This window comes from Dipodomys spectabilis, unplaced genomic scaffold, assembly GCF_019054845.1.
Source record: "Dipodomys spectabilis isolate Male_0828 unplaced genomic scaffold, ASM1905484v1 ptg000026l, whole genome shotgun sequence".
NCBI classification, from domain to species: domain Eukaryota; kingdom Metazoa; phylum Chordata; class Mammalia; order Rodentia; family Heteromyidae; genus Dipodomys; species Dipodomys spectabilis.
Window position 1 is genome coordinate 5,421,995 of NW_024870703.1, and position 144,179 is coordinate 5,566,173.

Consider the following 144,179-nt stretch of genomic DNA (forward strand, 5'->3'; position numbering starts at 1 on the left):
AAATCTGTGAGACTCTTATCTCCAATAAACCACTCAGAAAACAGAAAACCAGAAGTGATGCCAGCACTAGCCTTGAGCTGAAGAGCTCAGAGTCAGTGCCCAGGCCCAGAGCTCAAGCCCCACGACTGACCAAAAAAAAAAAAAGAGCCCATGGTAAAAACATATGAAGGAGATCAAAGTTATGATGGAGAAAATGAAGGCTGTAGGAGACACAGAGGTAGACACTTAGCCTTGAAGTGTCACAGAAGGCTTCCTGGGTAGGACAAGGAGAAATAAGTAGGAAGTTGAGAGGCGCTCCAATCTCTTGAGTGCAGAACAGGCTCTGACAGGCCAGGCTGCAGGCTGCACTGTCTCTTCAGAATGATAAGGACAGAGCAGTTGGTTGGTTCTGACTCAGCCCCATTGTTCCAATAGCAGTGCTGGCTGTGTTTCAGATTTAGTGGTCTTGAACACAGTTTTGTCACTCAAAAGAGCCACCCAGAGCCAAAGATGCCTGCCTAGGCCAGGTGATTGCAATTTCCTGTTGTTTTTCACTTCTGCTGTAGGAATCAGGAGTTTGTGGGAGGAACACAGGGGTGGAGGTTCTGTCACAATGCAAAAGCAACAAACTCTTCCCTCTTGAAGATAGAGTGACAACTGCCTTAAAGATTCTATATTTCAGGCAAAGAAGAATTTGTTGGCAAAACCATGTAGGAGGCATCAGAGTGCTAAATTAGTGCTTTTTGCAAGCAATGTATTTTTGTCATTAAATTCTTGACTAAAGCTCACTTGCTACAAATGTGCTGCCTTAGCTGAGCTTGCTCACCAAAGTATAGGGTAAGCTCTTAAAAATACACAGGCATGGGCCAACCGCTAGTGCCTTATACTTTTATTCTTAGATACTCAGGAGGCTGAGAGCTGAGAATTACAGTTTGAAGCCAGCCCATGCAGGAAAGTCCATGGGACTCTGTCTCCAATTAAGCACCTGAAAAAGCTCAAAGTGGAGGGAGTGGTTTGTTAGAGCACTAGCCTTGAGGAAAAAAAAGCTCAGGGACAGTGCCAGGCTCTGAGTTCAAGGTGCGTGTGTGTGTGTGTGCGCAACACACACACACACACACACACACACACACACAATCACACCTGTAAAGGATTTGCTCCTTTGTTGCAAATGATCCATACAGAAACCAAGTTGTCATAAAACTAATGAATTTTATAAAACAAGGACCTGTACGTGGCTCTATGGCCTACTAAATTATTAGATGGAGTTTCTTCACCTGCAGCAGTGAAAATTAACACCCTGTTTAGGGAACCTTAACAAACCCCACATTACCTAAAGGCCTAGGGTCATGTCAGGGAAACAAATCAGAGCACTGCATTTGGAGAAAGTCCCCTCATCTAGATTACACAGGAAATGAATACATACTACCACCCTGGAGTAAATGTGGCAATGAAACATAACCCTTGAGTAAATAACTAGTACAGACTAAGTACATTTGGGTTAAACTGTAAACAATTACATAGACTGAGCTAATATTATAATCTGTGAAGTATAATAAATATGTACTTTAGTTTATGCCAGTAAGATCATCTTGAAGGAGGTCTGAGTGACTTCTGAACCTAAATTTAATGAGTAAAATAATTAATTAAAAATAAGAATAGTCTGGGAAAACACTGAACCACTGCTGTGCAGCAATTAACCTTTTATGCCAATTCATTTCTAGAAGTTTCTAAAACCAGGGGGTCTGCAAACTTTTCTTAAAGGACCAAGCAGTAAATATTTTAGAGTTTGCAATTCTGCCATGTTACACAAAAGCATCCATTAACAATGTGTTAAACTATGCGCTGTGTGGCTCTGTTTCAGTGCATCTTTACTCATAGAAATAGGCACCATATTGTGAGCTGTAGGGAACAATTACTTGATCTTGAACAATGACATAAATATGAAATTTACAAATTCTTTGGAAGATTATGAGCTCATTAATGCTCCACAACAGACTGACTTTGGTGGGGCTGTGCATCCAGGGTGTATTAATCCACTGACCTGGTTCTTTAGCATTTTTAAACTATGGAAAGAAACCAGGATGAGGACAGCCTTATGTCATCAGAGACCAGATACCTCAGCAGGCAGTATCTTGACGGCTGGAACTGAGGAGTTGTTATTCTGAGGTGTAAACCACTCAGATAAGTCAAATGGAACCAATACAAAAGGCTAGGTCAAATATAGTTCTTATTTCAGCAATCTAAAAAACAAAAAACAAAAAAAAAAACACTCAGATAAAAGGAATCCCTGCACTTAGCCAATCCCACACTCTTCACACTTTCACCCCAGTTGTTTTGGAAGGTAACGTAAAGATTCTGTACCTGATATCAACTTCAGAAGATTGGACACTCAAAAGTTCTGCTTTCGGGGCTGGGGAGTTGGCTCCGTGGTAGAGCGCTTGCCTTGCATGCTTGAGGCCCTGGGTTCAATTCCTCAGCACCACATAAGCAGAAAGAAAAAACCAGAAGTGGCGCTGTGACTCAAGTGGTAGAGCCTTGAGCTGAAGAGCTGAGGGACAGTGCCCAGGCCCAGAGTTCAGGCCCCACGACCGGACCCCACCTCCCCCAAAAAAGTTCCACTTTCTTTTCTAATTCACATTTGTTAAATATTTCATTTGGGGTTGGCTAGGTCAATTTTTATTTATTTGGCTATTTGTGATTGCTGCTAAAAGGACATTGCTATGGGAATCCCTGCTTTCCCCAACCCACCACCCCCTGCCATAGCTGGCACCCTGGTTATAGTACTATGTTGTATTGAAACATGAAACTAAGTAGAAACTCAGCAATTTAAACTGAAAGACAGGAGGGAAAATGTGGTTCTACCTACTTTTAAATTTTTCTAACTTAAGTTGTATTCTTAGCTCATTATCAGCCCTTTTGCTTTCCCTAAACATCCAAAGCTATACCTCTTCTAAATTTTACCTTAGCTGTATCCTGTAACACAGAACTTCATGGTCTTGTTTCAGCTTTGCCTGCTTACACATGTTGATCTACCATTTGAGCTGTGCCTCCATTTAAAGCTTTTTGCTAGTTAACTGAAGAATCTCTCAGATTTCTCTGCCTGGGTTGGTCTTGAACCTACACCCTCAGATCTTAGTCTCCTGAGTAGCTAGAATTATAGGCATAAACCACTGGCACCTAGCCTGTCTACAGCAAATTTTGATAAAACTTTATCATTTGATCCTAAGTGTGGCTTAGAAGGCTCTTAATTTGCAAATATTTAACAAGTATCTTTCTAACCTAAACGTTTGTGGCTAGCAATGGGTAGTTAGCATATCTTATGGCTTAGTATATGGTATATACTCCCTTCATGTGCTTATTCATTTATCAAAGCCTAGGCAACACAGCAAGACTGTGTCTCAATTGGTTGTACACAGAGAGGGAATATGGTCAAAATACTTTGACATGTATGAAAATGGAACACCGAATCTTAGTTTTGGAAGAGAAAGGAGGGATAAAGGAGAGTGATGGAGGGAATCTGCATATGCATGTATGTACATACCAAGATACACTGCCTTGTATAAACAATTGATACTAGTTTAAAAAAAAGTGTTAGCCCCTTAAGGAACGGTGATATTCCTCTGCAAGAACTTGCCCTGGTGCTGCTACGTCCTTTATGTTTTGGCTTCTGAGGGTCATTACTTCTTAGCTATTTAATCATATTTATATTTTAACTACATACACATATTCCTACATGATATGCACATATATAAATAATGCCGAATTTTAAATGTATAGTAAGTTTCTCAAGCTATCTCCTTCACAATATTATTGGGAACTTGAGTCCAACTATCTGATTTTTTTATTAATTTTTTATTGTGAAAATACGGTACAGAGGGGTTACAATTACATGAGCAAGGTAATGAGTACATTTCTTATCAAGCATTGTTACCTCCTTTGTTTTTCCCTTACCATTCCTGCCCTCCCATCTCCAAGACTATCTCTTCGCCCCCCCCCCCCCCAGTTGTAAAACAAATTGCTTAAATAGGGATACAGGTGGACCCATTGCAGCAATGAAATGTACAAGATGCTATGTGGAAAACCGAACTATCTGATTTTTAAAACTGCTGTTAACTACAAATCTTTTTGGCATGAGGTTAATTTAAAAACTAAGAAGGAACATCGTTGCCATCTGGTGGAGAGACCTACTATTACACATGAAATGAGGCCCCCTGAGTTTCACAGCTTTCTTATTCTTCCCCTGGTTAGTCACCAGTCCTGCCAGAACTTTAACAGTTCTTTAAATATGTCTATTTCCATTCTTGTAGTACTACCTTAATCTAGTCTCCTCTTCCTCCTCCTCTTTCTCATTCTTTTTAGCACATTATTCTGGGACAAGGTATTGCTATACGGCCTAGGTTCACTTGGTCCTCACTATGTGATCTAGGCTGGCCTCACACTCTTGATCCTCCTGCCTCATTCTTCTCCATTCCTGAATGCTGGGATTACAGGTGTATACTATAGACATCTAGTTGGGTCAGCTTAATCCCCCTCCCCCCTAAAATCATTGCTTTTAAACTGACTCAAGCTATAACTTATGAGCAAAAAATTTGGAATCAATTAATTAACAGCAGTTTGACAGGAACAAAGCAGAACTCTAATAAATGTTGGCTTCATTTAAGAAAGTACTAAGTCCCATTTGCTAACTTTATTCGGAAGGCAGCAAATGCACACAAGTTCCCAAGGATTTTTTTTCATAATAACAGACTGACAAATGACATTCATATGTGTAACTCTTCTGTGAGCTTAATTTTTTATAACAATTTTTTTAACTTAGAATTTATTTTTTTTTTTTGGTCTTTTGTAGGACCCTTTGCACTGTCCTTGAGCTTTTTCTTTTTCTTTCTTTTTTTTTGGGGGGGGAAGGGGGTCTGGTCATGGGGCCTGAACTCTGGGCCTGGTTACTGTCCCTCAGCTCTTCAGCTCAAGGCTAGCGCTCTACCACTTGAGTCACAGCCCCACTTGCGGCTTTTTTTTTTCTTCTGTTTATGTGGTGCTGAGGAATCAAACCCAGGGCCTCAAGCATGCAAGGCAAGCCTCTACCACTGAGCCACCTTCCCAGCCCACTTGAGCTTTTTCATTCAAGGCTAATGCTCTGTCATTTTGAGCCACAGTGCCACTTCCAGTTTCCTGGTGGTTAACTGGAGATAAGTCTGGACTTTAAGGCCTGGGCTGGCTTAGAGTATCAATCCTCAGATCTCAGCCTCCTGAGAATAAACTTAGAATCTTAATAATAACTCAGAAGGCCCATGATATCCTTTATTAAAGGAAACTTAGCTAATTTGGAGAAATAATTGATTCCAGGATTGGGGTGAATGAAAAAAAGCAAACAAAGGCCAAGATAAACTGGAAAGTAAGGAATTACTCTAATGGTAAGAATATGTCAAGCCTGGTGTGGTTGTGAATGCTTATAATCCTAAAACTCGGGAAGTTGAATCAGGAGGATTGTGTTGAGGCAAGCCTAGGTTATAGAGCAAGATCATTTTAAGAAACGAAAACCACCAGGCTCGAGTGGCTCATGCCTGTAACCCTAGCTATTCAGGAGATCTGAGAATCATAGTTCAAAACCATCCCGAGCAGGAAACTCTGAGGCTCTTATCTCTAGTTAACCACCAAAAAGTTGGAAGTGGAAAATGTAGTTCTAGTGGTAGAGCACAGCCTCAAATGAAAAAGCTAAGGGATAGCACTCAGGCCCTGAGTTCAAGGCCTAGTACTGATACTCCCCTCTTCCCCAAATCCTAAACTATCCAGGCAACAGTGCTTCACACCTATCATCCTACCTACACAGGAGGCTGAGATTGTGGAAACTTCAGATCTAGGCTAACCTGGAACCCATATCCACAGAAGAAGCTGGGCATGTTGGTCCATGCCTGTTATCCCTGGAAGTATAAATAGGAGGTGATGGTCCAGACCCACTCAAGCAAAAAGTGATATGCTGTTTTCAAAGTGAGCAGAGCAAAAAGTATGGGAGGTGTGGGATTTTAATCAGTAGAGTGCCCGCCTGGCAAGTGTGAAGCACTGGGTTTAAACCCAGGACTGGCCCTGGGGTGAGGGTGGGGTGTAGAGCCAGCTCCAAAGGCTTCCCACCAGCCATATCTAGGACAATTTGAGATCAAAACAAGTAATAGTAACATTATATATTATAGGAACCTGTGGCTATGCTAATAATGAGAAAGATTTTCCTTACTGGAGAATGTCATTTAATAAGTGTAGGAGGAATGATAGAATTGGAAAATCACCATCTGGCAACCACCAGAGCAAAAAAATACTTCTCTTAGAATGTAAAAGTTTCCTGAGGAACAGAATACTTAGAAAGTATCCCACTATGAGATACTTGTTAATACAAGAAAAAAACATAAACTTTCTAATAGAGAAGTATAATTAGATGTTGCCTAAAACAAGTGATTAAAATTAGTTATCGTTATGATGAGACAAATGATACCATAATAAGATGCACTTAAGAAGAGTTTCCTGTCTATTGGGTTCCTGCCCAAAATGCATAAGCTCGGCTCAATTATGAAGAAACATTAGAAAAATACAAAGTAACATTTTATAAAATGTTGCATGTCTTTTACATATTAGGAAGATTTGCTAAGAATTATTCCATGTTGAATTGGAACTCCTTTTTCAGATTTTCATGCTTTCCTTTTAAAAAATACTTTATCTGGCCACTGGACCCAGTCCTGGAAAGAGGACACTCAGGTGTGCATATAAAAGGTGAGTTGTGGGAGTCCAGATCCCAAACTGACTCATGAGAAATGTACTTTTTTCCCCCCAATTTATGAATTTCTTCTGTTATGAGTTAAAAATCTCAAACTGATTAAAGCACAGGACACTTTTTGCCTTAAGATACTATTTTTGGATTATCTGTGTAAATCTTTCTGGAAACGCATAAATAACACCATGTTTGAAAAACCTTGTAGATAAAATGAAATTAAAACTTTAAACTTTTCACAATAAAGATAATAAAAATGCATCAGTATAAAAATATCATCAGTGTAGTAGCCCACATACTATACTGTGATATACATTCTGCAGTTGGAAATAGGGAATTTTTTTTTCCCACTCCTGTACCTGGCTGCAGTTTTTGGTTGTTTTTTGTTTTATTTTGAAGGGGTGATACTGGAGTTTGAACTCAGGGCCTCATGCTTGCTAAGTAGGCCCTCTACCTCTAAGCCATGACTCCAGCCTCCCCAACCCCTTTTTAGCATTATTTTGGGATCTTGATTTTTGCCTCGGCCCAGGCAAGGACCACAATCTGCCTACTTTTACATTTCCTGTCATAGTTGGAATCACATGTGTATGCCTTGAACCCACTTGTTAGTTGAAAAGGGGTCTCATGCGTTAGGCTGGCCTGGAATTGTAACCACCCAATGTCAGCCTCTCAAGTAGTTAGGATTACTGTCACTCACCTAGGCTGCAAGTTTCAAGCCAATAAAGCTAGTATGAGAAAAATCTCTTTGGAAACTTATAGTCCTCTAACAGTATATATTATCTTAAAAAAACAAGATGGTTTCTTTGTTTTATTTATTTATTGGGGTTTGGAGAGTGTGGGCAAGAAATGGTTAAAAAGAAAAAAAAGAGCTTCCTGCTTTAAAGAATTTTCCCAGAGGGAGGATTCATTTTTATTATGATGAACATGGATCGACACTTTTCTCTGGTTTTCATAACAAATTGAATTAAAGGTAATAGGCATAATATATATGTTACTGAAATCTAGTGTATTCATTGGCCAAATCAGTGCTCTTTTTTGTCATGGGGCCTGAACGCTGGGCCTGGGCACTGTCCCTCAGCTCTTCAGCTCAAGGCTAGCACTCTACCACTTGAGCCACAGCGCCACTTCCAGCTTTTTTTTTTTTTTGTTCTTCTGCTTATGTGGTGCTGAGGAATCGAACTTAGGGCCTCATGCATGCAAGGCAGGCACTCTACCACTGAGCCACCTTCCCAGCTCCTCTTTTATGTTCTTATTAATATGTGAAAGGAACTGGCACTTTGGCTTCAAGAATAAATGAAAAGGAATCAAATTCAACTTGTCTTTGATTGGTATCTGGACTAATTACTAAAGAATTATTCAGCAATACTGGCTTTCAATATTTAAGTATCCAGTGAAAGTATGATTAATTAAGACTGTTGATTCTAAGAACTATGACACCAGAGAGTTAGGGAAGAATTCTGTAGAGTTAGGGAAGAATTTTGTCTAAACGCCAAGTTCAGAGCAAAACATCAACAATCTCTACCTCATCTTGCAATATCCATAAATAAAATAGGTGTAGGAGGATACAAATTATATAAACTTTAAATAAAAAGTGCACTCAGAACTCATAAGTATTTTTCATTCACTTATTCTAGTTCAATAAAATGCTCATAAGGAAAATAATCACTTAATAACTGTCTTAAGACAGAGAGTTACATTGCTGCTTTTAGAACCTTTTCAGAACAAAACAATAACTACTGATAAACTTCCCTGGTTTAAACTTAGCCATTTGTCTTGAAATATGTTACTTTTTAAGTTGAACATCTAAATGATGCCTTGAAAAGCCAAAGCAGAAAGTAAAATCACAGACAGCCAGAAACTTCATCAACACGTCTAGACAGACGTTTGCTTGTAGTTTTTGGTATCCAAAACCTTTTTGCCACACATGGCACAGATACCTGAAACAAAAGAAACGGTGTAAACAGTCAGGTCATAATATTAATGATGTGGTTTATTCATGTTAATACTGAAGCTTAAGACATTATTTAACAGCATTGTAAAAGAGAAAAAGAAACATTCTTTTCATTATGAACATTTTGTTTTGTCTTAGAAAAAAATTGTTACCCAAATTAGAAAAAAGAAATAGTTTTGATATGAATAGAAAACTGAAATTAAAAGAAACTTACCCTTTTTGTAGGCACAGCCCTGGCAATAATGAGAACCTGGTTGGTGTACAGAACTTTTACAAATTCTGCAAGTGGAGAATTTGTTCTTTCCATATGGATCAAATCTAGATATTTTTTAAAGAAAGAAAAATGTATACTAAGAATCACTCACAGGATTAATCCACAATTGCCATTCATTCTATCAAATTCTACAACTCCAGGAAGCCCTCTTCTGGCTTGTTACTATCTAATATTCATGTACTCCTTTACCACTTCCATATAAGCTGTATGCTTATGAAAAGCATTCCTAAACCTCTTCCTGTCACCTTTATTTATCATTCTGTGTGATGTAAATATTATGAAAACTGATGAAAGGTGAGTGCAAAGAAGTGACTGATTCCATAAAAACCAGGTGACTGGATGTGAGTCATTAAAGCTACTGTTGAATTAAGTATGTGTAAGACAACTGTTCTAAGGGGGGAAATCACAAGTGGAAGACCTCACACTTGTCAAGTGTTAGTTTTTGCCTCTAAAGATGATGAAACTATATATTCTGATTATGATTGAGGAAAATGATATCAAACGACTAGTCAATAGAATAAGATTCAAAAGACCTTGTCTCATTTTCATGATGGATAAATGTGTCTACAGCCAAGAGCTGATTTCAATTTGGAATAAACTAAGGCATGCTTTTTAAGAAATTTTTCCGAGATGGCATATTCACAGCAAAAATGGGTGAAGTCACAGAGGGAGAAGTGGGAGGGGATGTGGTGGGGACAGGGTCCATGGAAGCTAATACATGGTGCACTAAGTCACACTATGGACACTGGGGGTGGGTTGGTATGTGGGAGGGGCTTAGGGTGGACATGGCCCAGGCATAGCAATAGTGGGGAGGAACATGGTGGCCCCTGCTAAGGGCTTTTGGAGGTGGCAGGAAGGAGGTAGGTGATGGTGCTATTCTCACAAGATAGAAGGAATTGGTTGAGGGATGGAGGTGGGGAATGGAGGCAGTAGAATCATGGTCACAATCTAATGGGAGGAAGGGGCACACTAGAGGTCTCAGAAAGGATTTAGTGGTCCAAAGACAGCCCTAAATCCTTCTTGCCTCTTTTCTTGTCCAGTTTCCAGCACAGGGAAGGAAGAAACATATTTAAGCTCTTCTGAGGTTGGAGGGTGACCCCATCTTATACATGAGGACCATGGAGTGATGCTGTCTTCTGCACCCACCCAAATTTACCTCTCTCTAAGCTCCTGGTTCACTGCTTCCCCCTATCCCCCAACCCTCCAGGAGTAATACTGATGTCTGAAATTCACAGCTGCTGGGTGCAAGTAAAGGGAGCACACCTTGCACAGGCCAAAGGCATGTATCTTTTTTTTTTTTAGTCAGTGGTGGGTCTTCAACTCAGGGCCTGGGCATAGTCCCTGAGCTCTTTTGCTCAAGGCTAGCGCTCTACCTCTTTGAGCCACAGCGCTACTTCTAGTTTTCTGGTGTTTAATTGGAGATAAATGTCTCATAAACTTTCCTGCCGGGGCTGGCTTTGAACTGTAATCTTCAGATCTGAGTCTCCTGAGTAGTTAGGATTACAGGCATGAACCATCTGTGCCAGGCAGCATGCCTATCTTTTAATGACTGTCTATCTTACCTGACATTTTCAATTAACTGGTCCAATCCCTGTGAAGATAAAGGAGCTTCTGCTATATAAAAATGTCATCCAATAACATAGAAAGTATTTTAGAAGAATGACTCCCTTCTAAATCAATGGTAATACTGATTTAAACCTCTTCCTGTAGCTACAAAATGAATTTTTATATTCTTTTCTTAAGGTACAGCACAACAACTCAGTTTCTATTTTCTCTTTCTTTGCTGCTTTCACTGGGATTGAACTCAGGGCCTTAACTCACTTAGTTTTCTTACTTGGCTGATGCTCTACCATATGAGCTTCTAACCATGCTTTTTTTGTGCTGATTCTGGGGTTTGAACTCAGGGCATGGGCACTATCTATCCCTGGGCATTTCGCTCAGGGCTAGTGCTCTTTCACTTGAGCCACAGGCTCCAGTTTTGGCTTTTTGGGTAATTACTTGGAGATAGAAACTGTGACTCTCAGATTTCAGCCTCCTAAATGGCTAGGATTACAGGCATCAAGTACCAGCATCTAACCAGCCCTGCTTTTTGCTATTTTGGAGTGTAATCTCATTATGGACTGTTTTGAATGGGCTAGCCTCTAAATCTCAGCTTTCTGAATAGCTAGACTAGCTTAAGCCACTGGTACCCAGATCAGTTTCTATTTTATTTTATTTGTTTGAGACAGAATCTAACTATGTAGCATTTGTTGTTCTAAAACTCACCACCATCTTCCCTCAGCCTCCCAATTCTGTGCTGGGATTATAAGCTTTGTTATAATGCTTGGTTAACAACTCTCACTTTCAAAGGTTAACTGTTTTAGACTCAAGAGAATATCAGTTCATTCCCTAAAAGAGAAGATGGATACTTCTTTTCAGTAATCCCAACTGTTTGGACATGTATGGGGAATACTTTTTCTGAAAACTATATTTTATCATTATAGGATGACATTTTAATTACTGAGGGTTACATTTTTCAACATTTTATAATTTTGCTGACATATTTCTATTACACTAATATACACAGAATAAACATGTCTGATGTGTGCAATGGAAAAATAACTAAATTCAGTTCTGTTCCCACAGAATTAATCATTTAGCACAAACAGTTCCAGATTTCTTTAAAACACAAAACCTGTCCCAAGTCAGCGAGTGTATATGTGCATGTGTAAGTGGTGGCAGGTGAATTATCAAGTGGAAGTATCATATGGAAATAGTTATTTCTACGTGAAAAACACGCAAACCTTTTTTGGAAAGGGCTGAATTCACTAAGGGTGGGAAATGGCTTTGTATAATCATGCTTTCCAACATATTCCCACAGATTTTCATCTCTCTGTGATGGCATTGTAAATGAAGACTTCTGGTTTTGGCTTTTTTTTGGTCAGTCGTGGGGTTAGAACTCTGGGCCTGGGCGCTGTCCCTGTGCTCTCAGCTCAAGGTGAGCACTGTACCACTTGAGCCACAGCACCACTTCCAGTTTTCTAGTGGTTTATTGGAGATAGGAGACTCAAGGAGTTTCCTGCCTGAGCTGGCTTTGAATCTTGATCCTCAGATCTCAGCCTCCTGAGTAGCTAGAATTACAGGTGTGAGCCACCAGCACCTGGCAATTTTTTTTTAAATCACTTTGGACTTAAAAGTTACAGAAATGTTTTGGTAATAATGATTCTTTTTCAATACTAATATCCTAGTCCATCTTCTCATCTCCAAATACAGTTTTTCCCTTACCTATTTCTACCTCAATCTTGATAAATATTAAGGAAATCCAATGTGTATGTAATCTCTGAAAGTTTACAATTAATTGGCAGAGGTTTTTCCTTTTTAATGATTCTTCTTATAAATAATGGTATCACAGATCCAATACAAATATAGTAGCACATATGCTAAAATGAGATATTTAGAGTACTAAAAAGCCACTTTTTTAATGATATCAGAGTAAGTTTTGGAGCAAAAAGGAAGTAAAAGTATATAGAACAGTACAATCTTTACAAGTGACAACTTAAGTAGGCCTTAGAAGAGATTAATAACCTAGTCAACAGTAAACAATATAATGTATTAGAAGATCAAGTCTATTGTGCTGTTTTATATTATTTAATAGGTATCTACTTTGTGCCATTGAACTGTACATAGTAAACGTTTTATTATTGCTATTATTTCTAATACTTGGGATAACGTCATAAAAGAAGTATTCATGCCAGGAGCCAGTGGCTCACGCCTGTAATCCCAGCTACTCAGGAGCCTAAGATCTGAGGATCATGGTTCAAAGCCAGCCTGGACAGAAAAGACCATGAGGCTCTTATCTCCAATAAACCACCAGAAAACCAGAAATGGCACTGTGGCTTAAGTGGTAGAGCACTAACCTTGAGCTGAAGAGCTGAGGGGCAGCGCCCAGGCCCAAAGTTCAAGGCCCCCCCCCAAAAAAGAAGCATTTAGAATATCTACTGAGTACCCATTGTTCTATTAGTCTTACAAGTATCAAACATGAATATTACAAGTTCCATGCCCTCATCAAGCTCATATTCTAGTGGGAAGAGACATTAAGTAAGGAAACTAGCAAGCTATTCAGATAGCTAATAAATATTATAGAGAAAAATCCAAACAGTACAGTGGCAGAGATGATGGGGGAGAGAAAAGATTAAATGCTGTCTAGAATTGACTCTTTGTTACATGTTAGGTTATGAGAAAGAAGCTAAAAAGTGAGTGGAAAACATCTATTTCTTTAAATGTGAGTACACTTGGCATATCTAGAGCATGTTGTGGAGCAGTGAGGAGTGTGGTACCACAATGAGTTAGAGAGGAGGAAAATAACATGTCATAGAAGACCTTGTAAGAACAGAGCAGGGGGCTTAAAAAAGAAAATCACTCCAGGATGTTAAGCAAAGGAATTCTGGTTACTACAAGACAATGATAGGAAATGAGAAAAAAACAAGGAGATAACTGCAGTACTCTTTTAGTAAAAAAGAAACAATAGGGGTTTGGAAGAGGGTAACAGCAATGGAAAAAATAACACAAGATGGATTCAAATTACATTTTAAAGGTTGATCCATAGAACTTGCTGGTGGGTATTGAAGGAGGGGAAGGGGACATATCAGATGCTATTAGGCTTGACTAACTGGATTGAACACTAGTTCATTTACTATGACAAGAAGACGGAAGGAGAAAGAAAATGTCTGTTAGATATAAGCTAGGTAATTCAGGAAAGCAATTCGACACATTTGGAGCTTAGAGCAGTCAGTACTAGAGATATAATTAATACTATGAATTTAGGAGTCATTTGTAGCTTGAATTTAAAGCCAATGAACTAAAGTTGCTTTAGTATATTTTATACAGTTATAAAATCTGACAACTGAGAAGGAATAGCCAGAGCTGACAGGGGAGTGGTGTGTCCTAGAAATCAAAAGAATAGAGTTATTGAAAATAGTTATTAAGAAGTAAAGGAGGGTGCTGGGAAGGTGGCTCAGTGGTAGAGCCCTTGCTTTGCATGCATGAGGCCCTGGGTTCGATTCCTCAGCACCACATAAGCAAAAAGAAAAAAGCCGGAAGTGGTGCTGTGGCTCAAGTGGTAGAGTGCTAGCCTTGAGCTGAAGAGCTAAGGGACGTGCCCAGGCCCAGAGTTCAGGCCCCATCAAAAAAAAAAAAAAAAAGAGGTAAAGGACAACAAAACTAGGGTGGGGTCTTGGTGGCTTATGCCTATAATCCTAGCTACTCAGGAAACTGAGATCTGAAGATTTAAGCTTGAAACCAGCCTGGGCAGGAAACTCTGGGAGACTCATCTCCAATTAAACACAAGAAAACCACAAGTTCAGCTATGGCATAAAGTGGTAAAGTACTAGCCTTAAGCTTAGAAAGTTTAGGGATAGTGCCTAGGTCCTGAGTTCAAACTTTTGAATGGGGGTAGAGGGGTGAGGGCAAGACTAAAAGTGGCCATCAGTTTTAAAGGTCTCCTATGTTTTTTATTTTCCTGGTCCTGGGGCTTGAACTTAGGACCTGGGCACTGTTCCTGAGTCTCTTTCTGCTCAGGACTAGTGCTCTACCACTTGAGCCATAGCATCACTTCGGGCTTTTTGTGAGTAGTTTATTGGAGGTAAGTGTCTCTTGGACTTTCCTCCCTGGGCTAGATTCAAATCACAATCCTCAGATCTCAGCCTCAGCTAGGATTATAGGTCTGGGCCACCAGTGCCTGGCTCCTATAAACTTGACAAGAGCAGTTTCAAGGATTTGGTGCTGGGAATGAAAGTATGACCAGAGTAGCTGAAGGAGAGAATATAACTTAAGGACACTTAAAAAGTGTCTAGATAAGGCTCTTGACAACTTTAGCTGTGAAAACAAGCAAGGAAATAGATGGCAGCTGGAAAGATTCATTACATTTTTAAGATTGGGTAAAGCAAAGCACTGTATCAAAATGTAAGATGAGAGACATTTTTATGTCCATTCACAGATGAAAATAGTTTAGAAAGATAATGAAACTGGCATAGCTTGCTTAGTATCACAGGCTTGACAGTGACAGAATATATGTTTAAATATAGGTCTGACTCTAAAGCTTATGATTTTCCTACATTTCCCTGTTGTCTGTGATTTGTAAGATAAAAATAAAAGATAAAATAAGTCATGTTTTCTAGTAAAATTATATTTAAAAATTGCACTAGTATCTTCACATATTGATAGTGTCAAAGAGCAGAGTAAAAACCAGCAGCTTGTAGCACACGGTTTTCCTTTGTCCCAGGAACTATGGAACTGTTTTGTCACAATAAGATGATGCATAATAACTCACCCTGTAGTCCAGAGTGGAATTATGACTGCTCTATGAATGTGTTTACCTACCTTGCTTTCTTTGAAGTCAAAGCTTTATTTTCATTCAGTTTTCTTCCGCCACTTTCTGTATCAAAATATATACATTTTAGTGAGCAATTTCTACTTATTTAACATATAAGCCCTACTATCTAGCAATTAGTTGCCAGGTTTACTCTTTGACTCCTCCCAAACAGTAATCTGTATCTAAAAGTTTTTAATTCTCCTTTAACAGTCTTATTGTTAAGACACTTAAAAAAGAAAGTAATTATTAGAGAAACAATAATTCTTTTAATAAAATGTAACCACCGTGTCTCAGATTCAAAGCAGTATTTTAGCTGTGGGCTTAAATTTTTCCTATCTACTATAAAATCTAAAAGTTACTACTTTGGTGTCATAGTCCTTGAATACAGTAACAGTATTTCTTATTTATGTTTTGGGTTGGTTTCTACCCGCCCCCCCCCCCCCCAACTTTCCCCTCCATCATGGGGTTTGAAATCAGGGCCTTGTACTTGTTAGGCAGGCGGCAGGCAATCTACCACTAGAGCCATACTCCCAGCCCAAATAACAATATTTTTTTAAAATCCCCCCTCCCCCCCCCTGTTTTTTTCTCCCTTGAGGCAGGGTCTCAGGCTGGTCTTGTACTTGCCTTCATTTCAGGCATGTGCCACCGTGCCTTGCTTTTCCTTCCCTTTGAAAAACCATACATCACTGTATATATTTAGTGATAATGCAGGAGGAAATAGTTTAAATTTGTCAAGAATACAAAACTCAGATGAAAAGAGAGAAAACCAAATACAGACTTTACTAAGCTCAATAAAATCAAATACTGAGATATAGTCTTCCCTTGAAAATCATTGAACAATTCTGCTATTTCCTGACTATTACACTGACTATTACATCTACTTTAGAACATTAAGTAGAATACATTAAATCATTGGGAATCCAGGACTCTTTAAAAGAGCATACAGGATGAAGTACATTTCACACATAATGAAATTTCATTATACAAATAATACTAAAGCTAAAATACACTCATAAGAAGCATTTCATTCAATTTCTATTTTCTAAAAAAAGAAAGTACCTGTGGTATTCCTTGCACCATCCTTCCATGTATCAGGAGTGATAACAGTACCAAGTTTCTTTTCACCTGTTATAATAAGATAAGGGATGTAGAATTCACTGGTGTCTAGTAAACATATAACATGGCTGTGGTTCACAATGGCATCTCCAGTCATATTATGGTAGGAGACTGCTAATGCTGCAGCAGATGCCAACAAACTGAGACTCAAGATATTAACAATGGATATTAGCAAAGAATAACTGATCCTAAAACTTGTAGGATAAAAAGATGGTTTATAATAGGTTCTCATTGTTTATGAATTAAATCTGATGTCTATTCATTCCATAAGTACTAATCATCTAGTATATATAAACCACTATACTAAGTGCTGAGAAAATAAGATCACCAGTATGTTAATGCTCTAGTTCATGAGCTCATACCTAAATATACTCGTTTTGCTAAATGCAGCCCTTAAGAGATATGAACAAAGTAGACTTGTCCACAAACCTTATGTGTACTTTTCTAGTACAAGTTTCATTAGCTTTCATTAGATTCCCAAAAAACTTAACTCCAGCCAAAATATAAGCTAGAAAAATGAAAAGCACAATAGTTGTGGGAAATTCCCTGCAGAAAGAAATAACCTTGGATAGGGGAACCCAGAAAGTTCTTTGGAGAAGATAATAGAGAAGATTTAAATATATGGCAATGGTTCTGAAAAGAAAGAGGACGAAGAAAGAAGATGAAGTCAAATTAGATAAAGGACACATCCTGAGGAAAGGCACAACAAGTTTAGGGTGCACACAGGCATACAAAACAGTTTGGCTCAGGTATGAAGAGGGTTAAGCTCAGGGAAGATGAGGTTGGAAAGATAAGATGGGCTTATTGTGCAAAGTCCAGAGTGACAGCCTCCAAAATAGCCAGGATTCTTTCTTCCTAAGTAGTAAAAACATCAGGCTGTAGATGTAGATTAGACACTCACTGGAGTTAGATGTGTTACTTAAAGCCAAACTCTTCTTAGAGTCAACTGGAATTGGGAATAAAGACCAGAAGAAAGGTCTGAGGGGGGCGGGGAAGAACATAAACCAAATGAGTCATATTCATTATACAGTAACTAGGATAACAGAAATGGATCCTTTATCACAGAAGAGCAAGATATATTTAGCCTGAGGAAAAGAGACTAGGGGATGAAAACTATTTATAAACATATGAATAGCTTGTGAGTTAAAAAAATCAATTATTTTCTAGTAATCTCAAGAGCTTCTGAGAGAAATACTTTTCTAAAACCAGGGATTCCTTAAAATAAACTTCTTTAAAGCTAGTGACTTTCCGGTCCCTCTGACCCAATGCTGTTGTATTCATGAAAAGGGATAGGATGGGATGATGACTTAAGAGTTACCAGATAAAATGCAGGACACCCAGCTCAATTTAAATTTCAGTTAACCAATGCATTTTTAGTAAAACAATAAGTACAGCATGAGAAAAGCCATTTACCGTAGCAAGAACTGTAAACAATGCCACGACTCAAATATGGCATGGGATAGACTTATAGTATTAAAAAAATAAATATTCGTTGATTGGAATAAAATTCAACTGAGAGTCCTGGATGTTTCCTGGCTGCATACGGAAACTCTAGATGCTGCCGAGTGCTGGTGGTTCACACCTGCAATCCTAACTATCCAAGAGAGCTGAGATCTGAGGATCCTGGTTCGAGGCTAGACCAGGCAGGAAAGCTCAGGAGACTTTTACCTCCAATTTCCCACTCAAAAGCTGGAAGCGGAGCTGCGGCTCAAGTGGTAGAGTGCTAGCCTACTGCACAAAAGCTCAGGAATCGCGCCCGGGCCCGGAGTTCAAGCTCCAGCACCAGCACCTAAATATACCTATCAAAATTCCACCCTCATTCTTCAAGGAAATAGAAGAGGCAATCCAAAAATTCATATGGAACAATAAAAGACCCCGAATAGCAAAAACGCTCCTCAACGGAAAGAACACTGCTGGAGGAGTATCAGTACCAAATTTCAAACTCTACTATAAAGCCATAGTAATCAAAACAGCTTGGTATTGGCATAAGAACAGACCTCAGGACCAATGGAATAGAATTGAAAACCCAGAAATGAACCTACAGACCTATAGCCATCTAATCTTCGATAAGGGAGCTAAAAAAGCAGAATGGAAGACAGACAGCCTCTTCAGTAAATGGTGCTGGCAAAACTGGTTAACTACATGTAGAAAACTAAAGCTAGATCCTTATATATCACCCTGCACCAGAATCAACTCCAAATGGATCAAAGACCTTGAACTCAAAGCAGACACTCTGAAAACATTACAGGATGGAATAGGAGAAACCCTGGGTCTCCTTGGCTCAGGCAGAAATTTTCTGAATAGAGACCCGGAAACACAACAAATCAAAGAAAGGTTGGACAAATGGGATTGTATAAGGTTGCAGAGCTTCTGCAGGGCAAATGACATAGCTAGCAAGATCAATAGAAAGCCCACGGATTGGGAGAAGATCTTTACTAGCCATACAACGGACAAGGGTCTCATATCTAAAATATACTTGGAACTCAAAAAATTAAACCACCCAACAACAAATCCTCAAAGAAACAACTGCCCAATAAGTAAGTGGGCAAAAGACTTAAAGAGAAGCTTCTCTGAAGAAGAAAGAAGGATGGCCAATAGACACATGAAGAAATGTTCAACATCCCTAGCCATAAAAGAAATGCAAATCAAAACAACATTGAGATATCACCTCACTCCAGTTAGAACAGCAAACATCAAGAACTCTAACAACAACAGATGCTGGAGGGGATGTGGACAGAAAGGAACCTTACTTCATTGTTGGTGGGAATGTAAACTTGTTCAACCACTTTGGAAAGCAGTATGGAGGTTCCTCAAAAGACTCCACATAGAGCTCCCCAATGACCCAGCAATCCCACTTTTGGGCATTTACCCAAATGATCACAAACAAGGCCACACTAAAGCTACCAGCACAACTATGTTTATTGCAGCATTATTTACCATAGCTAAGATATGGAACCAACCCAGATGCCCCTCAGTAGATGAATGGATCAAGAAGATGTGGTATATATACACAATGGAATTCTATGCCTCCATCAGAAAGAATGACATTGCCCCATTTGTTAGGAAATGGAAAGCTTGGAAAAAATTATATTAAGTGAAGTAAGTCAGGCCCAAAGAAACATAGGTCCCATGGTTTCCCTTATTTGCAATATCTAGTATAGGTATGAGTCAAGCGGAAAAAGTCAGAGACTGTGATGTTAGGAAAACGAACCCTCAAATATGTATTTTAATGTTTTTGTTTCTTTCATGCATGTGTTTCTAACGCATTTATAAGATTATTTCTTTGTTGCTTTGTATGTCCCTCCCCCACAGTGTAACCCCCGCTTTCACTATATTTGATGTCAGTATAACATGTGGAGGAGACGGGGACAAACAAGTCGTTTAAGGATTCAGGTGGACCTGTTGCAACAATGAGAAGTACAAAATGTCATGTCAAAACCAGCTTTACAATGTCGGTGGGGGCGGGGGGAGGGGGGATATGATTGGGTGGGGGGGAGGGGGGGAGGCTGGGAAGGGAGGTGAAGGGTAAATAAAGGAGGAGGCTGCAATGCTTGGTAAGAAATGTATGCATTTTCCTGCCCATGTAATTGTAACTCCTCTGTACAGTATGCTCTCAAATAAAATAAAATAAAATAAAAAAAATAAAAAAAAATAAAAATAAAAGCTGGAATTGGCGAGACCCTGGGTAGAGCGAGACAGTGGAAATACGGAGGTGTAGAACTGAAACTGTTCTGACTAGAAAACACAGGAGTACAGGGCCGGGGAAGGGCAAGGACAGTCACAGGGCTGCGGTGGGCCAGGGTGGGACTCGGAAACCTGTGAGAGCAAGAACGACGACGAGGGCGCAGGTTGCCAGAGGAGTTCTAGCGACCTCCCCCCAGCCCAGTCCTCCCACAGAAACGCCCCCTTCACTCACATTTTTCGCACACCATGCTTCCGCCCACAGTCTCCCCCTCAGAAACAGAAGCAGCAGCAGCTTGAAAACATCAACACTACAGCCAGAGAACAGTTCCTCTTCCGGCTACGTCAATCCACTTCCGGCCTCAGCCAGCCGCTCCCGCCAATCCTATACCTAGAAAGTCGCGGGAGGACTAGAGCTGGTGGGCGGGTCTCTGCCCCGGAGGTTTGCGCCTGCGCAAGTCTACGGCAGCCGGTCCCACCTGATGCCGTGGGTTTTCTTCTCTCCCGCCTTCCGTAGGTGATCGCTGCTCCACTCTCCGCGCATGATCACCACCGCGGGAGCACCCCACGCCGGTGGCTGTGGCAGACGCCGCGGTCCTTCGCGCCCCGCTCTAGTGTCCCCCTTCCGGCTGAGCGCGAGCTGCCAGGCAGAACGAGCCCTTTTCCGATCCGAGTATTTGTCTGAGTCTCTCAGTCCCCGCGTCCCCGCACCTGTGCCCTTTGATGACGTCCCTCATCCGGCTCCTCGCGGACCGCACTCGGCTGGCTGGGACAGGATCCGGGTCCCGCGCGGCCGGGGGGCGGGGCTGAGCCGCAGTCGCTGGCCGGCGCCCACAGGTGGACAGCTTGGAGGACCCTAAAGGCCTTGCCTGTCACAGCGCCTACCCTGGCCAGGTTAGAACGCGACGCCCCGTCGGCGGCCTCGCGATGGCTTGCGCGCTCCGGGAAGCTCGGGGACCGCCGTGGGCGGGGGTCTGCGGAAGGGCGTGCCCCTCACCTGCTTCATTCTGGAAGAATCAGGGTCTGGGTACCGCTCGCTGAGGGAGGTTCGTGTACGCCAATGGCAGCTGGGATTCTGAGAGTGGCCCAAGTAGGGGGTTTCTCCTGAAAGGATGGATTCCCGATCACCCCGCCTGGCCCACAATGGTGGGGGGTAAAACCTACGAAGCTTCCTTCGTCGCCTCTTTCTCTCGATTCTTTTCCCAACCCTTTGGGTGTTATCTTCGTATTAAAGAGACAAGGCTTGGAAGTGATTTACAGTGTGTTTCCTTGTGCTAACCTGTTCATCCTGTTTCCTAGTCAGTAAAATATTTGCCTTTGACAAATAATTATTTAGTGAGTTTAATGAGGGCTATTAGGACCATGCCCAGATTTGCCCTTAGTAGCACGTGCGTGAGCTACTATGCGAAATCTGCCATGTTTCCGTTTTAGGGGACCTTCACCACAGTGTGACATTGACTAAGCTCCTCAGTTAATACTCAATACTAGGTAATCTAAATATGTGTGTTTAGAGATAGTAAACCCCCTCCCCCTCCACTCATTCTGCTTTTGATTACAGTTTAGCACCTGCTAGATTGTAAGACTGCCAGAAAACCACGCAGACATCCAGGTACAGAGAACAAAGAAAGGTTTATTGTGGGAAAGGAACCGACCAAGACCCCTTCTCACAAGGGAGAAGTGAGAAGAAGCACTGGCTATTGTCTGAAATGACCCATATAACCTAGAAGGTTTAGGAGGGCCTAGAAGGGGCTAGAAGGCGGAGACTCTGGTGTGGACCTGTGGACATGAGAGCCAGGGCTTCATCAGGATTTATGACTGTTGTCCAAATAGTAGATAAGGGGTCCTGCAACTGCCCAGACCTGAAGGTCACTCTTGAGGGGCTCTTGTTGCCTTATATGGTGGTAGCTGCCCCAGAGAAGTGCCATCCCAAGGTAAAGGGGGTTGGAAGTTGATTGTTTATTACCTTTACTACATGGGTCTAGTGTTGCTTAGGAAGGGAGCATGCTAAGCTGTGGAGAAGAGAAGTATACTAAGCTATGGGAAGGGAGCTAACTTCGCTAACAGCACCTGTTACTGTGGTCGTCGTTTTGATATGTCTGGAACATTATGAACACAATTTAGCATAATGCTCATCTAACTATTGCCCAAGCCAACATTTGAGTAGTTAAGTGTGTACTTGGTGATATGTGTCGTTTGCTAGAGGAGGTGAAGAACTGTGATATGGGACCAGAGTTAAAAATCAGAACTAACTTAGCCAAGATATATCCATGGGTTATATTAACAACTGGGAAGATCACTCAGTCCATGCAACTGATTTTATCTTCATGATTTTTGGAAAAGAAGTGAAATGAATTTCTTAATCCTAAAACATGATCCTTTGCAGAAACCGTTACAAATACTTAAGAATCCAGTAAAATTGCCCTTTTTAGTCTCTGAGATATATTTGCACCATTTTAGATCTAAAATAACACAGAATGTTGTTTCCATGTGCATTTACACAGATGCATCTGCCTCTAACAGATAACATTGCTTTGAAAATGATCTGTTGACTGTAGAAACTGACTTCATGGCTTAGTTTTAGAAGCATTTAAGACAATGGGAAAATTATTGTTACATGTTTTTCTTAATTTTTTTTTCATTAGATAACTATCCAAGAAAGCATCATGAAAGATAGTGATATCAAGAAGCTATTTTATATGCATCTTTTGTGCATATTTTCCATTATCCTAAGCACCTTCATTCCATCATTCTTCTTGGAGAACTTTTCAGTATTAGAAACTCACTTGCTGTGGTTGTGCATATGCTCTGTTTCTGTAACTGCCATCAATCTCCTATTATACTTCATTGTGAAACCAAATGTATCCTCTAAAAGAAGTTCACTGTCATATAAGGTAAGATTTACTACTTGATAACCAATTTTTGGATTTTTTTTCTTTTTTTGTTTGTCATGGGGCTTGAATTCTGAGACTGCTATCCCTCAGCTCTTCAACTCAAGGCTAGCGCTCTACCACTTGAGCCACAGTGCCACTTCCATTTTTTGTAATGTAAGGATATTAGTCTTCATTGAGTTATATATAGTGGGTAAAGGAGCCTGGTGTGTGTGTGTGTGTGTGTGTGTGTGTGTGTGTGTGTGTGTGTGTGTGTGTGTGTGTGTGTGTGTGTTTGTTGCTGGGGCTTGAACTCAGGGCCTATATGATGTTTTCTCCCATGGCTGCATGCTACCACTTGAGCCACACTTCCACTTCCAACTTTTGGGTGGTTAATTGGAGGTAAGAGTGAATATCATTGATTTTCATAACCTGTTTGGCTTTGTACCTTGATCCTCAGATCTCAGCCTCCCCAGTAGTTAGGATTATGCAAATAAGCAAATATGGCACCTGCTACTTGTTGCCCACAGTGTTTGATAGATCCTTAACATGCATTGATTGTGGAATTATGACTTCTTCAATGGTCATAATACATACATTCTGAGTCTGTATAATATTGTTTTATTTATAGATGATAAATACATGTTACTATCAATCTTACTTTGTAAGATACTGCAGTTTTCACTTATTTTTATACTTTTTAAAGACAGTGGGTTTTTCTTTTCCTTTTTTTTTCCAAAATAAGAAATTCCAAAATAAGTCATTGTAGTAACTTATTTCCAACATGCCTTTCATGACTAAATGGTTGAGCTTTTCAGATATTAGAATTAATTTTCTGGAATATTCACTGCACTATAACAATTCACTATTACTTTAATAAAAGCCTCACCTAACCTTGATTATTATATATCAGTTCGCTGTTACACAATTTAAAACACCTTTACTCCCTTATTTAAAAAGCTTATTGTGTGTTTCTTTCATTAATTTTCTTATGTTTCAAACCAAGCATTTCCCCCTACCTGGTGGACTTGTAGAAGTCATACTGTAATATGAATATGATGTGGGAAATTTTGTAATTTTCCCAGGCATTCTAAAATGAAAACAATTTTTATATTGTAATTAGTATTTTCTACAGATATTTCGCTATCTTTTGTGTGTGTGTGTGTGTGTGTGTGTGTGGGCATGCATGTGTGGCCTAGCTCTAGTTATCAATCACTAGTTATCAGTTTCATGAGTTTTGGTTAGGTAGCACGTAACTCAATACCTAGCATAGAAATGGAAACGCTTTTTGACTCACATTGGCTGAATGGTAAAATATGGATGTATGTGTGATACTTGCCTTGTAAGCATTTTTACAGTCTATGTTAAGGGCTGTGTGTGTACCTGAGCACAGACCTGCGATCTGACTTGAGAATGCCCAGCAAAGAACATGGAAGTGTTTCACATGTTATGGGAACAGGTTGTATTTGTAGATAAAATCTAAGGATTTATGGTCATATCAGCATGTTCTCAAGTTTTCATATTACTGATTTCTCTTTTAGGTAGCCAGATTTTTGAAATGCTGTATCTACTTTTTAATATCTTGTCTCTTCCTTCATGTGATTTTTGTTCTGTATGGAGCGCCACTCTTAGAGTAAGTTTGAAATTTTTACTTTAGATTCATATTTTTTTTAAATTTAATTTTTTTTGTGAACATACTGTACAGAGGGGTTACAATTACATGGGCAGGATAATGCGTACATTTCTTATCAAGCATTGCAGCCTCCTCCTTTGTTTACCCTTCACATCCCTTTCCTACCTCCCCCCTACCCTCCCTCCACCCAATCCTCCCCCCCACCAACGTTGTAAAGCTTTAGATTCATATTTTAAAACATTCATTTACTAAATAAAATGTGTGCAAACCCTGTTGACAAGTAGAGAAAAACCATAGTGTGTTCAATTAATGCATCAAGGTAGGATAACATCAGTATCCCCTTTTTAGCACAGTGATTGTTTTTTGAAAACAGTAGGATAACTTCAAATTCACTAACTGCATATTTATTAGTGTAGTTTTATATGTTTATGCTTTTAGAAACCTCTAAGGAAACTCACTATCATCTGTATGAGTTCCTTTTAACTTGTATACTAAGGCCTACTAAATGTGATTCTAAAGTACTTGAAAGAATTTGTTTTCCTAAGGAAAGTCAATAGCAATATTCAAATAGTTAAGAAACTCATGTTTGTAAATAAAATTTAATACAGTACTTTTTCAAAATTGGCCAATTTCAAATTAGTGGGAACAAAAATCCACAAATAATTCTTCTATAATATTTACTGTAATTTGGAAAGCTTCTGTTTAGCATTAAAGAATGATCATGATGAAATGAACGTGTAGTGTGCACACACACACACACAAACATGTGCACAGCTATGTGTACAGTTAGATGTATTTGTGTGTAATTGCATCTACACAACATTAAACAGGTTATTCTTTTTCTATTTTTATTTTGTTTTATTGGTGTTAATACTGGGGCTTGAATTAAGAGCCTTCCATTGTTCCTTATCTTTTTTGCTCAGTTCTAGTTATCACTGAGTCAGAGCTCCATTACTGACTTCTTGCCCCACATGGCTTTGAACTGTGATTCTCAGATCTTAACATCCTGAATAGTAAGGATTACAGGCATGAGCCATGGGCAACCTGCTCCAGGTTATTCTTTTGTAGACAGGGGAAGGCAAGAACTTTGCCATGGAAAATGATAGATTTTGTCTAATCCATCTTAGAATGAATGAGTGGAACAATAATTCCCAAAATATGGTCTTTGAGCTAGCAACACGAACATTTTATCAAAATGCAAATTCTTGGGCATCAATCAGAAACTCTAGAAAAGAGCTCCCCAACTTTTTAGTTTAAGCTGTCCAGGTAATTCCCAAATAAAGTCGAACCATTGATTGCAGAGAAAGTTCTAGGGACTATTAGACAAGATGGTTAATTATTTAGATTCGAGATTTCTTGAAACAGGCAACTCAGTTTGCATCTTAGAGATTTTTGTGTTTTTGAGATCTATTATTAAAACTAGATATTTGCTAGCTAGCTTTTTTGGGGGGTAAGGGAGGAGGTTGTTCCTTGAGCCTCTCTGTACTCCAGACTAGCACTCTACCACTTGCTTTTTCTATTTATGTGGTACTGAGGGATCAAACCCATGGCTTCATGCATGGTAGGCAAGCACTTTACCACTAAGCTACATTCCCATCCCTGCTAGCTAGTTTTTTAAAGTTGTATTTCGGTAATAAGAATTTATAGTCATCATTTTGGTGGGATTCATATAACCTTTTAAAGTATACGAATATTTTTATGTTATATGTATTTGGGTAACAAAGATTATGTATGTGTGTATATTTATGTACATTTAACATTTGTTTTTTTCCCTCCCTAGGCTGGTGTTGGAAACATTTTCATTTGCAGTTATTTTGTCTACTTTTACTGTTGTACCTTGTTTATGTTTACTAGGACCAAACCTCAAAGCATGGCTAAGAGTCTTCAGTAAAAATGGGTAAGTTTCAGTATTATATTAGTAATGTTCGTAATTAAAAAGCAGTGATTTTTAGCATTGTATAGTTTTCAGAGATGCCAGTACAGTTGGAGAATAGAGACTGGAACAAATGGTTTGTTTTCTGCAGGCAGAACTGCAGCTCTTCTCTTTATGTTAAAACACATTGAAAATAGTAGTATAGCATATTACTTAATTAAATGAATAATTAAATTAAATATTACTAACTTCTTTGAAACATACTGGGTACTTTGACACTATGATAAAATACTACAAATAAAATTATTTTACATACATTTTCCAATAGGTAGAAATGGGAAACATAATCTTAAAATATTTCATGTAACAGTAACGTTTTCTTTAGCCTTTGGTAAGATACCAGAGTACCAATTTACAGGATATATATTTTCAGCATAGCTAAGTTAAAATTTTAACTTCTTCAAAAGCATTGAAATGATACATACTAGAAATGGTTGAATCCTAACTAAGAAAGCTAGAAGATTATTTGGTTCCCATAATTTTGTCCTTCTAATCAGCCAGAAGCAAAAACTTTTTGGGCATATACTGTGTGTTCTATATTGTGCTAAGCTCTATGTGGCTTCTAAAGTACTAGGAAAAATCCCTCCTTCAGCCACCAGGTACTTGCCTGCTCTAGGAATAAGAATGGACCAAGCCAATGGTGCATAATAGAACAGTTACTGGCATAGGAACAGAGGAGAAGGGAAACCAGTGGCTGGGAAGGGGAATGAACTCTTGACCTTGAATTAGGATGTGGTGAGACCAAGAAGAAAGGGAAACATACCAAGTGCTACTATGTTGAAAATGAATTATTACAACTTGTGGTTGGGAATGGGAAGGAAAAACAGAGAGACAGTAAGGGAAGGAATGACATTGTCCAAAAGAAATGTACTCATTACTTGATTTATGTGACTGTCTCCCCTCTTTACAGCACCTTTATAATGACAATAAAATTTATTTAAAAAGCATAGAAATGGAAATTAACTTGGTATTTTTATCTAATTTGAAAGTTTAAATCCAAGGAGAGCAGAGGATATATGCTGCATAACTTGACTCCATGAATTAGTACTGTTCATTCTTTTTAGAACCATTCATAAAGTCTTCAGGAAACAAAAGTGTAACAACTAAAATTTAATTTTTTTTTTTTTTGCCAGTACTGGTGCTGTGAACTCAGCCTGGGTCTTGTCCCTTAGTATCAGTACTCTTACCTTTTGAGCTATTGCTTGCCAGTGCTCTACCTTTTAAGCCACAGCTTCACTTTCAGCTTTTTTTTTTTTATATCATCAACTGGAGGGAAGAATCTCATGAACTTTCTTGTTCAGGCTGGATTAGAACTGAGATCCTCATCTCTCAGCCTCCTGAGTAGCTTGAATTATAGATTTGAGCCACTAGTGCCTAGCCATTAAAATCTTTTCCCACATTGAATGATTGAATAGTGTTGGCACTCTTGTTCAAAATCAACTAATCATAAACACATGGTATTTGTTTGTTATTTTTTTATTTTTTATTTTTCCTATTGGTCGTGGGACTTGAACTCTGGGGCTGGGCGCTACTCCTCAGCTCTTCAGCTCAAGGCTAGTGCTCTACCACTTGAGCCACAGTGCCACTTCCGGTTTTCTAGTGGTTTATTGGAGATAAGAGTCTCATGGACTTTCTTGCCTGGGCTGGCTTTGAACCACGATCCTCAGATCTCAGCCACCTGAGTAGCTAGGATTACAGGCCTGAGCCACTGGTGCTCAACTTTATTATTTTGAGACAAGGTCTCACTATGTAGGCTGCCTAGAGTTCTCAGTCTTCCTCCTACCTCAGCTTCCTGAATTCTGGAATTATAGGCATGTACCTTTATTACAAAAGAATTTGGCTAGTGGTGGCTCACATCTGTAATCCTAGCTACTCAGGAAGCTGACATCATCTGGAGGATCACAGTTTGAATCTAGCTCAGGCAGAAAAATTAACTAGCAAAAAAGCTGAGCTAGAAGCATGGCTCAAATGGTAGAGCACCAGCCAAGCAAGCTCTAGGCCATGAGTTCAAACTCTAGAATGGGCAAAACAAAATAAAAATAGGTACTATAAAGTAACTCAAAGACAAAAAAGTCATTTGGTTTCTTAAAATATTCTACTAAATTCTTATTGATACACATTAATATTGTGTATCAATATTAATAATAATTGACTTACTGTATTATATTTATGTAATTCATAATGTAGTCAGCTAACATAATTGAATTGAATATTAGCGAATATTTATAATTTAAGTCAGTTTATTGTCTAACATTGTAATTGTTATGTTTTGTTTTCATTTGTAGGCTTTTTTGTTTTTTTGTTTATTTCTGCCAGTCCTGGTGCTTGAACTCAGGGCCTGGGCACTGTCCCTGAGCTTCTTTTGCTCAGGGCTAGCAACTCTACCACGTGAGCTACAGCGCAACTTCTGGCTTTTTCTGTGTGTGTGGTAGGGAGGAATCAAATCCAGAGCTTCATGCATGATAGGCAAGCACTCTACCACTATGCCACGTTTTCAGTGGCTTTTTGTAAAGGAGAGTAGTAATCATTTGTAAACCTGTTTTTCATTGATGTTTGATTTTTGATTTATCTGTTCTTTGTGCTGTTATTTGAAGGCATAAGTTAGAATCTGATGACTTTTGCTTAGCTAAATAGGTTCTTGAATAGGATGAAACGTATCTGAGGTGATCTTGCCAAGGTGAAAATACTCAATACAAATTAATCTAATATACAAAACCATAGAGCTTTTTGTCATTTTTGTATTAAAATACATTTTATATTGAGAGAACTATTGTGGACATTAAGAATAAAGAGTTAGGCTTGGCACCAGTGACACACACCTGTAATCCTAGCTACTCATAGGACAAGTTTGGAGGATGGTGGTTAACCTAGGTTGAAAAGTGTGTTAGACTCCATCTCTGAAATAACTAGCAAAAAGTAGGGCTGCAGACCTGGCTAAAATGGTAAAGTGTCAACTAGGCAAGAAGAGAGACAGTTATTTAAAGAATAGATTATTAGCCGGGCGCTGGTGGCTCACGCCTGTAATCCTAGCTACCCAGGAGGCTGAGATCTGAGAATCACGGTTCAAAGCCAGCCCGGGCAGGAAAGTCCGTGAGACTCTTATCTCCAATAAACCACTAGAAAACCAGAAGTGGCGCTGTAGCTCAAGTGGTAGAGCGCTCGCCTTGAGCTGAAGAGCGCAGGGACAGCGCCCAGGCCCAGAGTTCAAGCCCCATGACCGACAAAAAAAAAAAAAAAGAATAGATTATTTAGCCTGAATGTGGGCTCAAAATCTAGTGACAGAGAAGAAATGATTTTAATAATCATTGATGGAGAAGGAAAAAATTTATATTGGTATGTTGTAAAATATTTTTAGCCACTAGGAGGAGTGGTACAGAGTCTCTTTTAGATGAAGAGATGCATAGTTTCAAAGCTTAAATCCATTTGAACATTGTTTTGTGGGATCCTATCCAAGCAATCGGTTTTTCTAGAATATAGGAGGCTAATATTTGGTATAACGAATTCCAGTTGTGATAAATAATTTGAACACGTATTTGAACTTTATTGTCACAGAGAGTGGTCTATAATATTTAGTCACTTTTCAAGTTTATTTGCATTAGAACAGCAAACCATTCTGTTCTCAACCATATTGATTATGTGTGTCTGTTCAATAATTATGACAGAGTTATCCAACAAGATCAAATTTAGATGTCTTTGGAAACATAAAATGAGAATAAACCAGTGTCCATGCTACAAGGAATTAGTTGAAAGTAATTTACCTGACTCATTTCTTTTTATATTGATTTTTTTTGTTTCAAAAGAATGTATGAATGCAAATACTCATATTTTTAATATATTATATTTAATACACATACAGTAAACATATGAATTATGTATTTATTGCAGTACTGAGAATTGAAGTTAGGGCCACTTGAAATAAGCCTCACATCAAAATATATACATTTTTAGGCAGATACCAGTGACTTATACCTATAATCCTCACTATTTGAAGACTGAAGGCAGGAAGATTGTGGTTAGAGGACAGCCTAGGCAAAAAAAATCCACCAACACCCCTTCTCAACTGGTAGTTGAGAGTGATGGTGCCTGCCTATCTTCCCAGCTACAGTGGGGAGCTTAAAATAGTTCTTTTGGTTATAAGTGCCTACCTGGGCGGGAAGTGAGATGTGACCTTTCACAAAAACGACTAGTGTAGCCCGGTGCTGGTGGCTCACACCTATAATTCTAGCAACTCAGGAGGCTGAGATCGGAGGATCATGGTTTGACGCCTACCAGGGCAGGAAGTCCGTGAAACTTATTTCCAACTAATTACAGAAAAAGCTAGAAGTGGTACTGTGGCTCAAGTTGTAGAGTGCTATCCTTGAGCAAAAAGGAGCTCAGGGACAGTGTCCAGGTCCAGAATTGAAGTCCCAGGACCTGCAAAAAATAAAATAACCAATGCAAAAAAAGTGGACGCACCTGGGCATTGGTGGCTTATGTCTGTAATCCTAGCTACTTAAGAGGCTGAGATACAAGGATCGAAATCCACCATGGGTAGTAAAGTCTGAGACTTATTGCCAACTGGTGGTTAATTGGCAATAACCTTCCACAAGTAGAAGTGTGGCTCAGGTGATAGAGCCTTAGGCAAAAGAGCTAAAGAACAGTGACCAGGCCCTGAGTTCAAGCTCCAATACTAGCACATTAAAAATAAAAGGTGGTGCTTCTGGTGATGGAAGCATGGCTCGGTGGTAGATCCTGTCTGACAACTGTAAGGCCCCGTGTTGAGCCCCAGTACCACCAAACAATACAAATAGTTAGATAAAAATATACATATGAATTTTAATAGTAAAAATACATTTCAGATTCAATTACAGTAAAATATAGGAAGTTAAAGATCTAATAATGCAATAATTAGTCATCATGTTCTGTATTTAAGTAATTTAGTTTTATATTCTAATTTGTCTACTTCTAATTGTCTATAATTATTGTAAATTTGCATATAATATATAAGCGATTTTAAAACAAAAGGGTTAAATGAATCCTGATGCGTAACTTGCTTTCTTCCACTGACATGTTTCAAGCATCTCTCTGTGTATGAGTGTGTAATCTAGCTCTTCTTACATAGTATCAATAGTATTATGTGTGTTGTAATTGTACAAATTGTGATTCAAGTTTTATAACTGTAATTGTTCTTTCATAATGTTTGACTCTCAGTACATTGTTTAGTACTTTTCCATTGGAAATACATTTATGCCTTGACAGTTATTAAGGATTCACAATGAATCTCTAAATGTTAAATTTAGTTTTTTTGTTTTGTTTTGTTTTTTTTGGTTGGTCGTGGGGCTTGAACCCTGGGCCTGGGTGCTGTCCCTCAGCTCTTCAGCTCAAAACAAGTGCTCTACCACTTGAGCCACAGCACCATTTCCAGTTTTCTGGTGGTTTATTGGAGATAAGAGTTTCAGGGGCTTTCCTGCCCTGTCTGGCTTTGAACTGCGATCCTCAGATTTCAGCCTCCTGAGTAGCTAGGATTACAGGCATTTGCCACCAGTGCCTGGCTAGTTGTTCATTTTTAATGAACAGAAAGTATATGTATAGTGTTAATTTGTGCTACTGTTTATTTGCTTCTCTAGCTAAATACAGAACCCCAGTGACTTTCATGTTTGTGTTTTACAGAGTTAATTCCATTTGGGAGAACAGTCTCCAGATCACTACTATTTCTAGTTTTGTAGGAGCATGGCTCGGAGCATTTCCTATTCCACTGGATTGGGAAAGACCATGGCAGGTTGGTTTCAGTTACTTTCAACAACAAAATACATCTTGCACAGTGATAAGTGGATGAAACAAACTAGTACATATATGAAAACTGTTTTGTTGTTCAGTTAAGGGAAGATACTAGTTTCTCTGTCAGTGCTTCTTGGGACCTACATCAGTGCCATAGATATCTTGCCAGCACTTGGCTGTATCTTGCAGCACTATTTTGTCTACATGTATGCGTGAATAATAATATATGAATGCATATAGGCATCTTTGGTTGTTTTTAAACAATTAAGGTAGCAGTTGCAGAAATTCCCGCTTTACAACTTTTATACTTCTTTCAGGTCTTAGGTCATATTTTCTTTTTTTAAAAATTTATTGTAAAGGTGATGGATGGGGGTTACAGTTACATAAGTAAGGTAATGAGTACATTTCTTTTTAAACACTGTTACCCTCTCTCTCATTTTCTCCTCCTCTCCCCCAAGTTGTAAAGTCCATTTCCAACATAGTATCTAGTTAGTATCATTGTTGCATTAGCTCAATTTTTGTCCTGCTGTTTCTGTGATTCCCTTTCCCTTCCGCAGATCAAATAAGCTTCTATCTAAGACAAAGGGTACAGAAAACTAAAACAAAAACAAGAATAACTGCATACAAGGCATAATAAGAAACTTTTGTTTCCAATTCTTAGAGTTCATTTTGATACACTTCATTATATATATTTTCTTAACTCAGTGGCCAAATGTTGATCTTGAATATTCTTTAAAAATCATTTGGCAAGATAATTTTTTAAATAGAGATGTAGTATCAGAGGAAGCTTACAAACACCAGATTTTTCATTTTCAATCACAGTCAGGTATGAAGCCAGTGTGCTTGATAGAGTATTATCAGGAAAGTGCTCTTTTCATTTTCATGTGACAGATGATTTCCAAGGTCACTGAGCTAGTAGGTAGTAGATACATTTTTATCTTAATTTATAATGGCTTTGTTATTTGCTATTATTTAGTTACTTTAGGAGGTATAGTCATTTGGTTAATTGATAGTATTTTACCAAAAAAGGCACTGCTGTTATAAAAAAAACCTTTGTACCTACAGCATCATTAGTTTTTCTAACTATTTTCTTAGGATAATTTCTCCCAAATACAACTTTTGACTTTAAAAACTAAATGTACTCCTTTTCCAACAGGAAGATAATTTTTTCTAATCACAAAATTTAAGTAGTATAAAGAAGAAAGTTAAAAAATCTATTTAAAAAAATGTACCTAGGGCTGGAAAGGAGGCTTAGTGGTAAAACGCTTGCCTTGCATGCATGAGGCCCTGGGTTTGATTCCTCAGCACCACATAAGCAAAAAAGAAAAAAGCCGGAAGTGGTGCTATGGCTCAAGTGGTAGAGCGCTAGCCTTGAGCTGAAGAGCTGAGGGACAGCGCCCAGGCCCAGAGTTCAGGCCCCATGACCGGACCCAAAGAAATAAAAAGTAAAAAAAATAAAAATAAAAAAAAAATAATGTACCTAGATAAAACCACCACTTGTATTTTGGTGGTAATATTTCCGGCTTTATCCTTATGTAGATTCACAGATACGTGTTATTCAGAATCTTTTTTTCTTTCAATTGTATGAGCTCATTCTGTGTCAGTGAAAACTTACATATATGTAATCTTCTATTATTTTCATAAAATAATATATCAACATTTCATGAGTTGACATCTAGATTATCTACAGTTTTCATGCTTGATATTTTATTAATAATGGTTATAATCATAGCTAAAGAGATACCTTTGTTCAATTTTCTTTTTGGGATAAAATCCCAGGTAATGAATGATTGAATAAAATCTTCGGTAAGTATCTCACTTGCCAAATGTGGGATCCAGATTGTGTATCTTGAACTTCACTGCCCATAGGTCTGTTCTTTGTTCTTTCAGTTAGTTGTTCTATCTCCCATAGTTATTTATGCACATTTACTAAATTCTGAAGACTTCATCTTTTCTATTTTGATTATTTCTATTTTGATTGTTCACTATGGCATAGTAAATATGTGGAGTCACTGATACCAAATGCTCATAAAGGTTTTCTTTATGTATATTTGTCCATTTCTGTGGCATCTTATGGGAGGTGTTTATACTTAATCTTCATTCAGTAGAGCAATGAGTTCCTAATTGGAGGACACAGTTATTGAATACATAGAAAATTGTTTTAAATAATAGTAGATTTATTACTTAATTCATTAGTAATTTGTGGTTAGATTCATTAGTTAACTGTACAAATATTATAAAATAGAGCATCAGCTTTTAATGAGCTGGTAAAATAATATATAACTAATGTATCAGTTTGTAAATACATAGAACATTTTAGTTTGTAAAGGTTTGATGTTATACATATTTAAGTCTACTCTACAGAAATTTTTTAAAAATTTAAATAGATAGATGTGAGTTTAGGTTTGCTTAGAAAATATATGCTAATTGGGACTTGCGGTGTGGCTCAGGTGATAAAGTGCTTGCCTAGTAAGTGCTAGGCCTCAAGTTCAAATTCAGGCATTGCCAAAATAAAAAGCATGTGTGATGATTGTGTGTATATTAGTTATTTACAATTCAATTATCGTTTTAAGATTGTTCAGGCTTTTAGTTATTAACTCATTTTTGTACTTGGTAAAGAGTAAGCTGGATCCAGATAGACAGTATCACATTACTTTTAAATTATTAAACATTTTCGACTTGACTTTATAAGAAAATTTTCTAGGTGACATGTTGTTAGTCTTCATCATTAAGAATGTTTCATCCAGCAGGACTATTACGAATGGTTTAATTCTTTTGTACTGTTGGTTGTTTCTACAATAGTCCAAGTTAATGACTCATATATTAATTGGAATCCTTTTAAATTGTGATACATACTGGTGGGGAATAACAATCTGGATATGAAACTAAAATCTCCTATTCATATAATACTCACTTGACCCTTACCTTACAGTTATTTACTAATATCCTAGAGAAATGGTGAGGCATTCTTTTTTATTTTCAACCAACAGAGGTTTTCATGTGCTAATTATTTTAATAATTATGACCACAGAGGACAAAAACTCAGCGTGTCTCATGATGCTGACAGAATCTGTCTGACAAACAGTAAATCAGATAAGGGGATATGACATTTCTTAAAAGTGGAGACTTTTGCTCAAGGAGCATTTCATGACATGATAGTAGTGTGTACACTTCATTATCTAAAATATAGCATTATGAAGAGGAGATTTTGGTTCCTTGTTCTTTGTAGTTCAGTATGGTCATTATATATTTAGGGTAAAACATGCTTTTCTGGATTGTGATATCTTGTTTATATTCTAGCCAGAAACCAGAATAGAGCAGTTATAGCTTCTTTTAAAACACAAAGAACCCCACAATGACAGTTCCATTTTCTCTCCTTTGAACTTGAATCTTTTTTTTTTTTTGCCAGTCCTGGGACTTGAACTCAGGGCCTAGGCACTGTCCATAAGCCTCTTTTACTCTCTACCACTTGAGCCACAGCACCACTTCTGGCTTTTTCTTTTCTTTTTTTTTTTTTGGATCCAGTCGTGGGGCCTGAACTCTGGGCCTGGGCGCTGTCCCTGAGCTCTTCAGCTCAAGGCTAGCGCACTACCACTGGAGCCACAGTGCCACTTCTGGCTTTTTTTTTTTTTTTTTTTCTTATGTGGTGCTGAGGAATCGAACCCAGGGCCTCATGCATGCAAGGCAAGCGCTCTACCACTGAGCCACCTTCCCAGCTCCTTCTGGCTTTTTCTGTATATGTGGTACTGAGGAATTGAACCCAGGGCTTCATGCATGCTGGGCAAGCACTACCACTAAGCCATATTCTTAGCCCTCAAATCTAATTTTGTAGTATTCCTGAGGCCAAGCTTAATTGCCTAATGATTTGAATTGCATAATGAAAGGTTTAAAGGATATATGTGTGTGTGTGACTAAAAAGAACCATTAAACATATTAATCTCAGTGAAAAACTTATTAAATGATTTTAAGTAATGATAAATGGTGGGGCTACTGGAGGAATCCTTTACTTTGCAGAAGGAAACAAGAGCATTTGGTTAGAGATAATGGTAGGCTAACTGCTCACTACAGCACTGGTCATCCTTTTGTTGTTTAATGTGTAACTGCCTTCCACTCTTAGAGAAAACATAATTACTGATCAAATAAATATTCGGACTGCAGAAAACCTTTGTACATTATGATTCTTTAGCTGTTACAATTAGCTATTCATGAAGTAGCTGCTATTACTATACAAAGTATATAGTCTGTACAACAGACTTAAATAACAGGACTATTTGGTAACAGTTTAGATTCTGATTCAGGTTCAGATTTATTGTGTGTGTGCTGGTACTGGGGCTTGAACTCGGGGCCTGGGCACTATCCCTTAGCTTTTTCTACTCAAGACTGGTGTTCTACCACTTGAGCCATACCTTTACTCGCAATATGCTTTTACGTAGTTTATAAAATAGGTAGTTATGAGCTTTTCATGTAGAAAATGACTTAATTATTAAAATACAAACTGGTATTTCATGTTATAAAAAATTAGTGGGAGATTAAGAAATGATGGTGGTTATTACTACTTTTTGGTGCTACTAGGGTTTGAGCTCGTGTTTCACTGCTTGAGGCACACACCAGTCATTTATTTATGTTGTCCAGTTAGGGTCTTTTGCTTTTGCCTGGACTGGCCTCAGACTATAATCTTCTTACTTCTGCCTCTCACATAGTTGGGATTACATGGTGTACTACCATGTCCTACTTGTTTTTGAGATAGTGTCTAACTTTTTTTTTGTCCAGGCTTTCCTAGAACTTTTACTTTCCCACCTCTACATCCCACATAACTGGGATTACAGGTGTGAGCTTTGGTGTTGATTATTCTGAACAAAGGAAATTAATCACGTTTCATTCATAATAGGTTAAGAGCTCTGGCATCAGATTACTGGGTTCAAATTCTGGCTCTGCTACTAGTTAGTGAGAATTAAGTAATGCATCCTTCTAAAATACTTAGCTCAACACTCGGCACATAGTACTGCTTAATTCACGTGATGAGCATTATGACCTATAAAAGGATTGGCTAATGCCCGGGCGCTTGTGACTCACGCCTTTATTCCTAGCCACTCAGGAGGCTGAGATCTGAGGTTCAAAGCCAGCCTGGGCAGGAAAGCCTGTGAGACTCTTATCTCCAGTTTTATAAACCACTCAGAAAACCAGAAGTGGCACTGTGGTTCAAGTGGTAGAGTGCTAGAGCAATAGCCTTGAGCTGAAGAGCTGAGGGACAGCGCCCAGGCCCAGAGTTCAAGCCCCACAACGACAAAAAAAAAAAAAAGGGATTGGCTTAATGACTATACTTAAAATTTTAAAAAGCCCTTCACAGTCCATTATATATTGAGTTCTTGTGTGTTAAGACTATAATTGTCTTTGTTACCTTACTCTTTCTTGGCCCAACAGTCCTTCAGTTAGAGTTGACTATTATGTCTTTATATTTTTGTTATTTTAAGCCAATTTATTGTGGTATTTGGATTTCACTTAGTTTTCAATCTTGTTTTACATTTCAGGTAATAGAAAAGAACATGGTAAAATTTGGATCTCTGTGTACTAGCCCTGGGGCTTGGCAACATCACAAAGTGATTTAATCCCAATAACTGCAGTGCAAAGTACATTTCATTCTCATTTTTATTCATCAGAGTCAAAGTGTGGGAAAGGAGGAGTATACATCTTGCTTAACAATACTGAGGTTAGAGGAAAACTTGGGAGCCAGACAAGATCCCTGCTGTATCATGCTCTTCTTTTTTATTTTAAAAGGGTCATAGCTTATGTATATCTGGAATTGCTCAAGTAGCTATTTTTTCTTCTTCCCAACATTGTTTCCTCCAAATGCTATGACCACTCTGATGTGTATCTTAGACCATGATTTAATACATTTATAGAAAAATATTTAAAGCTATTAGGCAATGTTTTTGTGCCTGAAAAACCCACAAATGACCTTAAACTATGGGCTTCAGTGGTACTGTCTCTAAAAAGAAATTGAATCAGATAATCAAATCTGTTCTTGGATACTTATTTTGTTGTTACTTTTTAAAAAGCTATGTAGCTCAGACTCTTTGAACTCTATATGTAGTCTTGAACATTCTGGAATTGTGAGCATGCAATGCCAGCCCAACTCTCTTGTTTTTTTTGTTGTTTTTGTGCTAGTACTTTGCCTTTGGATATAATGGTGGAGCTCTACCACTTGGACCTCACCTTCACTTCTGGCTTTTTGCAGGTTAATTGGAGATACAAAATATCTCAGATTTTGTCTTTTGGGACTGGCTTCAAAATATGATTCCCAGATCTCAGCCTTCTAAGTAGCTAGGGTTATAGGCATGAGCCACTGGCACCTGGCTTTCTTATTTCTTATAAAGTTAATGGGTAAAATATAAACAATTGAATTTGACACTTGGATCTAAGATACTTTAGATTATTTTTGAAACACTTTTAAGCTATTTAGAAACTTTTGTATTTATTCTCACCAAATGCCAACTAAATGAAGCAGTTATATATAAAAATCCTTTCTTCTTCCAGCTTGCAATTAAAAATTTAATATTGGTGAAAAAGATATTCATTTTTAAAGTCACAGATGCCACAAATAATTCTTTCATAAAATTAGGGATTGTAGGATTGTAGGTAAATGAATTTCTATAAAATAGTGAATTCAGGAGGGATAAAACTAAGATTATAGACTCATTTGAAGAGTTGTGATTTAAAGTTAATTGGTATTTTTCTTACCAAGAGGATTATGCTTTATTTTTGGCCAAAATAAAAGATTAATGTAGAATTTATATGTTTCAACATGGAAAAGTGTATATTTAATCGACAGAAGATGGTTTGGGATTTATAAGGTATGTTCATGGTCAGCTAATTATATTCACATGCTCTGCAAGCAGGACTTTCATTGAAGGTTAATGCTAGCCATGTTAACTTCTTTACATGCATGTGTCCAGGACCATTTTGTGTTGGCTTGATGGAAATTCTATTTCAGAGACTACATGCCTCTTCATAACTTCGTAAGTCTTTATTCTTAATCTCAGGAGCATAGCTGCACACTGATGATCAGTGCAAATTTTCAAGTAGAGAAATGTAGCCAGATGCACAGCTTCACCTTCATGTGTATTCCTGAATCAGACAGCAGAATTTGCTGTAGGAACTTCTGGAAAAACTCTGTTGCTTTAAAACCACATTCAAAGGAAGCTGTGCCGGGTGCTGGTGGCTCACGCCTGTAATCCTATTTACTCAGGAGGCTGAGATCTGAGGATCGCGGTTCAAAGCCAGCCCAGGCAGGAAAGTCCGTGGTGCTGTGGCTCAAGTGGTAGAGCGCTCGTCTTGAGCTGAAGAGCTGAGGGACAGCGCCCAGGCCCAGAGTTCAAGCCCCATGACCGACAAAAAAAAAAAAAAAGGAAGCTATAAAGGACCATTTAGACAGTAGAAGGTCCAACGGGCTTTGAAAGATGGTTTTTATCATTTGTCAGGCAAAAGCTTTTGTGGCCCGCATAACACACATACACACACACACACACACACACACACGCACGCACGCACACACGCATTGAAAAGTAGCCTGTGATGCTGGGCGCCAGTGACTCATGCCTGTAATCCTAGCTATTCAGGAGGCTGAGATCTGAGGATCCCAGTTCAAAGCCAGCCTGGACAGGAAAGTCTGTGAAACTCTTATCTCCCAACTAATCACAGAAAATTCAGAAGTGGCATTGTGACTCAAGTGGTAGAGTGTTAGCCTTGAGCAAAAGGAGCTCAGAGATAGCTCAGAATTCAAGCCCCATGATTAGTTAAAAAAAATTATACTTGTACTTATTTAGAATTTAGTTTGTTTATACCTTGAGAGCTTGGCTTATAGTAGAGGCTCAATAAATAGTTTTAAATGAAAGGACTGAGCTAGGGGCTGGGAAGGTGGCTCAGTGGTAGAGGCCTTGCATGCCTGAGGCCCTGGGTTCAATTCCTCAGCACCACATAAGCAAAAAGAAAAAAACCAGAAGTGGTGCTGTGGCTCAAGTGGTAGAGTGCTAGCCTTGAGCTGAAGAGCTGAGGGATAGCGCCCAAGCCCAGAGTTCAAGTCCCATGACTGACCAAAAAAAAAAAAAAAAGAAAGGACTGAGCTATATATATGACTTTTAAAAAATAAGCCGTGTAGTGGCAAATGCCTGACTCCAGCCACTAGAGAAGGCTAAGACACAAGGACTACTGGAGCCAGCAGATGAGGGACAGCTCGAGTAACATAACGAAACTCGTGACTCCAAAAAATTAAAAATGAGTATGTTCCAGTACCTTGTTTCCATGTATGAAAATATAATAATAAGCCTGTTGAAATTGTTTTAAGGGGTAAGGGAGCGTGAGAGAGGGGGCGAGGTTGATTAGTTTACATTGAATATGTGAGTGGAGATGTCTTAACTTCTGTAAAACTAACACAGTAATAATAAACAAAAAATAAATTTATAATAAATGAACTAAAATGATACAAATACCTATCAGTGGTTTAAACAGAATCTATACTTAATTTTGCTTCCTAAAATCTATCAAATGGCAGCCAAGAGCAGGGAAGCACTCTTCTATTTCTGACGTGGGCTAGCTAGGTTGGTTAATGTAATAGCATGGGTGTCAATCTGAGATTTCCTTTTGTAAGCTTTGCCTCTCCAGATATTTCATGTGAAGAAGAACATATATTAGACATTACTGAATTACCAAGGTGAAAGGAATAAGTCCTATTAACCAGTACATCATTATACATGAACTAGTTTATTTCTTCTAAACTGTGAGCTCTACTTATCCTAGCGCTGTCAGTTACCTAACAAATACATTAGTGTTCTTGTTAAGCTCAAATTTTTTTAAGTTAAAAGATGTACTATACAGAATAATACTGGAACATGACATTTTACAGGTTTCACAACAAATTTCAAAACATTACTTCATTTAATATAGTGGCTCATATTTTAAGACAATAAGTACTATTTCTCTGTTTTGCAGATTGAGAAACTGAGGCTCAGTTAATAAGAGATCTGGAAAAGTCATATGGCTAATGAGGTCCTAAAACTCAGATTATCTTCAGTCCAATACTCTCAGTTGCTTTAAGAAACAAGTCATTGTATTTCAGTACAATTACTTTTCAACTTTTTGTTGAACATTTTAAACTAACTTCAAAAATTATTCTTACTATCTAATTTCTAATAAGTAATCACCATTAGAGGAAATCATAGCAGTTTATAACTGCCAGACAGTAATAACATACTACAGCAGCTGTTTTACAGAGTATCAAAACTTGCAAACATAATATTAATGACAAGTGTTCAGATTTCTTTTCACTTTATATATATATATATATATTAAAGGGACCTAAAGATGCTATGTGTATCACTGAAATTTATCCTTAAAATTTTGAAACCAAAAAGCAAATGGTTATGGTTAACAAAAAATTCTTATTGAGGAAGATTATCCAGAGCACAAGGATTCCTAACCACAGATTCTAGTCCACAGGTGGGCATCAGAGGTCTGAAATTATATGACAGTTTATACCTGTGAGAAGTATGAATTGTTAGATGTAATTCTTTTTTTTTTTTTGGTCGGTCATGGGGCTTGAACTCTGGGCCTAGATGCTGTCCCTCAGCTCTTCAGCTCAAGGCTAGTGCTCTACCACTTGAGCCACAGAACCACTTCTGGTTTTCTTGGTTAATTGGAGATAAGAGTCTCACAGTCTTTCCTGCCTGGGCTGGCTTTGAACCACAATCCTCAGATCTCAGCCTCCTGAGTAGCTAGGATTATAGACGTGAGCCACCAGCGCCTGGCTTGTTAGATATAATTTTAAATGATGTTTTAAAAGCAGTTATAGGAACACTTCTAGAGTACACTGGGGACTGATAATGCTTGGGACCATAATGGTAACTTACAGCATGAGATGCCTGTTTGGGTTATGATTGATTAGGGTTCAGATGTACCTGACCATGTGCAGCACAAGCACTATAGGATGGTTACAGAACACAGTACATTATCTCATCACTACAGCAACCCCAAGAGGCAGGAGAGGAAACCAACACACAGAAGGTGTAGATGGCTTACCCAGAGCCAAGACTCAAGTCCAGTCAATATAGCATCAAAATTCATGTTTCCAATCACTAGTCTATACCACTTAGAACATGATTGAAAAATACTGAACACTATTTGGGTATGTCAGCACATTTTCTTTCCTAAAATTTAAGCAATTCTACAGCAGTGCTGGTCAGAAGACAGCAGTGTGGCTTTGAGGTGTAAATTATACCTTTGTAACTTTACAGTATTTTTAGCAGCAATAATATTGACTTGCCTAGCAGAGAAAACATACACATTTGTATCTATATTATGAGCCATGCATTTGCTTTTTAGCTTACGAAGAAAAATTGTTTTATTTCTGAAAAAAGACATTATGGCACTATGTCCCCAACTCTATGCTATGTAATGTAAATTCTTTATTAATGATGATTATTTTATTGGTTTAAGTGAGGAAAAATCTATAATTTCAGTTGATTTAGAGAATGGACAATAATGGTGCCTGAAGTGACTTACTTTTCACATGATGTAGCCACTTATTATAATAGTTTATAAGTTATTTTTAATTCTAATAATTTTATATTTTGTTACATACATGTGTTGTTTCTTCTACTAGCAATTAAAAAATTTGAATTTATAAGAAACTGGCTTAAAAGATTGGCATTTTGGTTGTGAACACTTGTGGATGATTTCCTTTACACAAATGTTTGTGGTCTCAGGTTGTTTTTCTTAAAAAGAACAAAATTATACTCAGCCAGGTCAGATTATCATAATTTGGAAATACATTTCTAGCTATATAGCTGAGCTATCTGTTTAATAGATACTGTATCCCTTTTTTTTAATCAGTCATATTGGTGATATGGAGAATGTTATACAAACATCTCTATATGTGAGACAGGAAGTAGTTTAAGATAGAAAATGTTGAGATCTAATTTTTAAAAACTTGATTAATATAAGATGAATGACACATAAATATGAATTCTTTTGCCATGGGATAGTTTTTTTCAATTTTCAAAGAATTATAGTAAAGTTAGTAGGAAATTGCACTACTGGATTGCAAATGTTTTAAGCCTTAAATCCTTACTATATAAAACTTCTTAGCCAACATTTATTTCATTTCTGGCATTTTTTGGGGGTAAAGTATGACAGCTGTTTAAGGAATGTGTGTGGATGTATATGTGTAAGTTTAAGAACAAACAGCATGCTGAAATGACAAAGTGATTAAAAATAGAATTTAGCAACCCCAAAGTGGCATTTGGAACTTGGCTGGGATGTCTGAGAGATTGGTTATTCTCACACTTGGACAGTGAGATTTTGAGTGCAGGTGCTCACATTTTGCCACTGGTGAACAGTTTCACAGCAAAGTAAAGAATATTCTCCCAAATTTGTCATAGAATGTTAAAATAACAGCTACTATTGGAAGAAGTTGAGTGCTTTTCATAGATAGTAAACTATGCATATCATTTTATTTGTAACCCCAGGAATTAAGAAGGGACACTGTTAAAATAACAATCATTTAAAAAGCAATATCCAACAAACCAGTACTTAATATAGTATTTAAATTAATAATTAAAAACCAGATGGAAGCAGTATCTAAGATAATTCATCACAAATACCATTATAACCTGAATGGTTGTACTTATTAGAAATGATAATTCAACATGGGTAACCTAAAATGTACCTGTATGGATAGAATGTTTTTTTTTTTTCATATACAACCTTACTGGAAGCAGTGTATCTGCATTTACTAACAAAGCTCATGTTAATAAAATATTTCTAAAGTATATTATTTCCTAGATAACTCACTAGTTTGAAAGTCATTCCAGAGATTTGTCTGAATTTCTATTGAAACCTAAGCCTTTAATGAAGACATGCTTCTAAAAATAAGGCATTTTTCTACAATCTGCTTATGAATAGAAAACAAATCTTTGGTTTTTAGTTTAAGTGGCAAGAAATACTTTGCAAAAAGAAAGGCTAAATAAACAACACAAAGAGCTCTTAATAAGCAATGGGAAACTCCAAACCCCATCAAGGTCAATAGAGTACCTAAGGCACCTCAGGTTCAGATGATACAATCATCTTTGCTTAGAGTTTTAATAATCTATATACATGATTCTTACTGTCTGGAAAACATGAAAGGTCAGGTCCCACAATGATTTCTGTGAATGGGAAAGAAGAGAATGGTAAAAGCTGACAATTGGGTGAGACACTACAAAGTATCCCTTTCACCTCCTCTAATTGTAGTAAGATGAGGAAATTGAGGCCCAGTCCAGAAACAAGAAGTAATAACACTTTGTATGTCCAGGTTCCTAATCCATTTATCTTAGATTCCAGATTTCAATGCCTAGTAAATCAACTGTGAAAGGTTTCTGAGATGTAAGTTTGAAAAAAAAAATCCCCATCAAATCTCCAAAGGCAAATTGGAAATGCATAATACTTTACTGTCTTAATTCCTTTATACCATGTGTTGGACAACTTAGCTAATATGTTAATTGAGTTACACAATTCCTTTCAATTCTATCTAAAAATAGACAAAAATTAAATGAGAAATTACAGAAGATTCCATTTGAGCATACATAAGGCCATGAGACTTAATATGAATCACTGTTTCTTGGGAAGAAATAAGACATCCAATGTCCAGTTCTGAGAGAAAGCTCCTGGCTAGTTCTCCAGTAGGCTCTCCACTCTTCCATGGGGAAGCTCACATACAAGACAGTACATCATAGATTTGTGACTGATAGGAGCATTTAAGGCTGTCGTTTTCAAGTATCAGTGTTTAGTGTTCCATTACCCAATTTGTGCAGCAGACAAAGCTATAAGCGCAAGTCACAGAAATGAACAAAAGTCCACCAAAGATAAAGAAATCACCATTTAGGCTACAGCAGGTTCAAGTGTAAGAAAGTCTGGAAAAACTGGGTTAGATCATGCTTCTCTAAACTGCATTAGCTAGTTCCCACTAAAGCTCTGTTGCATGGCATTTGGTATAAGGCAGATCCACAGCAGATGAAGGAAAGAAGCTGAATTAGGTAACAGAACCCATTATTAAGATAGTTCACCTCTTAACACAATTCTATGACCTCTTTTCTCAGGTACAGATTAAAAACAACTCCAGCATACCAAACACACTTACAGATGAACATGAAAGTTTGCTTCCAATTTTTTTTTTTTTTAAAGCAGAGCCTTTCACCTAGGGACTAACAGAGCCTGCCTCTGGTTAAACCACATTATTTACTTCTGGCTTAATGTAATATTGGGAAAGGTAATACAACTGGAGAAAATAGGTGTTTGGAAGCTAGGAGTATCCACTTCACTTATACTCTAGGTGTACATCTAAGTTGTGGTTCTGTAACTTCTGTGGTTCCAACAGCTAGCTGAAGGGTGACATCTTTATTGTGGAAGCAGCTGCTGTCAAAGATTCCATGTAACATGCTTTGAGTCTAGGTTTTTCCTCTTTCGTGCAACTTACAGAGACTCTCCTGTGGTTTGGTCAGCATACACACTTGTTGTTTCATTTAATGTGCACAGTCAATGTGAAATTAAAAGAAAAAAATTATCACCTATTTCAGAAAGGTAAGTTGAGTAGAATGATGGCAGAGTCTGGCCCAGAATTTTAATTTGTAATTTTAGCATGTATCTCATGCAGTTTGGGAAGCATCAAACTAAATCTATTGCCAGAAGCCTTGTTACAGTTTAATGTACTTTAACTAAAATGTGTAAATTTTTTTTAGTGTTCATGATGAATGCATTTATGACCTTAGTACACTTTTGGCATTCTTAAAGGAAGCATGATAAGCTTTAATAGAGAAATATTTAGGTTACACTTAACTTGTGCTCAGGTAATAATAAAACATTTGTCCTTTTTGATTTCAATACATTCTGTCCTCAGGTATGGCCCATCTCCTGTACACTTGGAGCGACCTTTGGCTACGTGGCTGGCCTTATCATTTCACCACTCTGGATATACTGGAATAGAAAGCAACTGACATATAAGAACAATTAAGAGGAGCAAAGGGAGAAGATAATTCTTTGTGCAGATTCTGCAAGAGGTGTGCAGAAATGTAGATGGTCAAAGCCAAGCAGTTCCATTTACAGCACTGATTTTTATGTAGTTTCAACGTGATGTGATTGTAGCTTTTTAAACTATGAAACCCCTGAGAGATTGTACCTTCTAGTGGAAATAAAGTATTTATAATAGATTGTGGCTTCAGATGCTGTTTGCTGCTTCTTAGACCTTTAAGAAACATTCTTAATCAACTTCATAGAATTTTGAGGACCCATTTCCCCTCCCCCCAAGTTTTAAACTGCTTCATTATGACAAATCTGGGCATAGCCATAGCATTTCCAATGCTTCTGAAAGAAATAGTTGCCTTGGCCACTGAAGATGTTTCTCACGTAATCAGACAACAGTTTATACATCTTGATCCTATTCTTTTTTTAACTGTGTGTTTCTTTGGAGTTAAAATGGCTATGATAGCCTCATCAAAAACAGTCTTCAGTCCTTTCTGGGTTAAAGCTGAACATTCCACATAGCAGCATGCTCCTATCTGGGAGGGAGAAAAACCACAAAAGATATAAACATCTGTTTTACACAACTGGTATGATACAGCGCATGATAAGAAAAAGTATCAAATATAGCCATGCACAAAGAATGTACTTGCTATCCACATTAATAACACCCAGAAGCAATCAATTGTTAAATACCCAGAGGTAATCAATTGTTACAGTACTAGCGTGTCCTTTTAGATTTTCTCTATGAAGAATTCTCTCATCAAATATTTATTGGGTGCCTACCTCACATCAAACACTGTTCAGTTCCTAGAGATATTTCAATGAATGGAGTCAGAGCTAAGGAGCCCTGCTGTTTGGTACTTACATTGACTTAGGTTGGGGAGAGAGGAACACAAAGGGAATTCAGAGCAGATGGTAAATACTGGGGAGGAAAAAGCAGAGAAGGGCTTTGAGGTAGGGAAGTCTCAGTGGGTCCAGGGCTCCAGACAAGTGGTACAGAGAGAAGGGTGCAGATGCAAAGACCCTGATGTGGGTGGTGCTGGGAGCCTCCCCACAAACAGAAAAAATGCTGGGGCAAAAGAGGGTGAGCATCACTGTATAAGTGACAACATCAGCAAGGCTGATTATAATCGCCACCTTCTACCCTCAGATGGAACTGTTCACTCACTGAAAATCTGCTATACACACTTCCTGAAATGTAAGAACCAGCAGAGAATAAAATTAAGTCCCTACCCTGTTCTCCTGCAGCTTATTGCATTTTAGGAGGAGACCAATCCTGCACTGGCAAGTATAGAAGTGGAATGTGAGAAACTAATATGGTCTCAGAACAAATGGGAAGGTAGGGCATAGGGAATAAGCAGGGACACATGGAGAAATTGACACTTGAGCTGAAATGTGAAAAGAGTAAAATAATGAATGAAGTCCACATAGTAAAAAACCCTCGGCAGAAACCACAGCAAAAGGACAAAGGCCTTAAGGTAGAATGACAGAGGGGCCTGTTGGCCTTGGAATGGGGGGCGTGGGGGAGGGTTGGACTTTACTCTGCGTGCGTGGAACCCACTGGAGGACTCTGGGCTGAGTGAGCTGACAGCTTGTGTTTTAAAACTCACTCTGAGGCTGGGAAGTTGGCTCAGCGGTAAAGTGCTTGCCTCGCATGCATGAGGCCCTAGGTTTGATTCCTCAGCACCACATAAGCAGAAAAAAGCCAGAAGTGGCACTGTGGCTCAAGTGGTAAAGCGCTAGCCTTGAGCTAAAAGAGCTGAGGGACAATGCCCAGGCCCAGAGTTCAGCCCCCATGACCAATCAAAAATGAAACTAAACAAAACAAAACCTCACTCTGGCCAGGAGCCAGTGGCTCACACCTGTAATCCTACCTACTTAGGAGGCTGAGATCTGAGATCAAAATTAAAAGCCAGCCTAGGCACTAAAATCTGTAAGACTTTTATCTCCAATTAACCATAAAAGAGCCAAAAGTGAAGCTGTGGCTCAAGTGCTAGAGGACCAGTCTTGAATGAAAAAGCTGGACATTACTTAGGCCCTCAGTTCAAGGCTCAGGACTGATATGTAAGATAGATACACACACACACACACACACACACACACACACACACACACACACGCATACACACACACTCACTCACTCACTCACTCACTCTGGCTGCTATATGCTGTGTTGAGAGTGGACTATGCCGGCTATGATGGGCAGAGACAGAGGCAGAGGTGAGTTAGAAGCTGATCCGATAATCCAGGCCAGAGCTAAGAAGCATTTGGATCCTGGATCTGTTCCAAAGGTAGAACAGTATGTTTTGTCGGGAGATCTGGAAGTATATATGGTAAAAGAGAAACAGCAAGGTCAAGAATGATTTCAAAGTTTTGAACGTGAGTAATTGGGAGGGGAAGTTTGGAGGGTAAAATTAGGAATTCTTGTTAGGACATGTTGACTTTGGGAACCTTGACCATACAGATGGACTTGTTGAGTAAAGAACTAAATCGTCACATCTAGAGTTCAGGGAGGAAATCAAGGCTAGAGGGAGATATCTTCAGTAGAAGACAGTTGAAGTCATGGGACTCAGCAGTTCCCTAGGCCTAGGGAGTGTGGGATCCCTGGGGCCCTATGGGAGATGCAAAGATACTGAGAGGCCTAGAGGGGAGAAGAACCTAGAGAGTGCTCAAGGAAGCAAGTGAAGAAAGTGTTTCCAGAAGGGAGCTCAGTGGCAAGTCCTTACCTAGCCTGTGGGAGCCCAAGTTTGATTTCCTACACTGAGTCAAATGCTGCTGCCAGCTTTTATCTAGGATTGTATTGTGTTGGAACAACTTTCTTCCCTGAAGCTGCGTGATATATATGAACATCTCTAGATATTTTACTATGAATGTTTAATAGACGCAGGGAGTTTTTTGTAAACAATGCAGCATCTTTGTATTTCTTTAAGTACATTCCTGATCACTGTTTCAGTTGTAAAGTGACAAGGTGTAACTGTATGTATTTATAGGTACATAGTGAAGTGCTATCTATACTGTGTGAGGTGGTTAAATCAAGCTAATGGGCATGTTTATTACCTCAAATACTTGTGTTTTTGGTAACAAATTTACTTTCAGCAGTTTTAACACATAGAATACACTGTAACTACATTCACACGCCATGAAATAGATCTCAAACATGTCTTTCTTCTGCTTAACTGAAACTTTGTATTCAAACCAATGTCAGAATAATTTTCTTAGGCTAAATTCCAAAGCAGGAGTTGTATGATTGATCAACATTATGTGTGTGATTTTAAGGCTTTAGCATCTTGTCGAGAGTGCTTTTGTTTTACTACCACCAACATAGCACAGTGCCTATTTGCCTGTGCCCATGCAAAATGGAAATAATTCATTTTCCATTCCTTTGGCAACTCTATGAATGGAAATTGAATTTATATTTGACACCAAATGAGTTTCAATATTTCTATTTTCATTCTGTGTATTCTAGGCATATTTCCTATTGACTTCCTCAGGTGATTTTATTTCCAGGGGTCAATGTCTTTTTTCTGATTCATTTATTTGAGCCAGGATTCCTGTGTACTAAGGATGTCAAGTCTCTTATGTGACCTAATTTTATTTCTGGCATTGGACATGATATGAAAGTCTTATGTAGCTAAGTTATTAAGATGTTCATTTATGACTTTTACCCTTATGTGTGACACTCAGAAATTCCTTCTTCCCTCAAGATGACAGAATTATGCTGAGGAAACCCTAAACAGATTTGTTAGTGTATCCATTTATCTTTTAACTTTGGAAAATCTATTTCCTCATAATCGTACATTTAGATTCTGCTTCCACAAGAGGCACAGTAAAGTCACTTAAAAAACAGAACCCAATAATGTTAGGGGCAAATAAAGGACAAAAAGTAGATGTAGCTTTGAGGAGGAATTATACAAACAAGCACACATTGTCTGCAGCTAGACCTAGCCACCATTTTCTGTTTTGAGCCACAAATTTCAACAGTAATTCTGTGTCACCCCATGCTCAACTCCATGAGTTTTAGCTGAAAACAACATGTATTTGACAGAGCACAAATGTGTAAGTAATTGAGAAGGGCTTAAAGTTTCAGTATCTACTCTCTTTTACTTGTGGCACTTACTAAGCAAATGACTACTACGTGAGCCATGCCACCTTTTTTTTGGCTTTAGTTATCTTTTAGATGGTTGCTTTTGTTTGTTTCCAGGACCAATCTCAGACCTCAGTCTTCCTTCTCATGCCACCTATAGCTGAGGTTATAGATATACACTACCAGGCCTGGCTTGTTAAGATGTGGGTTTTGCTAATTTTGTCTTGGGCTGGACTTGGACCATGATCCTCTTGATCTCTGGCAGCCAACTAGCTGGGATTTGTAACCACGGTGCTCAACCACCATTTAGTGACTACTTTCTTATATCTCTTCCTACAGATGACTTTTTTTTTTGGTCCGGTTGTGGGGCCTGAACTCTGGGCTTGGGCGCTGTCCCTCAGCTCTTCAGCTCAAGGCTAGCGCTCTACCACTTGAGCCACAGCGCCACTTCCGGCTTTTTTCTTTTTGCTTATGTGGTGCTGAGGAATCGAACCCAGGGCCTCATGCATGCAAGGCAAGCACTCCATCTCTGAGTCACCTTCCCAGCCCTTACAGATGACTTTTAACTAGCACACAGTTGCATCGTAGGATAGGTGGAAGAGACTGGGACCTGGAGTCTGGCTCTATGTTCCACCACTTTTACTGCAGGGCCTTGGGCTAGTTCCTGGTATCTCCAAGCCATCATTTTTTTCTCAAACCTGCCTCAATGGATCAATGCAAAGATTGAGTGAGATAATACATAGATACCACTTAGCACAGTGCCAGGCATACATAACTACACGGTGTTAACTGCTACTGTTACTTTACCTTTATTTTTAAATTCTGAAAATGTTCCATTACCTCTTTTGCTAGTTTTTGTCCTTGTTCCACACATATAGGTTTTTCTTTCATATCATTCAGTCTTGCTAATGTTTTGGGGTCATCTCGGAGATCAATCTAATTAAGAAAGGTCAATAATGTCCCATAATATTACAATTCTTTAAAGAGAAATAAAAACATTTAGCCCCCACATACAAAAAAAAGATTAAACAAAAAAACTTAATTTGTAAAGTTAATAATTGTTTTTGGTACTGTTTTCTCCAAAATCATGGTAGAATTAATTAACTGGAAACTGATTAAACACTTACCATTTGGTAACCACAGAATCATTTATAACAACTCCCCCTCCCCCCCAATAAAGACTGTACAGTATATTTTTCAATGGGCAAAAGCAAAGCAGACATACCTGAGTTCCTATTAATAAAAAGGGTACATTTGGTGCATACTCCTTAAGTTCGGGTACCCATTCCTCTTTCACATTTTGAAACGAGGCTGGATTTACCACAGAGAAGCATATGAGGAAGACATCAGTCATTGGGTAAGATAAAGGCCTCAGACGATCATAGTCTTCCTATAGAACAAAAGGGAATCTCATTATTTACATGTACATGTCTACAGCCAATAATAATATGCACGTGAGGTCACATGTTCACCAGGCCAGTTCAGAAGCACCCTGAGTTCTACAAATGGAATGTCGGCCCTCCTCATACAACTAGGAAGAGCTATCAGAAATTCCATTTATTTTTGGCTGTTCTTTTTCAAAATCCTAACCACCACTGGGTAAAAATTTGAAAACTAAGAAAATAGGATGTGGTGTAATCTTAACACTCAGGAGGCTGAAGTAGAAAGATCCAAAGTTCAAGGCCAGCTTGGGCTATAGACCAAGACTGTTTTAAAACAACAAAAACAAAATCAGAAAATACATGGTGATTACTAAAAGCTATTGCTGGAAACCTTTGGAACTGAAAGCACTGCAAAGAACTGAGTTGAGACTTTGTATTAAGATAATGAACATTTACTATATGTCAAGCACTGACAATGTTTATACGAATTACTAAATCCTTACAGTCCTAAGGAGTGTACTTGTCTTTGTTTCCCTTTTGTGTAATCACAGGCACCGAGACAGATAACTGGGACTCAAATCTAGAGCTGTTAGGGCTAACAGCTTTACTAAGACCTGTGAGTTTTGCTTTGTATTTCTACAATTTTCTTCTGTGTGTGTGTGTGTGTGTGTGTATGTGTGTGTGTGTAAAGACAGAAATCTAAGTGTGAATCCATCAAACTCCCTTTTTTCCCCAACTTGTATTTTCTTTCCTAAATATTTCCCTGAGTGTTCTTCCAGTTCTTTTGTCTGGGTATACACACCCACAACTGTCCATGTGAATTTATCTGGACGCAAAAAGGAGACCACACAGAGCGAGTGTGCTCTTCTACATCTTCCTCGTGCAGTCTGTCTTGGGGATGCCTCCACATCAGAATATATTAGGTTACCAAAGATTTAAACTGTAGCTTCACAGCTGTCCTGATGGGAGTAGTTAGTCTTGTTTTGCATGGAATATTTCTGGGACACCAAATTCTGCTTTTTAAAATTCCACTGAAGGAAGCAAGTGAGTATTCCATTTTTGTTGTGGCTAGACAATCAGCCCATTTCAAGGAAACTGATTTTGATGTTGGCCACCTCCCCTCTTAAATGACTCATTTCACTGTGAGAACAGCACACATGTGGAGCTAAGAGAATATTAAAAGCAGCTTCCACTCCGTTACTACAGTACCATTTCCCTTGTGGACCAATTTTTCCTTCATGTCATCTTCTGACATTTTTCTTAATATATGCTCAACTCAAGCATGCAAACGTCTTGATATTTGTGGAGGATGGGTTCTGAATCCCCAGTAATGCCTGAATCTTTACGTACTCAAGTCTTATATACATATAATCACCAGAACTCCTCTGCAGACTTACAGGAGGAGCTCTGTACATGCTCAATACACACCCTAACAATATTTTAATGTACAGTAGGTTGAATCTGCATGCATGGAACCTACAGATACAAATGTTCATTGTATTAATGCCTCAAACTCAGGCTGGAAATGAAGCTTAGTGGTAGAGTACTTGCCTAGTATGCATAAAGCCCTAGGTTTGATTCCTCAGTACCACATAAACAGATAAATCAGGAAGTGGTGCTGTGGCTCACATAGTAGAATGCTAGCCTTGACCTAAAGAAGCTCAGAGACAGTGTCCAGGCCCTGAGTTCAAGCCCGAGGACTACCAAGAAGAAAAAAAAAGTCTCTGACTCAACTCTGCAGGCTAACCCTTCTGTTGTTTTACAATGGTTTTTTTATGTTATTTTTTTAGAAATGGAGGCTTGTAACTAGTTTCCATCAAAGCTGTGCCCTGGTTTAGAAATTAGTAGGGAGAAAATCAACTAGAATGCATGTGCATCATCTTATACCCTGCCTAGTTACTACAAGAGGGCTAAAATACAAGTAATATAGTTAATAAATGGGCAAATAATATAAGCAGACACTTCTCAAAAGAAGTACAAATAAGTAAGTCATATTTTCTAAATGCTCAACGTTTTTTCACCAGGAGGGAAATGCAATCAACACTGAGAGTACATCTCATTCCAGTCAGAATGAATACAAGCCATAAATACAGGCCAGATTGTGGTGGGGGCCAGGGAGGAACCCTTATATTCTACTGGTAGAAAGACAAATTAGTGTAGACATTATGGCAATCAGTATGGAGGTTCCTTTAAAAACTAAACATAAAATTACCATGGGAGCCAGCTATACCATGCCACTCCTGGGTATACAACTAAGGAATCAATGCAAACATATACTAGAGATCCTGGTACCCTATGTTTTCTGCTGCACTACTCACAATAGCAAAGAAAGGGAATCAGAGTAGGTGCCCTTTGATGAGTGAATGGATGAAAATGTACCAGATATGTGCACAGGGGAGTATATTCAGCCAAAGAAAGAAGAAAACATGAATGGAATTGAGGTCATCATGTTAAGTGAAATAAACCAGACAAACAAATATAACATTTTCTCTCATATAACGGAAGCTGGAATTAAAAAAAAAGAACAAAGAAGTAGAGGAATTACTAGGGAAGGAGTGTAAAGGAGAGTAGTTAAACAGTATGTATAACCAAAGCACAACAAATGCATGTATGGACAGTCACGGTGAAATCCATTAATATATACAGTCAAAATGAATTAGTAATTACAATGTTAAAACCAGGTTGATCTGGTGGTAGTGTGAGTAGGTATTTGCCTATGCTTTCTGCACTGCCTCATTCAAACTGCAAGTGCACAGGCAACTAAGAAACTGGATTCACTCTCACCATCCTAAGAGCTGCTCTAGGCTTCGGAGCAAACCTGCACATGCACAGTGGAGGTGTTCTCATTAGAATCAGTCCTCATCCATATTTAGATTTCCAATTTTCACAGAAACAGAAATGGGGATACTATCCCATAGGATTCCAAGCAATAAATGAACTCATGTAATTGAAGCACTCAGCATTGCACTTGGCACATGAAGAACTTGCTCTGTGCTTTCACATAAACGCCTTGTCCCATGGGAAGCTGAGTCTGCTTCCTCTGCAATCCATGCAAGGTCCCAGGAGCGCTGTGCATTCCTGGCTTTGGCACTTCCTCCAAAGACAAAAAGGAAAAGGAACTCTTACTGGGAAATAACATTGTCTAAATACACCAACTGAGGTCTCTTGAGGGCAATATAATTTTCAGATTAACAAAAAGAGGATGAAATATTATTACTGCACTAATTAGTCATTTTGAAACACAACAACCTTAGATTCCTTAAAACATCAAAGGAAGATTTAGATTATTCAAGAACACCAAGTTAGATAGTTTAATGACTATTTTACCTCAAGTTTATCTCACTAGGGAAATAGAATTCTACACACTTTTTCCAGAGGGCTATAAAAAGAAATCTAAAGGTGTTAAATCCAAAGGTCTCTAGAAATGCTTACTAATATTAACCCAACTATTCCATAGCCCTTAAGTCTGTTACAAAGGTTCCTTTCTTAAACACAGTGAACCAGGTCTGACTTCCCTCAGTGGCAGAGATGTGGACACCATGGAAGGCAATTAGATCGACCATTTCTAGGCATTTGTTAAATTGCAGATTTTGATAGGATAATTACATGTGAAGAATGAGTTGTTTTTTGTTTGTTTTTTGCCAGTCCTGGAGCTTGAACTCAGAGCCTGGGTGCTGTCCTTGAACCTCTTTGTGCTCAAGGCTAGTACTTTCCCACTTGAGCCACAGCACCATTTCCTGCTTTTTTCTGAGTTGTTTATTGGACTTGAGTTTCACGAACTTTTCAGCCCAAGCTGGCTTCAAACCATGATTCTCATATGTCAGCCTCCTGAGTAGCTAGGATTATAGGCATGAACCATCGCTGCCTGGAAGAACTAGGTTTAAAAAAATTTTTTTTAAAGCAAGTATGTTTAGAACTCTTTGGAAAGAAATGTTCCTTTTATACTACCTAAAATGAATTCCTTCTGGTTATCACCTCTGGCTAAATACCTGACAGTTATTATAAGAAGGAGACCTTTCTGTTTCATCCAGCCTGAGTAATTAGAAGGCTAATAATAGATAGCAAATTAAAAGACAATAAATTATCCCCTGTGCATACTTTAGCCAGCATCATATAAAATTGTTAATACCCACAGCACACCATATCTTGAGAGTGAACTTATGTGAAACATTGGAACAGGTGGAAATAACTAGAACCTTTCAGCTCATTTTATATTTTAAATCTGACAACACAAAGGAAGTTAAATGTTTTTAAATGCCCTATGGTTAAATGACCACTTAGCAAAATCAGTTCTTCCAGCTAACTCTCCAGTGTCCTAATTAACACACCAATTATATATTTGAGTTCTCATTTAAAAAGTAGGTATTTAAACATTTAACTGGAACACTCTCAGGAGCAGAGAAAAAATGTATTAGAAGCCCAATATCAAAACCATGAAAAAAATTGATGAGTTTGGTTAACAGTCTTTTGAAAGTTCTTTAGCTTCTTAACTGGATAGCTAGATGTATCAGTTTTTAAAAGTATGTTCTGATTTGTGAGTGGGGACAGGAGGAAAAAACTGGGAGAGAGCGAGGGAAGGGGTGACATTGTCCAAAAACAAATGTACTCTTTACCTGACTTATGTAACTGTAACCCCTCTGCATATCATCTTTATAATAACAATAAAAATAAAAATTTTTAAAAAGTGTGTTCTGAGAGCTTGGTGATTAGGTTCTCCACTCTTGTCCAGAGAGGATGACAATCATAGTCCTTAAAAATATCACATACTTGCCACCTGATAAGAATCACAGACAAGAGGCCAAAGAAATCTTCCCTGAGAGGAAAAATAAAAGGTGCTCAAGAGCAACAGAGAAACAGCAATATTCATCCATAAGACACTCCTTACAACAGCCTGCCGGGCCCATGAACCTACCCACTTCTGTACTATTCTTGCCCCCCTCAAGTGGACCTGGGTGTTCCCTTCTAATGTATTTTGTCTAAATACATGTTTTCTTTCATTTTTTGCTTTTGGGTCCGGTCGTGGGACCTGAACTCTGGGCCTGGGCGCTGTCCCTCAGCTCTTCAGCTCAAGGCTAGCGCTCTACCACTTGAGCCACAGCGCCACTTCCGGCTTTTTTTTCTGCTTATGTGGTGCTGAGGAATCGAACCCAGAGCCTCAGGCATACAAGGCAAGCGCTCTACCACTGAGCCACCTTCCCAACCCTAAATATATGTTTTGAATTGGACATCTACTTTAAATATATATCCAAAATATAAACTTTATGTAAAACCATTTGCATTGGACAAGATGCCTCTGTCAGCCTATTCTGCTATTACACTGGCCACTGAAAGTCACCAGCCAAGATTTATTGAGATCATACCATGCGGAAGATGTTCTAAGGATACAAATGTACAAAAAGATGACATTTCCCCATTTGTTAGGAAATGGAAAGGCTTGGAAAAAATTATATTAAGTGAAGTAAGCCAGGCCCAAAGAAACATAGGTCCCATGGTTTCCCTTATTTGCAATATCTAGTATATGTATGAGTCAAGCGGAAAAAGTCAGATAATGTGATGGTAGGAAAACGAACCCTCAAATATGTATTTTAATGTTTTTTTTTCTTTCATGCATGTGTTTCTAACGCATTTATAAGATTATCTCTTTGTTGCTCTGTATGTCCCTCCCCCACAGTGTAACCCCCGCTTTCACTATATTTGATGTCAGTATAACATGTGGAGGAGATGGGGACAAACAAGTCGTTTAAGGATTCAGGTGGACCTGTTGCAACAATGAGAAGTACAAAATGTCATGTCAAAACCAGCTTTACAATGTCGGTGTGGGGGGGGGAGGGGGGTATGATTGGGTGGGGGGGAGGGGGGAGGCTGGGAAGGGAGGTGAAGGGTAAACAAGGAGGAGGCTGCAATGCTTGGTAAGAAATGTACGCATTATTCTGCCCATGTAATTGTAACCCCTCTGTACTGTATGTTCTCAAATAAAATAAAATTAAATTAAAAAAAAAAGAAATATTAAAAAAAAAAAAACAAATGTACAAAAAGAAGGCATAGTTGTATTTTTAAGAGCTTAGCTGAGTTGGATATTCAAGCCAGAAATCGAAAAGGACAATCATAAGCAACAATGGGAAAGGGAAAAGCAGAAGCTACAGCAGGTGAATAGATAAATGCTTAACATAAGAAACACTACTAAATACCTACTAGGTACCCAGAATGGTGCTATAGTCACCTGGGAAATGAAGCTAGGGCAAGATTCAGATATCTAATTTGTAAACACTTTACAATATTCACAAAGCTCTGCATGTTAAACATAAAGCAATCAGAGCTGGGGGCATGGCTCAAGTAATATAATGTGTGCCAAGCAAATACAAGGCCTTGAGGAAGTGTAGCTGTGGCTTAATGTGGTAGAGCACTAGCCTTGAGTGAAAGAGCTCAAGGATAGCATCCAGGACCTGAGTTCAAGTCCCACAACTGGCCAATGAAATAAAACTCAAGGCCTTGAGTCTAACCCAGTACGACAGAGGAGGGAAAAAAAGAAGGGGAGTATACTGAAATGTATGCTTTGCTCTTAGAAGTTCATGATAGGAGAGGCAAGATGTATACAAATACATTATTATATGTTAGAATGTGGTATACACATGGTCATTAGGGGACACTAAGAAAAGACATTTTGGAAGAGGTATTTGAGATTTGAATACGCACAACCAAATGGCCTTGGTTTATGAGGCCATTGAGCCATTTGTGAGGCCATGAGGCCATTGGGCCATGTATGAGGCTATGAAGGCTCTTGAGCCTTAGTTTCTCTGTAAAATAGGCAATGTCAGTGATAAATGCTTCCAAGATCAGAGAATCCGGTAAGCATGTATTACATTGCCAGATAACCCAGGAGATGACTTGTATTTAAAAAAGAAAAAAAATAGCCATTTATCAACATCTATGAATGTCCCTCTGTAACAACCTACAATGAGAGAAAGGTGGGCCACTGGAAAGAAGCCCCAAACCTTCCAAGTCAAAAGGTACTGATCACTTTCATGATATAGAAAAATGTCTGACAATTCAGGGAGAATGCCTTAAAACTGGAGGCTTGGTGGATAATAAAGCAGCAACTCAGTCACTGCCAAGGCCATGGTGGTCATCTCCATCTGAAACATCTGTTTCTAGTGAGAAGCCCAGATTAGACATTGGGTATGGCTCTGGAAACACCCCAACGCTCAGAGGCCAAGAGTCCTCTTGAATTGAAATTAGGCCCTGAGGATAAGAAATATGTCATCCTGTCTAACTTATCTCTAGGCTAACTCTTAGTAGTAGCAGCTTCTGAAACTTCATTTTCTTTGTGTAGTCATTTTGCCACTTTTGAATTTTAAATTTAACTTGTGATATGAAAGTGTCACTTTTTGCCCCCTTACAATTGGCTCTCAGGAGGCTGGGGTATATGACTTTACAATGTTGACTTTACTGAATTTGCCTCCTACCTCCTATCACCTCCCACTATTGCTGGACTAAAGGACATTTGGAAAAGGGAATTTGTTTAAGTGCTACACATTCCTAAGAATTAATTGTTTTTCAAAAACTTTTCCCATGTTTGGCCTTTTTGTTTTATTTATTTTAATTTTTATTTATTTATTTATTTATTTTTGGTCGGTCATGGGGCTTAAACTCTGGGCTCAGGCATTGTCCCTGAGCTCTTCAGCTCAAGGTGAGTGCTTTTACCACTTGAGCCACAGTGCCACTTCTGGTTTTCTGGTGGTTAATTGGAGTCTCTGTATTTGATGTTGATATAATCTGTGGAGGGAAAGGGCAAAAACAAATCCTTTAACTAGGTGGACCCATTGCAACAATGAGATGTACAAGTCGTTATGTCAAAAAATGAACTTTACAACTTTGGTGGGGGGGGGAGGGAGGATCGAGTGGGGGGATGTGGGGGGAGTGTGGGAAGGGATGGGAAGGGGAAACAAAGAGGAGGCAACAATGCTTGATAAGAAATGTACTCGTTATCTTGCCCATGTAATTGTGACTTCTCTGTACGGTATTTTCACAATAAAAAAAAAAAAAGTCTCACGGAGTTTCCTGCCTAGGCTGGCTTTGAACCACGGTCCTCAGATCTCAGCCTCCTGAGTATACAAAAGCATGAGCCATCAGCACCTTGCTTGCTTTTTTTATTTTTTACAATGTTTGTATTTGTTTTTGTTTGTTACAGGTTTAATTGGTTCTTAACATTTAGTTTCCAACTTTCATAAACTGTCACTTTCATATGACTTCTAATACGTTGGTTCCCCCCTTTAATTTATCAATTATTAAGGAATTAGGGAGAGATCATGGGCTTTTTCCATTGTTCCTTCTTTTGGGATGCCTAACTTCTGCTTAGGTGAACCTGAGAAAAAGAGGGAATGTGATATGGTGAGGTAGAAAGACAAGCAGCAGAGGAAACTGCCCTTACCTTGTCTTCCAGGACCAGCACTTCCTCAACCCTAAAAACAGAGGACAGAACTGGAGTGGTAGATTGCCGTGTCTCATGCTGTGTACACTGTGAGCAGCCCTAGTAACAGATTTCATGTGGGAGGAGGCTTAAATTCCTGGATAAAACTCAAGTCTTAGGATTCTGTTTTATCTAAGCTGACCCCACAAGGCAGAGGATCAAGACTTGGCTAAAAATGGCCCTCAGGCAAGCTTCCCTTCCCCATCTGTGAGGGGAGAGTAAATATAGCATACACATGTTGAGAGAAAAGAGAGCTGGTCAAGGGCTTTGAGCTCTCCTAGCAGACAAGCCTGACTTTCCAAAAAAAGACAAGCCACGACTTCACTGCCAGTGCTGCTTCTTTTGTGCATGGTGAGGTGACTCCCCTGGTTGTGGAGTATTTAGAGCTGAAATTCTACATTGTCTGGTGCTATAATTACAGGTCTTCTTCACTAAAACAGAGGTCAGCTGGCCTCAGGCATGCAGAGAGAAGGTAAATGTCTGGTCATACTTCCACAGAGTCTCTTCTTTCCTAACTTGATGGCACAGATTTCATGTGGATGCAACAGCCATTCATTCATTCAGCAAGTATCTGGCAGTAAGGCAGTGAGTGTGGTGTATTCACAAGGGAAAAGTAGGCCTCCAACTTCCCTGCTGGAGTTTTGCACATAACTGAGGAGCAGACAAGCAGCTCTCAACCAGACACATACAACAGTGGGAGATGTGCTGGCAATCTGAGAGGTGATGGGGGGAGAGGGAAAGGGGGAGAAAAGCGAGAGAGGGGGTAACAAGTTCAAAAAGAAATGTACTCACTATCTTTCTTATGTAACTGTAACCCCTCTGTACATTACCTTGACAATAAAATTAAAACAAAAACAAAACAAAGACAAAAAATGAATGGGGGTGCTGTACTCATAGTTTGTGGGTATGAGCCAGTTACTATACAACCTGCCCATTGAAAACCAGTCTTGGGTTAGACATGACTGCTGTCTTGCTAGGCATTCATGAAAAATCCTTCTATAATTTCACACCTCTAAGAACTAACTTAGTTGAATACATGAACACATTTCATTTTCTTAGGATGATGTTAATGAATTTTCTGGGAATGTAATCTCCTCAAATTGGAGGAGAGAGATTGTATTTTATCCAAAACATTTCAGGAGCTACTTATCATCAGAGCATCACATATTGCTGAAAATATTGCTCTTGGTATCTGAATCACCACTAAACCACAACTATGCTAGTCAACATTTGTGGCTGCTGCATGCACGGGTAATTCTACCTATAGGTGCAGGAATTTCTGGAATATTAAGCTCTAGGAATTTAGGAACTTAACACTAAAATATTGTTTTATTACTCGGCCTTATACTGGTTTAAAAGTATGTGTTGGATGCTCTATAGGAAATGTACTCATTACCTTACTCATGTAACTGTAACCCCTCTGTACAGTATTTTTACAATAAAAACATATATATATATATATAATATAAAATTTTAAAAAGTATATATTGAAGCCAGGTGCCGGTGGCTCATACTTGTAATCCTAGCTACTCACTCAGGAGGCTGAGATCTGAGGATTATAGTTCAAAGCCAGTCCAGGCAGAAAAATCCATGAGACTCTTACCATCAATTAACCAGCAAAAAAACAGAAGTGGACTGGCTCAAGTGAGAGTGCTAGCCTTGAACAAAAAGGCAAGTGAGAATGCAAAGGTCCATGTTCAAGCTCCAATACCAACATAAATGAATGAATGAATGAATGAATAAATAAATGTGCCTAGGGAGGTAGTATTATCCATAGATTTCAATTGAGGATAAGTCAAAGAGGAATATTTATTATAAAAAGATGGGATGAATCTGATGTAGCTGAGATGCTGAGTCAGATCAAATTTGGACAAAATGAAGATTTAGGGATAGGCAATATGAAGGGAAAGAACCAGGCATGGAGAGAAGGACTAATTGAGAAGCCCAACTTTGTTTGTTTGTCTTTTTGGGGTCTGGTCGTGGGGCCTGAACTCTGGGCCTGGGCGCTGTCCCTCAGCTCTTCAGCTCAAGGCTAGCACTTTACCACTTGAGCCACAGCACCACTTCTAGCTTTTTTCTTTTGCTTATGTGGTGCTAAGGGCCTCAGGTATGCAAGGCAAGTGCTCTACCACTGAGCCACCTTCCCAGCCCAGAGAAGCCCAACTTTGATCAGAGCATTCAGCAAAGACCTCCAACCTGAGACCTGAGGGAGGGTTAAATGACAAGGCAGAGGACAACATGTACAGAAACCTCAGGCTGAGAGGCCCTGAGAGACCCTGGGAAAGTCCAGCGTGGCAGGAGGCCTGGGAAGGAGGAGGCCTAGAGCACCCGAGTCTGAATGTCATAGAATATCACTAAAAGGTGAAGCAAGGGGACCACACACTTTGACTTTTTATAAAGACCATCTTAAGCTGCTTTGAGCTAGACAAGCAGAAATACATGAAAGGCCAGTACTGGAACTCAGGAGACAAAAGATTTGTGGCTTGGATAAATAGGGGCAGCTGACAGCTTGAGACATGGTAGGTTCTGGACCTGTTCTGGAATAGACTCAGGCAGGGGTGATGTGTGAAATAAGGAATAATCCAGTTTCTGATCTGTGCAGTGGAGTGAAGAGTACTGTTGACAGAGCAATACTGAGCAATTCTGAGTACTGCTGAGCAGTACTCACGGTGGGGAGTACATAAGGCAGAAACCTCAGGGCCAAGGCTGGGCCAATTTTAAGCTTGAGTTCTCTGTCTTGAGTTCCAGATCCAGCTCTTTTGGGTGACAATATCTCAGACATTTCTGTACTAAACTTGTTCCGTCTCCTCAAATCTGCAACTTCTGTTTGCCATCTTAGTAAAAGGTGTCACCTCCTATCAGGCTATGCAAAGCAGAAACCCAGAAACCTTTCGTACTAACCTCAAATGCTCACCAAAAATCAACCAGGAGCCCAACTACACGTATCTAACTAATCAAATGCCCAGAAAGCCTCATGCTCCTTTCCCTCTCCACAATTCCTTACTTGGGTGGCTCCTATTCATCTTCCAGGCTTTGGTCTAGAAATCTCACTTTATCCAACCAATCCCAGATGAAACCCCAATTGAAATCAAGCACTCTACACTCTGCACTTCCATTACCTGTCAAAGTACACCTTAGTCTATGACACCAACATTAGTGTCTCCTTTGTGTGTGTGTGTGTGTGGTCCTGGGGCTTGAACTCAGGACCTGGGCCCTGTCCCTAAACCTCTTTGTGCTCCAGGTTAGCACTCTACCACTTTGACCCTCAGCACCACTTTCATCTTTTTCTGAGTAGTTTATTGGAGGTAAGAGTCTCACACTTTCCTGCCTGGGCTGGCTTTGCTTTGAATTGCAATCCTTAGATCTCAGCCTCCTGAGTAGCTAGGATTATGGGTGTGAACCACTGGCACCAGGCAGTGTCTCCTTTTTATCCACATCCTCAACAAGTCTCTCCTAGGGCAGGAGACTAGCCTTCAAAGCCAGGTGTATAGAATCTACTTACTATACTCTTACTGAATTAAGAAAGGGAGGTAAAGTCAGAAACGTAAGCTGCAACCAGGTCATGATGGTAAGCACTGTGCTGGCCTTCATCCTTCAGCCAGCTACTGAGCTGAAGAAAGTGGATCAGGTGTCTGAATTCTCAGGTGACAGGCTAATTTCTCAGATCATCACTGCCACTTTCAGCAAGGAATCAAATTGGCTCCTGTGATCAGGCCTATTTTTCTGGGCACACCAATGGACCCAACCCACCTGCCTGAATGATGTACACTCTCACAGATCAGTCTGACAGTCTCACACTGAGGTATTTGCAGCATTTAGTTCCTGCTGCTATTCCTTCCCCCCTCCCAGCTTTCTTTTCATTGCCTTGACATTTATTTTACTTCAGTGTGGAGGATATTGTTGACTGTTTATCCTCTCAGCCACGTGGGCCTGGAGGCCCCTGATCACATACTTGGCTATGAAGGTCCATGGCTGGATTAAGCTAATCAATGTGTGTCTTTTTTCATCCCTGCCCCTCCCACAGGCATTGGTTCTTGGGTGGGCCCTAAATTGTCCAATCAGAATGAAACATGGCAGGTTTAAAGGCAGCTCCTGACTCTTATTGCTGCTGCTCCTCTCTCTCCCTTTCCCTTGTTTTCTCTCCCACCCCCTCAGTATGTAAAGATTTCTACGACAGATCCAGTCTCTGCAGCTCATGGAGCGTGCTCAGGATACCTTCTATGGGGGACAATGCTATGATCTCTGTGGTCACAGATACCACCATCCACACATACATTAGTGTATATATGGGATAGGTGAGAACCTGCACCTATCTCTGGCTCGTGCCGTACAAGTTCCAAGCTGATATGCTCTCATCCCCCTTCCCTTCCCTCCCCTCCCACCACTCCTTCACTTTCAACATGTATACTACAGAGATTAAATTCTCTCTCACTGACAAATATGCTTGCACATGTCCTTTCAATGTCTTCTTAATGCATTAAGAAGACAAGCAGACAGGCAGTAAAGGAAGACCCTAGCAACTGTAAATAGCCAACCCTCCTTATCTACCATCTCTGCATCCACACATTTAACAAAATGTGGATAGAAATAGTCATGTGCAAAAAAAAAAATTCTGAACACTACAGACTTTATTCCCTAAATAACAACTATTATTACCTAGCATTTACATTGTGTTAGGTTTTATAAGTAATCTACAGATGATTTGAAGTATATGGGAGGATGTGTGTAGGTTATATGCAAATACGTTGTGTTTTATATAAGAGGTTTGGGCACTCACATATCTCAGTATATGAGGAGGTTCTAAAACCACTCTCGCCCCCTTCCCCCTGAGGATACTGAGAGATGACTATACCCTGATTAAGCCTGAAATAGTGCTTCTTCTCCATGGCCAGAGAGGCAGCCAAACTGCATGGGGGAGTTAAAGTATGACTAACAAGCCCATTTGGAATCCAAAGATGTGAACCACACTCCACTGGGCAAACAAACACAAACATCTGAGGACGAGGAAGGCTCTCAGTGGGCAGGCAAAATCAGGATGACCTAACACTGCTCACAGATATGCCTGCATGGAACAGATCCCTTAAAATGCATACAATTTCTGTTAAGGTGATGAGAATATTTTGGAGCTAGATAGAGGTGGTGGTTACATAATGCTATGAATGTACTAAATGCCACTGGATTATATTCTTTCAAGTGGGTAGATGTATGTTTTGTGAATTCGACCTCAACTTAAAGTTATATATATATATGTGTGTGTGTGTTCACAAGTATGCAGAGGTCTGACCCTGCAGGTACCCTCCCACATATCTGCACACACTCACCCAGACTTCTGTGAACACAAAACTACCCTGCAGGAAGTCCCTGGATCCCAATATACGCATGCGTGCATGTGCGCGTGCGCATACATACACACACACACACACACACACACACACACACACACACACACTCTTCAGAAATTACACTTCCACACTGTAAAGCAAGCCCCCCCCCCTTCCCCGCAAGGGCTCCCCTCGCCCTGCCTGTCCTGAATGACCTCCTTTATCTCCTCCTCTCCAGTACTGGCCTTTCCATAACACGGGTAGCTCCTGTGGAGTCCTGCATCCCTGGGTAAGAAACTTCATCACATGACTCTAGCCTATGCAGCCTCACAGCCCTGGAAGGCTACTGGATTCCCACTTCCACAAGAACCCCAACTATTCCACTGGGCCTTCATTATTCCTGGAGACAGGACAACTTCTACTTAGGATGAGGAAAGTAAGAAGCGTATCACTTGTCCAAAGTGACGTGAATAGTTTAGGCAGAAGTATAGTTTAACATAGCTCCTCTAACAACCAGTTTAACCAGGCAATGAGTGTACCATAGTTTCAGACACAGACTTTCCAAACCATTGAGTCAGATCTGTTAGTAGTGTAACCTTTCCCTTTTCTCTTTTAGAGTTCTCCCCATAAACAGGAGGGAAGATTAAATGAGCTCAGATCTGAAAGACACTTAGCATAAGGTCATGGCTAATGTATAATCATGCCAGACCAGATATATTTCTTCTCCATTTAATTTCAGATTTGGGGCAGTCAAGCAAATAGGAGAAAATGAGAGTTGCAGATAAAATTGACTTTTGGAATAACATGGAGAAACTGTATAGGTTAGGTAAGTGTATACGTTTATGTGGCTTTCTACGAAATGGCAAAACCAATATACCTTAAAAATGTGCTCAGAGCTGGTTACAGTGGCTCAAGTCTGTAATCCTAGTTACTTGGAAGGCAGAGAGACTGTAGGGGATCATGGTTCAAGGCCAGACCAGATATAAAAATTCATAAGACTCCATCTCAATCTATGGCTGGGTAGGCACATGCTATTCCAGCTATGAGGGAAGTGTGATGGCTGATGGCAGTGGCATGTGCCTGTCATCCCCAGTGACACGGAGAAGCACAAACAGGAGGTTCATAGCTTAGGTCAGCTGGGACACAAAGCAAGATCTCATTTCAAAAATAACCAAAAAGGACTTGAGTCACAATTTACATGGCAGAGTACACGCTTTGCAAGCTTGAGGCCCTGGATTCCAACTTTCAGTACTGCCAAAAAAAAAGTGCTTAGAAGACACCTGAGGTCCAAAACATTCACCCAGCAGCTGGATGTCCCATAATAAAGACTATGACTAGGGAGCCATATAACCTTGACCAAAACAGATCACGGGCCAGTGAGAAAAATGGAACAACACTATAGATGACAAGCCAGGAAACCAGAAACAACCATAAAACTTGGTTAGAAAAACAGCAGATAGGCCTGACATAATCTGCTACTCAGCAGGCTGAGATCTGAAGATCATGGTTCGAAGCCAGCCTGAGCAGCAAAGTCCTTGAAACTTTTACCAGCAAAAGGCCAGAGGTAAAGCTGTGGTTCAAGTGGTAAAGCAGCAGCACTGAAAAAGCTAAGGGACAACATCTAGACCCTGAATTCAAGCCCCAGTATCAATACAGAGAGAGAGAGAGAGAGAGAGAGAGAGAGAGAGAGAGAGAGAGAGAGAGAGAGAGACTATGCTTTCACATGCAGTGGCTTTAATTCTGTCCTTTCTGTGTATTCTCATGAAAACCCTTTGGGGCAGTGTTAGGACAGCCATCTCTCTCCCCAGGGCAGCAGCAAAGTCCAGGCATTTGGTGAAACTGCCTGGAACAGTTGGACCTGTAGGGTGGACCAAAGTTCTAAATTATAGCCTGTGTGATAGAGGCAACAGGTTCCGGCTCTGAACCCTGCCCTGTGTTACTTTTTTGAGTCTCATTGGAGTATGGAGTGCATCACTTAAGTCTGAGTTCTGTGCTGTCTGGAAAACCCTACACTAGGCATCTCCCTTTACAGAGCCACTGGCTTGTAAGCAAACTGGCAAGATCCAGGCAGTGGAGACAATCTGTAGATTTGGCCTGGTCTGTGACCTAGTATTACCTCCACATGTGTATCCATGAACAAGTCTTTTTCAGTGTCTCTAAGCCTGTTTTCTCATCTATTAGGAAAAAAGCAGAGGGAGCAACAGAAATATTGCTCATCTCATAAGGTCATTGTTATGATTAAATATATAAACAGGTCCAAAAAAGGCAAGAAGAAAAGACGCTATGCACCTGGGATTCACAGGACAGACAACTTGTCATTGGCAAACGTCCTGAGCTGCCTCTGTTACACAGCACTAATCTTCCCAGATGTCACTGCTCTCTATGCCCTTCAGGAAGTCTGAACTATTTACCCTGGTGTTCAAGCCAGCCATGGCTGGCACTAAGTTTCTCTGACAACCTTAGCTTCAATAGCCTACCTGACACCACACACTCTTGCCAAAATAAGACAGATTGTCCCCCATGTTCTCCTTCGCCTCAACCATACACTTCTTCTGTACTTTTCTCTTAGTCTTGTCTCATCTGTGTCCCCTCCCAACCCAATCCACACCCTCATGCAATCTCTTGTCTAGGAAACTCTCCAGACCTGCTCTGCCTTCAACGCAGTAAGGATTCATTGCTGTTTCCCAGTGTCACTGACCATTCAGTGATAGTTATGCCTAGGTGAGGAGGAAGACTATGTAACCACTGCAATAAAATTACATTTTAAGAATTGAGCGAATGGAAATCAAACAATATAGTTATTAGTTTACTGTAATATATATTACATTAAGGAGTCTCTACTACCTGAAAATACCTCAGCTTAATCAAAGTGACTGAAATGCAACCAAAGAAAGCTATGACCTAAGACAGTATGGGCCTATTGAAAAAGTATGTGAACTCTTAAGTAATGGTCTACACAGATCCTACACAGAGTTTAGTTGACTTGGGGGCTGTATAATTCGAATATGCCAGAAAATCCATGACCCAGAGGAAATAAAATCTTTTCCAAGATATTTACTTCGATTGAAGCCTGAACCAAAGAGGCTTCTTACAAACTCATCTTCCTCAGCATCTTGGGGAAAAGAGGAGCCACCACTGTAGCTATGTTCTTCATATTTATACTTCTAATTATAAAGTGGGGAAGACTTCAGTTAAGTCCCAGCTGACTAAACACACACATATTCATCTTTGATCTCTCTGAAGTCCTTTAACAGTACAGTAATTTTTAAAAAGGCATAAAGCCACCAGAACAAGACAAATAAGAAAGGAGATAAGAGCAACAAAGTTTTAGAAGCTAGAAGGCAAAACAAAACAAACCCAAGTGAACTGACTCTGTTAGCCAGCTACTGGGACAGCAAGGAGGTCAAGGCAGAGCTCTGTTCCCAGATCAGCAGGCCCGGAGGGCCTTAAGCTGCAGGGACTGGACCAACATGTTCTTCTGGCTGTGGGACAAAGGTGGAAATACAAACAAGAGGCTGACTGAAAGCTTGTTTATGAAGCAGTCAATCTCAGATCCCCTTCTCTATTGTGGTAAACTCCTCAGCCTGGCAAAAGGCAGAAGAGATTTCTTCCGTACAAAAGGCAGAACAAAGGCTGCTTGCATGGGAGGACATAGACAGGCCAGAGTACACACTGACAACCTGTCTTCAGGACACTGGCAGTCCAACATGAGCCTTTTAGGGAAGAGACTTTTATGGGAACCATGGCTCTGGCTCATAGTCTATTAGCCTTAAGGTGATGGAAGGGTGTAAAAGATCACGGTACAATGCCTCTCACCTGGAAGTGGAGAAGAACAAGTAGTCTTGTCTCAAGGGAACATTTGACAATGTCTGGAGACGTTTTTTTTTTTGTCAGTTGTGAGGCTTGAACTCTGGGCCTGGCGCTGTCCCTCAGCTCTTCAGCTCAAGGCGAGAGCTCTACCACTTGAGCCACGGCGCCACTTCCGGCTTTTTTCTTTTTGCTTATGTGGTGCTGAGGAATCGAACCCAGGGCCTCATGCATGCAAGGCAAGCGCTCTACCACTGAGCCACCTTCCCAGCCCGACTAGAGACATTTTTGATGATCACAGCTGAGAAGAAGGGCTAGTACCATCTAGTGAGTAGCAACACATACTATAGTACATAAGACAGCCCCTCACCCCAATAAAGAAAAGTCCACCTCAAACTATCATCAGTGGTAAGTTGAAAGACAGAACGAACAGGAAGACCAGTGTCAACTAGCCCCATGCACACATGTCTCTAATGCCTATAAGTGTCATTCTTGTAAATCTGAGGAAATCTCAGAAAATGCCAAGCTACCCATCATGAAAGGCAGAGATATGAAGGGAGACAACTTTGAAAGAATAACAAGACAGACAAGCAAGAAAACAAGGTTCATTCCAAGGATCAAAATATACTTACAAAAGACCATCTTTGAAGTAACATGGACATTGGACTTACTAGACTCTAATTATCTAAATTCAATTATTCCACAACATATATAGTAGCCTTCCTTTATCTCCAAGGGAATCTATATCAAGACTCTCAGGAAATACATGAAATTATACATAGCACTGACCCTCTTTATATATTATATATATATATATGATAAAGTTTAATTTATACATCAGGGCACAGTAAGAGATTAACAATAATGAACATTAAAGTAGAATGATATGCTGTTTTTTTTAAAAAAAACTTTAAAGAATTACCATAAATATCCTTGGAGAAATTACAGAAGGTTCTCCATCCCAAACAAAAACAACAGGCTAATGAAAAAAACATCTAGAGAACAAAAAAGGTTCTTGGACATTAAAAATAGATCAATCTTTTTTTTTCTTTTATGGTACTAAGGTTTTGGATTCGGGGCCTAATACATGCTAGACAAGTATTCCACCACTTAAGCCATGCCTCCAGCCCTTTTGTTTTACTTGTTTTTCAAATAGGGTCTCTTACATTTTGTCCAGCCAGACATGGATTGCAAACCTTCTATCATTAAAGACTTGAGCTACCACCTCAGGCTTGTTTTTGAGATAGGATCTCACTAACATTTTTTTTCCCAGGGATGGCCTGCAACCATGATCTCTGTCTGTCTCCAAAGCATCTGACATTGCAGGCAGAATTGGTTGAAAGAGACAAAGACAGAGGAAGAAAGAGAGAGAAAGGGTCTATAGATCTTTTTTTTTTTTTGGTCGGTCATGGGGCTTGAACTCTGGGCCTGGGCGCTGTCCCTCAGCTCTTCAGCTCAAGGCGAGCGCTCTACCACTTGAGCTACAGCGCCACTTCCGGTTTTCTCGTGGTTTATTGGACATAGGAGTCTCCCGGTCTCTCCTGCCCGGGCTGGCTTTGAACCGCAATCCTCAGATCTCAGCCTCCTGAGTAGCTAGGATTACAGGCGTGAGCCACCAGCGCCCGGCTGGGTCTATAGATCTTTAGCTCATATTTCTGGCATGGGGAGCAAAAATACTTTTGTTTTTTTGTATCTCCCTATTATTATACTATAATAAGTCCTTTCTAAAATGTGTGTGCGTGTGTGTGCGTGTGTGTGTGTGTGTGTGTGTGTGTGTGTGTGTGTGAGAGAGAGAGAGAGAGAGAGAAAGAGCGAGGAAGCTGGAAAGAAAGAGAAAGTCAAAATTGAAGATATATTAAAACAGAGCACAAGAACAGACACAAAGAGAATTGAAGTGTAAGAAAATGCAAGGACCATTCTAAGAACTCCAGTCTTTAAATCTAGGGTCACAGAAGTGAAGTAACAGGAAGTGAAGAAGTCAAAGACATAAACCAAGAACATTTCCCAGAACCAAACGACATTAGTTTCTATTTTGCAAGGGCTCACAGTAGCCAGTTACACTCTACTATACAGACTGCCTGCTGCGAAACAGCTAGACGATAAAAGAACATCAGATGTTCCTATTTTCTATCGGATAGAAAAAGCTAGAAGATTGTAGCACAATACCTTTGGAATTCTGAAGAAAAAAAATCCAATCAATTTTCAAACTGTCAGTCATGTATGAATAGTAATAAGAAATATTTTCAAACAGACCAGGTGTCAAAAAACTTGCCCACAATCTTTTCTCAGGAAATGAATAAAGTTTACCCTACATCAAGTGAGAAAGTAAAGGAAGAAGACAGAGGATCCTGAACACAGGGGCATAATTGACAGTGACAAAATCTGAATAAAGATGAAGATAAATCCAGGGGAAGCAGCTGTACAGCTGGTACAAGGCACCAACCTGACAGGAGCAGGTAGGAAGGCTCAGGAGGGGTCTCCTAGAAGAAAATGGCAGAATACCAGACATCTCTGATTCCATGGGAGGAAAGGCAAGTGCAAAATATCCAGATACACAGTGGAAAGTAAACAAGGAAAGAAAGAAGGTAATCATTAACCCCAAATAAACACAAAGGGATTCAAGAGGAAAAAAATAATTATTATAATACAATACCTGGCTCAGCTGTGACCACAGAATCATAAAATATAAACATTGCCCCTTAGTTAGACTGAAATTAGAAAGAGTGCAATAGAATTAGAGATATATGTGAAAGAGAGCAAAAGTCTCATTTTGCGTGGTGTGAAATCAAGAGAGGGTTTCATTACCGAAATAAGCAGTTGGGAGTAGAAAGCGATGTCTCAGGAGCATGGGACCTGCCTTTTCTGTAGGGGGAAGAGAACTTTTGTTTCTTCATAAAAGGATCTTTAAACTGTAACTTTCACAAACATAAAATGACTTTTTAAAAATTATATTTTCATTATCTTTAAGTAGCTGTACAAAGGGGTTACCTTTCAACAAAGCAGTTTATCAGAACATCTTGATTGATATCACCCCTTTCATCATTCTCCTCCATCTTCCCAACCCATTCTGACTTTTAAAAAACATGGAAAAAAGAGAATAAACAAGTACATTTCTAAAAACATTCCGTATCACCACCTAGAACAAATTACTCTGTGTGTGTGTGTGTGTGTGTCTGTGTGTGTGTGTGTCTGTGTGTGTGTGTGTGTGTGTGTGTGTATCTGTTGGTACTGGGGCTTGAATTTAGAACCTAGGCATTCACTGTCCCTTAGTTTCTTTGATCAAGAATGGTGTTCTACCACTTGAGCCACAGCTCTACTTCCAATGTTTTGGTGGTTAATTGGAGAGAAGAGTTTCACAAACTTTCCTGCCCAAGTTGGCTCTGAACCTCAATCCTCAGATTTCAACCTCCTGAGAAGCTAGGGTTACAGGCATAAGCCACTAGCTCCTGGCTCACAAATCACTTTTTAACATTTTCACTATGTTGCTCTAATTCTTCTCCTCTCTATTATATATGTGAATATCTTCAGAGTTGTAATCATGATATATGTGTGTATAGCTTTAATTCATGCATTTTCAAACTTAACACATAATTAGCCTTTTATATTTCTTTAACTATTTGTTGAAAGCATTTTTAATGGCTATTAGTCTAATGTATACCATTCTATGACTTAACAATTGCCTTCACTATACATCAATGTACTTGTGTAAGTTATCATTATAACACTGTGAAGAATATCATTTTATGTAAATATGAATGTTTTCTTGACATAAATTCATAGAAATGGATCACTATAAATTCAAGGCACTTTGCCAAATTAACCTTCAAACTGGTTGGGTAAGTTTTCACTCCTAACAACAGGCAGAATAGCAACTTTTCTGCATCCTGGCTGTCAATATTTCCTATCTTGTCCAATTTGATAGAGTGAAAGTTTTTTTTAAATGTCTTTGTACAGTGTGTTTTCATTGGCTATTTATTTCTCTGCTTTTGGAACTATGAGGAGTTTATCCACTTTTGTGGATTCTACACTAGGGCCTATGGACTGGTGATGCACAAATTTCTCCAGTAACACCATTTCTGAATGGGAGGCTGCTCTATAGAAACCCAGTCTATTTGGAAGAACCTGGCCAAAAAGCCAGGTCATGAGCCATCTTTATGACAATGTTCATTTTCCCATTTTTACAGCATGTTGCATTTTCTACCCATTTCAGTCAGTTATACACATTTTCTCCTCTCAGTGGACTTGATAAACCACTTCTACAAGGAATGAACACTAACAGATGGATCTGGGTTCCTCAACTCACCTGTGCTTAGCAGATATGCATACATTTGATGGATAGCTAGGACAAGCACATGAGAGAGCATTAAGATTCATAATGGTGGAGAGGAAGACGTAGTCCAGCCCTACTCCTACTTGTTTAAGAAAGCAGAACTCTCATGCCTTACAAACCTGAACATGGTCCCCCTAGTGTGAGCCAGAGTGGGCATGGAAGAAAGATTGACAAAAGGAGTAAGAAAAAAAAAATCCACTTGGCTCAAGCAGGTACCCTAGCTAGTTTGGAGGTAAACACTAGGGGTTCATGGTTCAAAGCCAGTCTGGGCAGAAAAGTTCATGAAATTCTATCTCAACCAATGGCCAAGTATGCGGCATGTGTCTGTCATCCTGTGACACGGGGATAGAGGGATCTCATCCCACCCCTGGGCATAAAGTGAGACCCTACCCCCAAATAATCATTGTGAAAAAGGGCTTAATGGAAAAGAGGTGTGGCTCATGTGACAGAATGCCTGCCTTGCAAGCTCAAAGCTCTGGGTTCAATTCTCAGCATCATCAAAAAAAGAAAAAGGAAATGAAAATTCTGCCATAAAGGAATAAAATATTAATACTTTTTTCAGGGAGGGGAGCAGGTACCTAGGATTAAACTCAGGGCTTTGCACTTGCTCAGCTTGCTTGCTCAGATGGTTCTTTATCACTTGAGCTATGCCTCCAGCTTGGCTTTTTGGTGGTTACTTTTGGAGATGGAGTCTAATCTTCTGGATCTCAGCCTCTTGAGTAGCTGGGATTACAGTCATGAGTTGCTAGCTAAAATAGCAATACTTGATATATCACAGATTAACCTTGAAAGCATTATGATAAATGAAAGAAACCAGACACAAAAGAGCAAATATTGTATGCTTCCATTTACATGAAGTACCCAGAAAAGGCAAACCCATGAAATAGGAAGTAGATCAGTGGTTGCCAAGGATGGGAGGAAGGGAAAAGCAGAGTTGACTGTTAAAACTCAAAGGGTTTCTTTGGGTGGTAATAAAAAAAATGGCTAGTCACATGCCAATAGCTCACATATGTAATCCTAGCTACTCAGCAGGTTTGTAGCCGAAGTCAATGTGACTCTTAGCTCCAATTAACCAGCAAAATGCCTGAAGTGGAGCTGTGGCTCAAGTGGTACAGTACCAGTCTTGAGTGAATAAGTTAAGGGATAGCACCCAGGCCCTGAGGTCAAGCCCCAGTACACACACACACACACACACACACACACACACACACACACACACACACACACACACACACACACTAATGGCCTATGAATTAGATCTTAACTTTTTTAAAGGAAGAGGAAACATGTATATCATCAATTTGATCATGACAAATGTCCCTGACCAGCTCCAATTTACTGATATTTCTATCACCTATTTGGCTACAAGGCAAGGCTAAGCAGTCAGCCCTCCTACCACCTCCCCCTCCTCCACCTGTCACAGGGGGTCATAGGCCATGCTGGAGGCATACTTGCCATAAAGCAGAATGAAAGATTCCCACAGGTCTAGACTTGCTAGAGAACAATTCATACCCACAGCCCAATATTTTATCCAAATAGACCTGGCAGACTTTCTGCTAATGAGCTCCACAGTGAGTCCCATTGTGTTCAAATGGACAATGCATTAAAACCGCCACCTATAACCTGATTTTAAAGCTTTTCAATAATGTCTAGACATGGAGAAATCTCCTTCTAAATGACAAAGCCACTATGGCAGTGGTGTAGGATGATTCCTTTCCACAATCATCTTGCCAACAAGCTCTCAGATCCAAATATACCCAGCTCCTTGGGGCCTCCAAATTTTGTGCAAAGTGATATGTGTCACATGCAGCCTCCTCTCAAGGGACTCACAATCTTCATGCTAGATTTTGGCCAAGAGTCGATTTACTTCGTTAAATAAATTAGTTTAGGAGAAAGAACAACCTCAAGAGGGGAGGAGGCCATGTGGGGCCGGGACTCAGACATTCTCACCTTTCTAAATGAAGCCTGGATGAAGACCTGAAGCTCAGCCTGCTGGGCAAAGCCCAGTCCTTAAAGAAGAGATCCTTCCTCCTCTGTCCCCTCTTCACTCCAGCCCCCTCCTCATGCCTCCAGGGCCAAGGAGGCCATTAGAAACACCTGCAGGTAATACCAGTTAGCCCTGACCTGCTGGCTGAGCAGGACAGCCTTTGAAATTAAGCAGGAGTAAGTAGAATTTTAATTGAGCTGGATGGTCAGAATTAAATGCTCTCTCAGTGGTAGCTTTGAGTTGGTTCATTTATAATCCCAGCCATCACACCATTTGAAAGAGGATGGTTTCTCTAGACTGGAATAAGTTTGAAAAGAAAGAAAGAAAGAAAAGAGTGAAGAAAGAAAGCACTTGGAAGGGAAAGGAGAGAAGAGAATGGAGGCAGAAGAAGACACAGCACAGAACATTTGGGTGGGCCAAAGAAAGAACAGTAACTGCCTAGGTGGGTGATCTAACACACAGCTCCTTATCTGCCTCCAGCTAGTCCTTGTAACCTGTCTGAGGAGTTTAACAAAGGCCCATCTGACACTTTGGAACTAACTGGGCACAAACCAAAGCACCATCCCGCTTAGGCACAGGACCTGACACTACCCAGCGTGCTAACTTCAGCCGTGGTGACCAGGGTATATCTCTCTGGCTTCTTGATGTGTAGGAGATACAATGGTTTTTGATATTTAAGCCTCATCAAGGAATAACTACAGTGCTTACTTAATATATACCCTTCAGCCAGACAATGTACTTATAGAACTAACAATGCCTCATGAAAGCCTGTCCACATTTCCTCATGACAGTACCTTAGCCCATCTTCACAGATGTTCTGATTCTTCCCAGAAAAAATATGCTAACATGTTAAAACATGGAAAGAGTTAAAAGTGCCTTGCACCCTTGAGGACCATGTGTATGTAAAACTGTGTACAGAGGACGGTGCAGGTGGTTTGCACCAAGCATACAAGTATCTTAGTAAGTCAGACATGTTTGCCTACATTAAAATAATCTGAAGAGCCTGGAAAAAACAGAGATCTGCTAGAACTTTTAATTTGGGACATCTGGGCTGGAGCCAAAGAATCTGGACGCCTTACAAGTTCCAGGAGATCAGTATGGGCTGGAGGACACTTTGAAAACCAGGGCAGGAATTCAGATCCTGGCTGTACATGTGGGAATCTAAGGTAGGTACATTCTCTTTCTGGAGAGCCTTTCCTCCACTTCACTCTTCTTAGCAGTTCAACTGCTGGAAGAACAGACTCCAGCCTCAGGAACAGGCTCTATTCTTCCCATCACTGTCTCCTCAACCCCTTACCATAACATACTCTGAGGACTTGTGCCTGATCTAACTTGTAACCTCTACCAGGCCCGAACCAAGATATGGTGCTCAGTGAATGTTTTCTAAGTGAATGGAGTAATGCTCTCATCTAGGCTTGATAGCCACCACAGGAAGCAGTCCAGTGATATGGAAATCCATGGACAAGTGGGTGGCAAGGGGGTTGGAGGCTAATAATAAAAGCAGGAGGTAGTGTAGTAGGAAGATTTGGGATATATTCAGGGAATATTCAGGTAAAAGTGCTAGGGATCAAACCCAGTGGGTCTTATACATGCTAACTAGACAACTGCTTGACACCCACTCTTTCTCTCTCTCTCTCCTTTTTAAATTTTTCAGTGGTACAATGATCTCAAGGCCTCTGCATGCTAAGCAGGTGCTCTACTACTTGAGTCACACCCACAGCCCAAGACAAGACACATTTCTGAAGAGGCAGTTTTCCCCCATATAACAAAACTCTTAACAGAAGGTAAGGAAAAGCCTGTGTAGTACTTATGGGATAGAAAAGACACCTGTCACTTGCAAGTAATTTCCAAACTGCACCAAGCCTCTTCCACACTCTCACTCCAGGCATGCCCTTTCAAGAAAGTGCTGTGATTTATGGGCAAATTAACAAAACAGCATCACTTTACAGGGGGCAAGTGTTTACAAGAGCCATTTTAGCAACCGCCCCAATGGAATCCTACAGAAACTACTGCACCAAACTCTTCTATGTAGGAAAGCCATATGGTCAGAATGTACTTTTTGCATGAAATGTCCAACAATGGAATCTGTGTCTGCTAAGGCATTCGTTATGGCCAACCTGATTAGCATAAGTTAACGCCAAGAACTCAAGACTTAAGAGACTAGAGCCCTGCCTTGGGATCTTGGCTTTGACTTTTACTAGCCATGTGGCTTGGACCAAGTCACCTAACCACTCTCAGCCAGGAAAATGAGACAAATACCACCATTACTCCAGGAGCAGGAATGAGACCCCAGGAAGGCAGCAGATCTTGTGCTCTGCACTCTATGAAAATGTCATTTGTGACGAGTGTGTGACACGTAAGCCCCTAAGTCTACCCTTACCTAGGACAAGGGATCTGAAGAGACAGCTGATTCAAATCTCCACCAGTCACTTGAAAAGAAACAATGAAGACAATAGAGGTCTCCTCCCCCACTTTTTTTACTTTCTATTAAGATCAACAAACATTAATATGTCTCTAATTACTATATTGTCAGTCACAGGGTGAAAAGCTCCCTAATTTAGTTATCGAGCCTCCTCCTCACGTTGACACTGATAGCAGGCCCATAAAGGCACATGAGGGACACCCCCCAACTTCCCTCCCCACACTGCTTTGCCTATAGTCTCTAATAAGAGCTTGTGCATGCACCCCCTGCCTGCATGACCTCATTTAGGGTCATGCTTCCTAATTATTTCACAGAAAGGAGTTTCTGTATTCAACACACTTGGGGTAGGTGCAGGGCCCCCCCCCCCCCAGTGTGACTGAGAAGATTTTGCTTATGTCCCAGACCCCACCATCTACCACCCTAAGCTTAGATACAATTCCTCCTCTGGGAAGTGGGAAACTTGTATAGTCCAAAACTATACAAGGAGGTACTCTTGTCATTCCATTGTCTGGATAGAAACAGGTTGCAGAAGGCCAAGCCTCCTTCTGGAAGTAGGAGAGCCAGGGCTGGCCCAGCAGCTCTATGTGGGGGCCTACGCTGGCAGCCAGTGATCTCCTGCCTCCTGTCTCTCCTTGCAGCCTAGAACTTCATAGTAGTTCCTCCCACAACTTTCTTCCATCTAGGACTCTGTAGCACTCAGTATCCCATGAGTTTTTCAGTTGTGAGGAAGACCTTCCCATGGTCTGTTCACCCTCAGAAGGCTAGAACACAGAGCCAGAGCCAAACCAACATCACTGGAACCAAAAGCTGCCCTGGGCCATTACTTTGAGCTACTTCCAGGTCACGTGGGGTCACTACCCACATAATAGATAATCTTTATTTCTACCTTGCAAGGTAGAAATTGTCTTCCTATCTCACACAGAAAGAGACTCACAGGAGGAGTTGGCTGACCAACAGACTCAGCTACGAAGAAGTTACAGCATGGATCCTTGAAGCCAGCTGGCTCTGTGTAGGGGCAAAAACAATAGACTCCATATACCTATAATGGTCTTTGGCTCTTGGGAGACTTTTATGGAGAAGCAAAGTTTTTCTGGAAAAGAGGTTGTGCCTGGCAATATTACTTGCAACAATACCCCCAGTCACCGTTCAGCCTTTAGTAGAAGAAGAAGTTGACAGCTGGATATGCACGAACTCATTTTATGATATATTCCTTGCAGGTACCCAGCACGTAATAGGCACTGGGCCGGGTGCTGGGGCAGAATAAGACTCAGTCCCCTGTGGTCATGGAATGCAGACAGCAAGTAGCAGTGGTCCCAGAGCATTCTACCACAGGAACCCTGCCACCTGCAGGCCTCCCTGCACACAGAGCAGCTGCACCAGGCACTGAAAGAGGAACACTGGATAAGAAATATATCTTGCCCATGTAATTGTAACCCCTCTGTACAGTATTTTCACAATAAAAAAAATAAAAAAAAAAAAGAAAGAGGAACACTGAACTGCTGAGGAAAAAAAACCCCACAAACAACAACATCAATAACAAAACCACTCCTGACCCAAGCAGGCCAAATTAGTGCAAACCCAAGCCTCTCAGAGTTTAAGGAAATTCAGCCTACCATGGGCTTGTAGGTCAGTGTTTTAAAAGTCAAGTATGATCTTTTGTTTGGTTTCTTTGCCTCTTGTTCCTTCTTACAGCACAGCTATTCTACATCTGAGCCTCTCAGTAGGGTAGTGCCCACTGCTGCCAAGACACGTCCTTGCTAGAAACTGATACCCCTTGGAAAGCTGCCTTGTTTTTCTTTGTTTTAATACTATGAGATCTCATCTCTTGAAACTCCAATTCCACAACAAAACCACCCAAGTCCCCTTCTCAGAAGGCCTCTGACCCATGAAGTTTATGATAATGTTTCGCACTTTTTCATATCACAGCAGGGACTTGAGATGTAGCTCAGTGCTACAGTAATGCCACAGTGCTTGCCTAGCAAGGACAGCCTTCCTTGGAGCTAGGGCTGCTTCAGCATATCATGCACACACAAACAGCAAATGACAACATGTGTCTTGTACCCTGAGCCTCCCCAGAAAGGATGGGCCACTGTCTTGGCACTCTGGTTAGCCCTCATGCCTGGTGTATCTGATAGGAAGCTTTGGTTTACAAAGTAGACATGTCAACTCCAGAAGAACCATGATAGAGAAAGCAGAATCAAAAGGGGATGAGCAGAGCTGAGGTACAATCTAAAGCCAATCAGAGTCAGTGGGCACAGCCCCCCCCCCCCCCCCCCGTCGCTGTCCTTGTCTGTTAGCCCATCCCAAACTGACATTAAGGTCACAAAGAGGGGATGACAGAGCATTCTACACAGCAAAGGTTGGGTGTGGACAAAGGCTGTCCACGGTTTCAACCCAGAGGAGGAAAACCTGCATTCCTGGGTGATGCGGTACAAGATGGAGATATAAATAGCTTCTAAGAAGGTTAGCAAAATGCACAGATGAGAAATTTACTGCAGGTTACTAAGGGAAACCAGGATGCTCAGTGCCAGCATCACCTGTTGTGGCTAATATTTGGAAGGATCCCTGGGCTCGTCCTAGGCGAGGCTGCAGGAAGCCAGGGTCTGGCACCCTATGTTTCTCCAAAGTTGGAAAACCATCTTCTGACTGACATTTCTGTCTGGTTCCTACAAACTCATTCATTTCTATTTTCTTCCTTTAGCTAGTGTGTCTGGAAGAAAGTGTGTACAAGCCCAGCCTGGAAAAGCATCAGTAGCCATAACTGTCTCTTTCCCCCTTCCTGGTTATATTGGGCCCTCGGGTGCTGCCCCAAGAAATGCAGAAGGAGGGGCCTGGCCCAGCTGCTTAGGGAAGAGTCCTTATGTTAGAGGAAGTGCCCCTCTGGACATCCAGAGGGCTACAGCTGCTAGGTTATGTCAAGTGTGAAACAAATCTCACTTGTCACTGAAAAAGTTTCCCCAGGGGACACTGGAGTAAAGGATATTTATAGCTCTCATGTATGCATCCCTGAACTCGTGTGTTTAAGTTAACAAACATAGCAACCGCATGCTCACAGCATACATATGGACGTTCCACACTAGGACAGTGGCTAAATCTGGAATTCTAGGGATCTCATACTCACTCCAACACATATCCTCCTGAGTACAGGTATTCTGAGACCCCAGGATAAACTGGGCTTCAATGTTTCCCTCTTCAGGGTATCAAGTTCTGCTTTCCTGCCAAAGATTAAGAGATCAGCCTGGAGCCTGCAGCTAGAGAGCAGCTTGCCAGGCAGCTCCCTGCCGGCTTGTCTGGGCAGAGAGTTTGTCCCACCTCTCTTTGCCCCAAACAGTGCAGAGTAGGCAGACAATCTACCTCTCCAAACCTGGCCTGAGCAGACAGCAATGGAGCTGTTGTAAAAGCTACCATGCAAAAGAGAAGCTTCACTAAGGCCTAGGAAGGAAGCCAGACCTCCCCAGAAGGCTTCCAGTAAGAAGGAAGGTGCTTCTACAACTCCCACTCCAAACTGTCACACTGCTCCTGGACCACCCAAAAGCTCATCCAAGAGAGGAGAGCATTCCCTCTGACAGCAATGCTTATTAGATGAGCTGAGACATTGAAGGATGTTCCAAAGCTTAGCACATGACAAGAACTGAGTTCCAACAAGCTCTAGTACTCTCACTCTTCCCCCTCTCCCTCCTCCTCTCTCTCCCCTCTGTTCTAATAGCAGCAGAGGTCAGCTTGCTCTAGGAGGCAAAAGGTCACCTGCAATATTCCCTTAATGTCTTTTGATTCCTAATATATAAATTGGACAAGTAATGATTGTGGCTGGATAGGGTCATCAAAAAGGCCATGCACTAGGGAGGCCAACCTGAGGAATGCTGTTATGTTATTTAATAAGTACAGCAGGTATCCATGTGTACGGGTAAACATTATGGAGAGAAGCAAGCATTTTCCAGTGCTCAGAGCTTTCTGCTCTTCCTCTTACCTAAACTAAGCCCCTATAGATGCTCCTTTACTTCTCAAGTCCTACACAAAACTCTTAGCTATTTCTCTGGCATTAATGAATTGTAGAATCTAAATGCCGATTTCATCCACACTTCTGCTGAAAACATTCAAGAGTATGGTCTTCCAGTGGGTTCAACTACCTCCAGGCATAATACACTGTCCTCTTCCACCCGTGACAGCCCCCCAATTCCTCACAGTGGAGTATAATTTCTAGTAATACCCCTTACATATCTACCACATGCATCAAACAGTATCAGCTGCTTTTCCATAGACTGAAGAATTTAAGACAGCAACTCTGTAGCACAAATCCCCCCAAACCACATTATTATTACAAAGAAGGTAAAGAACAGTTAGAACCACACAATTAGTACAATAAAATGGAGATTCGGTTCTAAAACTCATGTGTGAGAAAAGGGAGGACAGAGGGTGAATTAATGCAGCAGTGATACTCACTAGATACTATGTTGAAAATGAACTATGCAACTTAAAACGAACTATACAATTTGTGGGGAAGGGGAGGAAGGGAAAAAAACTAGAAGAAAATGAGGGAAGAGGTGACACTGTTCAAAAAGAAACGTACTCATTACCTGACTTTTCTAACTGAAACCCCTCTGTACATCACCTTTACAATTAAAAAACAAAATAAAACCCATGTGTGGCTTTTCTCTGCTACCCATCTATCTAGAGACTGACAGATTAGATGGTAGGTAGGTAGGTACATGGATAGAGTACATATATACATATGTGCATACATGTGTTTATGTATTATTTACCATTGTTGTTACTATACAAGGAATCTGTTATCAATTCATAGTGGTTTTTGTTTGATTTTTGTTTGTTTGTTTGTTTTTGTCAGTCCTGGGGCTTTAACTCAGGGCTTGGGCCCAGGCCCTGAGCCTCTTCGTACTTAAGGCCAGCACTCTACCACTTGAGCCACAGCACCACTTCTGGCTTTTTCTGTGTAGTTTATTGGAGATAGGAGTCTCACAGACTTTTCTGCCCTGGCAGGCTTCGAACCATGATCCTCAGATTTCAGCTTCCTGAGTAGCTAGGATTACAGGCGTGAGCTATCGGCACCTGGCCACAGGGGTTCTTAAGTTCTCAAATATAATACAGAAATCTATCCAAGACATATGAATAGGCGTAACACTGTTGCCTAAGCTGACATCAGCTGTGGCAGATCCCTATTTCTTAAATTTATTCTTTTGTACTACCCAAATGCTTAGCATAGTACTATGTGCACAAAGGACATTTGTCATTCCATCTCATTATGGGTAATTTTGCTTATTAGTAATAAGAGATGAATTATTACTAGCTGATCAAAAACCAAAAGTCATAGCAACTGGGAGAAACATGAAGGGAACTTAATTAGGGCAAAGAGAGTAGCTGTCCCATCATTGGGTAAAAAACAGTAATATTGGAGTCTTCTATCGATCCTGTTTGTTGTATTTCTTATGCTAACTGGAAAAGTGATGATGGCTCTGTGAATGGGCTCAACTTTAGGTAGTCTTTAAGATTGAAGTATCTCAGAATGGCTGTGAAGATTCCAGGTTCTACATCTCAGGGCATACAAATAATGCCACCAATTTAGAGGGCATCCCAGCACCTCCCATGACTAAAGCAGACTTAGATCCAGATTGTAAACCCAGCAGCACTTCTTAGCAGCTGTGTGACCAAAGGCAAGCAACCTAGCTTCTCTGAGCCCATTTCCTTGTCTACAAAAATGCAAGCTACCTATCATTTTACAAGGCTGTTTTATGGAGTAAATAAAGTAGTATTCGCATGTGGTTGTCCCACTCCAAATATGCAGATGGGGCTTGGGAAATAGTTGGATCTGAGTTGCATAGAACAGCTCTGACACACACATGTCCAGCTGAATAGGGTGCTTGGTCAAAAACATTATTTGGATAAGTAAATACAGAAAAAAGAGGCAGTAAGAGAAGTTCAAATTAGAGACTTTAAAAAATGGTTTTTTATTATAAAAATACTGTATAGGGGGTTACAGTTACATGAGCAAGGTAATGAGTATATTTCCTATCAAGCATTCTTGCCTCCTCCTTTGGTTTTCCCCTACCATCTCTTCCCTCCCACCTCTACAACTAACCCCCTCCCACAGGCCTAAATTGTAAAGTTCATTTTTTAACATAGTGTCTTATATATTTCATTGTTACAATGCGTCAACCTGTAACCCTATTTAAGCATTTTGTTTTTTTCCCTTCCCCTCCCCAAATTAGAGAAGTGTATATACAAGATGCAGGGTACCGACATCAAATACAGTGAGAACAGGGGTTATATTGTGAGGGAGGAACATACAAAGAAACAAACAAAAAAAAATCACATGGTACATTATAAACACATTAGAAGAAAGCAAGAAAGCAAGAAAGCAAACATCACTTGTGTCCCTATCTTGGGGTTCATTTCACTTAACATCATCTTATCTGGACATATGTACATAGCTTTTGACCTTTTCTGCTTGTCCCAGCCATATACTAGTTATTGCAAATAAGGGAAACCATAGGACCTATGTTTCTTTGGGCCTGGCTTACTTAATATAATTTTTTTCAAGTCTTTCCATTTCCTAACAAATGGGGTAGTGTCATTCTTTCTGATGGAGGCATAGAATTCCATTGTATACATATACACCACATTTTCTTGATCCATTCATCTACTGAGGGGCATCTGGGTTGGTTCCATACCTTAGCTATGGTAAAGAAGGCTGCAAGAAACATAGTTGTGCTGGTAGCTTTAGTATAGTCTTGTTTGTGATCATTTGGGTGAATGCCCCAAAAAACATCCTCTTTTTAACCAATAATAACCAATAATGTCAACCTCTTATTTATCAAGTGTACTTACTACTTAAAAGTTGTTCTGATTTGCCAAAACTGGCCATGGAAAGCTGAGAGCTAACCACATGTACTCGAGCCAGCTTGGTGATAGGGGTGGGTGGTCTCTGGCATCGTGAACTGCCAGAGATGTCCATTCTCAGATGTTCCTCTAACTTAACAGTTCAGAAGCCAATGCCACATCAAGATACCCCACCCCCTGAAACAAACCATTTTTAGAATCTAACACAATCTGAGAACCACAATTCTGAAAGCCAAATCTAGACATGCTACAAAGAGTAGCACTCCCTTTACTGAGTACCAAGTATGTGCTATGCTCAGTGCTGAGAATCTAGCATACACAGTCTGTGTGTTTGTGTGTGCATGTTTGTGTGAGGAGAGGGATGTTACCCCTCTCTACAGATGGGAAACTCAATTAACTGGACTTCCCCCAAAGTGACTCTCAAAGCCCTCCAACTGCTAACATGTCTTCAGGGACACAAGTCAGCATGGCACACAGAAATGTCATTCTTTCAGGTCAAATCATAGAGCTGGATTCTGTAAGACTTCATCACATGAAATTTGAGCTCCAGAGTAAAAAGTGGGTCTAGAAAGAGGGATGAACCAGGACAAGGAGAAAGAAAAAAAAAAAAAAAAAAGCCCTTAGTCCTACAGGAGAAGTACAACCTGGCCACTTCTGATTTGTAAACATTAGTCAGAAGCTGCAGTGGGAAGTGTTCATTTTCTTTCAATTTAATAACCTCTCCAAAGAAAACCCAAAGTCACCTGCCTTCCTGGAGGGGGTGGGGGGAGATAAAAAGCTCTTCCTGGAGGATTCACCCTGAACCCATAGCCTTTTCCTATCCCACTCTAGGGAGTGGCTGAATGGTTGTTATTTCTTTTCTTTTTCCCTGCAGTCCTCTGGTAACACCACAAATTACGTTTTCAGGGACTGGAGTCCCAGAGTGCAATGATGTTGTAATAAACATAACCAGGACCAAATGCCTTCCCATCATGTTAGATGATGCCATTTCCTACCAATCAGGCTCCTCGGGCAGGCAGACCACTCACCAATGAGAGACCAGACTGAGGCTGTGAGGGGGAGACCTGGTCATCTGCAACTAAAAATAAGGACGCTTCACCATTGGCTACTGCCACTTTGCAACAGGAGTTGGGACCACACAGAAGGACCCACACAGGCACAAACTTTCACTTATCAGAGGTTCACATTGCTGGGCTGCATTTGTTTTGTTTTCATAATTTGCTGACTTGAGAAAAAGACCTAATCCAGAGGGCTCTTCTGGAAGACAGATCCTCCCACTTAGACACCTCAATTTCCCCAGACCCTCCAGAGCCACACAGAATTGAGGAAAGGGAGGAGGAGTCGGCCAGAGGCCCGGGCACTCACCTGTCCGGCGGTGTCGTAAAGTCCCAGGAGGTACTGCTTGCCCCCAACGGTGACGCTGACTGCAAGGACAGAAGTGGGGGCGGGGAGAGAGGCTCACAGTGACCGGGGCTCCGGGACGGTTTCACTCCTACCCAAACCCTCCTCTCCCCCACCCTGCTGGAGTCATGTGGGCACTCTCCGGAAATGTCACCCCCTTTTTCTTTGTGTCCACCTCACTGGAAAGTGGTCTGAAATCGAGGTGTGATGTAGCTCCCCCCAACCCCCAAGCTGTCCACCCCTTTCTCCTCGCCAGTCTCCAGAGCTACGTCTGGCCTGGTACCCTGAAATCTCTCTCTCCCCCCCCCTCCCCAGCCCCTGTGTCTTGGGGCAAGAGGGGAGGAGGCTGCGGGAAGGTCAGGGGCGCGGGGCTGGGGGGACCTGGGGTGTCCCGGAGGAGCAGGGGCCCGCGGCCAGGGGAGGTCCGGGACAGCGCTTCGAGGCAGGGCTGCCAGGCGGAGGGCGCAGCGGGGGAGTGGTTGGGAGCGCGCTCCAGGGAGGCGGCGAGGGGGGCTCCACCAAAGTTGCTCCAAAGTTCCCGGCCCGGGGAGCAGCCCCTTAGTCAGCATTCCGAGCCTTACCTGCGTAGTGGTCGAAGACGGTGGGCACGTACTCCTCGGGGAAGGCGTCGTTGGCATAGCTCATGAGCAGGCACGTCTTGCCCACCGCCCCGTCGCCGACCACCACGCACTTGAGCATCAGAGCGCCGGGCCCGTGAGCCATGCTGCGGCCGGCCGGCCTCCGGGCATGGTCTCCCCGGAGCCCCCGCCCCGGCCCCGGGCTCAGCCCCAGCCCGCTTGGGGGCTCCGCCGCCGTCGCCGCTCGGCGCAGCAGGGCCGCCCCCCCGGCCCCATGCAGCGACGCCCCTCGCGGGAGGGGAGGGGGCGGCGGGCCCGGGGCGCGGCTGCCGCCTCGGTCGCTGCCCAGATCCCCGCCCTGGCCCCGGTCCCCGCGCCCGCCCGCAGCCCCCGCCACCCGGCGCCCGCGCCCTCTCCCCGGCCCGGCCTCCCCTGGAGGATCCGCTGGATCATAAGACTGTCGGGCCCCGGGGGGGAGACGGCAACTTCGGGGAGGGCAGCGGAGGGGAGGGGCCAGGCGGCTCTCCCCGCCCCGCGCTGGCCCGGGCCCCCGCCCGGCTCGGCCCCGGAGGAGGGCGGGCCCCGGCGCCTCCCCCGAGTGCGGGCCGCCTACCCGGCTCCCGCGCCCGCGCGCCCGCCGGTCCCCGCGACCCCGCCCCGCTGCAGCCGCGGAGCCCTGCGGCTCAGCCCAGCTCGAGTCCCCGCGAGGCGGGCGCGGAGGGGCGGGCAGAGGAGCGCACGCAGCGCGGGGGGCGGGGGGGGGGCGCGCGGAGGAGGGAGGGGCCTGGGGGAGGGGGTCGGCGGGGAACGCTCGCCGGGAGCCGAGGGCTCGTCGCGAAAGTGCCCGCAGCGCCCGGAAGCGTCCACAGGCCCCGATGCTGGGAGAAGATGCGGAGGCCTCGCGCGGGGCGGAGGGGGGGCGGGGGGAGTGGACCAAGACGACTTCAGCGATGACGCAATAGCCAGGCGAATTTATTCACGTACATCTAAACTCCACCCGGAAGGCCAGGGCCATCCTGGGAGCTGCTAAGTGCACAACGGAACTGGAAAATCAGGAAGAAAGCAAGGCCAAGGTTCAGAAAACAACAGCAGCCACAACTGGAGAGGAGCGCGGCGCGGCGTGGGAGTGGGGCGGGCCTCCGAGCTGCCAAGCGGGGACTCCTGGTCCTGCGCGATCGCGCATCGCCACCCCACGCCTGGCGATCGTTTTCCTGGGAAACTGAAAAACTAAGGGAGACCACATCGTGTTGAACCACTGAAGCACCCCCCTGAGCAGTCACAAAAAAATGATCCCTGTGGGCTTGGGGCTGGACGATGTACCTGTGCTCCCCCTGGAGACGACATTCTCCGAGGCCCCCTTTTGGTCCCAAGTGTCCAAAGTAGTCGGTCGTGATCCCTGAGAAGTGTTAGAACACCAGAGCTCTAAGATTTGGCCTGCGATCCAGGCAGCAACCCTGATCCCCGCTGTCTGGCAAAGATTGGAAACATCACGGTCTGGCTAGGGCCAAGAACTCTGCATTGAACCTCGGGCATTGAGGCGAGGACGCCCTCCACACAGGCACCGCACCCCATCTCTAACTTGCTGACCGGAGGGAAATCGTTTCCTCTCATCGATTCACGCCAGCAGAAAATGCTGTGTGGAAAGACAGCAGGTGTAGAGGTCAGTAGGACCCTCCCTTAGGTTCTAGGTGAGGAAAAGGTTTCCAGCTACTGGTGGTGTTCAACGACTTGAAGCACATTGGAAGAAATGCCCATGCTAGGTCTTCATTTACTCATCCCCATCCTAGGCCTCAATTCTCAAACCTGAATCTCATTTCCATTCCCCCGGGGAAGACTTTGAAGATGATTGGAAGTTCCTTGTGGCTTCACATTAAGCATCTCTCCAGACCCCACCCACTTTGTTTAAGTGTAGGGGTTGGTTTTGGCTGCTTTATGATGTTCAATAACTCAGGAAAATACTACATATGTACTGAACGATGGGCTAAGAAAAACAGTACAGTTCACTTAAGGCTTGCCATTTTTGTGTGTGGCGGTACTGGGGCTTGATCTTGGGGCCTAGGTGCTTGTCCCTTAGCTTTTTCACTCAAGGCTGGCATTCTGCCACTTGAGCCACCGCTCTACTTCTGGCCTTTTGCTGGTTAATTGGAGACAAGTCTCTTACGTTTGTCTGCTTCAAACATCCATCTTTTAGATCTCAGCCTCCTGAGTAGCTAGTAGTGCAGGGATGAGCCACCAGTATGCAGCTTTGCTGCTTTCTTTTAGAGAGGAGAGGGGAGCTTTTCCTTCCTTTATCAGCAGGCCCACTTGAGTCAGCAGCGTTTGCTGGGGCTAGTATTCTGAAAGAAGGGTCTATGGGAGAGATTTAGGAGCTGTGGGAGGGCACTTAGCCAAGAAAGTGTCTCTGACACAAGTGAGTGGTGTTATCTTGAGCGTGTCCCACAGTACCTCTGAGCTTCAATTTCCTATTGTATAAATGTGAGTTTGTCTCCTTGGGACTTCAGACTCTGGACACTTGGAAAAGCTCTGGAAATGTCAAACCACTCCAAGTGGGGAACTGATGTGGGATGAATCATGCAATGGTGACTTCATTGGCGACAGTGACCTCATTCCTTTGGCCCACAGTAATGCCAAACAGACTGCCAAGAATACTTAGAACTCTGGAGCTGATCCCCTGGTGTGGATGTGGGGTGAAAGGGGGGGAGTAATCTGCAATGCCCCTCTCTCATGGGCCCCTGCCAGCTTTAGCAGGAATAATCAAACAGACCCCTCTAGGAACCTGACTTTCCCAAAATCAAAGAAAACAATACTGCAAGTGGCAAAGAAAAAAGTTCTCAAATGTCAATGATTTTGAGAGACAGGAAACAACTTTGTTTCTAAGTATCTCATAGACTTCTGCTTGCTTTCCCCCCCTCCCCCTTTTGTTTGAATTGAAACAGACTCAGGTCTGTGTAAGAACAGTGAACTTTTCTATGGAGTGTTCTCCTTTTCTTTTTCCACGACTCCCTCCTTCCTCCTTGTTATTGATTCATTCAGTATTTCATTTAACAAGCATGCATTGAGTTCTGCTAGAAGCCGGCTTTATTCCTGGGCAGTGAAGGAAGAGCTGGCAAGCCATAGCCACTGGAGGGGGAGCGGAAAGGAACTGATGAGCAAACAGATAATTACTATATAATGTGATCAGTTCTGTGGTAGAGAATAAAGAACAGGCTTCTGGAAGTGCAGAGGAGGTGGCAGTGCACAGCCGTGGGTGTGCCGAGGAAGGATTTGCAGAAGTGGTGTCGCTGGCTTATGAGGCTAATAGGATGAGGGGAGAAGGCCTGGGAAGGGCAAGAATACATAACTTCCTGCTACATCTGAGGTGGCAGAGGGCAGGGCTAGTGGTATACTGGCACTAGTTTGTATTAAACCTGGGTATCATATAATGCAGTCAGTCCAGGACCTTTTGAAAGTCATGTGAAAACCTTCAGAGAACAGGAACCTGCCCAGGTTTGGCAGCCTGTGTTTCATATAAAGGTGAAAGGCCAGGGCTAAGGGAAGAGATCTGAAGGAGAGATCTGGCCCACACACTACCCACAAGTGTGGCAACTCTGATTTCATTACAAAAAGAGGTACAATTTCTTATCACAGATGTGACTTCTGCTTGTTCAGAAGCACGGAGTTTGAGGAGCATCTTCTGTGCATGGTAGCTATGTACTGTACGCAAAGTTCTCTGGGTGCTTGATGCTCATGGATATAGGACATACTACTTCATCTCCAAAATGGCAGAGCAAGGTAAGAATTTGTAGAGAATAGCTATTGATTTGTCTATCCAAAACAATACAATCTACTTCTGCCAGTTTCATCTTTGCCATGTGTGGTTTAACTAGAAGCTACCATCTTTCACTCTGCCCTTTTGATGCACCTAGGTGGTACCTGATCTAAAAAGAGACAAGCCACACTTATTTCTCCAAATTCTGAATGTGGGATTCATACCACAAGTTTCTCCTTTTTTTTTTTTTTTTTACTACTTAAACTGATCATGTGGGCTTAAAAGCTACTGGGCATTTCTAAATCACCAACCTAACAAAACAAAGCTCAATTACAGAGAGGAATTATGATGGATAGATGACCCACCTACCCCCAGTGAGGGGAGAAGAGAGTGGAAACAGGTCACTTGTGAGGTGTGTTTTTTTTTTTTTAAATCTATCCTCTAAACCTGACTATACTGGTGTTCTTTAGTTAGTTGGTCATTTGAATTAAACTTTACCTTTTGTCTCGAGAGTTTAATTTTCTGTCACTGGTAACCAAAGAAATCCTCACCATTATACTTAAGTGATATGCAAACTTCCCCAGCTGGGCACTGGTGGCTCATATCTGTAATCCTAGCTACTCAGGAGGCTGAGATCTGAGAATCATGGTTCAAAGCCAGCCCCGGTAGGAAAGTCCGTGAGACTCTTGTCTCCAAAAAGAACCACCATAAAAACTGGAAGTGGTACTGTGGCTCTAGTGGTAGAACACTCACCTTGAACTGAAGAGCTCAGGGACAGTGCCCAAGCCCAGAGTTCAAGACCCACAACCAACCAAAAAAAAAAAAAAAGAAAAGAAAAAAAGAAAGTAAGAAAGAAGGAAAGAAAGAAAGAGAAAGAAAGAAAAGAAAAGAAACTTGCCCCAAATCACACAGTTTGGGGGCAGGGCTAGGTTTCAAAATGGTCTGTCTTCAAAGCTTAGGCTGCTTACTGTGTTCCATGCTAGCAGGTATCAAAAACTTTTGAGTGGGAAAATGACACATTCAGCCTGTCATTTGAGAAGATCATTCTAGGTCTACAGAGTGGGGTTGAAGAAATTCAGGTTGAGTCAGGAGAAAGATCCTGCCAGCCTGAAATAATCACATGTGTGAATACGAAGAGGATAGTGGATATACAATCCACAGGATTTGGTATGGGGAAGACTTGCACCACCCTTCATTTACCACCTGTCCCAAGAGATTTCCCCTTGGCCCACTCATTGAACAAAAAGCTTGAACTTCCTCAGATTAGGTCAACTTGCTTGATTCCTAAACCAATTTGGTAAGCAGCACAATGTCCAGTGGTTGCTGTTTTAGGTCTGGGCTACCGTCCATCCCTAAAACTATCCTTATGATTAGAGATTGGGAGGGTTTCCTGATTGCTTCTATCAGTCCTCTTCACTCAGGCCTTGGGTTTCACTTCCTAGATTCTGTGGTTCCAACACGGCAGATGGTGGGCATGAGGGGAATTTACACTGGGGAAGGCAACCAGCAATATCCCTTATATCTGGGTTGTCACTCACCTAAGGTTCTAGGCCTCCTCAGACTATAGGGAACTAAAGAATTTGAGGAAAGAAGCAAATGGCAAGGAGAGAGGAAGGTGAGAAGTCCATAGCAAATCCATAATTTGTTCCCAATTCCCTTTAGTTGGTTTGTCAATACAAGAGGCCAGCTTACCCAAATCACCCATTCTTGGTCTGTCTCTTCGCCCTTACTGAACCTCCTTCTTGGAAATTATCAATAAAACAGTAAAATGATTACCATCCTTTTACCTCAGTGTTGCCCTGCTCTTCCTTGGTGTTTGTTTCCTCCATATCAAGCCATTTGCCACACTTATTCCTCTTTTCTTTTCTACTTACACTTCTCATTTACCTCTTTTCCTCTCAGGACTCAGACTCAAGGTACATTGCACATTGTTTCAAGCTAAGGTATCCATACCTTAAACACTGCAGGAATTTCTTCAAGGTTAGTGATTTATTATCATCAGAATTATGTTTTTTTAAATCTAGTGAGAATATCCAGTTATATCTAGATACCCCTATATACTTTTTTCCTAGTTCATTTTCTTGTTTATTATCTATTAGACTCAGAGACCCAACTTAGACCCAACTTCTGAGAATTGTGGGGCAAGTGACCCTAAAAATGTATTACCATCTTCATGTCTTTCTTCTGTTGCAACCTTAGCTCAGGAGACCAGTATTATGACTGGCCATGTTGCCACCCATTGCTGAACTCTAGAATAGGATCCTTCCTTCGGTGTTGCTGGATCTGGGTGTGGCAGCTCCAGAGAAGGCTGAATCACTGATCCATCTTCTAGATATGAAATCAGTAATGTTATTGCTTTACTACTAAGAGTACCAGAAAACTATATCATGACTCACTTAGGGATGACAATTCTTCTATAATGGATGACATTTTGAGTTTGGAGAATCTTGTACTTTGTAAGTCTTGATAAAAAAAGAGCTCTTATAGAAGCTGAAAATTACAGAGGTTTGTTTTCCTTGTCAGACTGAACTGCTGGTGAAACTGCAATTAAATACATAAGGCGCACTCTCTGTGCAGACTCAGCTTCAGTGGTGGGCACACGATTCACTTCCTGACACAGGAAGTGGTACATCAGGGAAAGCAGTGATGTGGTACAATCAAGTTCCTGATTTAGAACTGACAGGCATAGTCATGGTTATCTAGAACTTGATGACAAGCAGTGGGAGTGGTTTTCTCACTGGACAGTTCCTGGGGTTGAGTGTTAGACACCACTCCTATTAGAGCAGCTTTTTTTTAGCCCTCACACAATCCTGTGAGCTACCTATGATTCCCCTGAAGATTATTATTATTATTATTATTATTCCTCCTCCTCCTCCTCCTCCTCCTCCTTCTTTATCCACAAATGATTTCCCACTTCTCTTCGTATAGATTTCTACTTCTGTCATATTCAGGTAATGGATACTAGACTTATTTTCCTAATGTTAGCAAGTCCAACATGCACAATGTGTATGCAACTATTGCTTTGAGATATTAGACAGCATGTAGCAGAGGATCATGTTTCCCAAAAGAAGGGAACAAGCTCTCTGATCACTCTAACTTCCTACAGAAATGCTTTCTGAATGGAAGCATGCTGAGAAGGAACCAAGCAGATAACATTGGTCTTGCTCAGCCAAGGACATCCCTGGGGAGACTTTCCAAGGCAGAGTATTATAAGGGAAAGAATATGGAAGCAAAATAGGTTCCTGATATCCCTTGATCTATTGTTGAACACTCAGTTGCACATGTATTGGGTGAACCCCACAAAGTAGGCAAAGAACTACTAGGGAACTGAAAGCTGATTGGCTTCTAGCACTCATACAGGGCTGGAAGATGTTTGAATTTCAACCCACCAATGTGAAGAGACCTTGTCAAATGTCCAGAGGATTCAGTAGACTCTGTATAAAGGTTATATGTAAGAAGGCTTAAATTTATATGCCAGTGGAGGGAACTCTAGATAGTCTCCCAACAAGGTCAAGTAATAAAACTCAATAAGAACAAGTTTAGTTACTATTGATTATAACTATCAGCCAAATCAAATTAATCAATTTGAAAAGATAGTAACAAGATACAGACAACCCATAACATAAACTTTAGAATGCTAAATGTTACTAGACAAAAATAAATAGGAAAATGTAAACCCAATCAGAAGAAAATTCAATGTATAGAAAAAAAAAGAAATAGCAGAAGTAATGAAATTACCAGATAAGAACTTAAAAACAAATTTAAAATATAGACACAATGAGGAGGAAAATAGAAGATACTTTTTAAAGAACCAAAGTGAACTTCTAGACCTGAAAACACAAGAGGTGAAGTTCATAATTAACTAGCTGGAATTAACAGAAGTTTGGACATTGTAGAAGGAAATAGCTGACATTGAAGACACAGTAACAGAACCACCCAAACTACAACATACATAGAGAAACTTTCCCTCCTTCCCTCACACACACACACACACACACACACACACACACACACACACACACATCCTCAATGACTTGTAAGACAATATTAACTGACAATGTACACACATAATTGGAGTCCTAGAAAAAGATTGAGGTTAATGGTTTAAAAACAAAATGGCCTAAACACTTAAACAGCCAAGAAAACACCATCAAACAAGCACTGCACAACAAAATCACTCAAAACTAGTAATGAATAAAAAACAAAATTAAAATACAAAAAGAAAAAAAGACACTATATACCGAAGAACAAAGATAACTGTAGACTTCTCTTCAAATACAACATAAGCTAGAACTTAGTGCAATAGTATCTTTTTAATGATGATTTAAAAAAAGAAGGAAGTGCTACAATGTATAATTCTATATCCAGCAAGAAACTACCTTCTAAAATGGAATATAAAATGAGTGTTGTTGGTTTTTTAGACAACAAAAATGTTTAAGAGGTTTTTCAGATCAGAAGATCTGACTACAAAAAATATTAATGAAGGTCTTACGGGAGAGAGGACCTGATACAGATGGAAACTCATCTGTACAAAGCAATGAAAAAACAAGAAATGGTAAATACATGAGACATTTTGTTCTTCTATACGTTTTTCTTTGAAAGATAGTTGACTATGTAAAGCACAGATAATAACAATATATTATGTAGCTTATAACATGTAGAAATAAAATGAAAAACAAAATGGCACAAAGATAAAGAAACAAATAGAAATATACGATTATAAAATCTCTGGGTTATATGTTAAGTTGTATAGTGTAATTTATAGGGTATCTTCATTCTTGCTGACTGGGTAATTTACAAATAATAAAAATTTGTTTTTTATATCTGATAAGGGCCTGGCATCCAGTATAAAGAACTTTTAATATTCAACAATAAAAAGACAAATGACTCAATCTTAAAAATGGGCAAAGGACTTGAATAGACATTTCTCAGAACAAGATTTGCAAATATGCAATAAGTATGTGAAAAGATTCAGCATCACTAATTTTTTAGGTAAAATAGAAAGTACAATGAGGAACACTCAATATCTGCTAGATTGGCTAAAAATTAGGGATAAGAAAGAAGAAAAATAACAAGAGTTGGTAAAAAAAAATGAGGAGGGGCTGGGAAGGTGGCTCAGTGGTAGAGCGCTTGCCTTGCATGCTCAAGGCCCTGGGTTTGATTCCTCAGCACCACATAAGCAAAAAGAAAAAAGCTGGAAGTGGCGCTGTGGCTCAAGTGGTAGAGCACTAGCCTTGAGCTGAAGAGCTGAGGGACAGCGCCCAGGCCCAGAGTTCAGGCCCCACGACCGGACCCAAAAAAGAAAAAAAAATGAGGAGAAATTGAAGCTTTGTATACCACTGATAGCAATTTAAAATAGTCTAGTCTCTGTGGAAAATAGGTTGTAGGTTCTTTTTTTTTTTTTTTTTTTTGTCGGTAGTGGGACCTGAACTCTGGGCCTGGGGGCTGTCCCTCAGCTCTTCAGCTCAAAGCTAGCACTCTACCACTTGAGCCATGGCGCCACTTATGGCTTTTTTGCTTATGTGTTACTGAGGAATGGAACCCAGGGCCTCATGCATGCAAGGCAAGCACTCTACCACTGAGCCACCTTCCCAGCCCCATGTTGTAGGTTCTTGAGAAAGTAAATAATGTAACTACTATATATATCCCAGAAGTTCTATTGCTTGATATGTATGCAAAGGAATTGAAAACAATCAATATAGTGCATGTCCTTTTCACAGAAGCACAATTAGCTACAGCCAGAAAGTGAAAACAGCCCAAACGGATTAATGGATAAACTAACTGTGGTACAAACATACAATGGATATTATCAACCATAAAATAATAAAGTATAGATACATGTTGTACTCATTCGAATTAGCCAACATTAAAAGTTGCATCCTGTATGTTTCCATTGATATGACACATACAAATTCATAAAGACAAAAATGCAGACTAGTGGCCACTATGGGCTGATGGGGAGGAAAAACATGGGGAGCAATTTCTCAAAGAGTATTAGATTTCCTTTTGGGGTGATATAATGTGTTGGTTCTAGAGGGGGTGTATGTACCAAATGCAATGAAGTACTCCCCTTAAAATGGTTAATATTGCTGGGCACCAGAGGCTCAGCTGCAACCCTGGCTACTCAGGAGGCTAAGATCTGAGGATCATGATTCAAAGCCAGCCCAGGCAGAAAAGTCCCTGTGAGACTTTTGTCTCTGATTAACCACTCAAAAACCAGAATTGACGCTGTGGCTCAAAGTGGTAGAGCAATAGCCTTAGGCCCTGAGTTCAAGCCCCATGATGGACAAACACCAACAACCATAACAACAAATCATTGGACAAATAAAAAGCAAATAGCAGATGATAGGTCTAAACCTAAGCATATAAAGAATTCATACATATTGATATGGGAAGATACACAGGGCAGATGGCCCTGGTATCCACAGAAATAGGGAGGCAAGTATAAGAACCTTTGTGTTTGAGGACTTAAAAAGAAAGCTGTTTGTTCTCTCAGTAGGGCTGGAAAAGGAAAATGGATGGTGGCTCTAGGTTCCTGAGAGATGAATGAGGGGTAGATGAGTGCCTACCCACAGATAGTGACAGAGTCTTAGGGTATGCCCGCCCTACCCACCACTACAGGTCTGAATCGCCCCTCAGCTTGGATCCAATCCAATGTCTTTTCCTGGAGCCACGCTAGCTTCTCTTCCATTGAGAGATACCAAGGATCCTGGTAGGGAAGAGGGTTTTGGACATGGGTGGTAGGAGTCTGAGAAGCTGTACTCTAGCAATATGGGAAACAAAACAGCTATGTCCCACACTGAACATTCCTGAGTTCTTTAGGAAATGGTGGAAATTTTCAGCACATGCCATAAGTCCTTTAACCACTATGGAAAATGTGACCAAATCAATTAGAAAATTACGGAAATAATTTTACCCTGTTTGGGAAATATTTCCTGCCCTGAGTTCCCTGCTCCCCACCCCCACCAGAGGAAGCTTTTACATGGCTTTTTCTGACTTCTTAATTCAATATCTAAAGGGTTACTGCCTAGCTGAGCAGTGGGTCTTCAAGAAAATGTTCCAGAAAGGGAAGGACCACTCTGGTTGGTGTCAACCCTGACTGTGGTGTCAGTTAGAAGTGAAAGCCTTCATGGACTTCCAAGTCACTTCCCTCTGAAGAGTGTCCTTCAAGGACTGTTTCCACCCTGCACCCCCTGGAGGCTTGCTGGGACTCTGACTCCAGGCCTAAGTCAACTTTCCACAGGTGCCTGGTGAAGTGAGATTCTGAATAAGACAAGAAGAAGGGTTCTGGGATCCAAGGAAAATATCAGGGACTGGTGCTTTGTGAATGACAACATATTCCGTTCACCTAATTCTTTCTAAAGCTTGTTCACTTGTTGCATCTTTTGGCCTTCCCAGTTCCATTGATGAATACCTGGATTTCCCAGAAGTGGCTTTGTGTTTTCATCCAAGACAGGATTCAGACATTTTGCAGATCACCCAGCCTAGAAGTAATAGTAGGTCTAGGACTCAAACCTCTCATCCAAGTCCAGTGTGCTTCCAACGACACCAAGCTACTGCCTACCCAGGATTCAAGGCAGAGAGCCATTTCCTACCTCAAGAGTAGCCTGGTTCCTGCCTCATGAAGGGGAAGAAGAGAATCCCACCTTGGAAGAATTACCAGCTTGTGAAGTCTCATGTCTACCTGGCACACGCTCTGATCCTTGTTAACTATGTAACTATTTTAGTTTGGAAGATGAAAAGTTCTGGAGATGGGTGATAGGTAGTAGTGATGGTCAACAATGTGAATGTAGTTGATGCTACAAAATTGTACATTTCAAATTATCTATTGTAACTTAAGCACTACTTACCTGAAGGTCTCAGGAACCCTCTCCATTCGCTTTTGTGTGTGTGTGTGTGTGTGTGTGTGTGTGTGTGTGTGTGTGTGTGTGTGAAAATACCATAGAGAGGAGTTACAATTACATGGGCAAGATAATGAGTATATTTCTTATCAAGTATTGTTGCCTCCTCCTTTGTTTCCCCTTCCTATCCCTTCCCATCTCCTCCTGCTCATCCCCCCATTCCCACCCCCCCCACCCCCCACCAAGGTTGTAAAGTTTGTTTTTTGACATAACGACTTGTACATCTCATTGTTGCAATGAGTCCACCTGTATCCCTATTTAAACGATTTGTTTTTTCCCTTCCCCTCCACAAATTATACCAACATCAAATACAGTAAAAGCAGGGGTTATATCGTGGGGGAGGGACATACAAAGCAACAAAGAAATCATCTTATAAATATGTTAGAAACAATCGCATGAAAGAAAAAACATTTGATTACTTATCTTGGGGTTCATTTCACCTAACATCAACTTATCTGACCTTTTCTACTTGTCTCAGACATATGCTAGTTATTGCAAATAAGGGAAACCATGAGACCTATGTTTCTTTGGGCCTGGTTTACTTCACTTAATATAATTTTTTCCAAGTCTTTTCATTTCCTAACAAATGGGGCAATGTCATTCTTTCTGATGGAGGCATAGAATTACATTGTGTATATATACCACATTTTCTTGATCCATTCATCTACTGAGGGGCATCTGGGTTGGTTCCATATCTTAGCTATGGTAAATAAGGCTGCAATAAACATAGTCGTGCTGGTAGCTTTAGTATGGTCTTGTTGGTGATCATTTGGGTAAATGCCCAAAAGTGGGATTGCTGGGTCATAGGGGAGCTCTATGTGGAGTCTTTTGAGGAACCTCCATGCTACTTTCCAAAATGGTTGAAAAAGTTTACACTCCCACCAACAATGCAGTAAGGTTCCCTTCTGTCCACATCCCTTCCAGCATCTGTTGTTATTAGACTTCTTGATTATAACCATTCTAACTGGGGTGAGGTGGTATCTCAATGTTGTTTTGATTTGCATTTCTTTTATGGCTAGAGAGGTTGAGCATTTCTTCATGTGTCTATTGGCCATCCTTCTTTCCTTCAGAGAAGTTTCTCTTTAAGTCTTTAGCCCACTTATATATTGGGCAGTTGTTTCTTTGAGGATTTGTTGCTGGGGGATTTAATTTTTTGAGTTCTAGGTATATTTTATTTTATTTATTTATTTATTTTTGGGTCCGGTTGTGGGCCTGAACTCTGGGCCTGGGCACTGTCCCTCAGCTCTTCAGCTCAAGGCTAGCGCTCTACCACTTGAGCCACAGTGCCACTTCTGGCTTTTTTCTTTTTGCTTATGTGGTGCTGAGGAATTGAACCCAGGGCCTCATGCATGCAAGGCATGCGCTCTACCACTGAGCCACCTTCCCAGCCCCTCTAGGTATATTTTAGATACAAGACCCTTGTCTGTTGTATGGCTAGTGAAGATCTTCTCCCAATCAGTGGGCTTTCTATTGATCTTGCTAACTATGTCCTTCACCATGCTCTGCAATTTCATGCAATCCCATTTGTCCAACCTTTCTTTGATTTGCTGTGTTTCTGGGTCTCTATTAAGAAAATTTTTGCCTGTGCCAAGGAGACCTAGGGTTTCTCCTATTCCATCCTGTAATGTTTTCAGAGTGTCTGCTTCGACTCCGAGGTCTTTGATCCATTTGGAGTTGATTCTGGTGCAGGGCTATATATAAGGATCTAGCTTTGGTTTCCTACAAGTAGTTAACCAGTTTTGCCAGCACCATTTACTGAAGAGGCTGTCTTTCTTCCATTCTATTGTTTTAGCTCCCTTATCGAAGATTAGATGGCTATAGGTCTGTAGGTTCATTTCTAGGTTTTCAATTCTATTCCATTGGTCCTGAGGTCTGTTCTTGTGCCAGCTGTTTTGGTTACTATGGCTTTGTAGTAGAGTTTGAAATTTGGTATTGATATTCCTCCAGCACTGTTCTTTTTGTTGAGGATCGTTTTTGCTATTCGGGGTCTTTTATTGTTCCATATGAATTTTTGGATTGCCTCTTCTATTCCCTTGAAGAATGAGGTTGGAATATTGATAGGTATCGCATTGAATTTGTAGATAGCCTTGGGAAGTATTGCCATTTTCACGATGCTGATCCTTCCAATCCAGGAGCATGAGAGGTTTTTGCCACTTTCTAAGTTCTGTTTTGATTTCCTTTTTCAGGTTTTTAAAGTTTTCATCGTAGAGGTCCTTCACTTCTTCGGTTAATTCCTAGGTATTTTTTTTTTTGTGGGGCTATTCCATTCACTTATCAAAGCACTCACTCCCCAAAACAGGCTTCTTATAAGTGGAGGAGAGGGGTGGAAGGTGATCTGAGAATTGGCTACATGGTATACAAGCAACTTTAAATGATGGAAATGAAGCCAGGCACTGTTCGCCTGTAATCCTAGTTTCTCATGAGGCTGAGATCTAAGGATCATGATTTGAAGCCAACCTTGGGGGAGAAAAGTCCATGTGAAGTCTTTTCTTAAATCAACCAGTGAAAGGACAGAAGTGGAGCTGTGGCTCTAGTGATAAGAATGTCAAGATAATAATGAGTGTCAAGTGATAAGAATGAGTGAAAAAGCCAAATAAGAGCGTGAGCTCCTGAGTTCAATCCTCAGTACCTGCCAAAAAAATAAAAATAAAAACGGGATTTTAAAATTCCAATTTCTTGTAAAGAGAGAGGGAAACATTTTCTATTCATTCCTACTTTAACCCAATTATTCTAAAATAATGTCTGTTAAAACTCTGAAAAATAATAAAATGGCAAAATTTATGTTGTCAATTGTCTGACACAAGCAAAAAAAATGATGGGTTTTGCTTTTAAAATGAGACTCTCCGCTTTTCTTTTCTCTCTCTCTTTTAAATCAGATCATATAACCCCTTCAGAGATGGACCTAGAGGTCTTTTCTTTTGGGGAAGTGGGATACTGATGAGGAAAGTTTTAGCTAAGCAAATTTGAAGCAAAATGCTCTAGGGGAGAACCCGGCTGCTTTGAAGTAACTTGCCTGCAAATGTTTCAGAAGACATGATGTGGTGAATTCTTAATGTAAATTATCTGGGGAGAAATGTTTCCTTGTCTGTCTGGCTCTCCCTTCATTTTTCTTGCCTAGTCCCTGTAGGAATTTGCCTTTTCTAGGCCAGACCAAAGCCTGCTTGCTTAGAGCAAGAAGTTCTGAAACTAAAACTATGGTCCTGGCTGTCAAGACTAAAGCAGCAGTAAAGCTTCTCAAGTTCTTCTGGTTTTGTTGTTGTTGTTGTTTTGTTTTGTTGGCTTCTTAAATTGTAGGTGTTTCCTTTTATTTCCTGGAAGAATACATTCTGCTCTGGTGCCTCCATCCTGCCTTCTCACATCCTCGCTCTGAGTCCAGCCCCTCTGCCCCATGAGGGCCTCATGGCTCTTGTGCCGTATCTCCTTTATTCTCCATACTTTGTCTCTGCCTGAAACCTCATCTATGAACAGTGTCCATCTGATTCCTAGCTGGACTCTCCTGTCTCTCTTCCACTAGCAGGTGAATATTCCTAAACCAGGAATATTGGACAAATTACAGCTCAGCAGGCTTTTTTGCCTAATGTTCTCAGTCATCCTCCAGTAGAACTCCAGCATCTTTCTGGACGTTGTCCACTGCAGACCTCTAGACTACTGTCAACCCCATGTATACTCACCTCCATGATCTGCCCTCAGCATTCTCCCCACCTATGTGGCCTTGCCCTTTGGAAGTGTCCATCTACAATGCCATCGTTACTTCTCCCTCCTGGCCTGACCCCTATCCGCAGGACCACTCCTTCCCTCACCCAAACCCTACAACCAACGCACCTGTGAGCTTCCTGCCCTTCATTCCATTCATTTTAAGTGACATATCTTTCCTCACGTCTAAACCAGGCCTTCTCTGGAAACCCCAAAGTATCATTTACATCTAGGTCTCAATAAAGAGTTGAACACGTTTTTTCCCTGTTTGGATAAATTCTTCTTAGAGAATATTACCAACGTTCTGCCTTTTCCAGGTGACTTGCTCCAGGGTAAGATACTATATTGGGTCTCCCTGAAAGTGCATTTTCTTATATGAATTTTCCTAATTTGTTGTATTATCATTTTTCTCTTTTCTTCTTTTCTTTAATAGTCTCTTCTCTCCTTTTTTCTTTTCTTTTCCTTTCTTTTGTGTGTGTGTGTGTGTGTGTGTGTGTGTGTGAGTGTGTGTACTGGGGTTTGGTCTCAGGGCCTTGCATTCTTGCTTAGCATTTTTGCTCAAGGTTGATGCTTTACCCCTTGAGTAACATCTCTAGTATAGGCTTTTTGCTGGCTAACTGGAAGTAAGAGTCTCAGAAAATTTTCTGCCCTGGCTGGCTTTGAACCATAAGCCTCAGATCTCAGCCTCCAAAGTAGCTAGGGCTGAGCAGCATGAGCTGCCAGCACATGGCTGTGCATGTCCTTTTATTTATCTTCAGCCCCTTGGTTTCCCCATCTATGCTTCAACAATGGAAGCTCTCAAACCATTCACAGCAGGAATGACCCATCTGCAGGGCAATGTATTACAAAAGAGCTTGTAAGTTTGGAAAAAAGCCATCAAGGCTGGATTCCTTCACTCACTTAGCTTTCTTAAAATCAGATTGCTAATAATATATCATGTTTAGTGTGATTACCTGTTTATGGACTCCTTTCTTCCATCCCTTCCTGGGATTGGGAGGCCAGCTGGCTTCTGCCTCATTTGCTACTTTAACTCTGGTGTCTATATAACACCCAACACACTGTTCTGAAAGTACTTGTTGAAGGACAAAAGACAGGGATGCCCCTTTCCCATCTATTTAATATTTGAAATCCCCAACAGAATTTCCTCAGTTTCTTCACCAAATTTCTAGGTTCTACACATTGCCCCATACTGCAAGCTTTGGAAAGCCCCTCTCTTCCTCACTCTGCAACCTCTAACTGTCTGGAGGCCCAAGTCTGGTACTGCTTCCCTTTTGGCTCACGCCTGACATGTCTGACCTCAGACTTGCTAGCCCAGCTGGAAGGAAGGACAGTTGTCTACAGGTCTGGGCAGGATTCCTAGCTGACAGAGACATTGTGCCCTCCACACGCCCTGACTTTGTCCTCCTAGGAGGCAGGATTCTGTATTTCTCTGCAATGCACACCGCTTCTTATAGATGAGGGCCTAAAGAAAGACCTCTTCAAGCTCATGCTTCCTCTAAGTGTCCCTCCTGCAAGTTTGTAGGGAAGGACTTCTGCCATGTTGGTGATATTCCCTTTCTTGTCTTGCATGGTGCTAACAGGATATTTGCCTCATGGTAATTCACCAAGCTATATTCTTATTTATATTCTGTGCACTTTTCAATGTGTATTGTATTTTTTAATGAAAAAGGAATGAAAGAAAGGAAAAGAGACAGAAAGGAAAGCTGGGCGCCCGTGGCTCATGTCTGCAATCCTAGCTACTCAGGAGGCTGAGATCTGAGGGTCACAGTTCAAAACCATCCCAGGCAGGAAAGTCTGTAAGACTCCTATCTCCAATAAACCACTAGCAAGCCGGAAGTAGAGCTGTGGCTCATGCAGTAGAGCGCTTGCCTTGAGCTGAAGAGCGCAGGGACAGCACCCAAGTCCAGAGTTCAAGCCCCATGACCAACCAAAAAAAAAGAGAGAGACAGAAAGGGAATGAGAGAGAAAGAGCCCTCAGACATAAAAAAATGCTAGAGAGAGAGAGAGAGAGAGAGAGAGAGATTCATCCCCAAGTCTTCAATCCGATCAACTACATTTGCCTACTGGCCCCTATTGCAGAAGGAGATCCTGTTTTCAAGGTGTGTCCCAAAGAAAGCAAAACCACTTGGAGCAACAAAGGACTCTGGACCCAGCTCTAAATGGTATCTGGGAAACAGGCCATGCTGTCATTGTTTTGAGAGGGTCCAGAGGCGTAAGAGGCAGTTGGGCTTAAACTATGCTTGAAAAATAAGGGTGGGATGTAGCAGAGCAAGCTATTTTAGGAGAGAGAACAGTGTGAGTAAACGTTAAGTTGGGCTGGGTTGATGTGTATGGGGAACAAGGAAAAAGCCCTGGTATTGTACAGAAGATAGGAGGTAAGTCTGGCTTGGAAGGTCTTGCATGCAGCCCCAGCCCCAGTCACAGGCAAAGAGGATGCTACGTCCAGACAACCCTGCCTCCAAAGAGTGAAGGAGTCTGAGCCCTCATGAGATGGAAGACAAAGCATTCTTGGTTTTGTTTTGCTCAAACCACAGGCCCATGTGAGCCCACAATCCCCATCCCAGACAGCCTGAAAGTCACATCTGCTAAACACATTATACTGTACAGGCACCCGCATTCCTGCAGAGACATTCACTGGAGCCTTGGTCTTTAACCTGCTCCACCCTGCTGCCAAGTCATAGTACTAGTAAGTAGTTTAGAAGCAGGGTTACAAGGTGGGTCATGAGAACTCTAAACTGCAGAATCTGGGACAGGGGATATGAAATAACCCTACCTCACTCCCACCTCCAAAGCCCTGGAATTCAGGAACATCTCTCACCATTGCCAAGGTTGTGGCTGTGCCTCAAACTGTGGGCAAGAATGCCATGAAGTACTGGTATGTGTGTGTGTGTGTGTGTGTAAGGCAGGGCTACTAGGGTTAATAACAGGCTAGAGAAGGATGTGTTCACACTGTAGTGAGTGGAAATCAAGTAAGTCCTAGGTATTCTGGACATACAAAGAGGGAATGTGGTAAAGAATGAGCCCAGATAACAATAATAGCTGCAGATAATAATAATAGAAGTAGAGGTTTGATAACAACAACTAACCATGAAGACTGTGTGCCTATCATAGTTGGTTATATATCTAATACTGTGCTAAACATTAAGCTCTTTTATTATGATTAGCTTCTTTTATTATTTTTTTAAAAAATGTTTTAGAAAGTATTGGGGTTTGAACTCAGGGCCTCACCCTTACTTTGCAAGTGGTTTTACTGCTGAGCCATGCCTCCACGTTTTCTGTGCTGGTTGTTTGTGAGATAGGGTCTTACTGCCTGCTCAGGTGTACACCTAGACTGAAATCTTCCTATTTTTCATATCCTACAGGGGCTGAGCTGACAGCCATGTACCACCATGCCCAACTCTTTATATGGAGTCTTCTACACTTTTCTGCCCAGACTGTCCTGGAACTGTGACTCTCCTAGTCTGTCTTCCATGTAGCTAGTATGATAGACATGTGGCACTATACCCAGCTATTGGTTGATAAGGGGTCTTATGAATTGTTTCTTTCCTGGGCTGGCTGCCAACCAACTTCTTCCCCATCCCTTCCTCTTGAGTAGCTAAGATTGCAGGCATGAGTTATCAGCCCCAGGTTTTCTTTCATTCAAGGCACACAAGAACACTATGATATATATTCAACCTCATTATACAGATGAGGAAACTGAGGTTTTGAAGGGTGAGTTTCTTTTCCAAAGTCATGCAAATGGCCAGTGCAGATCAGGGTATTCTGGCAGTCTGACTGCAGCTGGAAGCTGGCTGTGCCACTTATACCCTGTCGGGGCATAGAGAGGTGTTTCTCTCATGTGCAGGGGCGCAGAGCCCCTCTGGAGGGAGGGGGCTCTTAAAAGACCTCTGGTGAAATGGAACTGTGCTGCTTTCTTATTGGCAAACGTTTGGATTTGGCTCTTCAGACAAATCACATTCAGGAGAAGAAGGCCACGAACTGCCAGCATGCCAACTGTATTTTTCCTTAGTAAATTAATAAATTGGCTGTCCAAGTCTACACACGTGTTTGTTAAAGACAAGCCCACCCCGGAGTGGAGCTTGCTATGTGCCAAATTAATTGAGATTCTGAGTGTGTAAGGATAAGTCCTGGCCATGGCCTAGGTGCCAAGGAAATCCCTCTTGGCTTCCTCCAGGCAGACTTGGCCAGCTATCCCTGGTGACAGCCTGGCCCTGTGGATTCAGGCTGCCTGGTCAGACTGTGAGGGTCGTCTGTGCAAAGAAGGAAGTGACAGTGCCAGGTTCCAATGTGTGTTCCAAGTTCTACATTCTGCCTGAGACTCCCGGCGCCACGGCAAAGGCAGCCTTGGCAGAGTACTGATAAAGGTTGGTCTGGTGTGCCCTTGCCTCCACACATAACTTGGGGCTTGTCCTCCCTCTACTTTCTTCCATCGTGGCTCCCAAAGCTGGTGACCAGCAGAATCACCCAGCTCCCCTGTATGTGTGTGTGTATTTGTGTGTGTGTGTGTGTGTGTGTGAGTGTGTGTGTGTGTGAGTATGGGGCTTGAACTCAGGGCCTGGGTATTGTCCCTGAGATTTTTTGCTTCAGGCTGGTTCTTTACCACTTGGGTGAGCTGCAGCTCCATTTCCAGATTTTTGGTAGTTAATTGGAGATAGGAGTCTTTTTTGGCCCTGGCTGGTTTCAACGGTTATTCTTAGATCCCAGCCTCCTGGGTGGCCACTAGCACCAGGCTACAGGATTGAATTTTGTTTGATTTCTTATGATGCTCTTTAGTCTTCCCCAACTCCAAATGTATCTATTCTTGCTACTTAGGTATGGATTTGGTAGCTCAATTCCATTGAGTTTCTGAGTCTTAAATCTTGAGGAACTTCTGGACTAGATTTGACAGGATTTCCTATTATTATTTAATGACAAAAGGACAATGAGTATAAGAGGGATGGAACAAAGGTTGAAGCTTCTGTTCTTCTAGGGCACAAACATGGACAATGTTTCCCCTCTCTAGCCTTCAGTTTCCTCATCTGTAAAATGAGGGCTGTCTAGCTGGTCTCCGTGACACTTCTTCCTTTATGACTTCTCTTTCCTCCTTTTGTGTACTCCGTAGTGAGGAAGTAGAATTTCAAGGAAGCTCTTGAAACTCTGCCTTAAAGAAACCAGACTTCACCAGCTCTCTCTCTACCTCCCTTTATAAGAGCAACCATGGCCCTAAATGACAATGATGTGCAGAAGCAGATTAAGCACATGATGGCTTTCATTGAACAGGAAGCTAATGAAAAGGCAGAAGAAATAGATGCCAAATCGGAGGAAGAGTTCAATATTGAAAAAGGACATCTTGTGCAAACCCAACGACTGAAGATTATGGATTATTATGAGAAGAAGGAAAAGCAGATAGAGCAGCAGAAGAAAATTCAGTTGTCCACCTTGAGGAATCAGGCAAGGCTGAAAGTCCTGGCGGCCCGAGATGATCTCATCGCAGAGTTACTCGAGGAGGCAAAGATGAGGCTCAGTAGAATGGTGGTGGATCTAAAAGTCTACCAGGAGCTGCTGGATAAGCTAGTGCTCCAAGCGTTACTTCGCCTGCTGGAACCCGTGATGATTGTGCGCTGCAGGCCCCAGGATAGCCTTCTGGTAGATGCTGCTGTGCAAAAGGCCATCCCTGATTATGTGATGATCTCCCAGAAACAGGTGGAGATCAAGATTGATCAAGAAACATTCTTGCCTGCGAGTTCACTTGGAGGTGTGGAAGTCTACAGCAACAATCAGAAAATAAAGGTTTCAAACACCTTGGAAAGCCGAAAAGCCGACTGGAATTCTTATCTGAGCAAAAAATGCCAGAAATACGTAGATGTCTGTTTGGTGCTAATCCCAACAGAAAGTTCTTTGTATAAGACTGGAAAAAGAAGCTGCGTTTGGGCAAAGGAAACTAGTGACATTTTTTTTTCCTTTGAAAGCTCTGAGATTGCCCCACCTTCATGAAAAATAAAAATGTAAAAAGCTTTAGCCTTGAATATCTGAAAGCATTATACATTGTTAGTTTTGGAATAAAGATCAAATGAATGCTTAAGAATACACTTTGAGTTCATTTATACATACTGTAGCTTCTGGACCATTTACCTGCTTGGGATGAGGTGTGTAAAGATGTCTATTTGTTAGTCTAGCTTTGGGCGAGATGACCTGGAGGTCTATGTGCTCTGTATTTTTCACAGTGTATGTGAAATGAGTTTTCCTCCTCTGGTTTCACTTCAGTCCTGCCCTTATGTTACCTGATGAGGTTTAGCAGTCTCCTTCATATGCACAAGCCAATTCCCTGTGCATATATCCAGTGCAGTCACACAAGGCTCCACACCCAGAAGAGCCCAACCTTTGCATTGAATGCTTCATAACCACTGCCTTGAAATTTTGGGTTTTATCTTTAGGGTTGTGTTTTAGAAGTGAAACCCCAGAAAGCCAACAGAGTATAAGCCAGGAGTCTGAGGCATCAGCTCACTCATGCTACTAATTCTTGAAACATATCCACCTCTTCAAGATAGGTTCTTGATCATGTACTTTCCAGCCCTCATGCTCCCCATAGCCCAGACTTACTGTACTTCACAGGTTAACATGTCCCCCTATATCCTTGGCAAGGTCCTGATGTGCATCCAGAGAGGTTGGGTATGTGGAGTAGGTGTGATTTGGGGGGTGTTTCAGGGCACTGGTGGGCATCTCTGCCCTCAGGAAGATACAGTACCTACATCTGGAGGCTAGTGAGAAAGGAACTAGGAAGTCATTAAACTCGGTGGACCCAAGTGTTAGGGCAGAGCCCTAAAGAGCTTATGAGTTCTGCACTTGGCCTACAAAGTATCCCTTTGACTGGCAGAGTCCTTTAGTTCAATGCCTAGTGAGTTGGTCTCCTCTCTTCTACCCAGCTGGAGGTACTTTCTGTAAAAATCCAAAAGAGATTTGTAAATTTTAGCTATTTTGTGTGTGGACACATTGTACAGTATAAAAAGGAATGGCAAAATCCACCTTAATTGTTTAAAATATCTTTCCTAAGAAAGATATTAAATAGTAAATACCATGCAAAGTCATGAGATTTAAGAAGGAAGAAGTATATTAGTGCCTTAACTGACAAGATTTTCTGCTTTGTGAACAAAGATCTCACATTTATATTTTGCCCCGGACCCCACCAATTCCACAGCTTCCTCTGCATGGTTATGAATAAAGTCAAATTTGTGCCTGGGTATGCTTCATTTATTGGAAGGCTTTGGAGAGAAGAAAAATCAAGTGACACTGGGCAAAGTTGTGGTCTACATCGTAAGGAGTGTGTAAGGAAACGATGAAACTCAGATACAAAGTAGGGGACAGATATTCATTAACAGAGTTGCCTCATAGAACCCAAGAACAGAGATCTCCCAGGGTCTCAGGAGATGGCCAGAATTGGGACTCAAAAAAGCTACCTGAAGTCTCTATAAGGCTCTCTGTTTTCTCTCTTTGAGGGGTGATCTTCTCCACCATCCAGTTTAAGTGGTGGAGTATACACACCCATAATCCCAACATTTATTCACATTCATTCCAGAACCAAACTTGCTTCTCTTAGAGACAAAGTCCACTTTCCTGAGATCAAATCCACTGGTCCTCTTGGGTCAGCTGTCCAGGTATCTCTGGGACAATTCCCAGAGAGAAGGCTGTGTCAGCTGGACAGATTCCAAAAGAATTTCGAGTCGCAAATTTCGAGTGAGGCAGCAAGGGTGGTGGCTCAGTTACATCAACAAAGTGAAGCCAAAGGGCTTTACCTGGGAACTTCCTGCTGTGACCCAGAGTGTGAACCCATAGAGGACCTCAGCTTTGACCCTCTAAGCTGTCTGCTATCGGCTATTAGCCTGCTATTAATTCATCTAAAAAAATTGGACAGTCACCTACACTGTGTGAAAATTTGGTGGATGTTGAAACCCATAAGGCAAACTTTCCCAAGTTACATTCAAACATTTCTGTATTTTCCCTTTCCCAAAACTACCACCCTTCCTCCTCCCCTCCTTTTCGCACACACAACCCTTCTCCTCTTCCCCATGGGTTCCACTGTCCTCTTTTAGTACATCTACTTAACAAGAACAAAAAAACAGTGGCTTAAACAAGCCCTGGGCTCTTCTAGTCTGTGACCATAAGGATAACACCAGCTTTCCTTTGGAACTTTGAACACATACATGGTCTTTATGGACTCAGCTTTTTTCATCTGTTTCATCTTTTGCACATAACACCTCTTGGGCAGGGACTGTGGCTTTGTTCTTTGCATCCTTGCTACCTTGTCACTTTGGCACCTAGAGTTGGGTGTAGGTAGCAGGCTTTGGACCATCATTGGTCTCCTTAATTCTATTTTCTGGATGAAGCCTCTCTCCAGGACCACAGGAAGAGGACAAGAATACGAGAACGGGGTCTGGAGTCTGCATGGTATTCTGGTTCCACTGTGACAAAAAGGAAGTCTTCTCTATTGCTCCTGGGCAAAGGCTCCTTCTTTCCTCCCCCCCTCCCTCCCTCCCCCCTCCCTCCATCCTTCCCTCCCTCCCTCCCTCCCTCCTTCCTTCCTTCCTTCCTTCCTTCCTTCCTTCCTTCCTTCCTTCCTTCCTTCCTTCCTTCCTTCTTTCCTTTCTGCCTGCCTGCCTGTCTACCCTGCTCCCTCCCTTGTTCCCGCCCTCCTTTTCTTTCTTCCTTTTTCTTCCTCTTCTTCTTTTGATTGGTATTGAGGTTCGAACTCAGTGCCTCACACTTTACTAGAGCCACTCTGCCACTTGAACCATGCCTCCAACCCTTTGCTTTAGAGATGCTTGCTTTGGTACTTTCTGTTCACTAAGGTGCATTCTTTATGAGCATTCACAACCTACCTTCAGGACTGTGTGAACCAGTCAGAGCAAGCTGTAACAACTGCAGGCAGACATAGTCCTGCCTGTGCACGTGTGCACATTAGCACTTCCTCCCCAGGTGTGAGGGAAGCTGCTGACTTCAAGGCAGAGGCTATGCTTGCCCTGAGGAGGCTGCTGTAGCCTCCTTCCCTGCTGGGAGGAATCTGGGAAAATCCAAGCCTACAGCAGGAGCCCCTGCCTTGCCCAGTGGAGAGTCAGGTTTGTCAGCAGGTAGGGTGTAGTTAGTTAGCTCTGACACTGAGCTAGCTGCTTGAGAGCTGGAGGTAGAGCTGGATGCTTTAACCATATGGCAGGCCCTCACAGAAGCCAGGGAGACTAGACTAGCACACCAAGAATGCTACCGGGCTTCCTCCTCTCTGGGGTTATAGGGGCCTCATAAGTGGGCCAGCAGATGGGTTTTCTTCCCCCACTCTGGGGAGCAACTGTGGCCTCTTGCTTGGCTGCCAGGAGACACTGTTCCTATTTTCTTCGTATGTTCTCCCTGGTAAGCCCTATCCCACTTCAGTTTATGATCCCTTCTCTGAAGTCATTTGGTCTTTAATAGTCTCCTCCCACTATCCCCCCCCCCCCCCCCCAGCTATTCTGAAGCATGAGGAACACTTGCTCACCCAGTGAGCTGATCCTCTAGGATTTTCCTCTTTTTATTGGGAAGCAAGTTATTATTCTATTTTCTGCAGCAGGCACAGCACAAGGAGGCCTCAACTACTCCACCCCCTCAGCCACCTCCTTGGAGTGATGGAATTGAACACATTCTTTTATCACTTCATAGAAAGTGGTGTTGGGCTCATGCTGACTACTACCAGAACCTGAATAGATTTATATCCTAGATAGTAGCGCTCTTGAATGTGAAGACTCCTTAAGAGCCAAATGTTTGTTTGACTCTGATACTTGAAAAGACTTCACAAGGGATGGGACTAGATGGGGCCTGGAAAAGACTGGATCCCTATACAAGGTCGGGGGACTGGGAGTACACTGGGGAGCAAAGTGGGTGGGGAAGGTGGGCCCAGCACTTAGCACCTGGCCTGAACAAGACAAATGTGAGACCCTGTAGCATCTTTCCTATTCTCAACTCTCCCCTCCCCTCTGCTATCACCAAGGCTTCCTCCTTTTCATCCTTTGTACACCAAGAAGAGTTATTGGCTCTACTGAGCAGGAGCCAGGGAAGTCCTCTCAGGTCATAAAGCATTATGTTTTCCTAGGTCAACCTAAAAGCATCCACTGTCCACCAGTTTAGAGCCTTTCATGGCCCACCATCCCTCCGTCTGCGCCCTCACCATGCATATTAGAATGCCATTGGAAGGCTGGGCCTTAATTGACCTGTTATTGCGAGGGATGCAGTGTCCAGCAGAGTACCTGACAACTCAATAAACAGTTGAAGGATGAATGAACAAGAACAAAATTTCAGATAACAACTAAATTCTTAGATAAGATCATTTATAAGTAATAGATATCCCAGATCAAGGTGTCAAGGGATTTGGTGTATGGTGAAAGACCACTTTTCATAGATAGGGCCTTCTGTGTCTTTCAATACACCAAATCTCTTGACACCTTGAAGAGAAGGTGAACGCGGCCAACAAGTTCCCTCGGGTCATCTTTTGATTCTTTTAACTGAGACTTAGACTTGAACTCATTGGCTGGGTGCCTCCAATCCCAAAGAATCCTCCCATCCCCAAAATCTTTCTTTTCCTTTCCTTTTCCTTCCCTCCTTCCCTCCTTCCCTCCTTCCCTCCTTCCCTCCTTCCCTCCCTCCCTCCCTCCCTCCCCCCTCCTTCCTTCTTTTCTTTCTTTCTTTCTTTCTTTCTTTCTTTCTTTCTTTCTTTCTTTCTTTCTTTCTTTCTTTCTTTCTTTCTTTCTTTCTTTCTTTCTCTTCCTTCCTTCCTTCCTTCCTTCCTTCCTTCCTTCCTTCCTTCCTTCCTTCCTTCCTTCCTTCCTTTCTTCCTTTCTTTCTTTCTTTCTTTCTTTCTTTCTTTCTTTCTTTCTTTCTTTCCTTCTTTCTTCCTTCCTTCCTTCCTTTTTCTTTCTTTCTTTTTTCTTTTTGTCTCAGACCAGGACTCTGGCTATCTTTTCTAAGTACACTCACTACTCTCATTCATGAGGGAGGGACCCTCATGTCCTATTCCGTGTGAGTGTGTGTGTGTGTGTGTGAGAGAGAGAGAGAGAGAGAGAGAGAGAGAGAGAGAGAGAGAGAGAGAGAGAGAAAGAAAGAATTATGGAGCTTAAACTCTGGACTTGGGTGCTATTCCTGAGCTCTACAGCTCAAGGTGAGTGCTCTACCAATTTGAGCCACAGTGCTACTTCTGGTTTTCTGGTGGTTAGTTGGAGATAAGAGTCTCACAGACTTTCCTGTCCAGGTTGGCTTTGAACTGCAATCCTCAGATCTGAGTAGCAATCCTGAGTAGCTAGGATTACAGGTGCAAGCCACCAGCGCCCTGCTTCTCCTACTTCTTAATACTGCTGCTATCACAGTGGTGATTGGTTTGCACATAAGAATTTTAAGGAGGTATAAACATTCAGGCTACAGTAACACTTAAACCATACTTAAACTGTAAGAGCATCAAAGCTCTGCTGGTTTAAGAAGCAAAATTGAGACAGTGAGTAAGTAAATAGAGAATAGAGGGCCAGATCTCAGTCTTATGGGTGCACTTAAGACAATTGAATTTGATGTAAGTATAACTGAAGCTGTTGAGAATTTGCAAGGACCTTGTTTTACTTTGTGCTTATTTTTGTTAGGTGCTCAATATAAGACTCCTAGCTACTCAGGAGGCTGAGATCTAAGGATCGCGGTTCAAAGTCAGCCTGGGCAAGAAAGTCCGCGAGACTCTTATCTCCAATAAACCACTAGAAAACTGGAAGTGGCGCTGTGGCTCAAGCAGAAGAGCACTCGCCTTGAGCTAAAGAGCTGAGGGACAGCGCCCAAACCCAGAGTTCAAGCCCCACTACCGACAAAAAAAAAAAAAGACTCCCCTTCCTTGCTCAAAAGAAATCTCACCAATTCCACATAGGAGTGAAGCCATCTAGGTGAGCAGCCAGCTCAGAGCAGTCTTCCTTACAGGCAACACTTCTCTCTCCTCCTCTTCCTCTTGCTCCTCCTGAAAAGTTTCTCTTAAAGAGCATCTGGGTCAATGGAATTCCCTTTCTCTCCCTTTCACCTTTGTCTGCAATAGCAGGAGCTGCTAAGAGTCAGATGTTGAGCAGTTGGGGTGGGAGCCACACTTTCTCTAGCAGTGTAACAAATTTCATTCAAAATAGATACTTTGAAAACAATAATCAGTGATAATAAAGTCCACCAAGTTCTCTCTGAATTTAAGAGAGTCAGAGACCAGTTTCACAACTGCCATGAAATACATATTATAGCAATTGAGGGCAAGTGTTATGTTTTTAAAATACCATGTAGCAACATAGGGAACAACAAGAAATGCCTATTTCTTTGTAGAAATCCTTTTAGACCAGCAGATACTCCTAGTTGGTTATTATTGTGGTGGGTAGTTAAGAACATAAGAGTTAAGAGACTGGAATCAAATTATTCTAATTTAAATCTAGCCTCTGCCATTAGTCCTTTAGATAAAGTCACACTTTATTAAACCAGTCAACTTTAGGGCAATTTCTTTCTCTAGATCACAGCTTTTAGAAGGATAATAACATCTGTTTATTAATGGTATAAGAATCTACCAGATGTATTTATCAGAACCACTGGGATATAGTATGTGCTCCACAAATACTAGCCAAAGTCATTTTTAATGCATGATCTATGTCATGAAAAATTCTTGGAGATCAACATTTCAATGACTTCCCAATATTATAGTGTTGCTTTATGTCAGGATTTATTTGCTCATGTATCTTGCTCATGTTATTAGTAAGGCAGTAGATTTTTGTGTGCCTATACTTTTGCTCTAGTTTGGATTCTTTCCATAGGTAGGATTAAAGATAAGGAGAAATTTACAAGACTCAAAACAGGCTAGATTGCTTTGGCAAAAGATATTTTAACAAATAGGGCTTAAACATGGTTTCCAAACAGCAGCAGCAAGAACTTCAATCTTGGACTTTTTCCTTCTTCTCTGGCCTTCTTAAGTTGCAGCACTAGGATTCCTGAACTTTTGAGACAATCCCTTGGTGTGAAAGGAGCCTGGGCAGGAAAGGAGACTTGGTTTGAGGGAACAGCTTTGAATGTCATAAACGCCCTGACTGTCTTGGTAATTGTATCATGTTGACAGATGTAGAATGGGTCACGTGGCCTGAGCATGACCTCATAGCTCCTGGGCTGAGAACCAGAGGTGGCGGTGGGGAAGGAGGGGCTGGGTGGGAGGGAGACTCTAGGAAACCCAGAGTTTGCTAATCGTTGCCACCGCATTAGCAACTATTTGCTAAATGCAGCTGGGAGTAGAGTTCTGGCTGCAGGCCAGGCTCTGGTGGCAGGTGCTGTGCACATTTCCTGTGGCTGCATTCTACTGATCCATGTCTTACTGCCCAGGAGACAGACTCCCTGAGGAGACAATTTAGCCAGGAGTGAGAATGGGCTCAAAGCGCCAGTCAACTGGAGGACGGATGCTGTAGGTGCCAAGCTTCCTCAAGGCAGCTTTAGCAGTTGGGGCTTGCTGGGGTGGGGGGGGGGGGTTAGCCAGCTGTGGGAACACTCTGGAAGACCCCACGGGGTGTGGCAGCATGGGAAAATGCAGAACAGTACACACTAGCACCTGACAGAGCATCTGCGGTGCAGAAAAGGGGGGTTATGGGGAACATTAGGGATTCAACAAGAAATTAGACAAAAGCCAAAAGCCAATGGCTCACATACCTGTTATCCTAGCTGTAGGGTTGAGATCTGAGGATTGTGGTTTGAAGCCAGCCCTGGCAGAGAAATTGGTCTGTGAGAATCTTATTTCCAATTAATCAGGAAAAAGCTGGAAGTGGAGGTGTGCCTCAAGTGCTAAGTCACTAGCCTTGAGGGGAAAAGCCAAGCAAGAGAGCAAGGCCCTGAGTTCAAGACCCAGAACTGGCACCAAAGGAAGGAAGAAAGAAAGAGAGAAGAAAACAGATGTGTGTGTGTGTGTGCGCACACACACACACACACACACACAGAGTGACCTGGTATTAACTCTTTTCTCTACATACACACTGGGGTTTAGATTCTCCTTTTATTGCCCCATAAATTTCCCCAAGCCAATGAATCAGGCTATAACTTAGGATGGGTAAGATGTATACCTTCCTTTAAAGAAATGGGGTTGGCACTTCGGCAAAGTAGCAGGATACAAAATTAACCCACAAAAATCAGGCTCCTTTCTGTACACCAACAATGTACAAGCAGAAAGAGAAATCAAGAAAACAACCCCATTCACAATAACCTCAAAAAAAAAGTATCTAGGAAATAACCTAACCAAAGAGGTAAAAGATCTATTTCATGAAAACTAAAAAAAGCCTGAAAGAGGAATCATAGAGGATACCAGGAAATGGAAAAACCTCCCATGTTCCTGGATAGGCAGAATTAACATAGTGAAAATGGCCATACTGCCAAAATTGATATACACATTCAATGCAATTCCCATTAAAATCCCAATGACATACTTTACTGAAATAGAGAAAACAGTTCAAATATTTATATGGAACAACAAAAGACCTAGAATAGCCAAAGCAATTCTAGGCAAAAGAAAGGAAGAAACACAATACCAGATTTTAAGCTCTACTATAGAGCCGTAATAACAAAGACAGCTTGGTACTGGCACAAAAAGAGACCCAAAGACCAATGAACAGCTTAGAGGACCCAGAAATAAAACCACATACATACAGACAGTTGATATTTGACAAAGGAGCCAAAGACATACAGTGGAAGAAGCATAGCCTCTTCAACTACTGGTGCTGGAAAAATTGGATGGCTACATGCAGAAAATTAAAAGTGGACCCCAGCCTATCACCATGCACCAACATCAACTCAAAATAGATTAAAGACCTTAACATCAAACCTGAAACTCTGAAACTACTGCAGGACAGAGTAGGAGAGACACTTGAACTTATAGGCTCAGGCAGGAACTTCCTAAACAGAGTCCCAGGGTCAAAACAAATTGGACAGAGACTCGATAAATGGAATTACCTTAAAATAAAAAGTTTCTGCATAGCTAAAGACATAGAAACCAAACTAGAAAGAAAGCCAACTAATTGGGAAAAAATATTTACCAGCAATATATCAGACACGGGCCTAATATTCATTATATACAGGGAACTCAAGAAACTAACCCCTCCCAAACAATCACGAACAAAGCAATCACGAAATGGGCAAGGGAGCTAAAGAGAGACTTCTCAAAAGAAGAGATAAAAATAACAAAGAAACACATGAGGAAATGTTCATCATCCCTGGCTGTAAAAGAAATAAAAATAAAAACACAGATATACCACCTTACCCCAGTCAGAATGGCCCACATCCTAAATTCAGCCAAGGACAAATGTTGGAGGGGATGCCGAGAAAAAAGAACCCTACTGTATTGCTGGTGGGAATGTATACTAATACAACCACTTTGGAAAGCAGTCTGGAGGTACCTCAGAGAGCTAAATATGGACTTCCCCTATGACCCAGCCATACCACTCCTAGACATCTACCCTGAGCCACAGGAACCAGGAAACAAGGACATATGTACCTCCATGTTCATTGCAGCACTGTACACAATAACCAAGATGTGGAAATAATCTAGAGGCCCACTACTGAGAGATGGGCTGACGTGTCCCCCTGAATTGTGGCCTTATTTCTATAAAGTAGGGGCAGAAGAAAGAGCCATCTGAGCCCTTCTATGCCCTGGTTGCTGTTGGTCTCTGCAGACTCAGACTTCTAAGCTTCTTTCCATTCAACTGATCTAAGCTCTTGGAAGCACTTCTTAATTTTGGTAATTCCTTGAGGCCTCTGTGGGACCAGGTGAGGTCTGAAATATATCTGTCAGAGTGGAGAAAGGCAGAGAGGATTCTGCTAGATCAGGCAAGCTGGAGTCTCATTGGATAGTGACAGAGCTGGCCTCCTTTCCTGATTTGTCTTTCCTTGGAGTAGAGTGGAGTGGAGTGGAGAATGCAAAACACCTTTATACTAAGGAAAAGGCTCCCCTTCTTCCTGGCCGATGATGTAGACTAGAACCAAGGAACACCCCTGGCTTAAGGAAGGAGAATTACATCTCAGCTACTTGTCCCTCAATTGTGCACCTTCATATATACATATATATGATGTTTATGCTGCTTATTCCTGCCTCTCTGGCTTGGACACTGTTCCCTACTTAGAGAGCTGTCCCTCTAGCTGAATTAGCCAACTCCTCTCCATTCTTTGAGGCTCAATTCAGGAGACCCCCCCCCCCCCGCGGCCTCCTGCCCATTGGAAGCAAGTCTCCTCTAGCCCACCAGGCTTCTTTGGGGCCTTTCTATGATAGTTTGAGTATATAAGCACTGATTACACTGATGAGGGCTATAGTACAGAAGTTATTGTTGGGGGGGGCGGTGACCTCCAGGAGGATCTGGGAAAGTATGTGGAAACCTTTTTAATTGTCCCACCTGGGCAGAGTGTGTACTACTGGCATCTAGAAGGAAGTGCCCGGCAATGTGACAGACATCCAGTACAAAAGACAGCTCTCTATTCCTCCCATTACACATAGTGAATGGCCATCTAGTCCAGAATTTGTGCCCAAGTTGAGAAACTCTCAACTATATGACTTCTAGTTGTGAAAACTTTTCATTAGGACTTTGCATTAGATTGTAGGTGTGTGTGTGTGTGTGTGTGTGTGTGTGTGTGTGTGTGTGTGTGTGTGTGTGTGTGTGTGTGTGTGTGTGTGTGTGTGTTTGAATATGCAGGTACACCATATTTTACTATTGTTTAACAAGTTTTAATGACTTCAGTATCAATTAATTTCTCAACCAGAAGGTGAGCTCTTAGAGGCCAAACCATATGTCTTGCAGCTCTCTGTCCCCAAGGGAACTAGCATCTCATCATTCAGGGATTATGGACAAATGAGTTAGATGTAGGAGGAGGAATTGATTGGTACTGTCTGGCCTGCCCCAGCCCTGCCTCCAGATGTTCCTCTTGAGTTTCTACTGGAATTCCCTGCCAAGTGGTATCTCTCTCCTCCCCCCTCACTCTCCCTCTCGCTCTCACACCCACACCTGTCTCCAGCCTGTGCCTCACTATATGCCCAAATCCCAGGGCTCAGCCCAGACCTCACTGAGAGAAGTCCTTAAACTTCAAGGCTGCAGGCAGCCAGGTGGCAGTTTTTTCTTTAGCCTGGAGCAAGAAATCCTTGAGCTGTGTTTCTCAAATCCGTTAATGCATCTTGAAAAAAAAAAACCAAAAACTTCACACTTTGACTCACTAGAAAGAAAAGTTTGGAAAATTTTCTCTCTTAAAAGCAGCACTTTTCCAGGTCAGCTCCTAACATTTGTGGGGCCCTCAGAAGAAGAGAACAAAGGGAAGTCTACAAAGCACGTGTTTAAATATCTTGTAAATACAAACTGTCAGGGGTTCTAGTCTTTTATTATGGCAAATATCTTCATAATGCTCCTTAGATTTTCATACTGGAGCATGACAGTTGAGAGGCGAGCTGGCTTTAGGCCTGCTCCCAACCCCACCTCTGCCCACCTTTGACCATCATCTATGGCTTGTCTCCTTCTCCTCTTACCTCTATGTCTGCTTCAACCTTTGAGGAGCCAGGCCCTCCAGCCTACATCTCTCAGTTCTAATCCCACTGCCTACTCCCTTGCAATTTCACCTGCCCTGTTCTAGAAGCAAGTTCTAGGCCTTTTGGGCAAGAATATAGTCTAGGAAGAAAAAAGCATGAGCCCAGGTGGACATCTCCACTGGGTCCCATAGATTCCTTACCAGCATTTCCCAGCCAGCATTTCCCTTGGCACCATCTTCAATGTCCTGTGAGGAAGGGTCAGGCTAGAGGAAGGCAAGTGGAGGCCTCTTAAAGTGTTAGCCTAGACTGAGATCTCTCTTGTTCAGATTTGACGACATTACTGAAGTGCCTACAAGATGTGCCCCAGGCCCTTTGGAAGAAAACCCCTGCCCTCCCTCCACCACACACAGACTGTGAAGTGACCTCAGAACCTTGCTTTTTTTGGTAACAGATTTATATTTAACCATTTAAAGTGCACCATTAGCAATTTTAGAACATTTCATCATCCCCAGAGGAAACCCTGCATTCTTTAGTTGTCATCCTCCAATCTCTGTGTTTCTCCAGTTCTACATAACAACTAATATAAATCTTGTCATAAGAGTCATGTATTCTGGATATTTCATATAGACACCCACAGTGTGGTTATTTCTGCCTGGCTTGACTTAGTGTTAGGTTTTAAAGGCTTATCCATCTTGTAGTAGTAATCAGTACTTCATTCCTTTCCACTGCCAAAAATATTTTAACATGTGGATTCCCACACTGTATTTATCCACCCATGAGTTGATGGACATTTGGGTTGCTTCCAGATCTTTCCTGGACTCAGTGCAGTGTACTGCACATTGAGAATACACAGCATGCCCTAGTCTGTGAAGTCTCCCACTGGTCTTCCCCTCTGGTCCTGCCAGCATTTCCCTTGGCACCATCCTCAGTGTCCCATCCCTCATGGTGCTAGGGCGAGAGCTTCCTTGCCTGCAGAGAAGTACAAGTGCTCACATCTAACCCTAACAGCTCTACTTCTTCCCATGTCTCAGAAACTCCCTTTCTCAAAAGTGCATCTCCATCTTTCTTCATCCAACAGGCCTGGGATGGATGTCACCCTGTCTCCTCAATTAGCTGGTGCAGAACCCAGGTATCAGCTCTTAACCAACAGATCCCATGCATGACACAGAAGTCTTGGTTGCAAGTGACAGAAACTCAGTTCAAATTCAAGAAAGGTGGAAATTAAAAAGACACCAGGAATGTCTTTCGTTTCCAGTGGATTCAGGGGCTCAAATCATGGATTACAGGGATTCTTGTTTCTTTTTCTTCCTCCTCCTCTTCCTTTCTGTGTCTTCCAGTCTCTGGACTCTGCTTTTCTGTATTGGCTTCATTCTCAGGTAGGCCTTCTCTGAGTGGAACAGGATCACTACCAGCTGCTCTGTACATATAGTCAACCAGCTGTGACCCAGTAAAAAGACAGTTTGTTTTTCTCAAGAGTTCCAGCCAAAGCCCTAGAAAGTTTGAAACTAAGTGGTCAGGCTTAGGCCATGTATCCATGCTTGAAGCAATCTTTTTTTCTTTTTCTTCCAGAGCTGAGGACTGAACTCAGGACCTGACACTTGCCAGGCAAGTCGCTCTTCCACTGAGCTAAATCCCCAACCCCAAAGCAATTCTTTTTGGCCAGATAGGATGCTCTGATTAGCCAGGTCTGTCTCCTGAGTGCACCTTTTTACTGGAGATCAACAACTCTGAACCTCATGGACTATGATTGAGGAAAAGGGAGCTCCCCAAAAGAAAATCAAAGGGAAATAAATTCTGGACACACATGGAAACTATCACTGGAACCATTCTAGAAAATGGCCTCGCTGTGGTAAGCCCCAGAAGCTTAGCCTTGAGCCCTTTTGTGGATATTCCTAGTGAGGCTGAGATCCTTGCACCCGATGAAAACCTCCTTCTGAGAGTTTAAAAGTTGATAGCCTTGGAATTAAACCTCTGAATAAGGACTTAAAACTAAACATGAACAAAACCTCAGTCCAAGAAAAGCTTCCTAAAGTTGGCATCATAGACTTTATGTTAGGACAGTAGGACACCTATTTTGAATACCAAGAACCTTTTGGAGATCCAGAGACTCACTAAGTGGACACTGTTCCTCCCAACCTTTTGTGATTTCATTTCATCGTAATTGTTCCATACCAAGAATGAGCAGAGTCAGTGGGGGTAGCATCAGAGAGCCCACAGAGTCCTAGACAAAGGCGCCTACAAAGAGAGGTGAGAATTTGTTGTAGGCAGCAGCACAGTGCAGGCTCTTCTCTGATAATCCCCTCGTTTTCCTCCCTCTTGTCTCTATCCTTTGTTATCATGGCAACTAACGGGGCTCCTTCCTCTTTTCCTCTCTGGTCCCCAGATGGCACCAGTCTAACTTCCCAGAGAAGTTGCCAGCTTATCTATCCCCTATCATTCAGCTTAGGACCCTAGCTTCATCATCTGTTCCTCCTCTACTCCAAAAACCCTCTCCTACCTCATCTGCCTTCTTCTCTCAGACCTCCAAATTAAGCCTTCCTTAATCTTGGTCTAGCTTTAAATTTCCATCTCCCTCCAAGTTGTATGAAAATTAGATTTTTGCCACTCTAAACTGATTTGAAATGCATTAAGAGATCGGTGCCATCTCTTGGAACACCTCAAGGTGAGGCAATTGGGAAGAACCATCTCTTACTGCTGCTTCTGAGCTTCAGCAGTGTTAGGGAGTGAATCACATTCTATTTTTGTACTAAGTGTTTGTTTAAAGAAATCCTCCCCCCCTCCCCACCGGCATGTCTCTGAGTGAAACAGAGACTGTCATACAGGAAGTAGCATCTGAAGTTCAGAGATGGTGAGCTGCCATCCCACAGACTTTTGTTAAACTTAAAGAATGGGTAAAGAGGGATGGGCATTGGGGGCTGGGAAGTTGGCTCAGTGGTAGAGTGCTTGCCTTGCATGCATGAGGCCCTGGGTTCGAGTCCTCAGCATCACATAAGCAGAAAAAAGCCAGAAGTAGTGCTGTGGCTCAAGTGGTAGGGCACTAGCCTGAGGGACAGCGTCCAGGCCCAGAGTTCAGCCCCCACAACTGGCAAAAAAAAAGAGGGATTGGCATAAGGCTTAGTGGAAGAGTGCTTGCTTAGCACACATGAAGCCCTGGGTTTGATTCCCCAGTACCACATAAAAAGAAAAAGCCAAAAGTGGTGCTGTGGCTAAAGTGGTGGAGTACTAGCCTTGAACAAAAGAAGCTCATGGACAGAGCTCAGGCTCTGAGTTCAAGCCCTAGGATTAACAAAAAAAAAGTCTGTGAGACTCTTATCTCCAATTAATGACCAAAAGTCTGGAAGTGGAGCTGTAGCTTAAGTAACAGAGCACTAGCCTTGAACCAAGAGGCTCAGGAACAGTGCCCAGCCCCTAAGTTCAAGCCCCTGGACTGGCAAAAAATGAGTAAATAAAATTGAATCATTTGAAAAGCAGCAGGTATCACACGAAAGCTTGGATTTCTGGCTGATCTGGACTTGTAGAGCTGTATCTGCACATGATGAAGGTGGGTCCCAAGGAATTAAATAGAGGCTGAATAGTCTCTCAGTTATACCTTTTACCCAGCCCTCTTAGCATTCAGGTTCCTGGCCTTTGTGTGTCCCCATCCCTCCCGCCCCCCTTTTCTGATACTGGGACTGACTCAGGGCCTGGGTGCTGACCCTTAGCCATCTTTGTCAAAGCTTATGCTCTACCACTGGTGCCATAGCTCCACTTCCAGCTTTTTGGTGTTTATTGAAAGTAAGAGTCTTATAGACTTTCCTGCCCAAGCTGGCTTTGAATCTTGATCCTCAGATCCTTGTGATTAGCTAAGATTACAGGCATGAGTCCTCAGCACCCTGCTAAACTGTTTTAGTTGTCTTGTAGTATGCATGGTTTGCTTAGGGCAGCCATCTAAAGTTCCTTTGACATCAGCTTGATACTGGAAAGCAGGCGAGCTTTCTGCTACCCAGAACCTTCTAGCCAAATCTCTTCTTTTTCTAGGAACCAACTCAAGCCAGCTCAGATGGCAGGGTATGTACATGTATGCAGTATATGTGAAGATACAGAAATTGTCAGAAGGAAAAGTCCTGAGAATGAATTCTGATATTCCTCTTACTCCAACACCTTCCATTTCTGTTCTGCACCTGTTCCTAAGAAGGGGTTTTATACTCCTGGGCTTTGGAAAACCATCCATCCATGGTTGATTTAAGATGTAAGACCTCCAGGTTGCCAGTTACAGGCTCACAGTCCTTACTAGAAGACCGCATAGAAGATGTGGGTGGCGTGGGCCCAAGCCTTTAAGCATAGCTTTCTTGTCACTCTCAAGGACGTTTTCTTCCTTAAATTTTGGAGAGAGGAAATGGAATGGTTAGAATAAAAGGGTAGAGTTAAGGCGGGCACTGGGGGCTCAAGCCTATAATCCTAGCTACTCAGGAGGCTAAGATCTGAGGATCATGATTCGAAGTCAGACCAGGCAGAAAAGTTTGTGAGACTCTTAGTTCTAATAAGCTACTCAGAAAAAGCTGAAAGTGGCACTGTGGCTCAAGTGGTAGAACACTAGCCTTGAGCACAAAGAGCTCAGGGACAGTGTCCAGGCCTTGATTTCAAGCCCCAGTACTGGCACACACAAAAAAGGTAGAGTTAGAAGCAGAAGCCATTTGAACCTGCTGTCCCTAGGTGTACACTTATAGAGGGGTGTGTTGTGGAACCACACAATACCACATGAAATACAGCAGCTCTGAATCTTCATCCACAACCCCACCAACAGATTGCTTGTTTGCTTTAAATGACCTTTTAGCTCCTAGCCACAGTGGTCTCTGCCACTTTCTGAGTAAATTCAGGCAATTCCTGACCATGCTATGGGCTGAATTTATAGGCTGATGGGTCTTATTTACCAATACTTCAGAAAGTGGCCTTAAGATAGGCCTTTTAAAGAAGTGACTGAAAAGTGAGGTCTTACTCCAATCTGGCAAGTGTCTTCACATGAAGAGGGTATTTGGACACACTCAAAGATACCAGGGATATGGAAAAGCTATGTGGGGACACAGAGAGAAGGTGACCAGCTACAAGCTGGGGGTGGAGGGTGGGAGACAGGCTTGCTGAAACCTTGATCTTAGGCTTTCACCCCAGTTCAGTTGTGTGCAAATAAATGTCAGTTGCTTAAGCCATCCAGTTTGAAGGATGTGTCGTGATGGCCCACGCAGAGCAATATACTAAAGATCTTAATGGGGTGGCCATGGGATGAATCGGATGACGGAGTGTATGGACAGAGACCTCACATCCTGGGCCAAGGTAAGTTCCCTTTTCTCCTACAAGAGACCTTCACAGTGACCTGAAGCTCCCAGGGCCTTTCTCAGGCTTCCCATTGCCTCCTTGCTTTTGTTCATTGACTCACCTGTACCCCAGAGGAGCCTTCTGTGGATTTGTTGGCTCCAGCAAGTGGTAGACCCTGTGGCACGCATTGCTTTAGTGTCTTCTGGCCACAAAGATGCAACAGGTGCTGCAGAGAGCTGCCCTTGCGGGGAGCAAGTATCTGCACTGGACCTGTCCTTCTCTCCCCCCGCCCCCCCCCCCAGCCCTCCAGCAGGATCCCTTGCTCAGCACTTTCTGTGTGGTTTCCTGGTGGCTGACTTCCAAGGCCCGCTTTCTTCCCCAGGCCCTTACAAAGGCTCCTTTGATGAAAAGTTTGAGGCAAAGTGACTGTGTCATTTGATACAAGAGGGTAAAAAGTGTAGCTTTCTTTTCTTATTTTTGGGTTTTTGAGCTCAGAGAATAGTCAGCTGAATGGGGTAGGGAGATGGAAGCCAGGAGGGAGAGGGAGGGAGAGGAAATGCCAAGTTGGAGACTTCAGGACTTCTTAGCCCTGTGATTAGCATCTGGGAGCCTGGAGCATGCCTTGCCCACTAATCTGCTTGAAGGGGTAGGAGGGCTGCTTGCCCCAGAGAGATGTACCCCACACCTCAGACCATGAGACCTCTCCCCACTATCCCTAGGCCCATCCCAAAGTTTTCTACCCTCTCAAAATGCAGAGAGCCTGCCCCTTCCTTACCGGGGCTAAGGCCAAGGTTGGATTTGAGAGGCACCAGGAAAGCAGTAAACTCCTGGGTTCTTCTTCATGTACCTCTAGGACTAGCTGAATGAGTGTACCAGGGCCTTTAGTTTTGCTTTAATGCTCTGCTTTACTGTCTGTCTAGGAATGTGTGTGTGTGTGTGTGTGCTTGCACGCGCGTGCACGTGCGTATGCACACACCAGTACAGGGTCTCAAACCCAAGGCCTGGGTGTTGTCTTTTAGCTTTTCTACTCAAGGCTGGTACTCTGCTGCTTCAGTCACAGTTATAACGTGGTTTTTTGGTGGTTAATTAGAGATAAGAGTCTGACAGACTTTCCTTTAAACCTCAGTCCTCAAATCTCAGTCTCCTGAGAAGCTGGGATTACAGATATGAACCACTGGCATTCAACATGTCTGGAAATTCTTTTTTATTTAGCCAGTTCTGGGGCTTGAACTCAGGGCCTGGGCGTATCCCGAAGCTTCTTTTGCTAAAAGCTAGTGCTCTACCATTTTGGAGCTACAGCTCCACTTCCAGCTTTTTAGAGTAGTTTATTGGAGATAAGAGTCTCACAGATTTTTCCTGCCCAGGCTGATTCCAACCTAGATCCTCAGATCTCAGCCTCCTGAGTAGCTAGGATTACAGGCTGATTTTTTGTTTTGTTTTGTTTTTTTGTCGGTTGTGAGGCCTGAACTCTGGGCCTGGGCACTGTCCCTCAGCTCTTCAGCTCAAGGCTAGTGCGCTACCACTTGAGCCATAGCACCACTTCCCACTTTTTCTGCTTATGTGGTGCTGAGGAATCAAACCCAGGACCTCATGCTTGCAAGGCAAACGCTCTACCACTGAGCTACCTTCCCGGGCCTAGGCTGGAAATTCTGAATAAATTTTTAAACAAAGGACCTTGCTTTTCCTTTTGCACAAATTCCAAACTCTGGAGCGCATCCTCCCCATCCCGCCCAGGTCTTAAAATTCAACTTGGCCATTGCCCCTCTTCGTTGTTCACCTTTGTAGCTCTGCATTCATCCCAGATTTTTACCTATTGTGACACTAAGCATCACCATGAGTCTATGAGGGGCTGACATGCCAGCTGAAGCCTCCCATGGGGATTTGCCTGAGCACCAAGGTCTTTTGATGCCACCTGTTTGCTCTGGGATAAATCAACATGCCTTCTCCTGATGCCATCTTCCATGTGAAGCCTCTCCTAGAGTCCACAGTGCCCTCTGAGAACTTTTAATAAATACTAATGAACCTGCAGCTGCCACTCCTTTGGCTAATTAAATCTAAATAAGTCACCGACTTTAAATTATGCAGCAAGGCTTGGGCAAATGAGCTTTAAAAATGTGGAAGTCCTGGCTTTTTTGTTGTGCCCTGTGGGGGGGAAAAATCCCATCTTTTAATCATGCTTAACCTTCCTGAAGGATTGGTGGCAACAGTTAAATAATGAATGAAATGAATGAATGTATATGAAGCAAGATTTCCCCAAAGCCACCCAGGGAGAGCCAGATCAAAAAGAGAGAAAAGGGGGGGGGATATTGACACAGACCTGAGAGGAATCCCCAAACTTTCTGGTGATCCCTGGGGTGCCAGGAGACATCATTTAATTCTTCAGAAGCTCAGAGCAAGACCTGGTGATAAGAGGCGTGGGAGGAGGGGCAGCTGTGCGAGCAGCCTCAGCCTCAGCATCCAAGATGCTGACCACTAAGCTCCTACTACCCCCTGTGTGTGCTAGGCATCAATGCTGGAGACTCAGGGCACTTCTAAGATGTTACCCTCAGCCCTCTCCCTTTTCTCCTCATTTTACCTAGCACTCTTCTCCCCTATCCCAAAGCCCTTCAGGCCAAAGGCAGTGCCTTTCCAGTACAGATCACCTAAAGTAAGTCTTACTTGGGAGCAGGCTTCTCAGACTGGAAAGTACCTGCCAATCACAGGTACACTGTCAAAATATACCTGCTTCAATACTTCATGGGTTGGGTCTGGGATGTTGCTGACCCCACAGTGAGGAATAAGGACTTAGCAACCCTGCTGCACATTAGAATCCGCTGGGACATATTTCAGGTTACTCAGACACCAGTGCAGGTCAATGAAAGCAAACACTAGACTTTGTATCTTTATTTTTGCACTGAATTAGAGCCGGGATAATTTATAGGTCATCCAGATGAAGGAAGTCTAGAAAGCTTAGCCAACTTGTTTGCAGTCACCTGCTAAACTGGGTTTGGAAACACACTTGGCCGGGAGACAGCCTTTGGAGGCAAGCCTGCTCTCCATGCCTTCCTGCGGAGGTCAGCTGGCTCCCAGCTCCAGCTTATCACGAGACTCTGAGTTGGTAACCAGTGGGATTTCTTTTGAGAACAGGCAAGATTTGCCGTATTTCTCCTCCTGCCTAAAATTGTACTATTTGTGTTTTGATTCTTGGGCTAAGGCTGAGTGAACCTCTGTTGTGAGTTCTGTTAGGATCCCCAAGGCACTGGGCTTCTATGGGAGCTAAAGGGAGAAACTCTAGACTCCAAATTGCCTCCTCTAGTAGCTTTGGGAGGGCACCCAGCACAAAGAGGTGTACCCTTCTAGGTTCCCTAGGCAAGGACAGTGGAGGTCATGAGGCCTCAGGCAAAGGTCAGGAAGGAAGAAAGCAGAGTGGCTCCAGACTCGTTCAGGGGAAACTATGAGCTTCTCTCTATGGGACACATCCTTAAGGCAGATGCAGCAGTGAGCCAGGCCCAGACAGGCTGTGGCTACTATGCTTGGCCTGTCTCAATCCACCAAGGCCTCAGGAAGGCAGGGAGTAGGAGCTGGGCCTTGGAAAGCAGGGATGAGACGCGCAGTTATTTGCTTACTCAATATCTATCCCCACCCCATCCTATCAGAGTCCTAAATTTTGTTCAAGATTGTAAGTGCCCAGGTAAAACCTTACCTCCTCACACAACCCTGTGGCTAGAATTAGCCACATGACTTCTGTTAGAAAGCCTTTAAAAAGCAGTCTTTCTTTTCCTTCTGTTTGGACTTAGAGTTCTGGACAAGATGGCTACCACAATCACTGGCCTTTTGTAGCCTTGTAGCCATGGCAAGATTGAAAGTCACAGGATGAGGGAAAAAAAGGCTGTGTGCTGTAAAGGATGAGCGGGTAGAGAGAACCCAGAGTCGTCCTCTAGGACATTAAGGAGCAGTTTCAACCAACCTCCTACAACTTCTTGGTATGTAAGAAACATAAACCTCTGTTTAAACTACCTTGGGTTTCTTTTACAACTGAAGGCAATACTCAAATTAAGAACTTCCAAATGAATGTTTCTGAGACTGGAAATGGGAAGGGAAAATTAGGAGAACCTGGTTCTAGAAGTTAGAGGAAAAAGGAAGCTTTTATTATCCCTCCTTTACTTTCTCAGTCACTGATCCACACTCACAAGCTTCAGTGATTGTCTATTTCTCAAAGGATTAAGTTTATATCCCCCAGACTAGCATTCAAGATACTCTAACTGGCTTCATGCTAGTTTTCCAGACCCATAGCCCTTTATACTATTTTTTCAGAGCAAGGAGTACCTTCTCTCTGCCTAAAGACTCTCCACTTGTGCTCTGATCTGAGTGTGTATGTGATCTTCATGTCTGCCTGGCCTAGCCTTATATCCACGCTCGTGGTTGGTCTTACAAAGAATCTTTCCAGTCTCCCTGGACTCCAGGGCAGTCTTTCACCTTTTTCAGATGTATAAAACTCACCTTCCAGCAAGGTGCCTGCATGGCCAAATTCCTGGGAACATGGAAAGAGTATTGCTTTGGAGTCATTCCCTGTACTTCAGTATCTCCTCTGTGAAATGGTGCTTACATACATTTCTTCCTCCCAGAGCCTGAGTAAGCATTCAAGGAACCTCCCTCAGCATTCAAGGAATGCTTCTGTGCAAACTTGCTGCCTCATTGGTCTCCTTTTAGGGTGGCCTTTTTCCTATCCTCTTTCTGATTTTGTTTTGTATTTCAACTGAGAGATTTCTCTTAATTTGGAAGAGTGATCATGAATAGTTTTTACCTTCCTACAGGGAAATATCTTGGTTTTTATTTTATTTTTTGTCAGTCACTGGGCTTGAACTCTGGGCCTGGGCACTGTTCTTCAACTCTTCAGCTCAAGGCTAGTGCTCTACCACTTGAGCCACAGCCCCACTTCCGGTTTTTTCTGCTTATGTGGTGCTGAAGAATCAAACCCAGGCCCTCATGCATGTGAGGCAATCACTCTACCACTGAGCCACATTCCCAGCCCAGGGAAATTTCTTAGACTACTGGCTTTTGTCTTCAAACACAATCAGGAGAGAGTTCATGGCTAAGTGTGTGAGAGGTCATGCTAACAACTCAAGGGAGTTAGCTAACTCCTCTGAAGGAGGCTCACTTTTGTAACCCTAGCTACTCAGGGAGCTGAGATCTGAGGATCATGATTCAAAGCCAGCCTGGGAAGGAAAGTTCGTGGAACTCTTACCTCCAATTAACCACGAGAAAACTGGAAGTGGTGCTGTGGTTCAAAAAAATGATATGAAAGTATTGAAATCTAGTTGTACCTGGCAAGAGGGGGCTTAACTGAAAGGCTTTATAGTACTTCTAGTATAACCTGGTGAACAGGTGCTCCCTACACTTTTTGTTACCATAATATTTTTCTTTCATCTAAATCTTATGCCAAAAACTTGCATCAAATAAGACAATTTAGACATGCCACTCATAGAAAAAAATCCCATCATTGAAAGTTTTATGAGAAATGACAGTTTTACTACTTCCAACTTAGTGCTCATGACACTAAGTAAACGGGAATAGATATACTAAATTGGGTGGAAATGAGAAGTTACTGTGGCCTTTAAAGGTATGGTATTGGTATGGTATTGGCACTGAAGTCCTGAGAGGTGTCTTTGTTTCACATGGTTTCACTGAGCATCATTTAGCCTGCCAGACAGAAACTTTTCCTTTTTTTCCCTCTAGGGCAGGACCCTATTGTTGGGGAAGAGGAGAGTCAATGTAGTCTTTGCTGAGGACATAGGTATCTCCAGCCTCAGTCAGTCTTCTGCGTTATCACCACATAAAGCCTCCTGTGCCATAGTTGGCCCAGGCATCTCTGCTAGCCTGGGATGATGGGGTCAGAGCAGCTGTCAAGGGTGTGTGTATTGGAGAAGGGGTTGGGGTGTGGGCTGGTAAATGAGGGAGGCTGGGTGGCTTTGCACAAAAGCTGCTGGGTGGCTTCATTTTGTTGCTCCTCAGGAGCCCTCTAGTGTTCAGTCTGTTCCTTTTGGTTGATCTTGCATGTTTATGTGTGTGTATGGGGGGGGAGGAGGGGAGGGTTGTGAACATCTGTGTTACAAGCTATTTGTTTTGATTTGTGTAACTTGGTACATTTGTTTCAGGTAAGCTATTTTGCATTTTTGGGAGTCTATGTTATGTGGTTGAGCTGGTAGATGGGCACAGGGAGGTGTGTGTGAAGGTTTGGTTTGTGTGTATCTGAGTGGTTCCCTCCCTTCCTTCCTTCCTTCCTCCCTCCTCCCTCCCTCCCTTCCTTCCTTTCTTTCTTCCTTCCTTCCTTCCTTCCTTCCTCCCTCCCTCCCTTCTTTCCTTCCTACCTTCCTTCTTTCTTTTCCTTCCCCCCCTCCCTCCCTCCCCCCCTCCCTTCCTGCTTGCTTGCTCTCTCTCTTTCCTCCCATTTTTTCAGTGGGGTAGCCTTGATGACCTAGCCAGGGATTTAATCCCCCTTTTTCTGTCCTGTGGGAGTGTGCTTCTATTTTGCCACCCATCTCATCATTAAGGAGTGCTCAACTGCTTTGTGATAGGGATACCTCTTCCTAGGATCTTTTTTTATTTATTGATTTTATTTTTTATACTATTCCTGAAGCTTGAACTCAGAGCCTTAACTGTTGCTTAAGGCTAGTTTCAGCTTTTTGATGAAGAATTGGAGTTTAAGGATCTCACAGATTTTCCTACCTAGACTGGCTTGAACTCTGATTCTCAGATCTCAGCCTTCTGAGTAGCTAGGCTTACAGCACTGGCCTTGCCCGAGCCCCTTGGGCATCATCGTCTCTTTTTTAGTCAGATGTCTGAAGGCAGACTGCAAGCTTGCATGGCTGGCTGTGAACTATATGTGCTCAGGCCCAGAGCTCAGTGGCCTTGCAAAGGCCTGGTGATGATATACTGACACATTTTCCAGGCTGGAAAGAGCTCAGATACCTTGGTTTCTTTAGTTTTCTGCTGAAGTAACAGAACCAACAAACCTGGTGGCTTAAAACAACACAGATCAATGTTCTCATGGTTCTGGAGGTTCTACCAAGGTTGGCAGGTCTGGCTCCTTCTGGAGGTTGTAGGAGAATATCCATATTATTGCTTTTTCCAGCCTCTAGAAAATTCTACATCCTTTGACTTGTGGCCCTATATCACTGCCCCTGGAGGATCATGTCCCTTTCTCCTTCACATGCCTTTTTATTGGGACACCTGTTACATTATTTTCCATCTCTAGGGTCTTAATTTAATCATACCTCAAAGTCCCTTTTGCTGTAAGGTAGCATGTTCACCATTCTGGGTCTTGAGACATGGACACCTCGGTGTGGGGACTATTGTTAAGCCCACCACGGGCTCTCCCTACCTCAAGAGAATAATCTACGACATGTGTTGATGTGGTAAACCCAAAGTAGCTTGGGCATTGTGTGATTCTATGACTCTGGAAAGGTCTTTTAAACCCTTCCTTCCCACTGAGACCTCCCTAACCCACTAACTTCTGAAATCTCTTGTCTGGATAAAGTATGGCCAGCCAGTGAGCACGTGGGCATCAGGGGGCTGTATGTGTTTTCCTCACACTCAGGTACAATGTCCAGCATCTGATCCTTTCTTAAGTGCAGGCTCCATGGAGGGGAGATACAGGATGATGGACAGAGAAGCCAGGGAGGCTACAGGTTAATGGAACACTCTAGTATAGGGTTTCTAGTGATGGAGAAAGCAGAGGCATTGGAAGTAGGACCAGAAAGTTTTAATCAGACACAGCAAAATGGCGGCAATGCAGAACAGGTAGTGCTTGGAGAAGAGGAAGAAGACCATCTCCTTCGTGACATAGATTATGTGTATAAGGATGAAGCAGTACAGGAACATGGCAAACTGGTTCTGAGGAAGCAAGAGGTCCTGGAGGCCTCCGGAGAACTGTGGGGGGAAAAGGAGACAATGGCACGGGCAAAACCAGAACTGGTGCTCTGCAGATCGAAGTTCAATCCTACTGGGTTCCTTCCTGAATATGACTTGGGGCAAGTTATCATCCTTACCTAAGGGAAAAGAGTGCTCCCTTCATAAGATCAAAATTCCTAGGAATGACAAAATTCGTAGTAAGGCCACTGTCATGTAGAGTGAATTCATCAATTCATTCATGAGTTCCCTCTCCCCAGAGTTAGACTTGGATCCTAAGAGTGTTCTCTGGGTATTGTGCCTTGACCCTCAAAACCTAGTTTCCTGGACAGTAGCACAATGAAAGAGCACAAATGGCTGTTTCTGAGTCCCTGAGTACCAGGAACAATCATATATGAGTCAGTCTGTGGTTCTTGAGGGTTTGGTCTCTCCTGGGGACTGGTGATGAGAAATGAGTGCAAGGGCTTCCTGTGTCTACAGAGCATTGGACCTCGGGAAGAGCAGTTTGAATGGTTTGGTTGATCCTTCCTGTGAGTTATTCTGCTTTTGGAATCTGTGTGACTGGCATCTGATAGACCCCAATTTTTAACTGTAGTAAGCATGAATACATCCATAAGCCAAAAGCTGATAAAACTATTTTGATCTGTAGTTAAGGGACTGCTAGCCATGGTTCATTCTTTACAAATCATGCCACCCTTTAAAAAGGTGGTAGGGACTGAGCTGCCCTACACTAGCAAGAAAAGCACTCAGACAAGTATTTTCAGTATGATGAAATCCATCCATCCTCAGAAAAAGAGAGGTGGGGACTCCACGGTTCCAGTGCCTCCCACTTTTTAGCAAATGCACCACAAGTCAAATACTTGTAAACTGCGACCAAAGGTCAAAGTCTTAGACTTGCCATTGTTAAAAAAGGCTACATAAACTATGAAGTTAACTAAAAAAGTTATATGGGCAGAAGACGACTCAGGAAACAGGACCTCTGGCCTCTGCCACCTCTTTGTGATCTGCCTAAGTTCTCAGTCTGAGGAGCTGATGGCAGGTAATTATGAGTTTGATAACATGCATGGTAATATGCTAAGCATTTCCATCTCATCTAGTAAGGAGAAAGATTTTCAAACTAAAAAGGGCAAAACAAATATGGTTAGGAGAAGACACAGATCAAAGAGATAGTATAATTCCATATCTGCTTTAAAAAGTTTCAGGCTCAAATTTGTGACAAATTTTATCCCATGATATAGAGAAAATCCATAACTTTGGGAAATGAAGTAATTCAAAAATATTACCAGATGCTGGTGGCTTGCTCCTATAACCCTAGCTACTCAAGAGGCTGAGATCTGAGGACTGCAGTTCAAGCCATTGTGGCAGGAAAGTCCATGACATTCTTATCTCCAGTTACCCACCAAAAAAGCTAGAAGTGGGTCTATGGCTGTAGTGGTAGAGTACTAGCCTTGAGGGAAAAGGCTCAGAGACTGTCCCCACAAGCCTTGAGTTCAAGCCCAGGACTGGCACACACACACATACACACAAAATCCCACAAACTAAAGAGTTAAAAAAGTGTCAGAATATAAGACAAGTATATTTTAAGGGGGAAAAAAATAAAACAATGAATTTGAGAAGTCTCAGTTCAGTAAGTTTGGCATAGCTCAGTAATATCATTTAATGTATAATTAAAGAGATTATTATTATTTAACTGTTAAGAAGCCAAGATATGTTCACTGAAAAAAAAATCATGTAAAAACAAGCCTATTTTTAAAAAAATGACCAATTAGAGAAATGATATAAGCAATATAATATCTTCTGAGGAGCTAGCTACTTGACAGTATCTCAGGCAATGTCTTTTCCTCAAGCTAGAGAAATATGAGTTGGATAAAATGTATAACTCCAGTGTACTGATGAATGGATCATTGCTAACCTGTTGAGATATCCTTTAGTGATATTTACTTTAGTTTGTATCCTCCTCAACAATTACAGCAATGATTTGGGTAAAGACAGGCCAGCTTCTCAGAACTGAGAATGACTCAGAACTGGGAGGCATAGCTAATACATTACATCCCAATCAAATTAAAAAGTGGTGAATGTAAGTTGCTGCATTTGGGTCAAGAAGTGAATTGCCTGAGTACATAAAAATGGTAATAGCTAATATTTATTGAGTGCTTACCTAATGTACTAGGATCATTGCAAAAGGGCTTTACATGCATTATCTCACTGAATTCTCACTATGACACTAAGGGGTAGTTGGTACCTTAGGCTCAGGGAGGATTAGAAACTTTCCCAAGGTTAAGGAGCTTATATAAATGGTAGAGCCAAGATTTCAATTTAGGGCTGATTTCTTTTTAATTGGTCATGGAGCTTTAACTCAGGGTCTGGGTACTGTCCCTGAGCTTTATTGCTCAAGGCTAGCACTCTACCACTCTCAGCATTCATACTTCCAGTTTGAGGACCACTTTGACCACTTTGTGCACCACTTCCAATTTTCCGGTGGTTAACTGAAGATAAGAGTTTCATGGAGTATTCTGCCTGGACTGGCTTCAAATCATGATCCTCAGATCTCACCTTCCTGAGCAGATCGGATTCCAGGCATGAGCCACCAGTGCCTGATTAAAGCATAGGAAACACTGTTTTAAATAATACAGTCTTTCATTATTGAGTGATTATTATGGTCTAACCACTGAGCTAAGCACTTCACAGCTCATTTCATTTCTTTTTTGTTGTTATTTTGCTTTGTTTTTAGTCAGTACCGGGGCTTGACCTCAAGGCCTTGTACTTTCCCTAGGCTTTTTTGCTCAAGGCTAGTGCTGTACCACCTGAGCCACACCCTTATCTGTGGCTTTTTGATGGTTAATTGGAGATAAGAGTCTCCTGGACTTTTCTGCCTGGGCTGGCTTTGAACTGTTATCCTCAGATCTCAGTTTCCTGAATAGCTAAGGTTACAGATGTGAGCCATCAGCCTGGCTTTTAAGAAAGTGTTCTTATTCCCGTTTAGTTCCATCCAGGGCTGAGTGTACATTTCTTGAGAAGAGATGGCTGCTTCAGTTGAGCTACCAAACAGTGTGATGCAACAGTACAAAGGCAGCCCTGCACAGGAAGGCTGTGGTTCAGTCAACACTCACGGACTGCACCAGAGCAGGGTGCTGGGTCTCCTCGCCCTGCCTCACGTTCTATGAGATGAAAGAGGAATTGAAAGTGGTGGAAATGTGGTCTTGGAGAGAGTGTTGAAGACTGTTTCCTTGAGCTAACCTTATGGCTGTTGGGTAGATGATGAGGTTCTAGGCTCTCTCCTAGCTCAACTCTCTTAGAAGGTGGGATTCTCAACACTAACAGAGCAGAATGGTTCCAGGCCTGGTCAGTTCTCAGCCTATTCTGGGAAATGGCCCAAGGATGCTCAGCCCTTCAGCCATACCCAGGACCCGTAGGCAGAATACAAAGTCAACCAAATAATGTGGACTTGATTCTGTCCTGACCTATGGAGTCTGACCCCATGCCCCTTGACCCCTAGTGTCTGCCCTGGCCCCTTAAGGACAGTGCCTCACCCTCACACTTACCTGGCGGGGCCCTGCCTGCTGCTGCAGCTGCTCCATCACCTCCTCATGCTGCCGCTGCCTCTCATTCTCCTCATGGAGATACTTCAAACGTGTCAGCTCAAACTCCATGCGCACCTTCTCCAGCTCCATTGTGTTGTTGTGCTCTTCTCCTGGGCCTGGGGGCAGTTCTGTGGATTCGAGTCCGGGTCCATCGCCTGCTTGGCCCTTGGTGGTAGCACCAGCCTTTTGGGATAGTGTCTTGGGGGGCCCTGGGCAGCCTCTATCCTCACAAGTTTCCATCTCCTCCAGGTAGTCATAAGAGGAGTCTGGCTTGGGGGCCTCTGCTTCCTGGGAAAGAGGGAAAAGGAAGTGGAGGAAACATGGGGCTACTGCTCCTCCAGCTCCAAGTCATGCTGGCCTAGGGTATTGCAAGGTTTCCTGAATTTCAAATGTTGAGACTGGGTTCTTATCAGCAGTGCACTCAGATGGAGTTACTAGAACTGGAGGGCTAACACAGAACAGGCAACAAAAGGCAAAGGACGGTGTTCTAAAGTTGCAAACAGGGCCCTGGAAGTGGAAGGAGCTCTCTGTCTCTCAAGCCATCTACTCTACCTAACATTTTATGGCACCGGCTCTTCCGGAGGCTCCAGAGAGAGAGGAAGAAATTTAGGGTCTGTGTTGAGAGAACCTAAACCTAGAGGGACCAGCGAGAGGAATTTGGAGGGTTCTGTGTGAAGGAAGGAAGGGACAGGGCCTCAAGTGGGAATGTAGAAAGGCAGGCAAAGCCCTCTTGAAGTGACTTCACAGTCTTGGGAAGAGCTACCCGGTTCTGGGGGAGAGCTGGGTGTTCATTAGGGTACAGAGGGAAGCCCTGTCCTTAACAACTCTCTGCATTTTCTAGGCCCCACCTTCTTCTTTCACCTAGTCTTAGGATGCCCTTCTCTGTGTGGAATGGCTGGGGGAAGTGAAATGAGGTGGTCTTCTTACCAAAGAAGCCTTTGGCTTCCCTTCAGGCATGGAGTCAGCAGGCACCAACTTGGATAAGGTGGGACAGCTTTCTCCTGCCCCCCGGTCTTCCATCACTTCCCTGTCCTCTGTTGCCATTCATAAAACTGGGGTGCTGGTAATTGGAGCCAGAGGACATCTTCTGCGGCAAGAGCACTTGCCTTCACCAGGTGTCATAGCCAGGCTGCCATCACAATCCCTTGTCCTCACAATAACCCACATTCCACCAGTTGCTAGGGCCCCTTTGGTATGATGCCTTTGAGGTGCACTTCTTAGGACTTGCAGGATGGGCCTTTCTCACCCCTCAGGACTTGTGCTGAATACAGAATTTCACCACTGGATGCCCAGAATCCCCTTTTATGAAATATTTTTTTTGGTGGGTCATGGGGCTTGAACTCTGGGCCTGGCACTGACCCTGAGCTCTTCAGCTCAAGGCAAGAGCTCTACTACTTGAGCCACAGCACCACGTTCGTTTTTCTGGCAGTTAATTGGAGATGAGTGTCATGGACTTTCTTGCTCAGGCTGGCTTTGTACCGAGATCCTCAGCTCTTAGCCTCCTGAGTAGCTAGGATTATAGGCATGAGCCACTGGCACCAGCATAAAATCTATTTTTTTTTTATTTTTTAAGTGTAGATTATGTTGGAAATGAGTCACAATTAGCTCCACAAATTCCATTATGGGCTGAATTGGGTTCATTTCCTCTCATTTCTTATGTCGAAGTTCGAAACCCCAGATCCTCAGAATGTGACTCTTTACAGTGCTCCTACCACTAAGATTCTAATCCAATATAATTGGTAACCTTATAAAGAAGTGAAAAATTTGAGTCTGACATGTACAGGGAATATGTAGAAACAAGAAGAGAGGCTTTATATTAAGGTTTTTCAGAGAAACAAAACCAATAGGAGATATACAAAATGATAGGTGTTAGAAGATCTAATTCATGAAAAATTCTGGAGGTAGAGAAGTTTTACAATCTCTGTCTGCAAGCTGGACACCCAGGAAAACTGTAGTATAAATTCTAGTTTGAGTTCACAGGCTTGAGAAACTAAAAGCACCATAGTAGAAGATCCAACCCAAGGGCAGGAGACCCTTGAGTCAATTTACAGTTAGGCAGAAAGAATAAATTCAATCATCCTCTGCCTTTTGTTTTATTGAGGTCCCTAAGGGTTGACTGAGAAGATTATCCCACCCACACTGAGAAGGATAATCTACTTTTCTTTATCCATTCATTCAAAGGCTAACATCTTCCAGAAGCACCCTCAAAGAACATGCTGCAATAATGCTTAACCGGATTACTGGGCATCTCTGTCAAATTGGACATAAAATTAACCATCACAGGTCTGGAGCAGCTCCTTTTCACATGCACCTCTGAAGGAACCAACCTGGTTACCTCTTTGATCTCAATGTCTAGCCTCCTGGCCTATGAGTGTATAAACGTTGGTTGAACCAGCTAGTCTGAAGTATTTTGTCATAGCAGTACCAGTAAGCTAATACAGTCTTGGGGATATCATATATCCCCAAGATAGAATGAATTGAGGAGGGGTAACAGATTGGAAGGCTGGGAAATAAACTTTGTCTTCAGTTTTATGAAAACTACAAAACATTTTGTTATTTGGAGGCAGGCCTCCAAGAGAAGGAGAAAGCTACATTTGAGTTGTATTCTTTTCTGTTCTCTCTAGCTGTGTGCCTGTCTGATGCTTGTCTGAGGCCTTCATTAAGAGTATTTCTAGAAGATATTATCCTTTGAATTACCCCCATTTCCTGTCCATAAGAGGGCTAAGCAAATGATAGCTACCACCATTATCGCTATAAGAATGGAAGTTTGTAAAGGAGAGAAGGCAGTGTTCAAGATTTGCCGTTTGTTTTTTTGGATTCTAATTCATTTAATTCTGATTTAATTTTGATTATTTCTTTCCTTCTACTGGATTGGGGTTTATCTTGCTGCTCTTTTTCAAGGAGGTTTAGATGTGTCATTAAATTGTTAGTTTCAGATCTCTCCAATTTGTTGATGTAGGAGCTCAGAGCTATAAACTTGCCTCTGAGTACTGCCTTTGCTGTGTCCCAGAGGAGCTGGTATTTTGTGTGTTCATTTTTGTTGAATAGCATGAACATTTGAATTTCCTTTCTAATCTCTTCCATGACCCACTCATGATTCAGCAGTGTGTTGTTCAGCCTCCATGTGATACCGGACTTTCTTTGGTGGCTTTTGGTGTTGAGTTCTAATTTTATTCCCTGTGGTCAGAGAGAATGCAAGGTATAACTTCAATGTTTCTGAATTTAGACAAGTTTGCTTTGTGGCCTAAAATGTGGTCTATTTTAGAAAACGTTCCATGTGCTGCTGAGAAATTGGAGAGATCTGAAACTAACAATTTAATGACACATCTAAACCTCCTTGAAAAAGAGCAGCAAGATAAACCCCAATCCAGTAGACGGAAAGAAATAATCAAAATTAAATCACAATTAAATGAATTAGAATCCAAAAAAACTATAGAAAGAATCAACAAAACAAAGAGTTGGTTCTTCGAAAAACTTAACAAAATTGACAGACCCTTAGCAAATCTTATCAGAAAAAGAAGAGAACACACCCAAATTAATAAACTCAGAGATGAGAATGGAAACATCACCACGGAAACAACCAAGATTCAGAACATTATAAGGGAATATTTCTCAAAACTTTATGCTAATAAGTTTGAGAACTTGACAGAAATGGACCTCTTCCTAGCAAATATTGACATGCCAAAACTAAACCAAGATGAGTTAAACTATCTTAACAGGCCCATATCAAGCATTGAAATAGAAACAGCAATAAGAGACCTCCCAGCTAAGAAAAGTCCAGGACCAGATGGTTTTACAGCGGAATTTTACAAGGCCTTCAAAGCAGAGCTCACACCAATTCTCCTCCAACTCTTCAATGAAATTGAAAGAGAAAACTCACTATCGAACACATTCTATGAAACCATCATAACCCTCATCCCAAAACCAGGCAGGGACTCATCAAAGAAAGAGAACTATAGACCCATTTCTTTGATGAACATTGATGCAAAACTTCTCAACAAAATTTTGGCCAACCGACTTCAACAATTCATCCAAAAAATCATACACCACGATCAAACAGGATTCATTTCAGGGATGCAAAGCTGGTTCAATATACGCAAATCAATTAATATTATTCATCACATCAACAGGAGCAAGAATAAGAACCACATGGTTATCTCAATAGACGCAGAAAAAGCATTCGACAAGATCCAACACCCCTTTATAATGAAGGTTTTGGAAAAATTAGGAATCCATGGAACATTCCTCAATACAATAAAGGCTGTATATGACAAACCTACAGCCAGCATTATACTCAATGGTGAAAAACTAAAGCCATTTCCTCTTAACTCAGGAACAAGACAAGGATGTCCACTCTCTCTACTTCTCTTCAATCTAGTATTAGAATGCCTATCTACAGCAATAAGACAAGATACAGACATAAAGGGGATCCAAATAGGGAAAGAAGAAATAAAACTCTCCCTCTTTGCAGATGACATGATCTTGTATTTAAAGAATCCCATAGACTCCACTCCCAAATTACTCAAGCTGATTCAAAACTTTGGCAAAGTAGCAGGTTATAAAATTAACCCCCAAAAATCAATGGCTTTTCTGTATGCCAACAATGAGAAAAGTATGGCTGAAATTAGGAAAGCAACTCCATTTGTAATAGCCCCACAAAAAATAAAATACCTAGGAATTAACTTAACTAAAGAAGTGAAGGACCTCTATGATGAAAACTTTAAAATCTTGAAAAAGGAAATCAACACAGAACTTTAAAAAATGGCAAAACCTCCCATGCTCCTGGATTGGAAAGATTAACATCGTGAAAATGGCAATACTTCCCAAGGCTATCTACAAATTCAACGCAATACCTATCAATATTCCAACCTCATTCTTCAAGGAAATAGAAGAGGCAATCCAAAAATTCATATGGAACAATAAAAGACCCCGAATAGCAAAAGCGCTTCTCAACGGAAAGAACACTGCTGGAGGAATATCAATACCAAATTTCAAACTCTACTATAAAGCCATAGTAATCAAAACAGCTTGGTATTGGCATAAGAACAGACCTCAGGACCAATGGAATAGAATTGAAAACCCAGAAATGAACCTACAGACCTATAGCCATCTAATCTTCGATAAGGGAGCTAAAACAATAGAATGGAAGACAGACAGCCTCTTCAGTAAATGGTGCTGGCAAAACTGGTTAACTACATGTAGAAAACTAAAGCTAGATCCTTATATATCACCCTGCACCAGAATCAACTCCAAATGGATCAAAGACCTTGAACTCAAAGCAGACACTCTGAAAACATTACAGGATGGAATAGGAGAAACCCTAGGTCTCCTTGGCTCAGGCAGAAACTTTCTGAATAGAGACCCGGAAACACAACAAAGAAAGGTTGGACAAATGGGATTGTATAAGGTTGCAGAGCTTCTGCAGGGCAAATGACATAGCTAGCAAGATCAATAGAAAGCCCACGGACTGGGAGAAGATCTTTACTAGCCATACAATGGACAAGGGTCTCATATCTAAAATATACTTGGAACTCAAAAAATTAAACCACCCAACAACAAATCCTCAAAGAAACAACTGCCCAATAAGTAAGTGGGCGAAAGACTTAAAGAGAAGCTTCTCTGAAGAAGAAAGAAGGATGGCCAATAGACACATGAAGAAATGTTCAACATCCCTAGCCATAAAAGAAATGCAAATCAAAACAACATTGAGATATCACCTCACTCCAGTTAGAACAGCAAAAATCAAGAACTCTAACAACAACAGATGCTGGAGGGGATGTGGACAGAAAGGAACCTTACTTCATTGTTGGTGGGAATGTAAACTTGTTCAACCACTTTGGAAAGCAGTATGGAGGTTCCTCAAAAGACTTCACATAGAACTCCCCTATGACCCAGCAATCCCACTTTTGGGCATTTACCCTAATGTTTACAAAAAAGACCACACTAAAGCTACCAGCACAACTATGTTTATTGCAGCATTATTTACCATAGCTAAGATATGGAACCAACCCAGATGCCCCTCAGTAGATGAATGGATCAAGAAAATGTGGTATATATACACAATGTAATTCTATGCCTCCATCAGAAAGAATGACATTTCCCCATTTGTTAGGAAATGGAAAGACTTGGAAAAAATTATATTAAGTGAAGTAAGCCAGGCCCAAAGAAACATAGGTCCCATGGTTTCCCTTATTTGCAATATCTAGTATAGGTATGAGTCAAGCGGAAAAAGTCAGAGAATGTGATGTTAGGAAAACGAACCCTCAAATATGTATTTTAATGTTTTTGTTTGTTTCATGCATGTGTTTCTAACGCATTTATAAGATTATTTCTTTGTTGCTTTGTATGTCCCTCCCCCACAGTGTAGCCCCCGCTTTCACTATATTTGATGTCAGTATAACATGTGGAGGAGATGGGGACAAACAAGTCGTTTAAGGATTCAGGTGGACCTGTTGCAACAATGAGAAGTACAAAATGTCATGTCAAAACCAGCTTTACAATGTCAGTGTGGGGGGGGAGGGGAGGAATGATTGGGTGGGGGGGAGGGGGGAGGCTGGGAAGGGAGGTGAAGGGTAAACAAAGGAGGAGGCTGCAATGCTTGGTAAGAAATGTATGCATTTTCCTGCCCATGTAATTGTAACCCCTCTGTACAGTATGTTCTCAAATAAAATAAAATTAAATTAAAAAAAAAAAAAGATTTGCCGTTTGTCTTTCTTGTAGATCTTTAAGAGGACCATGGCTTTCTTCTCATGATATTATGGCAATGTCTTGATAAGTCATCAATCTTCATTGGCTTCTCCATTTCTGCTTGCTGCCCATCCCTACCCCACCTATTTCCTACAAAGCTGACCCTCATATAGCTGCAGTAGAGTAACTAAGTAAGTAAAGCAGCATATTATAGGGCAAAACAGAGCTTGAGACCCTCATTTCCTATTTTCCAAGATTTGATGACAATCACCAGCCTGTCATTTAAGGAGTGCCCCTGGAAGTTGGGGAGACAGGTTGCATGAATTTGGGGTTGGTTTGACACTCACAGCAGCATGAAAAGAGCCTCTGCCTCCTTCACCACACGCAGAGAAAAGGTTCTTGCAGTAAAGGCACATAAATGAGAAAGAGGGACACATGGGATCCCAGCAACAAGGAATTGGGATGCCTTGGCCTCCCAGGAACTGTGTTGGACTCAAGGAAGTTCTAGATACCCACAGACAGAGCTGGTACCCTTCACATGTGCTTGGCCATTGCTATTTCTTGACCCCGGTGAGGATTTCTGTTTTGGTGTCTTCTCATTTCTCCTGCGATCCTTCCTCATTTCCCTTACTGCATAGTTTCAGTGCAGGCAAAGATGATACTTCCTTCTGATTTTACTTCACTCACAGCTTCAGATTCTAGTGCCCATCACGCCTCTGGCCTCGTGGCCTCTCTCCGACTTTGTATTGTTTGTCCTGAGTCATTGGTAATTTCCTAGTAAAATTTCCAAGGACATGCACAAGAATGACTTGTCTTATTGGTACCAGTGCCCATTCTCGTTCCTTCTGAGGTGACGTGGGAGATGGGAAGGGAAGTGTCATATGATAGAGTTCATAGAAAG

General features: G+C 41.8%; 5 protein-coding genes across 5 annotated transcripts; 2 read left to right on the plus strand and 3 right to left on the minus strand.

Annotated features, from left to right (window-relative positions):
- Nucleotides 1-7,973: 7,973 nt before the first annotated feature.
- Cript (CXXC repeat containing interactor of PDZ3 domain) lies at nucleotides 7,974-20,443 on the minus strand. Its single transcript, XM_042675556.1, has 5 exons — nucleotides 20,340-20,443; nucleotides 16,367-16,432; nucleotides 15,316-15,370; nucleotides 8,899-9,002; nucleotides 7,974-8,670 (listed from the first exon to the last, which is right to left on the minus strand). Exons 1-5 carry the CDS (start codon nucleotides 20,353-20,355, stop codon nucleotides 8,606-8,608), a joined length of 306 nt encoding a protein of 101 aa, XP_042531490.1. The 5' UTR covers nucleotides 20,356-20,443; the 3' UTR covers nucleotides 7,974-8,605.
- A 113-nt stretch (nucleotides 20,444-20,556) lies between these two features.
- On the plus strand, nucleotides 20,557-46,528 carry Pigf (phosphatidylinositol glycan anchor biosynthesis class F). The gene is made up of 6 exons (XM_042675553.1): nucleotides 20,557-20,998; nucleotides 22,747-22,995; nucleotides 24,513-24,604; nucleotides 26,385-26,501; nucleotides 32,187-32,295; nucleotides 46,219-46,528. The coding sequence occupies exons 2-6, from the start codon at nucleotides 22,768-22,770 to the stop codon at nucleotides 46,330-46,332; spliced, it is 660 nt and encodes a 219-aa protein (XP_042531487.1). The 5' UTR covers nucleotides 20,557-20,998; nucleotides 22,747-22,767; the 3' UTR covers nucleotides 46,333-46,528.
- A 99-nt stretch (nucleotides 46,529-46,627) lies between these two features.
- On the minus strand, nucleotides 46,628-87,272 carry Rhoq (ras homolog family member Q). Its single transcript, XM_042675554.1, has 5 exons — nucleotides 86,975-87,272; nucleotides 86,358-86,416; nucleotides 51,650-51,814; nucleotides 51,265-51,360; nucleotides 46,628-46,876 (listed from the first exon to the last, which is right to left on the minus strand). Exons 1-5 carry the CDS (start codon nucleotides 87,114-87,116, stop codon nucleotides 46,721-46,723), a joined length of 618 nt encoding a protein of 205 aa, XP_042531488.1. The 5' UTR covers nucleotides 87,117-87,272; the 3' UTR covers nucleotides 46,628-46,720.
- Nucleotides 87,273-107,509: 20,237 nt separating this feature from the next.
- On the plus strand, nucleotides 107,510-108,198 carry Atp6v1e2 (ATPase H+ transporting V1 subunit E2). The gene is given in 2 exon segments (XM_042675552.1): nucleotides 107,510-108,100; nucleotides 108,103-108,198. Coding segments are annotated over 2 exon segments (687 nt in total).
- Nucleotides 108,199-132,818: 24,620 nt separating this feature from the next.
- Tmem247 (transmembrane protein 247) lies at nucleotides 132,819-137,635 on the minus strand. The gene is made up of 3 exons (XM_042675451.1): nucleotides 137,519-137,635; nucleotides 136,553-136,879; nucleotides 132,819-133,031 (listed from the first exon to the last, which is right to left on the minus strand). The coding sequence occupies exons 1-3, from the start codon at nucleotides 137,633-137,635 to the stop codon at nucleotides 132,819-132,821; spliced, it is 657 nt and encodes a 218-aa protein (XP_042531385.1).
- Nucleotides 137,636-144,179: the final 6,544 nt, after the last annotated feature.

Coding starts and splice junctions, on each gene's coding strand:
- Cript (XM_042675556.1), bottom strand. Junction 15,371..16,366: donor TGGTGCAAGGAATACCACAG/GTACTTTCTTTT, acceptor ATTTTGATACAG/AAAGTGGCGGAAGAAAACTG. Junction 8,671..8,898: donor GGGCTGTGCCTACAAAAAGG/GTAAGTTTCTTT, acceptor CTTTTGTTTCAG/GTATCTGTGCCATGTGTGGC.
- Pigf (XM_042675553.1), top strand. CDS start 22,768: ATGAAAGATAGTGATATCAAGAAGCTATTTTATATGCATCTTTTGTGC. Junction 22,996..24,512: donor GAAGTTCACTGTCATATAAG/GTAAGATTTACT, acceptor TTTCTCTTTTAG/GTAGCCAGATTTTTGAAATG. Junction 26,502..32,186: donor AGAGTCTTCAGTAAAAATGG/GTAAGTTTCAGT, acceptor TGTGTTTTACAG/AGTTAATTCCATTTGGGAGA.
- Rhoq (XM_042675554.1), bottom strand. CDS start 87,116: ATGGCTCACGGGCCCGGCGCTCTGATGCTCAAGTGCGTGGTGGTCGGC. Junction 86,417..86,974: donor CGTCTTCGACCACTACGCAG/GTAAGGCTCGGA, acceptor CTGTCCTTGCAG/TCAGCGTCACCGTTGGGGGC. Junction 51,815..86,357: donor TTTACGACACCGCCGGACAG/GTGAGTGCCCGG, acceptor TTTGTTCTATAG/GAAGACTATGATCGTCTGAG.
- Tmem247 (XM_042675451.1), bottom strand. CDS start 137,635: ATGGCAACAGAGGACAGGGAAGTGATGGAAGACCGGGGGGCAGGAGAA. Junction 136,880..137,518: donor GGAAGCCAAAGGCTTCTTTG/GTAAGAAGACCA, acceptor CCTCTTTCCCAG/GAAGCAGAGGCCCCCAAGCC. Junction 133,032..136,552: donor AGCAGGCAGGGCCCCGCCAG/GTAAGTGTGAGG, acceptor TTCCCCCCACAG/TTCTCCGGAGGCCTCCAGGA.